A 144,179-nucleotide genomic window follows, 5' to 3' on the forward strand; every position below is an offset into this window, starting at 1 on the left:
TGATCATAGTGTATATCATCCTCCTCTCTTGATCCTTGAAAACTTCCTCCACACCAAACTCGAAACAAACTCATTAGAGGATTAGTGCATAATCAAAATTCACATATTCAGAGGTGACACAATCATTCTTTATACTTCTGGACATTTCGCAAAGTTACTGAAAGTCAATGGAATCGAAAAATCCATGTAACATAGCAAAACAGGCAATTCAAAATAAAAGGCAGAATCTGTCAAAACAGAACAGTTCGTAAAGACGAATTTTTAACAGGCACCAAACTTGCTCAGATGAGAAAACATAAAACTAATGAAAGTTGCGTACATATCTTAGGATCACTCACGTAAATTGGCATAATTTTCTGAGTTACCTACAGAGAATTTTACCCAGATTCGTGACAGCAAAGAAAACTGTTTCTGCGCAGTAATCCAAATCTAGTATCTTACTTCTATTAGAGACTTTACTTGGCACAACAATGAAATAAAACTAAGATAAGGAGAGGTTGCTACAGTAGTAAACAACTTCCAAGACTCAAATATAAAACAAAAGTACTGTAGTAAAAACATGGGTTGTCTCCCATAAGCGCTTTTCTTTAACGCCTTTCAGCTAGGCGCAGAAAGTGTATATCAAGTATTATCAAGAGATGAAGCATCAACATCATAATTTGTTCTAATAATAGAATCAAAAGGTAACTTCATTCTATTTCTAGGGAAGTGTTCCATACCTTTCTTGAGAGGAAATTGATATTTAATATTACCTTCCTTCATATCCATGATAGCACCAACAGTTCGAAGAAAAGGTCTTCCCAATATAATGGGACAAGATGCATTGCATTCAATATCCAAGACAACAAAATCAACGGGGACAAGGTTATTGTTAACGGTAATGCAAACATTATCAACTCTCCCCAAAGGTTTCTTTGTAGAGTTATCAGCAAGATTAACATCCAAATAACAATTTTTCAATGGTGGCAAGTCAAGCATATTATAAATTCTCTTCGGCATAACGGAAATACTTGCACCAAGATCACATAAAGCATTACAAACAAAGTCATTGACCTTCATCTTAATGATGGGCTCCCAACCATCCTCTACCTTCCTACTTCGCGATTTAGTTTCTCTTCTCTAGCTTTTATGAGAGCATTTGTAATATGTTTCATGAAAGCCAAATTTATAGCACTAGCATTAGGACTCTTAGCAAGTTTTTGTAAGAACTTTATAACTTCAGAGATGTGGCAATCATCAAAATCCAAACCATTATAATCTAAAGCAATGGGATCATTGTTCCCAATGTTGGAAAAAATTTCAGCAGTTTTATCACAGGCAGTTTCAGTAGTTTTAGCAGTTTCAGGCAGTTTTTCGCGCTTTGCATTAGAAGTGGAAACATTGCTAACACCAATTCTTTTACCATTATTAGTAGGAGGTGCAGCAACATGTGTAGCATTAGCATTGCTAGTGGTAGTAATAGTCCAAACTTTAGCTACATTATTCTCTTTAGCTAGTTTTTCATTTTCTTCTCTTTCCCACCTAGCATGCAGTTCAACCATTAATCTTATATTCTCATTAATTCTAACTTGGATGGCATTTGCTGTAGTAACAATTTTATTTTCATTATCCCTATTAGGCATAACTTTCAATTTCAAAAGATCAACATCAGCAGCAAGACTATCAACTTTAGAAGCAAGTATATCAATTTTCCCATGCTTTTCTTCAACAGATTTGTTAAAAGCAGTTTGTGTACTAATAAATTCTTTAAGCATGGCTTCAAGTCCAGGGGGTGTATTCCTATTATTGTTGTAAGAATTCCCATAAGAATTACCATAGCCGTTGCCATTATCATAAGGATATGGCCTATAGTTGTTACTAGAATTGTTCCGGTAAGCATTGTTGTTGAAATTATTATTTTTAATGTAGTTTACATCAACATGTTCTTCTTGAGCAACCAATGAAGCTAATGGAACATTATTAGGATCAACATTTGTCCTATCATTCACGAGCATAGACATAATAGCATCAACCTTATCACTCAAGGAAGAGGTTTCTTCGACAGAATTTACCTTCTTACCTTGTGGAGCTCTTTCCGTGTGCCATTCAGAGTAATTAATCATCATATTATCAAGAAGCTTTGTTGCTTCACCAAGAGTGATGGACATAAAGGTACCTCCAGCAGCTGAATCCAATAGGTTCTGCGAAGAAAAATTCAGTCCTGCATAAAAGGTTTGGATGATCATCCAAGTAGTCAGTCCATGGGTTGGGCAATTTTTAACCAAAGATTTCATTCTTTCCCATGCTTGTGCAACATGCTCAGTATCTAATTGTTTAAAATTCATTATGCTACTCCTCAAAGATATAATTTTAGCAGGGGGATAATATCTACCAATAAAAGCATCCTTGCATTTAGTCCATGAATCAATACTATTCTTAGGCAGAGATAGCAACCAATCTTTAGCTCTTCCTCTTAGTGAGAAAGGAAACAATTTTAATTTTATTATGTCACCATCTACATCTTTATACTTTTGCATTTCACAAAGTTCAACAAAATTATTGAGATGGGCAGCAGCATCATCAGAACTAACACCAGAAAATTGCTCTCGCATAACAAGATTCAGTAAAGCAGGTTTAATTTCAAAGAATTCCGCTGTAGTAGCGGGTGGAGCAATAGGTGTGCATAAGAAATCATTATTATTTGTGGTTGTGAAGTCACACAACTTAGTATTCTTAGCAGTATTCATTTTAGCAACAGTAAATAAAGCAAACTAGATAAAGTAAATGCAAGTAACTAATTTTTTTTTGTGTTTTTGATATAGCAAACAAGATAGTAAATAAAGTAAACTAGCAACTAATTTTTTTGTGTTTTGTTTTAGTGCAGCAAACAAAATAGTAAATAAAATAAAGCAAGACAAAAACAAAGTAAAGAGATTGGATTGTGGAGACTCCCCTTGCAGCGTGTCTTGATCTCCCCGGCAACGGCGCCAGAAATTTATTTGCTGGCGTGTAGTTGACGTGGGAGTTAGAAATCTTCTTTTCTTCAGTTCCCCGGCAACGGCGCCAGAAATTTAGCTTGATACGCGTACAGCACGCGTCCGTTGGGAACCCCAAGTGGAAGGTGTGATGCGTACAGCAGCAAGTTTCCCTCAGTAAGAAACCAAGGTTTATCAAACCAGTAGGAGCCAAGAAGCACGTTGAAGGTTGATGGCGGCGAGATGTAGTGCGGCGCAACACCAGGGATTCCGGCGCCAACGTGGAACCTGCACAACACAACCAAAGTACTTTGCCCCAACGAAACAGTGAGGTTGTCAATCTCACCGGCTTGCTGTAACAAAGGATTAGATGTATAGTGTGGATGATGATTGTTTGCAGAAAATAGTAGAACAAGTATTGCAGTAGATTGTATTCGATGTAAAAGAATGGACCGGGGTCCACAGTTCACTAGAGGTGTCTCTCCCATAAGATAAATAGCATGTTGGGTGAACAAATTACAGTTGGGCAATTGACAAATAGAGAGGGCATGACAATGCACATACATGATATGATGAGTATTGTGAGATTCAATTGGGCATTACGACAAAGTACATAGACCGCTATCCAGCATGCATCTATGCCTAAAAAGTCCACTTTCAGGTTATCATCCGAACCCCTTCCGGTATTAAGTTGCAAGCAACAGACAATTGCATTAAGTATGGTGCGTAATGTAATCAATAACTATATCCTCGGACATAGCATCAATGTTTTATCCCTAGTGGCAACAGCACATCCACAACCTTAGAACTTTCTGTCACTGTCCCAGATTTAATGGAGGCATGAACCCACTATCGAGCATAAATACTCCCTCTTGGAGTTACTAGCAAAAACTTGGCCAGAGCCTGTACTAACAACGGAGAGCATGCAAGATCATAAACAACACATAGGTAATAGATTGATAATCAACATAACATAGTATTCTCTATCCTTCGGATCCCAACAAACACAACATATAGCATTACAGATAGATGATCTTGATCATGTTAGGCAGCTCACAAGACCCGACAATGAAGCACATGAGGAGAAGACAACCATCTAGCTACTGCTATGGACCCATAGTCCAGGGGTGAACTACTCACTCATCAATCCGGAGGCGACCATGGCGGTGTAGAGTCCTCCGGGAGATGAATCCCCTCTCCGGTAGGGTGCCGGAGGCGATCTCCTGAATCCCCCGAGATGGGATTGGCGGCGGCGGCGTCTCAGTAAGGTTTTCCGTATCGTGGCTCTCGGTACTAGGGGTTTCGCGACGGAGGCTTTAAGTAGGCGGAAGGGCAACGCGGGGGGCCACACGAGGGCCCCACGCCCTAGGGCTGGGCCGCGCCGCCCTGTTGTGGCGGCGCCTCGTGGCCCCACTTCCTTTCCCCCTCGGTCTTCTGGAAGCTTCGTGCAAAAATAGGACCCTGGGCTTTGATTTCGTCCAATTCCGAGAATATTTTCTTACTAGGATTTCTGAAACCAAAAACAGCAGAAAACAGCAACTGGCTCTTCGGCATCTCGTTAATAGGTTAGTGCCGGAAAATGCATAATAATGACATATAAAGTGTATAAAACATGTGAGTATCATCATAAAAGTAGCATGGAACATAAGAAATTATAGGTACGTTTGAGACGTATCGGATCACGTGTTAAACTTTGATGTGGCGGGGAATTAATAAAACATCTGAATGAATTTTAAACTTATAAGTGCATGTACCGTCTTCTCCTCAAAACCCTCTTGTAGTGTATGCACGAAAAAACCTAACGCGATTCCCCCTCCGCCGCACATCCCCTTCTTGTCAAAGCAAACTGGACACTGCAAAAAATATGAAGAAAGATTGACGTGGCGAGCTGTGGCGGCGAGAGACGTGGCGAGATCTGGCGGCGGCTGAAGGAGGTCGTGATATGATGGCCAGTTATATCGTGCAGTAATTTTCGGTAGGTCAAGCGGAGGGCAAATGGGCGGTGCTGGGTTTTGACGTGACAACATGATCGAATGCGCAGGCCCCACTGGTCAGTTGGACTGCACGTCACAAGTCAAGACCCGCGATGTTCCAGTGGTTAACACAGAGTAATTAATGGGGATGAAATATATCCCCATCCCCCTCCCCTATCGTCTCAATATTCGCACCGCATCCTGGTTTCCCCACTTCTCATCGTCTCCGCTCCCTCAGTCTCTTCGTGTCCCGCCGCCGCGTCGCCGTGGACATGGATGAGCAGGAACTGCACTACTGGTCCAGCACGCGCCCAGTCCACATCCACGACGGCCAGGACCTGGAGGTGGTCTACACCAACGACCCCTGGGAAGAGCGCCGCGTCCTCGACATGTACACGGACTGGCTCAAGGAGGAAGAGCACAAGTTCGTGGGACTCGACTTCGAGTACACCAACCATCGAGCCGAGGATGAGAAGAAGATCGCCGTGGTTCAACTCTCTATGCGTCGACATGTGCTGGTGTTCCACTACGCAGCGTAAGTACTAATCCCCTTTTGAATCTTTTGATTGGTTTTTTTTTGTTGCCGCCGTTGTGTCTCTCTTCGACTCTCGTTAGACATTGTTCCCGAAAATCAGTACATTCCCGATCTAAATCTGCTAGACATTGTTCCCGAAAATCAGTACATTCCCGATCTAAATCTGCTAGACATTGTTCCCGATTTATTAATTTGTTTCATCTTCGTCTCCTCTGTAGGTTCTTGCATATTTGTAACTGAAATAAATGCATTGCAACGAGATTTATTTGGTTCGTAGATTGGTAGTAGTAAGTATGCTTGATCGACACCCAGTTCTGCATCTGATCTTTCCAAATATGTAGTTTATCATTGCAGGACATAGCGAAGCTACTTAGTTTACTTGATTCCTCATTTGATTGACTAGTTCATATGCTCGATCTTTGACTCCTTTTTAGTTTACTTGATTCCTTATTTCATTGACTAGTTCATATGCTCGATCTGTGACTCCTTTTTAGTTTACTTGATCCCTAATTTGTACATTACTTTGTTTACTGCAGTGCTGAATGGTGGGAATCTCCGGCTATCTGCGATTTCTTTCGAGAAGGAATTACGTTTGCGAGTGTTGACATCCGTGGTGACAAGAGAGTTCTGTGGAGGACATGGCACATGTAGATTCCTCGTGAGTACTACGTCGATCTCCAGGACGAGTACTTCAAGTACACTGGTCATGAGAGGGCTGGCATGGGTACCATGGCACAAAGACTCATTGATTCATGGTGCGGTGATATGAAGAAGAAGTTCCACCACCATCGGCACAGAATGTGGGGGGACTTCCCACTTCCAAAGATGAACATCGAGTATGCAGCCATTGATGCTTGGGTCTCCTACGAGCTCTATCGCAAGATCATGGTCGACAGAGTCCTTGATCGTAGTACAAACAACCTTCCTTGGCCCTGCTGATGGTGGAATGATCATCTCTTCTGCTGCATGACCCTCTGATCTTTTGGTTTGGTCTCCCTCCTGCGTGAGGTGCTTTTGGCTCACTGGACTCTGTCCAAATAAGCCATGTAGTCAGTTCTTATGAAATTGTAGCTGCTAGTCGCTACTTGTTTATATGTATGCATGGTCTGCAACCCAATACTGGTTTCTACTATATATAAGTAAATATTTTGCCATGATATTTCAACAATTGTCCTGTGAGGTTTCAATTTTATGTTGTGTACCTCCTAGTACTTCAAAGTGCTAGTAACCTAAATGTTGAGAGCAGGCGAGTTCTTCAAAATCAAAACATACCAGACGTAAAAATCAGCAAAAATTGTGATTCAAATTTTCTTTATGACTTTTACTCATTTTCTGAAATTTTTCATCGACAAAATCTCAAAGTGGTGAACAATAACATAAGTTTGAATTTTCCACATGAATGTCACAACATTTACTCAGTCCCACTAGTTAATGATGATTTTACATTGAATTTAGCATTTTTTATGAGTTTTACTCGTTTTCTGTCATTTTTTAATTAAAAAAACAAACACCTAAAATTGTCAGAAAAATCTGAAACTCCTCAGGCACACATACCTACCCTTCATGACCACTCACAAAAATTTGAAGCTCAATCTGAGTCTTTGAAGTGCAGCTTGCTTGAAAAAGAGCCCTTCACCGACATGATCGATGTGGGTCCACACATGGATCGACCCAACCAACATGAGGTTTCACAAGTGTTTTCAGACAAAATCTCACATGTGTGAACAATAACATGTATATGTGGGATGTGTTCTCACATATACCTCACATGCAAAAGGTTTTACAACTTCCGGGGTCGACGATTCGACCGTTATGCCGAAAATGCCCTCACTTGTGTAAATTCACATCAAACTACACCAAACCTCATGAAAAAGTTAAATTTGAATTTTCCACATGAATGTCACAACATTTACTGAGTCCCACTAGTTAATGATGATTTTACATTGAATTTAGCATTTTTATGAGTTTTACTCGTTTTCTGTCATTTTTTAATTAAAATAATAAACAAACACCTAAAATTGTCAGAAAAATCTGAAACTCCTCAGGCACACATACCTACCCTTCATGACCACTCACAAAAATTTTCAACTCAATCTGAGTCTTTGAAGTGCAGCTTGCTTGAAAAAGAGCACTTCACCGACATGATCGATGTGGGTCCACACATGGATCGACCCAACCAACATGAGGTTTCACAAGTGTTTTCAGACAAAATCTCACATGTGTGAACAATAACATGTATATGTGGGATGTTTTCTCACATATACCTCACATGCAAAAGGTTTTACAACTTCCGGGGTCGACGATTCGACTGTTATGCTGAAAATGCCCTCACTTGTGTAAATTCACATCAAACTACACCAAACCTCATGAAAAATTTAAATTTGAATTTTCCACACGAATGTCACAACATTTACTCAGTCCCACTAGTTAATGATGATTTTACATTGAATTTAACATTTTTTATGAGTTTTACTCGTTTTCTGTCATTTTTTAATTAAAAAAATAAACAAACACCTAAAATTGTCAGAAAAATCTGAAACTCCTCAGGCACACATACCTACCCTTCATGACCACTCACAAAAATTTGCAGCTCAATCTGAGTCTTTGAAGTGCAGCTTGCTTGAAAAAGAGCCCTTCACCTACATGATCGATGTGGGTCCACACATGCTTGAAAAAGAGCCCTTCACCTACGTGACGAGATTGAACCGGTGCTTGAGCCCGGTGAACATGTTGTTTTCCTTGCTCACTTTGAGCGCGGCTTCGGCCTTCCTGCTTCACCGTTTTTTCGGAAGTTCTTAGATTTCTATGAACTTCAACCTCATCACTTCCCTAGCAACGCCATTTTTTATCTTTCTTGATTTGCCACCTTCATGGAGGCTTATGTCGGCATTCATCCCCTCCGCGAGACGTTTGCCCGTTTCTTCGCTCTTCGGATCAATTCCGTTCAGGGCAAGGACATCCCTGCGCCCAAACCCCCCGTTCAATGCGGGTCTTGCATCATCGGCTCCCGTCAGGGGAGCCCCTTTTTCAAGTTTGCCAGTCTCGAGTCATGCCGGGCATGGCAAGGGACTTTCTTTTATGTGAAAAATAGCGGCGCCACGGATCTCATTGATCTGCCGCCCTTCAATCCGGCGCCACCCAGCAAAGCCAATTGGAGCTACAACCCGAAGTCTGGTCATACGGAAACCAACCGGGTGGTACGCTATATGGCGAATTTGATGAAGGAGACCGACATCTGCTCCGACGATATTATTCGCACCTTTATCTCGCGCCGGGTGCTTCCTCTCAAGCGCCGGCAGCATAAGATGAGCGAGATGTACGGCCCCGGCGATCCCACCAAGATTACCGGCCTCCCTCTCAGCAAAAGGGACGTCGTCCGCAAGGCTAAGCAGATCTGCCAGACTGCCATGCCGGATGATTGGGAATGGGGCCTTCTTCCTTTCAGTACTACTAACCCTCCGACCCAAGAAGTAAGAGACTATGCAACTCGGGTCGGTTTACCGGTAACGTTCATGCTGTTGTTAACTTTCTTTTTATTTGTTCCAGGTCAAGGACCGCTTCCCCTCTATTCACGCAGAGCGACGAGGCCCCTGCGTGAAGCGTGCCTTAGACTCTGTTGATCCGGATCCTTTTATCCGTTGCTTGGATTTGAAGATGGGCAAGACCAAAGCTTCGCGCCTCGGCCCGTCCGTGCCCAAGCCAACCGGTTCCTCGGATGACCTGACGATCCTCGAGGTAGTTTTCTTTTTTGATTTCTCATATCTTTCATTATCGCTCTTTTGTAGATGTTTTCTTACTTATCTCAATCCTGCAGGTTCACGAGCACGTGCCGCCGCTGCAAGCCGAGGCCGGCCACGAGTTCGTGGAGAAGCTTACGGCCCAAGGCCAGAAGAACAAGGCGCCGGCATCTGATGCCGGTTCCAGCGAGGCCCCTCCCTCAAAGCGCTTCCGGATGGAGCCTTTGGGGCAGAAGGAAGTAGGTATGCGGCGCTATAAGCGCAAGCAGATGCCGACCTCCTCTGGGTAAGCTCCTGTTTCCTTGCTTGTTTCTTTTTGCTAAGTTCTTTTTTCGGTTTCTTTTTTCCAACCCTTTCTTTTTTCTTTTATTCAGCCCTGCGCTCAAGCTTGGCCCAAGGCCCGAGGGCCCTGAAGGTACCGCGAGGACCTCAACTCCTCCTCCTCACTCAAGCCCGGCACCATCTGGTGCCGGCAACATCTCTGCCTCCCCTCTGGGAGGCACTCCAAGTTCGGGGCGCGCGGCCCCTACACCGCCAGAACACCGCGCGGAGGAGGACTTTGTCTCCCCTCCTGAAACCCAAGACGCAGGCGCCAGCAACATCGGCGCCGAAGAAGAAGATGCCGGGCAGGTGGAACCTCTGGTTCCTCCTGTCCCGAAAAAGAAGAAGAAGACTCCCGCGCCAGAAACTTCCGTGCCGGGAGGTTCCAAATCGGGTGAGGCGCCTAGCGCTCCCCTTTCTCCAAAAACTGCCTCAACGCCACCGCCGGAAGCTCCTCGCACTGAGGTGACCGGCGCCACTCCGACTCCGCCGCCGCCCAAGACCTCCAAGCTCGTCAAGGCCAAGGCGACGGCCTCCAACGTCCCCTCCGGCGGTCCGCAGCCCTTGGTGCTGCACGCCTCCCGCGCCGCCAGTGCCGCCAGTGAGAGGGCAACCGGCCTGCTTGGCCGGATCACTGAGTTTAAACGCCAAGGCCGAGAGCTGGGGCACCTTCTGCCCTACGCGGAGAAGTGGAACGCCGCGGACATGTCCCCGGCGACCCGCGGCATGGGCAAGAACAGGCTGCCGCTGCCTGACCCTGCTGGAGATCGATCCTCCGAAGAGCACTTCATGCGGCTGCGTCGGGCCGTTAAGGAGCTGGATAGTGCGTGGTATGATGCCACGAACAACCTGATGGTAAGTCCCACCAACTCTCTTCAACTTTTACCGGTTTCCCTGCCTCTTGATCTTTTCTATCTCTTTCTCAATTTCATGCCAGTTTTTCTCTCATTTTCACTTAATCTTATCTATCTAGCTCTTAGCACAAAATTCAACTTAGAAACGCGCAAAATCGGCATACCCAGTCCCCGAGTTTCGGGTTAAGATCTTTGGTCTTAGCGCGAAACTTATCTTGGAAGCGCGCGAAACCGGCATAGCCAGTCCCCGAGTTTCGGGTTAGGATCTTTGGTCTTAGCGCGAAACTTTAACTAATCTCTTTGTCTTGAACAGCACACAGCTGACGCCCGGAAGGTCCTCTTTGAGGAGCTTCTATGGGAGCACCGGGAGCTTGCCGAGGCGCATGACAAGTGCCAAGGTAAACTGTTTGTACCTCCGGCATCTTTCTACCGGAAAGCTTTCTTTCTCTTAACACTCATGATTTTTGTTCAACAGTCATCCCGGAAGCTTCTATTGAGGCCCTCAAGGCGCAGCTCGCCGCCGCCCAGTGTACGACTTCCTGTTTTCCGGTTGACTTGCTCCTTCTTCATTTTGCCGGTGCAACTTTTACTAACATTCTCCTTCCGTGTTCCAGAGGAAAAGGACCAGCTTACCCGGCAGCACCAGGAGGAGCTGAGCGCCCAGAGGACCAGCTACCAGGAGCTCAAGGGTCAGCTCATCCAGCTTGGTCTCGACCATGCCACGGCGCTGAAGGCTGCCGAAACCGCTGCGGCGGCCAAGCTGCATGAAGCGCTGGAGGATGCCGGCAACTCCAATGCGGTGTTGCAGGCCGAGCTGGAGGAGCTTGCCAAGGCGCGGAAAGCTGCCGAGGACAAGGCCGCACGGTTGGAGGCGGGGCAGAAGGAGTATGACCAGCTAATCATGCGAACTGATGCACATGCCTTCCGTAAGTTTTTTCCTTTTTCCTTTTTCGGTTTCTGCTTATAAGCTTGTTTCCTCCTGTTGCATCTTCTTAGCCTCTTTCTTTCTTCGTGTAGGTCTCTTCCCGGACTCCCAGGCGTTTGCCGTGAAGAAGGTTGGAGAGCATCGCGTTAGCCAGGCCCACGAGAACCTTGGTGCGCCATGGGACCCCTATGACCATCTGGTTGCGCTAAATGCGCGGGTTTCCCATATGCGCGCCATCGATCGGAATCTCTCTGACATTCCTGATGTAGCTACCCAGCTCTTCAGGACTCTCTGGCCTGGAGAAGTGGTGCCAGACACCTTCTCCCTCATCAGCGACCGCCTCAAGGGTGCCGGCAGAAGGATCCGGGAGTGGCAGTGCTCTGCCGCTCGTGCCGGAGCTGACTCCGCGCTTCGCGTTGCCTGCTCCTGGTACCCGGAGCTGGACTTGGACGCCCTCACCGGAGTGCGTGAAAACGCCGAAACCGATCTGGACCCGGTCCTCACCGCTAAGCGGCAGGATCGCGCATACCACATCGCGGAGTACGCTGACGCGCTTCTTCATCGCCGCTCCCTCAGACGTCAAGGATTATCTGAGCGAAGAGGAGGAGGATGAAGGCGAGGAGGAGGCCGGAGCCGATGACGAGCCTCTGGACGGTCCTGGCGTTGGCGATGCTCTCCCTGAGGCCCCTGCCGCCTGATTACTTGTTGTTAATTACTTGCCTGTGCGATGCTCATTGGTCTTGCTTGACTGAAAACACTTAACCGTTAAATTCTACCCCGGTATGCCGGGGTTTTATGATGTAATCTAAAACTTAGCCTTTTGGCTTTTGGTTGTGCTACAACAATTTTCGCCGATATGCTATACCGGTAAGTTATTAAGTTGTGTTTGCCTAACTTAGCATTTTGCTCGCAATTTTGCTTTTTTATCTTGCACTGTGAAGATTCCGAGATTGTTTCGGCATTCAATCCGATGCACACTTGGTTCTTTTGCTTTGGCTCTGCCTACCCTCTGGGTTTTTTGGCGTGTGAGTCACAAAGTTCTTTTGCCAAGCAAGCACTTTCTTGAACTTAGAAATAATACGAAACTTTTCACAAAAAACCGGTATAACCGGGGTTAGTTAAACTTTCCGGATTGTTTGTTCCCATCTCGTCTCTTCGTCGTTCACGTGGTTAGTTCCTACCGGTTTATCTTGCTTGCCATGAAGCCGGGTTTCGGACAGCAGCAGAGTCGAAGACTCCGGTAGGTTTAGCATGTTACTAAACCGGAAAGAAAAAATGTTTTGCAACCAACCGGTAACTGAAAAAATAAACATATTACATGCAATTTTCGGTAGAGGCAGTCCCCGAGATTCAATCGAGGGTGCCGACATCTTTTATTCATAGCATATGAGATACAAAAAGGAACTTCTTACAACACAGCCTTATGCATAGAAGGGACGCAAAAGAGCTACATTCCATGGACGCTTGGTTTCTTCTCCTGACCTGTCCGTCTTTCCTTTCTTAGCTTCCTGTGCGTCAACCAAGTAATAGGCATCATTGTGTAGAGCCTTGCTCACAATGAAAGGTCCTTCCCATGGGGGAGATAGTTTGTGCCGGCCCTCAGTGCGCTACACTAGACGCAACACCAGATCTCCTTCCCGGAATGTTCTCGGGTTAACCTTGCGGTTATGGTAGCGTCTTAGGTTTTGCTGGTAAATGGCTGTTCTTGCCAGGGCCAGCTCTCTTGCTTCTTCTAGCAAGTCCACATCATTTTCTCTTGCCTCTTTCACCTCTTCTTCGGTGTATTGTTGAACTCTTGGTGAGTCATGTATGATATCGGTTGGAATTACGGCTTCAGCCCCATAGACCATGAAAAATGGAGTGTATCCGGTAGACCGGTTTGGAGTCGTTCTTATGCTCCACAACACTGATGGTAGCTCATCGAGCCAACACCCCGGTGTCTTTTCAAGAGGTTCGATTAGCCTGGGCTTGATACCGGAAAGTACCAAGGCGTTTGTTCTCTCCACTTGGCCATTGCCTTGTGGGTGCGCGACTGAGCACAAATCCAACTGAATATTGTTATCTTCACAAAATCTTTTGAACTCACCTTGAGCAAAGTTTGTGCCATTGTCAGTAATTATGCTATGCGGGTATCCATACCGCAAGATAACATCTTTTAAGAATTTCACGGCTGTATGCCCATCACATTTTGCAATGGGCTTTACTTCTAGCCACTTGGTGAACTTATCCACCATCACTAGGATGTGGGTAAAACTGCTTCTAGCGGTTTTGAAAGGACCAACCATGTCAAGGCACCAAACAGCAAATGGCCAAGTTAGTGGTATTGTTTTTAGCCGGATCTTTGGGGTATGATTTTGCTTGGCGTACCTCTGGCACCCATTGCATTTTCGTACTAAATCCTCAGCATCCTCCAAAGCAGTGAGCCAATAGAAGCCGTGCCGGAATACTTTTGCAACCAGCGCCCTTGACGAAGCATGGTGCCCACATTCTCCTTGATGAATCTCCACAAGCATTTCTTTTCCCTCTTCCGGTTCCACACATCTTTGAAGGACACCGGTAACACTTCTCTTGTATACCTCACCATTGATGATGGTGTAAGCTTTGGACCTTCTCTGGATCCTTCTTGACTCATTTTCATCAACCGGCAAGGTTTAACCCAAGATGGTGCTTCTCGAACTAGAAACACCGGTGCGTCTACTTCCATGCTATCCACCAGCATTGCTTCTTCTGGTAGGGACATAGCAGTCCCCGAGTTTACCGGAGCAGTCCCCGGGTTAACTTCGTCAATATCCATTGGTACAACATGTGATTCCGGTGCGAAAATTGATTCCGATTCCGGGCTTGGTTTGATCGATGGTTCTCTTAGGTGCGCCAAGGCTATTCCGGGTGGGATTTCTTGCCTGGACGATCCCAGCTTGGACAAAGCATCCGCGGCTTCATTTTCTGCGCGCGGCACGTGGTGAAACTCACAGCCCTCGAAAAAGCCGGAAATCTTCTACACATGAAACCGGTATGAGGCCATGTTGGCATCTTTTGCATCCCAATCGCCGGAACACTGCTGCACCACGAGGTCTGAATCACCATAGCAAATGATCCGGTGCGCACCGATTTCTTTTGCGACTTTAAGTCCATGTATTAGGGCCTCATACTCAGCCACATTATTTGATGCTCTGAAGTGCACCTGCAAAACATACCGGAGATGATCTCCCTTAGGTGAGGTAAGTACCACACCGGCACCTAGACCTTCCTTGAGCTTGGATCCGTCAAAGTGCATCTTCCAGTATTCTATCTTTTGCTCTGGCGGTTTGTATTGCATTTCCGCCCAATCAACAAGAAAGTCAGCCAAAGCTTGCGATTTTATGGCATCTCTTCTCTCGTACTCCGGTACATACGGTGATATCTGGATTGCCCATTTTGCGATCCTGCCGCTAGCATCTTTGTTACACATGATATCGGAAATGGGAGCCTCGCTCACCACCTTCATGGGGTGTTCCTCAAAGTAGTGCTTAAGCTTTGTGGCGGCCATGAACACGCCATAAGTCATTTTTTGGAAGTGAGGGTAGTTTTGTTTCGAGAGGCAGAGCACTTCGCTCAGGTAGTATACTGGTCTTTGCACGGTTTTTCCTTCCTCTTCTCTTTCAACCACAACCACTACACTCACAACCCGGTTTGTTGCTGCTATGTACAACAACATGGGCTCCCTTTCCAAAGGTGAAGCCAATATGGGTGCAGTAGCCAGCATCTTTTTTAGCTCCTTGAACGCCGCGTCTGCCTGAGGGGTCCAGACGAACGTATCGGATTTTTTCATCAAGGCATAGAGGGGCAGAGCTTTTTCTCCCAACCTGCTAATGAACCTGCTTAGCGATGCCAAGCTTCCGGTAAACTTCTGCACATCTTTTAGATCGTGCGGTATGGTCATTCTTTCAATTGCCCGGATTTTTACCGGATTTACCTCTATTCCCCGGCTCGACACGAGGAAACCAAGCAACTTGCCGGCTGGGACACCAAAGGTGCATTTTGCCGGATTAAGTTTCATCCGGAACCTTCTTAAGTTGTCAAATGTTTGCCGGAGATCATCGATTAAGGTTTCTTTTTTCTTAGTTTTTATCACGACAACGTCGACATAGACTTGTACGTTTTTACCGATTTGATCATACAAGCATTTTTGCATACAGCGCTGGTACGTTGCACCAGCGTTGCGCAAACCGAAAGGCATTGTGACATAGCAATAAGCCCCGTGCGGGGTGATAAACGCAGTCTTTATTTGGTCCTCCTTTTTCAAGGGGATTTGGTGGAAACCGGAGTAGGCATCAAGGAAAGACAACAGTTCACATCCAGCGGTGGAATCAATCACTTGATCGATCCGGGGTAACGGGAAAGGATCTTTTGGGCAAGCCTTGTTCAGGTTGGTGTAGTCGATGCACATGCGCCATACCTTCGGAGCTTTTGCTTCGAGGTTCTCTTCTTTCTTATTTTCGACCATTACCGGATTGGCTAGCCACTCTGTGTGCAGCACTTCCACGATGAAACCGGCAACCAACAACTTTGTTACCTCCTCTCCAATGATCTTTCTTCTGTCTTCAGCGAACCGGCGCAACGGCTGCCTTACCGGCTTAGCATCTTTCCGGACGTTTAGGCAGTGCTCAGCCAGCTCCCTCGGAACACCTACCAAGTCATCAGTGGACCAGGCGAAGATATTCCGATTCTCACGGAGGAAGCTGGTGAGCGCACTTTCCTATGCCTCAGTGAGGCCGGCACCGATGCGGACGGTGCGCTCAGGGTAAGCCGGGTCCAGCACAATGTCTTTTGTTTCATTGGTTGGCTTGAATGCCGGTGTGCCCAGACTTCCACTCATTGCCGCTAAGCTCAACTGTGAAGATTGAGCCAGCGCAACCGCGGTCTGCATTCTTTTCTTTTCCTCTGCAATCACCAGCGATTCGGCCAGATTTGATCCAGCGGAAGCGGTTTCCAGTGACACTTTATAATTCCCCACCACAGTTAAGGGTCCACGAGGTGCCGGCATCTTCATCTTGAGATATGCCGTGTGAGTCGAGGCCATGAAAGCAGCCAATGCCGGTCTCCCCAGCAGTGCATGGTAAGGACTATCCAGATCCACCACCTCGAACAGAAGGTTTTCCACCCGGCAATTATCACGTCCACCGAATGAAACATCCACCCGGACTTTTCCCATGGGCGAACAAGACAACCCCGGAACGATTCCGTGGAAAGTTGTGTGCGTTGGTTGCAGCATATTTTCAGTTATTCCAAGTGTGTGCATGGTGTGCCGGTACATGATGTTTATGCTGCTCCCATTGTCTATCAGCACTTTGCTGAATTTGACTCGAGCATTTGGCCCATGCATGATTGGGTCCACAACCAGAGCGTAACCACCCGGATTAGGCATTATTTTCGGGTGATCCTTGAGCGACCAGCTTATCTCTTGATCAGACCAAAGCATGTACTTGGGAACCGCCGGCATCACCGCGTTCACTTCCATGGAACGGCGCCGCAGGCTTTGCTTGTCTGTTGGCTCAGTAACGAACACAACACAGCAAATCTCTGGGTCATAGTAAACATTCCGGCCCAAAGGTGTCGGTGGAGGTGGTTGGCCATTGGCGTCTCCCACCTGATGAACCTGTTGTGGTGGAGGCCTGTTTTGCTGAGGCTGCACCGGTATAGCATTTGGTCCGGTAAGCGGGGGTGGTGGTGGTAATTTTCCGGCATCCTTTGCTGCACCTTGGCCCATTAACCTTCTGGTCCAAGTACAATCTTTTGTCAAATGATTCGCCGGCCTTCCGGGGTTTGGTGTGTGCCACCGGCATGGCTGGTCCATTGCGGATTCCATGGTGTACCTTTCCTCATTGTTTTGCCATGGTTTCTTCTCAACCCATTGTTTCTTAGGACCCGCCCATGGCTGCGATCCGGTTTTTTGCCTTTGGCTTCCGCTGGCGCTGAAATTTTCCTGCACCGCGGCTACTTGCTGTGGACCATACCTTCGATCCGGAAACTCTTCCCTTCGTTTGTTTTGTCGGTTGTCTCGATATGGCTCTTGGCGTTGCTGTGGTTGGTTTGTTTGCTCCGGCTCAGCTTGTACTACCGGTTGCATTGGGTCTCCCAATGCGTAGCTATCTGCCACACGTATCATCTCTGCCAACGTTGCCGGCATGTTCCGTTGCAACTTTTGCCACAACGGTGAACCTCTTCTGCAGCCACTGCTGAACCAAGCTATGGCTTGTGTTTCTATCACCCCTTCACAGGAGTTCCTTGTGGTGTTCCACCGGGCCAGGTAATCCCGGTCTGTTTCATTCTGGCGCTGTATGCACAGAGCGAGCTGCTGCGGCCTATTTGGCCTCCGGTAGGTACTGCTAAAATTGCTCACAAAAGCTTCCTCAAAGTCCAACCAGCCGTTTATGCTTCCGGCTGGCAAATTGTTCAGCCAGATTCTTGTCGGTCCCACCAGGAACGATGGTATGATTCTCACGGCCCAGCGGCGATTTCCGCCTCCGGCTACCGTTCCTCCGCCACCAGCGACATAGACCGCGGTGACGTAATCTGCGAGCCAGTCTTCCGGCTTAGTGGTGGCATCGTATGTTTTTGTGTCACGCGGCAATTGGAAATTTTGAACTGGCGGTCCCTCTTTCATGATCCTTGGACCAAAACATTTTGGACCTGGAGGTCCTTCTTCCTCAATTATTTCAGACAAGTACACCCTGTCCAGACGGTGCCTCGCATCCCGTACTGGTAGGTGCCTTTCTCCCACGCGATCTCCCAACGGATTCCGGTATGCCACGGGTCTGTCAGCCGTCGAGTCACCCTCATCACAAGGTTCCGGTACCGCGGCCCTTGCCTGCCGGTACCTTGGGGGAATCTCGTCTTCCTCTTCATATGCAGCCCTTGCCGCTTGATAATTTTTCCCGGTTTCGTATTTACCGACATGATTGTTTCCAGCATAGCCCCTTTTGGCGTAGCCTCGATCTGCCCCTTGGCTTTTCCTTCCGGCATCATATTGCCCGGCTCTTTGTTTTCCGGCAAGGACCGGATCATACACAGTCATCTGCTGCGCATTCACCTCTTTTTCCCTTCTTTTATCCGGATGAGGGGACGATGCTTGTCCCTGAGACTTGCTACCGGCATTCTTTGTTGAACGTGCGGACTTCGAAGCCACAGCTTTATTCAGCTTAGCCAGCTGCTCAGCATTTTGCTGCTCGATGGTTTCAAGCAGGTCTCGGACGCGCTCTTGCTGTTTTACTAGAGCGTCCCCGGAAAGCGATTCGCACAGCTCTACCGCAGCTTTAGCAGCTCTTATAGTTTTATCCGGGCTACTGTACTTGGGCTTTTCTATGATGCTTACAGATGCAGAGGCACTTTTGCCGGCGAGAATTTCTTTGCGCAGATCCTGATCTAGATTGCGAGCCTTAAGCCGGTTTTCCGGTATCCTAGCAGCATGCGCGCTGACAGAAGCAAAGCCATGGGCAGCATTATACTCACGTAGAGTTAGGTTCAGCTCGCGCTGCGCCCGGATGATGTCCTTGCCATTCTCGAGCAGCTTCTGGCGTTGCGCCTCCAGCTCCGCTTGCGCTGCTGCCGGGTCGATGTTCTGTGCGATGGGGGTGGCGAGGACGTTCATGGCCGCTTGGAGTGGTGCCTCCGGTAGCGTTGAAGATGCTCCTGCAACGCCGGGGTCGCGCTCCAGCGGTGGCTTGGCTGCGCGGGTTGAAACCGCACGCCCAGCACCTTCTTCCACAGCTTCTTTGCCGGCGACGACCGCGCCTGCCATCATCACCTCCACGCTGCCAGGAGCACGGCCAGCATGTAGCCATCTTGGCGGATCCGGCGCCACCAGCACCGGCGAGGGGCGCTGGCGCACAGGGACGGTGCCGAAGTAGATGCGGTGGCTGCCGAACTTGAGGATGCGGCCGTTCTTGGGGAAGATGCCGCCGTTGGCGAAGCAGCCCATGTTGTCGTTGATGAAGTCCATGTCGTAGGAACGCTGCACCAGCGCGGACACCGTTCGCTGGCCCGCGGCGTCAAGGATGCCCGCCCGAATGTGAACTCCATCAAGCGCCACTTTCTGCCCCACGGTGGGCGCCAACTGTCGTCGTGGTGAACGAGCAGATGCCACGGGATGGCTTAAGTTGGGGCCGAATGGACGCTAGAGGATTCGGGGGAGGGTTTGCGACTAGATGGGATGAACCTCCGGTTGCTTCCCTCAAGAACACAGCACGAGGCAGGTAAACAAGAAGAAAGACAAAAGGAAGAACTCTGCTCTAGATCGCTAGCTTCATTGATCTCAACATGATTACAGGTTTCTGGATGGGAGGTTCCTCTTCGTATCTCCTCTATCGTAATGCAACACAACGTATCACAACATGCCCGTAAGAGGCTGTGCCCCCTCTCCTTATATAGGGGAGAGGGTGGCTTACAGTGCAAGGAACCCTAATGGCATCTTTGACTGGACAAACTACTTTACAAAGCTACTTTAATCATGGATGACGCCGGGGTCTTCTTTAATCAGGGACGCTGACGTCCTCCGGCTTCTTTCAGCGTCACCCTTCTCTTTGGTGCCAGGGCTCTGATTAAAGTCACTTTGCTTAGCTCATCCTTGTCTTCTAGCTCCAGAGGGAATCTTTGACCAGCTGTGCCGACACGCTCTCCTTCCGGTATCTTCTTTATCCGGTTCCGGTATACCCCTCTTGGGGATACCGGCTTAGCTTTACTTAGCCAAATATGCAACTTTGTCCTCCGGCTTAAATATTAAACCGGTATCTTGATGGCCCAAACCATCCGGTTTGGCATGCCTTTGGCATACCGGGGGTCATCCCCCCAACAGGATCTCCAGATCCCGCTATTGGCTATTGGTCAGAGAGAGTACTCAACCATGTCCACACAGTTCGCGAACCGTAGGGTGACACACTTAAGGTTTGATGTTGAAATGGTAGAACTTGAATATGGAATGGAGTTAGAAGTATTGTTCGAAGTCCCGGATGTGATCCCAGACATCACGAGGAGTTCCGGAATGGTCCGGAGAATAAGATTCATATATAGGAAGTCATATTCCAAGTTTGGAAATGATCCGGTGCATTTATGGAAGGTTCTAGAAGGTTCTAGAAAAGTCCGGAAGAAATCACTTTGGAAGGCGGAGTCCCGAAGGGACTCCACCAACCATGGCCGGCCAACCCTAGGGGTGGAGTCCCAGGTGGACTCCACCTAAGGTGGCCGGCCACCCCCCCCTCATGGGAAGGTGGGAATCCCACTTGGGTGGGAGTCCCACCTTGGGTAGGTTTCCCTACACATGGAAATTTTGGGTTGGGGTCTTATTCGAAGACTTGTAGTCCAACACTTGGGGGTTCCACCTATATAATGAGGAGCAAGGGGAGGGGGCCGGCCACACCAAAGCCATTGTGGCCGCACCCCATCAAGTGGCCGGCCACCTCTCCCTCTCCCAAACCCTAGCCGCCCCCCTCTCCTCCACCTCTCCCGCATAGCTTAGCGAAGCTCCGCCGGAGTTCTCCATCGCCACCGCCACCACGCCGTCATGCTGCCAGATTCAAGGAGGAGCTACTACTTCCGCTGCCCGCTGGAACGGGGAGAAGGACGTCGTCTTCATCAACACCGAACGTGTGACCGAGTACGGAGGTGCTGCCCGATTGTGGCACTGAGATCAAGATCTTCTACGCGCTTTTGCAAGCGGCAAGTGATCGTCTACCGCAGCAACAAGAGCCTCATCTTGTAGGCTTTGGAACTCTTCAAGGGTGAGACTCGATCATCCCCTCGTTGTTCCCGTCTTCTAGATTGCATCTTGGCTTGGATTGCGTTCTCGCGGTAGGAAATTTTTTGTTTTCTATGCAACGTTATCCTACAGGGCCATGGACTACATGAGTACACAAGAAGAAATGGTGGCAATAAGATGCAAATAGACTTCACTGCTGGTGTCAGGAGACCCAAGGATTATATCCAGTCAGCAAAGCTGAGCAGTGAGGTTGGTATTCACATCCGTGCCAAAATGCCGCTTGCAACACACTGGACACAGTACAAGAAAGATGAAACTCTCAGACATGTCATTCCTCATGCTATAAATACAGTAGCGGTGAGTCCTGTACAATCTTGGTTTAACCTAATTAGTATGCTACATGATCAACTATCTAAGAATCTACTGATTAATGCATCACTATTTTGCAGGGAAAGTTTACTATGGACAAAAATGATGAGGTGGCTCAAGATGTGTGCACTGATATGCTGCAAGTTAGTATTCGGCAGTTCCGATATAGGATTAAAAAGGAGTATTGGCCCAAAATAAAAAATCTCACAGTGGAGCAAGCGTATTTGAAAAAGCCAGATCATGTAGAAGAGAAAAGCTGGAAAGAACTGGTGAAGAGATGGTTTGATGAGAAGTACCAGGTACATAAACGTTATTCCTTTCAATAACAGCTACTGAATTCTTACATTTCTCCGATCTGGATAAATAAAATGCATGCACTAAACATAGGGAGTGTGTGTAAAAAATGGAAAGAACAGAGAAGCTGTGAAACAGTTCCATACCACTGGATCTCGAAGCTATGTTGCTCACTGGGAACATGTAGTAAGTGTTCTGAATTTCCCCATACAGTTCATACTTCTGTCATACACAGTGTACAATGGTATTGTGCATTCTACATTTTTTCAAGCAGAAGGCTAAGCAGCAGGAAGAAGAAACCTCTCCAATTGAATTTTTTAGAATCACACACACTAACAAGGATAACATTATGAGTGCTGAAGCAAAAAGTGCATATGTAAGAAATATTTCATATTAGCACAATATAATATATTCTAGTTTTGTATGTTTTCCATGCAATGATTGTAATCTTTATGCAGGATAAAATGGTGGCAAAAAAAGCGGCGCCACGCAATGAAGATGAACCTGATTTGACTGATTTGCAAATTGTTCAGCTAGTTCTGAGCGAGAAAAGCCCATCCACCACCTGCAACAACACATTCCTACCAAGATTGGGCGTCGCAACAAGCTCCAGGAAGTCTTCTGTCTCAGCTACACACATCCGAGAGCTACAACAAAGACTGGCAGATCAAGAGCAGAACTCCATACAGGCAGCTGAAAGGTACCACAGTGAGATGCATGCAAGACTGCAAGAACAAGATCAAAAATTTGAAGAGATCAGGAAGAAGCAGGAGGAAGAACTTGAAGCTCTGAAGAAAGCCCAAGAAGAAAAGACTCTGGCTTATGAAAAGAGGCAGAGAGAAATGGATGCCGTGCTTAATTTGCTCTTGAGGACATCCCAGCCACCATCCATGTCTGAATCCCAGGGCAACTAATCTATTGCACCACCGTCCTACAACATTATTAATCATAGGTCTTTTAATTTCTTTGTGTTCCAATTGTAATTTTTCTTATGAATCTTTCGGTCTGTGAGAGACATATATACTTCTTGTGCCACCATTTATGTATGATATTTATTATCTATTTTTTTATATTTCGCCAGTTTTTTTGTTTCCCAAATTTCGCAAATAATTCAAATGCTCTCAAATTTTGTCAAATTCAAAAGGTGACGGAAAATGTCACAACGTCACTATTAAATGAAACCACGTGGCACCAACTTCTGGTCCCACTTGTCAGAATTTGTGGGTCCCACCAGTCAGCATTATTGGGACCCATATGTCGGCAACAACCTGGTCCCACTTATTTGAATTTTGTGGACCCCACCGGTCAGAATATTGTGGGTCCAGCTTGTCATAATATTTTGTGGGTCCCACATGATAGATATCCACGTCAGCGCCGTCGGACCCATGTTGTCAGAAGCCAAATGGACCCACATGTAAGGCCACGTATGCTTTTTTTGGACCAATCAGAAACTTCCCAAGATTTAGATATTGACGAAAGTTGCAATTTTTCGTGACAAACCTGTCTGTCAACAATCAACCTTCGATGTTGACAAATTTGTAGGTCGTCACCATCAAACATTTGACGTTGACGAAAAAATGCATACCGTCACCCCCGATATTTTATGACGGAGCTTCCTTGACGAACCCCATGACGATCAAATTTCGTCACCGCGAAGTAATCCTTGACGAAAATTGGCCTTCACATGACGAAAGTGATTTGTCAAAAAAAGGTTTTTCCTTTGTAGTGAAAGCTCAAGGTTTCTCTATGAGCTTGATTGTGTTTGTAATAATTCTATTTCTAAATAATTGTTGTATTCATAATTCAATTTGAGATTCAAAGTTATTTGAAATTTATGAGTTGCATTTAAATTATGAATTCCTTTTCCATATCCATTATTGTTGATTGTTTATTTTTGAGTTATAATTCGTTATTACTTGTCAAATGAAATCAACTCCCAAATCAACAAGATACAAAAGAGATAATGTCAAAGTTCACACCTCGACTTGCCAAACCCTAATTGCAATTCGAGAAAGAACCTCGATCCCTCTTAGGTTTAGTTGCAATGAGGCGCGGAAATTTCCCCCGTTTTGCGATGAAATGGACATTCCATTTCTAAATCTACCTTTCGTTGATCCTATGTTCTGGGTTATTACACCTGAAGTCTCACGACTGCCACGTAATTATGACGCAATTGCTTCTGATTGCTTTGAGGGGGCTCCTACCGGAAAATGTTCGAGTAGCCATTGTGAAGCTATGTGCATTCCTCAATGCAATCTCTCAGAAGGTAATCAATCCAGAAGATTGATACGTCTCCGACGTATCGATAATTTCTTATGTTCCATGCCACATTATTGATGATATCTACATGTTTTATGCATACTTTATGTCATATTTATGCATTTTCCGGCACTAACCTATTAACGAGATGCCGAAGAGCGATTCTTTGTTTTGCTGTTTTAGGTTTCAGAAATCCTAGTAAGGAAATATTCTCGGAATTGGACGAAATCAATGCCCAGGGGCCTATTTTCACACGAAGCTTCCAGAAGACCGAAGGAGTCACGAAGTGGGGCCACGAGGTGGCCAAACACTAGGGCGGCGCCGCCTGGCCCTTGGCCGCGCCGGCCTGTTGTGTGGGGCCCTCGTGTGGCCCCCTGACCTGCCCTTCCGCCTACAAATAGCCTTCGTCGCGAAACCCCCAGTACCGAGAGCCACGATACGGAAAACCTTCCAGAGACGCCGCCGCCGCCAATCCCATCTCGGGGGATTCAGGAGATCGCCTCCGGCACCCTGCCGGAGAGGGGAATCATCTCCCGGAGGACTCTTCACCGCCATGGTCGCCTCCGGAGTGATGAGTGAGTAGTTCACCCCTGGACTATGGGTCCATAGCAGTAGCTAGATGGTTGTCTTCTCCTTATGTGCTTCATTGTCGGATCTTGTGAGCTGCCTAACATGATCAAGATCATCTATCTGTAATGCTATATGTTGTGTTTGTTGGGATCCGATGGATAGAGAATACTATGTTATGTTGATTATCAATCTATTACCTATGTGCTGTTTATGATCTTGCATGCTCTCCGTTATTAGTAGAGGCTCTGGCCAAGTTTTTACTCTTAACTCCAAGAGGGAGTATTTATGCTCGATAGTGGGTTCATGCCTCCATTAAATCTGGGACAGTGATAGAAAGTTCTAAGGTTGTGGATGTGCTGTTGCCACTAGGGATAAAACATTGATGCTATGTCCGAGGATGTAGTTATTGATTACATTACGCACCATACTTAATGCAATTGTCTGTTGTTTGCAACTTAATACTGGAAGGGGTTCGGATGATAACCTGAAGGTGGACTTTTTAGGCATAGATGCATGCTGGATAGCGGTCTATGTACTTTGTCGTAATGCCCAATTAAATCTCACAATACTCATCATATCATGTATGTGCATTGTCATGCCCTCTCTATTTGTCAATTGCCCAACTGTAATTTGTTCACCCAACATGCTATTTATCTTATGGGAGAGACACCTCTAGTGAACTGTGGACCCCGGTCCATTCTTTTAATCGAATACAATCTACTGCAATACTTGTTCTACTGTTTTCTGCAAACAATCATCATCCACACTATACATCTAATCCTTTGTTACAGCAAGCCGGTGAGATTGACAACCTCACTGTTTCGTTGGGGCAAAGTACTTTGGTTGTGTTGTGCAGGTTCCACGTTGGCGCCGGAATCCCTGGTGTTGCGCCGCACTACATCTCGCCGCCATCAACCTTCAACGTGCTTCTTGGCTCCTACTGGTTCGATAAACCTTGGTTTCTTACTGAGGGAAAACTTGTCGCTGTATGCGTCACACCTTCCTCTTGGGGTTCCCAACGGACGCGTGCTGTACCAACCGCGAGTAAAGGTCGAGAGGTATAAATTCGCGCGGGGAGCCTGGCGCATTTCACTTCTTCTTCCTCTCTCGAAACCGCTGACGCCCGAACTCCTCTCGCTCTCAGACGCCGACGCCGCGTCGCCTCGCCTCGCCGTCTGTCGCCGCGCCGCCTCGCCGTGCAACGTCGTCGATCGTCTCACGCCGGCCGCCTCGCCGTGCAACGTCGTTTTGATCTCGTCGCGCGCGCCGTGTCCCCAAAACGCTGAGACCGTGTCGCCGCACGCGCCGCCGCCAGTACTGGCCCGCCTCGAGGCCGGCCCCGGAGAGAGACGCGCGCGCGGGAGGCCAGCCGCCGGGCCACAGAGAGAGAGAGAGGGAGGAGAAGGAGAGAGGGCCGGCCGGATTTTTTTTTTGTGTTTTTTGTTCTTTTTAATTTTAACTACTTAATTAGTTTAACAAAAACGGCAAAATAACTTAATTAACAAAAAAATAACTTAATTAACAAAAACGGAACCGCCGGTACCCCGCGCGTATAGGGGGGCGGGGGCGGCAAGGCGCCGCCCTCCTCACCGCCCTCCGTATACGCGCGGGGCTTTTTTTGTTTATTTTGGCGAGAGAGAGAGAAACATATGCACACCGACCCCGCGCGTATACGGGGGGGAGGGGGGAGGGGGCGGCGAGGCGCCGCCCCCCTCACCGCCCTCCCTATACGCGCGGGGTTTTTTTTTGTTTTTTTTTGCGAGAGAGAGAGAGAAACATGCACACCGCCCCCGCGCGTATGCTTCGCCACCGCCGCCGCCCTTTCTCCACCGCCCCCTTTCGCCACCGCCCTTTCGCCACCACCACCTCCACCGCCCTTTCACCACCGCCACCGCCCCCTTTCGCCACCGCCACCGCCCCCTTCTTTACTTAATTAATTAGTTTTTACTACATGTTTTCAGAATTGGCATATGGCGGACGATAGAGCCGACCCGATTAGGGGAAACTATGATCCAGAAGCTGAGGAACATCTTTTCGGCATCATAAACGGTGACATTCCTTATGTGCCGGCCGAAGAAGATGAAGAAGAGGATGTCTCTTCTTATCTGAACCTTGAAGGTGAAGGTCGTCAACAAGGTGATGACGAAGGAACAGACACTGTCGATGGAGGTCAACCGTCGACAAACGACGATGGAGATATGAAAGTAGCAACCACCTCCTGCGAGGTATATATATACATTGAGCCTCTGGTGATACAAACTTACTGATTTGAATAAATATGTGTACTGACGCGACTCTCTTTCTTATTTTAGGCCTCGGCCGGATCGTCGAAAAAATCGAGTACGGCGTCAAAGCGTGGCGCAACCAAGACGATGAAACCAGGAGAAACATATAACATCGATGTTATCAGTGCAACCGGTAGGCCGCTGCAGCCCGAAAAGCATTATACAAAGTTCATCAACCAATGCAGAGTCGTTGTTAGAGACAACGTCCCGATCACCGTCTAGGAATGGAATGAGCCAAAGAAGGCACGTGTTGGTTTCAGTTTTGTCCACAAGAGAACGAAGAAGGATTGCTGGAGAAAGCTTATGGAGCATTTTGTTCTACCTCCGGAATTCAACAAATACGATGAACAGGGGAATGAGGTAGACGGGGGACGTCAGAGGAGGAGGCTAGTCAAAGAGTTCGCTCTTCAGAAGATGGGCGAAGCATTCCGGACCTACAAGAAAAATTTACGCCATGACTTTATCTCCCAGAAAAAGACTCCGGATTTCCATGGACAATATGAGAAACTGAAAAATGATTGGCCCGAATTTGTCAAGCAAAATCAATCGGATCATTTCAAGGCCATATCAGAAAAAAATAAGGAAAATGCGGCTAAGAAAGTGTACAATCATATTATGGGGCCAGGAGGATACAGCCTTTCGGGGCCTAAGTGGCAGAAGATGGAGGACGGCCTGAGGGAGCGAGGAATCCCCCTAGGTACAGAGGGATGGGACCAAAGGGCCAAAAGCTGGTGGTACGGGCATGGGAGAACGCTAGACACGGTGACAGGGGAGTGTGTTCACCGGAATAAAGCGTTTAAACCCACCCAAGCCCTTATTGATGCAATGAGGGATGCTCAAGAGGGCAACATCAACTTCAACAGAGAGAATGACGCGCTGACAAAACCCTCGGGAATCGTGAACACCCAGGACGTGTACGAGGCAAAGGCGCCATTCCGTGGTCCGTCAGGTTTTCCTAGGACGATGACCCGTACGGTTACAGAAGCCGTAAAAGAAAGACGGATCGGGATGCAGATTTTATGGGAAAGTTGGCATCGGAACTCCAAGAGGTGAAGCAAATGGTGCATGTACTAGTACAAGAAAGATCGGCAGCTGGGACGCATGAAGATCTCGGAAGCCAGCAGCGGAGAAGCAGCGTGGCTTCCACGGAACGCCTGGTGCTAATGCACCCTTGCTGGCCCCGGCTGGTGCTACCTCGGCTGGTGCTAATGCACCGACGATCGAGATTCGTGCACCGGAGCCTCACTACCCCGTGGATGATGTAAAGGAGATGAATGTCATCGTGGTGAACAGACAGATGCCATAGGATGGCTTGAGTTGGGGCTGAATGTGCGCTAGAGGATTCGGGGGAGGGTTTTGGTAAGATGGTGTGGATTTCCGGGTGAGATTCTCAAGAACAAGGCTTTGGCCAGAGGAAGAAGAAGAATGCTAAGGCTATTTCCTCCTCAGATCTTTCTATTTCTTGCTCAAACAAGGTTACAGGTTTCTGATTACAAGGTACTCACCTGTGTCCGCGCGTGTAATGGGGGTGCCCCCTCTCCTTATATAGGGGAGAGGGTGGCTTACAGGGGAAGAAACCCTAGGAAACCCTAATGGCATCTTTGACTGGACAAACTACTTTATAAAGCTTCTTTAGCTACCGGTGACGCCGGTATCTCTTTAATCAGGGATGCTGACGTCCTCCGGTACCTTTTACATCATCCTTCGCCTTTGGCGTCATGGCTTCGATTAAAGCTGAGTTGCTTCGCTCATCTTATTCCTCTAGCTCTGGAGAGCATCTTTGACCAGTCTTGCCGACGTGCTACAGTGCAACTTGTACCGGTACTCCGGTAGCTTCTTAACCTATTCCGGTATATCCCTCCTGGGATAACCCGGAACATTATCATCCGGAATGATCTTAAAACCGGTACATTGATGGCCCAAACCATCCGGTTTGGCATGCCTTTGGCATACCGGGGGTCATCCCCCCAACATTAGTCCCCGAAGCTGGTATAGTCCGGTGGATCCTATCCAACGGACCATGCCAGGTTTTCTTTTCTCAAGATACCGGTTTAATCCTTCCAGAATCCGGATCAAGCTCTTCGGCATCTTTGCCGAAATTATGTCTTTGTACCGATTTTCTCCGGTATCTTTGTCATTAAACCTCTCCTCGACGAAGTCGAGAATATTTTGGGTACTGTGCCTATCAGTGACATGCGCATTGTGCCTGGCGCGCGACAGTGTCAGGGGTCACTTCCCTTCGTCTTCCGCGCCCGCATTTATGGCGCCGCACCGGATCCGCGCCACCGTTCCGGATCCGTGTGGCCTCCCTGTGGCTTTCTGCTTTGTGCTCGTGTATCTGCGTGCCACGTGGCGGCCCACGAACCGAACCGCTGTGGCCCAGCAGTTGCCAGCCCACAACCCACTCTCCCTATTTAAGGGGGGAGCGGTTCTTTCTTTTCCTCTTCTCCGCACTCGCATCTTCTCACGCGCCCAGAGTTCTTCGCCTGTTGCGCTTCTGCCGCCGGCGTTCATCTCCAGAGCCCCTCGCTCCGACGAACTCCGCAGCAACTACAGCGAGCTCCTCCGCGTAGATACCTTCTGCAGCGCCTTCACTGTCGTTGCGTCGTGCGCTCCTCTGCAACCGCTGTTCTCCGCCGCCGTTCATCTTCACCACCTGCGGCCTCTCTGCTTCTCCGGCGAGCAACGTCCTTGATGCCCTCTGATAGCGTGTATACACACGTCCGTTGGGAACCCTAAGAGGAAGGTGTGATGCGTATAGAAGCAAGTTTTCCCTCAGTAAGAAACCAAGGTTATCGAACCAGTAGTAGCCAAGAAGCACGTTGAAGGTTGATGGCGGCGGAGTGTAGTGTGGCGCAACACCAGGGATTCCGGCGCCAGCGTGGAACCTGCACAACACAACCAAATTACTTTGCCCCAATGTAACAGTGAGGTTGTCAATCTCACTAGCTTGCTGTAACAAAGGATTAGATGTATAGTGTGGAAGATGATGTTTGCAGAAAACAGTAGAACGAGTATTGCAGTAGATTGTATTCGATGTAAAAGAATGGACCGGGGTCCACAGTTCACAGAGGTGTCTCTCCCATAAGAAATAGCATATTGGGTGAACAAATTACAGTTGGGCAATTGACAAATAAAGAGAGCATAACAATGCACATACATGTTATGATGAGTAGTGTGAGATTTAATTGGGCATTACGACAAAGTACATAGACCGCTATCCAGCATGCATCTATGCCTAAAAAGTCCACCTTCAGGTTATCATCCGAACCCCCTCCAGTATTAAGTTGCAAACAACAGACAATTGCATTAAGTATGGTGCATAATGTAATCAACAAATACATCCTTAGATATAAAATTCATGTTTTATCCCTAGTGGCAACAGCACATCCACAACCTTAGAGGTTGCTGTTACTCCCCCAGATTTAATGGAGACATGAACCCACTATCGAGCATAATTACTCCCTCTTGGAGTTACAAGCAATGACTTGGCCAGAGCCTCTACTAGCAACGGAGAGCATGCAAGATCATAAACAACACATAGATAGATTGATAATCAACATAGCATAGTATTCATTATTCATCGGATCCCAACAAACGCACATGTAGCATTACAGATAGATGATCTTGATCATGTTAGGCAGCTCCCAAGATCCAACAATGATAGCACAATGAGGAGAAGACAACCATCTAGCTACTGCTATGGACCCATAGTACAGGGGTGAACTACTCAATCATCAATCCGGAGGCGACCATGGCGGTGTAGAGTCCTCCGGGAGATGATTCCCCTCTCCGGCAGGGTGCCAGAGGCGATCTCCTGAATCCCTCGAGATTGGATTGGCGGCGGCGGCGTCTCTGAAAGGTTTTCCGTATCGTGGCTCTCGGTACTGGGGCTATTATCGACGAAGGCTTAAGTAGGCGGAAGGGTAGGTCAGGGGGCCTCACGGGGGCCCCACACCACAGGCCGGCGCGGCCAGGGCCTGGGCCGCGCCGCCCTGGTGTCTGGCCACCTCGTGGCCCCACTTCGTTTCTCCCTCGGTCTTCTGGAAGCTTCGTGGAAATATAGGACCCTGGGCGTTGATTTCGTCCAATTCCGAGAATATTTCCTTACTAGGATTTCTGAAACCAAAAACAGCAGAAAACAGCAACTGGCTCTTCGGCATCTCGTTAATAGGTTAGTGCCGGAAAATGCATAATAATGACATATAATGTGTATAAAACATGTGAGTATCATCATAAAAGTAGCATGGAACATAAGAAATTATAGATACGTTTGAGACGTATCACCCTCCGCCGCCTCAGGTTGGCCTCAGAATCTCAATCACTTCTTGTTTCTCTCGGCATTCTAGTTCTTGGGGCGCTAGAGTATTTACCTCCCTTTTTTCTTGCTTTTTCCCCCTTTCATAGATATTCACATGAGGCTAGATCTTGGGAAACTTGTTTGTGGGTAGCATCCGGAATCTTTAACAACATGTCTACCGAACTGTATCTTTCCGACTCTACCGGCAGCAGCCGCCACAATGAGGCATCCGACGGGCTCACGGCAGATCTCGCCCAAAGCGAAGCTGGTACCGGTAGCTCAGTTCCTGCTACCGGTAACCAAGGGGAAGCCGGCAGCTCCAGCCGGGGCACCGGAGTTGATCTAGACTCCTACACGCGAGGAGCCTGGATGGGCTCCGATGTGACCCAGGTGGAAATAGACTGGCTCTACCGCTCTCGGAGGATTCCGAAAGAGGTCTGGTACCGCATCCCCGGCAAGGAGCGCCAGCCTGAACCTCAGCCGGGTGAGTTTGTGGTCTTTGCCGCTCATTTTGAGCGCGGCTTAGGCCTTCCAGCGTCGGATTTCTTCCGGCGCTTTCTAGATTTCTACGAGCTTCAGCCCCACCATCTTCCGGGCAACGCTATCTTTTACCTTTCTTCCTTCACCGCCTTCATGGAGGGATACTGCGGTATCACTCCTTATGTTGATAACTTCTCTTTCTTTTTCTATCTTCGGAAGAATTCTATCCAGGATAGGAAACTTCCTAAGCCCAAACCCTTTGTCCGGTGTGGGGGTTGCATCCTATCTCCCCGCTCCGGGAGGAACTTCTATAAACTCTCCGGTCTGGACTCTGTCCGGACCTGGCAGAGGACATTTTTCTATGTCCGGAATGGCGGTCCGGAAGATTTCATCAATCTCCCGGCATATGTTCCCGGGCCGCTGATACGTCTCAAACGTATCTATAATTTCTTATGTTCCATGCTACTTTTATGATGATACTCACATGTTTTATACACACTTTATGTCATATTTATGCATTTTCCGGCACTAACCTATTGACGAGATGCCGAAGAGCCAGTTGTTGTTTTCTGCTGTTTTTGGTTTCAGAAATCCTAGTAAGGAAATATTCTCGGAATTGGACGAAATCAACGCCCAGGGGCTTATTTTTCCACGAAGCTTCCAGAAGAACGAAAGGGAAACGAAGTGGGGCGACAAGGCGGCCACACAGCAGGGCGGCGCGGCCCAGGCCCTGGCCGCGCGGCCCTAGCATGTGGGCCCCTCGTGGCGCCCCCTGACCTACCCTTCCGCCTACTTAAAGCCTTCATCGCGAATACCCCAGTACCGAGAGCCACGATACGGAAAACCTTCCAGAGACGCCGCCGCCGCCAATCCCATCTCGGGGGATTCAGGAGATCGCCTCCGGCACCCTGCCGGAGAGGGGAATCATCTCCCGGAGGACTCTTCATCGCCATGATCGCCTCCGGATTGATGTGTGAGTAGTTCACCCCTGGACTATGGGTCCATAGCAGTAGCTTGATGGTCGTCTTCTCCTCATTGTGCTATCATTGTTGGATCTTGTGAGCTGCCTAACATGATCAAGATCATCTATCTGTAATGCTACATGCTGCGTTTGTTGGGATCCGATGAATATGGAATACTATGTTATGTTGATTATCAATCTATCATCTATCTGTTGTTTATGATCTTGCATGCTCTCCGTTGCTAGTAGAGGCTCTGGCCAAGTTGATACTTGTAACTCCAAGAGGGAGTATTTATGCTCGATAGTGGGTTCATGCCTCCATTAAATGCAGGACAAGTGATGAAAGTTCTAAGGTTGTGGATGTGTTGTTGCCACTAGGGATAAAACATCAATGCTTTGTCTAAGGATATTTTTGTTGATTACATTACGCACCATAATTAATGCAATTGTCTATTGTTTGCAACTTAATACTGGAAGGGGTTCGGATGATAACCTGAAGGTGGACTTTTTAGGCATAGATGCATGCTGGATAGCGGTCTATGTACTTTGTCGTAATGCCCAATTGAATTCCACACTACTCATCATGATATGTATGTGCATTGTCATGCCCTCTCTATTTGTCAATAGCCCAACTGTAATTTGTTCACCCAACATGCTAATTATTATCGGAGAGACACCACTAGTGAACTGTGGACCCCGGTCCATTCTTTTACATCGAATACAATCTACTGCAATACTTGTTCTTACTGTTCTTTGCAAACATCATCTTCCACACTATACATCTAATCCTTTGTTACAACAAGCCGGTGAGATTGACAACCTCACTGTTAAGTTGGGGCAAAGTACTTGGATTGTGTTGTGCAGGTTCCACGTTGGCACCGGAATCCCTGGTGTTGCGCCGCACTACACTCCGCCATCAACAACCTTCAACGTGCTTCTTGGCTCCTACTGGTTCGATAAACCTTGGTTTCTTACTGAGGGAAAACTTGCTGCTGTACACATCATACCTTCTTCTTGGGGTTCCCAACGGACGAGTGCTTTACCGTCACAAGGAAGCTACTACTACCACGCTAGCAGCAGCCGCCCTCCATGAAGAACTGGCTCCACCATCCCAAGGATGACAAGGAGTCCATCCGGATCGTCGGCTTCATCGACACCAACAAGGAAGAGACCGGACTCTGCTCGGAGGATCTGGTCCGGGCTTTCCTCGCGCGCTGGGTGCTGCCCCTTCAGCGGCGTGCCCACAAGATCAGCGAAATGTCAGGACCAATGGACCCGACAAGGATCACAACCCACCGGCTGAGCCCTGCCGACTTGGTCCTTAAGGCCAAGCAGATTTGCTAAAACCCGCTGAGCCCCAACGGGAATTACGGGCTAGCCCCCTACAGCCGCCGCAACTCTCCTCCGCGGCGAGTAAGACCTTGGGTTCCTCGGGAAGCTTTTTCCGGTATAACTTCACATGTCTTGCTCTAACCTGTTGTTTTTATGTTTCAAAACTTCCGTCGGATCAGCCAGGAGCATCCGGCTTCCTACACCCCCGATCGCATCTTCCAGGACGACTGCGAAGCTGACCCTTACGTCAAGGGAGAGCAAAAGATGGGCCGCACCCACACTCCTCGCCCCGGTAACTTTTCTGGCAAGGGTTCCGGTTCGGATGATGAGGTTACTATACTTGAGGTATTTTGTTCTTTCGCTTTTCTCATCCATCATTTTTTCTGTAGATGCTCCCTCAGCCAGAGCCAACCCACAGGTCGTGGAGCACGCCACCCCGCTTCAGGCAGAGGCTGGGGAAGAGTTTCTTGAGAAGCTCACCTCCGAAGGCCGCAAGAACAAGGCGCCCACAACCGAGGCCGGTTCAAGCCATGCTCCTCCTGCCAAGCGATCCCGGAAGGAAGTTGTTGGCGGGAAAGAGGTCACCGCCAATCACTACCGGAAACTGCAGATGCCGGTTGCCTCTGGGTAAGCTTCCATTTCCTTTCCTTTTCGCTTCACGGTTCTTTTTTCCGGTTGCTTTTTCTCAACATCTTTTTTCTTTTATCTTTTTAGGCCTGCCTCAAGATTACCAAGAGCACCTCTGGCATGAGGTCGGAAAGCTCTGAGGATGCCCCCAGGGCCTCACCTCCTCCTCAACCAAGTCCGGTACCATCTGGTGCCGGCAAACCTTCTGCCTCCCCCAGGGGGGCAACACAAGTACGGGGCGCGCGGCCCCTAAACCTTCACACCACCGCGCGGAGGAGGACCTTGTCTCCCCTCCAAAGACTCAAGACACCGGCGCCAGCAACACCGACGCCGGCACCGAAGATGCCGGGAGGGCGGAACCGCAGGTTCCCCCCGTCCCAAAGAAGAAAAAGAAGATAACTTCTGCCTCCTCCCCTTCCAAGACCGTGCCGGACTCTTCCGCGCCGGCAAGCTCTGCTCCGGCCAAGGAAGCGCCTGGATCTTCTACGCCAACGAAGGCTCCAACGCCTCCACCGGCTGCTCCTACCGGCGGGCCTGCTCCTGCTCCTTCCTCCCTGGTGTTGCATACCAGCCGCGCCGCCATTGTGGCCGGAGAAACGGCTTCAGCTCAGCTGGGCCGGATCACCGAGCTCATGTGCGGAGGAGCTGAATTGGGGCATCACGCTACCAAGTGGAATCAAGAGGATCTGTCCCCCGCGACCCGCGGCCTGGGGAAGGATAAGCTGCCGGTTGCTGACCCTGCCGGCCCCCGGAGCACCGTCCAGCACTTTGGCCGGTTGCGGTGCGCTGCCAAGGAATTTGACACCGCGTGGCACGATGTAACATCCCAAAAAAATTCAAAACAAAACAAATGAATTTCACTAGTTCCAAATTTTGGAACCAACAAAAACTTTTATTAAATTAAGTTGATACATAGTGATCTTGCTTAATTCTTGTGCTATTGCCATGATTGCTTGTTATTAGTATTTGAAATAATCTTAAACCCTAAACCTCACCCTCTTTTCACCATCCTAGCTAAAATAAAATAAAAGGAAATAAAATAAGAAAAAGGCATATGTGTCTATGGCTATAATTATAAATCTTTACCCTAGACCTTTCCACTTTGTTTAGAGGTTTGGAAAACCATCATACACCTTACCTAAGGCTTATCAAACCAAATCCAAGTGGTTTCCAAAGAAAATAAAAAGAAACTAAAAATGCCATAGAGGCATATGAGAGAAAAGTGCAAATTTGTGAATTTAAGAATCTTGACCCTAATACATGTTGTGAATGGTGGGATCACTCCTATATACCATTTCAACACTCAACAACACCAATTGAGTCAAGCCAAGTCAAAGTAAAACACAAATGCAACATATGCATAGAGGCATATGTGACACATAGCCATAATACCCAATTCTTGCCCTATGACTTTAAACCTTGACCAAATGGTGTGCAACCATTTCTAAACTTCATATAACCCTAAATTGACCCTAACCCATGTCCAAGTGAAGCAAGATCAACACTTTACAAAAATAATGAAAAGTGACACATCACCTCTTATGTGTTATGGCCATTTTTGCAAATCTTTGAACAAGACCATTTGAATTGGTTTCAAGGGTCTTAAAATGTTTCTAAACCAATAGGAATCACATTAGAGTCAACCAAAGTCAATTCCAATGAAGAGAAATCACATAGTGAGAAAATCCCCAAATTTCACTCACATACACTTAGCCCAATTTGCAAATCTTCAACCAAGGCCACCATTGTTTGATCTCTTGCTTGTAGAATACTTATATATGATAAACAAACACATTTGCATCAAAGAAACAAGAATCAAATCAAGGGAAATTTCAAATTTGACATACATATGATAATGGTCATATGACCCATTTATAAGATCTTCACTACTTTACCCCCCTGCATTTGAATCTTCCTAAACTAAACTTGGTCAACTATGACCATGTCATCCAAGACCATGTCAAGGTCAACAACTTTCATGTTGACCATCCCTGCTGAAGTTGACCAGGTTGACCAGAATAAAATGGACAAGTGAGGACTTTGAAATAAAGAGAAGATGCTCCACTTTTTGAAACTTTGCAATTCTTCACCAAATTGACCACCACCACCACCATTCTCTCTCTTTAATTATATCTTTGAGCTTCACCAAAAAGAAATCCAAAATTCCATAAAAATGTTCTTGCGGCCATTGTGTCGAGCACCTTGTGTGCATATTCTGGAAATCTGGTTACATGCTATTATCCACTAGATTTTAGCCTAAACCTCTTTTAGATTGTGATGATCACACCCCTCTGCAACCCCTGCATCAATGCCATGTCCTTGCACCACCGTTTAAAGTGGAGAAAATGAGAGAAAGGTTCACACCGTGCACCATGCCGGCCACCATGCCATTCATCCTCTCCATCTCTCTCTGGCCCCTTGTACCATGTCAACTAGCTAGCCTGCTCCTCAATGAACCTGCTGATACGAGCCCTAAGCCAGGAGACACACGCTACGGTCTAGAACGCGCGCGCCCAGACAAGCCCAGGACGTGCCAGCGCACGCGGTGAGCGCGCCCAGACGACACCCTGGACGCCGCAGTACATCCACTCGCCTGCACGCCCTCGTCCTCCCCTCGCCTTGCCCTCTTGCACGCGCAATCACCATGCCTACAGCTAGCTCCTGGACATGCTCGCTAGCTCGCGCACGCCCTATCGACGCCGCCATGATCACAACCCGGCCGCCCAGTACCGTCCTCGTCGCAGAAGCGCCCGAGCAATCCCGTCGTCCCCTGGACGCTCCAGCTACGCCCAGAGCCTCGCCTAGACGTCGCCTACAAGATGCTGCCCTCGCCCCGACCTTTCGCACGCCGGAGCGGCCGCGCCATGAGCGACCCCTCTCAGCACCCGCCGGCCTCCTCACCCTTCTATAAATAGCGCTCCTCCGCCCCTTCTTCCTTCACACCATCTGCTCCCCTACCTCTCCTCGACTTCCTCCACCGCTTCTCCCCACGGATTACTCCACAGTGAGCTCCAATTTCTCGCCGGAGACCCGCAAGCCCGCCGCAGATCAATCCGTTGATCCACGCCGCCCCAAGCTCCGCCACTGTACCAGGCGCCTATTCACCCTCGCCAACGACGCCTCGCACCCCTGCCTCGACCGCCGGCGGCCCAGGACGCTCCCCGACCCCCAACCTCCGTCGCCAGCACGCCCTCCTCTCGCCGGAGAAGAAGACGAACCTCCACCGCCCGATTCAATTCTAATCCGACGGCCCTCATTCGCAGGTACCGATTCGGTAGTTAAAGGCCACTGACGGGTGGCCCCTCACATGTCAGCTGGCCCGCGGCTGTGAACCGTTACTGGGCTGGGCCAGTTTCACAGTTTTAAACCTCGCGGCCCATTTGCTTTCCCGCCTAAGCCCATTTCCCCTGTTTGAATTATTTTGTTTCAGCCATTTATCAATTCTGGTCAGTACTACAAATTCAATAGTTCAAATTCTACAAACTCAAATTTACTAAATCAAAATGTTCTAGAAAGCTTATGATTTGCTCTAACTAACCCCACTGGATTCAACCCCACATGTGGTGTAATTTTTGAATAGCAAAAATAACAAAACAGATACTTTTCAGTATTCAAATAAATATTAAAAATCAACCAATTTGAATTTTGCAGTGAATCCAATTGCAAAATTTCACTTTTAACAAACTCTAATTTATTATGTAAAAATAGGATATATGTTCTGTACATGATCATGGGCTAGAATCAAAATATTGGCTATGTAGTCAATACTAGCCCATTTAAAATATATCCAAATTTTAGAATTAAAACCAATGAGGTGTAACACCTCATTTAAATCATTCTCACAAGTGATGTGAAGTAATATCTTGACCTTTAAATGCTTAGGCTCATACTTGCTCACTTGTAGAATTTAATTCAAAATAGTATTTAAATTACACTTAGTTATTTAAATCACATGAGATGATGAATCTCATTTAAATCCCTTTTCTCAAATACTATGTGTGAAGTGTTGACCTTGGTCAACATGGGATCATCCCTGGTTATTTGAGAATATTGAATCACCTCAATAGTAGTTTTTACTAAATTAGTTACAACCATGTGTTAAATCATATGAGAGGTATTCCTCTCATTTAAATCTTGTTCTCAAGTAATTCAACATGAGGTAGTGACCATGGTCTAATAATCTCATAATGAATTATTTGGTGGCATTAAATCACTACCTTGTTAGTATTAAATTGCATGAGGTATGGAACCTCATTTAAATCATTTTCTCAAATGATAAGTATGAAGAGGTGGACTTTGGTCAACCTAGGTCATATATTATTCATAAGAGAAATTAAATCTTAAGAAGAATTCAATGAGAGGGAATTATTTCTCCAAACCAAAGAGAAACCTTAATTTAAAATTTCAATGAGAGGAAATTATTTTCCAAATGTTAAATAAAGAAACCCTAGTATAATTTGTGAATAAATGTAAGTAGTGATGCTAGATCAATGGTGTGAGCCATTAAGGCCAAATAAGACTACTTAAGTGTTGTTTGGTGATTGTATCCTCGTATTCATTTATAGACGCTAGTACCGGAGACTATCAAGAGGAGGAGGTATTCTACCAGGAGGAAGAGCCAGAAAACTTTGATCACCTCACCAATCAAGGCAAGCTAGACTAATGCAAGTTATATTGTTGCAAGCTAACACTCTTGCAAGGTTCCCTGGTGCAAAGCTCTACGAGAGCAAGGCACCATTACATTTTACCTTATGAACCTATCCCAAGTTTTTACTTTACAAGTTTTACTTAATTTTATTTATCAAAGTTACTTTTTGATTTATGATTCACTTGGTTGAATTATAGAGTAGTACAAGAGCATCACACTTAGCCTAGCAAGCTCCAAGATACTTAGTACCCCTCATAACTAGAGGCTAGTGCTCAATATTAAAAGTAACTACTCTAGTTGGGAACTTGTGAATTTTGAAAGGACTTTGAAAACCTTGGAATGATGAGTCATTCTATTGAGAGATTTTGAAGGTGAATATGACTGGTGAATGACTTGGTGAATTTTATCAAAAACACTGATGGTTGGGTTCGGATGCGATACCATTCCAATTTTACAAGTACCCCCACAATACCTGAATCTGGGTAAGGCTTAGCTGGAAACTTATGTATTTTAGTATGGGTTCCCTCTAAACAAGCGTCATAGGGGTTATGCCGAGGCTGCCTCCGTACTGGTGAAGTGATGTGAAATGACGTGAAATGAGGTGAATGTCCGGCCCAAGCCCTGTGCAGTTCCCGGGTTGACTGCGGTTTTCACCGGGAGGCCAAGCTCATGGGGAGAGGTGCCTATACTAGAGTATGTAAATGAAAGGTTAGGATTGGTAGTTCGCGTACTGCGTACGATAAATCAGGGCCAGTTACCCCTGACGAACTATTGCAATTGTTGTGGCACAAGTGTACAACCTCTGCAGAGTTAAACCTATTCGAATAGCCGCGTCCGCGGTCATGGACAGTTGGAAAGGCCATACTGTTCCGTCATCAGAACTTTTCTAAAAATATGAATGGTGACTTGTGATTTTGAATTGAAAGGTGACTTTGACTTTGAATCACAACTGAGTTGTGGGAATGACACTAATGTTCCCACTGGAGTTAGTTGAGCAAATGAAGGTTTTTGATTATTAAAGTGTTTACGAAATAAAACTGGCTTTATGCAAATGAAACTAGAACCCCCTTACTATAGTTGATAGTATTTACCTTAGTATTAGTTTGCGAGTACTTTAAAGTACTCATGGCTGTGTCCCTGGCTATTCAAATGGCCAGACTATGAAGACGAGTACCAGAACCCGGAAGAAGGACAGCAGGACGTCTACGACAACTAGGATCACTCCTGACGTCAACAGTTGCCTGTGGAATAGATGGACTACTACTCCGCTACTTTCGCTTCCGCTATGTGTTATGTAATGAATAAATAGAACTTCTACTGTTGTAATGAGAATGGATCATGTGATCCTTTATTTGTAAGACGATTATGGTATGTAATGAATGATGTGTTGTGATATCAATCTATTATGTCTCGCAAAAACAATATTCCTGGGATTGCGATGAATGGCATAATAGGCATCTGGACTTAAAAAAATCCGGGTGTTGACAAGTTGGTATCAGAGCCATTGTTGACCTTAGGAGACCCTAGTTAGAATGGACGTCTGAAAAATTTAGTTTCAAAACAAATGAAGTGACTATTTATGAAAAACTTATTCTCCCTCTTATCATTGAGATCTTTTTCAAAGTAAGAAAGTTATGCTCTATTCTTCTTATACTATTACCTAAAATTTTGACACACTTCTCTAACTTACTCCTCATAATTCTTCACAGATGGAGTACAAATGGGAGTTCTATCAGCTTGGTCACGGAGGCAACCTGATGTTCGAGAAAGACTTGAAGCAACTAGTGGACTATCTAGGACGCCCGTACCCCGAGTTCTTCGGAACACCCCTCAACAATCACTCCGGAGGACCACCTCGGTGGGACGTTTCTACTGATCTACGAAGGAAGCTTGATGCCCCGGTATGGGAAACCATATGGTTTTCTGTAACGGGAAACACTTGGAAGGAAGGACTAGTCAGAGCAATGCAAGAAGCAATTTCTCGTCTGTGTGGACAAAATGAGAACAAGATTAAGAACACTCGCTTCATCTACTACCCAAGACATGACCCCACCGGAAGACCGATGACCATGCCCCCGCACACGGAGATGAACCACTATGTAGCACACCTCGACTTCATGCTGTACAAGACCCGCAAGGAGTTGGACAACGCCCTCGCCTTTCGCCAAGCACATTACCCGTGAAGACGAAGAATCCCCCCCCCCCCTGAAGAGTAGTATCATTTAAGCACTTTCGTATGTGTGAGTTGTATCAGGATTCCCTTGTATCGTAGAGCGATGAATGGTTCTTCAAACCAACGGTGTGTTAGCTTTGTAATGTGTGATGCTTGGTATGAATGAAAAAGTGTTGTTGGTTTTTACCCCCGCAACACTACTCAAGTTTTTTTTTATATTATGAACTTTTTAAACTTAACAAAACAAACCATAGAAATTTCCCTCTTATCTTATCATCTACATCAATGTTTAGATGGCCCCACCAACCCGCAACGCCACCCAAGATGCCATGAGGCAACTGCTGCAGACGATGATGGCAGACCGAGAAGTCGAGAGAGCTGAACGCCAAGCCAACATTGCTGCACTGCAACAACTAGCTCAGAACAATCAAGGCCATGGAAACCACGATCACCCTGGATCGAAGCTGAAGAACTTTCAGCACACCAACCCTCCGGTATTCAACAAAACTGAAGAGCCCCTCGATGCTGATGACTGGCTCCAGACCATGGAGAACAACCTTGAAGTTGCGGGAGTTGAAGCCGCAGAAAAAGTACTATTTGCCACCCACTATCTGTCAGGACCTGCCAGAGCCTGGTGGACAAGTGCCCGTGCAATGAATGCGGGACAGATGATGACATGGGAAGACTTCAAGCTGAAGTTTAGCAAATACCACGTGCCCCAAGGACTGATCAAGAAAATGAGAGACGAGTTCCGTGAACTCAAGCAAGGAAAAATGTCCGTGGTGGAATACCGCGACAGGTTTCTCACTCTGTCAAGGTACGCCCCGGATGAGACCGACACCAATGAGAAGAGAAAGGAAAGATTTCTGAACGGACTACACGACGAGATGCAGACTGTGTTAGTGAACATTCCGTTCGCTGACTTAGAAGCCCTCGTGGACTCAGCCATACAGATGGAAGGAAAGCTGCATCAGGCCAATGAGAACCGCAAGCGCAGAATGATGAACCAGAATGGACCCCACCATGCCCAGAAACACCGCAACAACCACTCTGGAGGATTCACCCCAAGATACAACAAGCCCCCTGCCCAGAATTATCGCCCCAACAACCACAACAACAACGGAGGACCCCCGAAGCCCGGAGGCAACAATAACAACAACAACAACAACAACCACCACAACAACAACAACCACCCCAACAACAACAACAACAATGGAAACAACAACAACACCAATATTGCCCCAAGGACTGGAAGCAATGCTACCCCCGTAATCCCCAAAGACAAGTCCACCGTCAACTGCTACGAATGTGGAGTTGTGGGTCACTTCTCCAATGAGTGCCCCAAAAAGCTTGCCAGGATTGCCGCCAATACCGCAGCACCTGCTCAGCAACAGCGCCGCTTTGCCGGAAGAAGGAACCAGAACAACAACAACGGCCGTCTCTACCATATGACTGCCACTGAAGCTCAGGAAGCACCCCAGAACATGCCAAGTATGTCTTCTGTTAATAAAACGCTCAATCTCTCTTAGGAACCTAACTTTTCTTAAAATCTCGGGACGAGATTTGTTTAAGGGGGAAGGGTTTGTAACATCCCAAAAAAATTCAAAACAAAACAAATGAATTTCACTAGTTCCAAATTTTGGAACCAACAAAAACTTTTATTAAATTAAGTTGATACATAGTGATCTTGCTTAATTCTTGTGCTATTTCCATGATTGCTTGTTATTAGTATTTGAAATAATCTTAAACCCTAAACCTCACCCTCTTTTCACCATCCTAGCTAAAATAAAATAAAAGGAAATAAAATAAGAAAAAGGCATATGTGTCTATGGCTATAATTATAAATCTTTACCCTAGACCTTTCCACTTTGTTTAGAGGTTTGGAAAACCATCATACACCTTACCTAAGGCTTATCAAACCAAATCCAAGTGGTTTCCAAAGAAAATAAAAAGAAACTAAAAATGCCATAGAGGCATATGAGAGAAAAGTGCAAATTTGTGAATTTAAGAATCTTGACCCTAATACATGTTGTGAATGGTGGGATCACTCCTATATACCATTTCAACACTCAACAACACCAATTGAGTCAAGCCAAGTCAAAGTAAAACACAAATGCAACATATGCATAGAGGCATATGTGACACATAGCCATAATACCCAATTCTTGCCCTATGACTTTAAACCTTGACCAAATGGTGTGCAACCATTTCTAAACTTCATATAACCCTAAATTGACCCTAACCCATGTCCAAGTGAAGCAAGATCAACACTTTACAAAAATAATGAAAAGTGACACATCACCTCTTATGTGTTATGGCCATTTTTGCAAATCTTTGAACAAGACCATTTGAATTGGTTTCAAGGGTCTTAAAATGTTTCTAAACCAATAGGAATCACATTAGAGTCAACCAAAGTCAATTCCAATGAAGAGAAATCACATAGTGAGAAAATCCCCAAATTTCACTCACATACACTTAGCCCAATTTGCAAATCTTCAACCAAGGCCACCATTGTTTGATCTCTTGCTTGTAGAATACTTATATATGATAAACAAACACATTTGCATCAAAGAAACAAGAATCAAATCAAGGGAAATTTCAAATTTGACATACATATGATAATGGTCATATGACCCATTTATAAGATCTTCACTACTTTACCCCCCTGCATTTGAATCTTCCTAAACTAAACTTGGTCAACTATGACCATGTCATCCAAGACCATGTCAAGGTCAACAACTTTCATGTTGACCATCCCTGCTGAAGTTGACCAGGTTGACCAGAATAAAATGGACAAGTGAGGACTTTGAAATAAAGAGAAGATGCTCCACTTTTTGAAACTTTGCAATTCTTCACCAAATTGACCACCACCACCACCATTCTCTCTCTTTAATTATATCTTTGAGCTTCACCAAAAAGAAATCCAAAATTCCATAAAAATGTTCTTGCGGCCATTGTGTCGAGCACCTTGTGTGCATATTCTGGAAATCTGGTTACATGCTATTATCCACTAGATTTTAGCCTAAACCTCTTTTAGATTGTGATGATCACACCCCTCTGCAACCCCTGCATCAATGCCATGTCCTTGCACCACCGTTTAAAGTGGAGAAAATGAGAGAAAGGTTCACACCGTGCACCATGCCGGCCACCATGCCATTCATCCTCTCCATCTCTCTCTGGCCCCTTGTACCATGTCAACTAGCTAGCCTGCTCCTCAATGAACCTGCTGATACGAGCCCTAAGCCAGGAGACACACGCTACGGTCCAGAACGCGCGCGCCCAGACAAGCCCAGGACGTGCCAGCGCACGCGGTGAGCGCGCCCAGACGACACCCTGGACGCCGCAGTACATCCACTCGCCTGCACGCCCTCGTCCTCCCCTCGCCTTGCCCTCTTGCACGCGCAATCACCATGCCTACAGCTAGCTCCTGGACATGCTCGCTAGCTCGCGCACGCCCTATCGACGCCGCCATGATCACAACCCGGCCGCCCAGTACCGTCCTCGTCGCAGAAGCGCCCGAGCAATCCCGTCGTCCCCTGGACGCTCCAGCTACGCCCAGAGCCTCGCCTAGACGTCGCCTACAAGATGCTGCCCTCGCCCCGACCTTTCGCACGCCGGAGCGGCCGCGCCATGAGCGACCCCTCTCAGCACCCGCCGGCCTCCTCACCCTTCTATAAATAGCGCTCCTCCGCCCCTTCTTCCTTCACACCATCTGCTCCCCTACCTCTCCTCGACTTCCTCCACCGCTTCTCCCCACGGATTACTCCACAGTGAGCTCCAATTTCTCGCCGGAGACCCGCAAGCCCGCCGCAGATCAATCCGTTGATCCACGCCGCCCCAAGCTCCGCCACTGTACCAGGCGCCTATTCACCCTCGCCAACGACGCCTCGCACCCCTGCCTCGACCGCCGGCGGCCCAGGACGCTCCCCGGCCCCCAACCTCCGTCGCCAGCACGCCCTCCTCTCGCCGGAGAAGAAGACGAACCTCCACTGCCCGATTCAATTCTAATCCGACGGCCCTCATTCGCAGGTACCGATTCGGTAGTTAAAGGCCACTGACGGGTGGCCCCTCACATGTCAGCTGGCCCGCGGCTGTGAACCGTTACTGGGCTGGGCCAGTTTCACAGTTTTAAACCTTGCGGCCCATTTGCTTTCCCGCCTAAGCCCATTTCCCCTGTTTGAATTATTTTGTTTCAGCCATTTATCAATTCTGGTCAGTACTACAAATTCAATAGTTCAAATTCTACAAACTCAAATTTACTAAATCAAAATGTTCTAGAAAGCTTATGATTTGCTCTAACTAACCCCACTGGATTCAACCCCACATGTGGTGTAATTTTTGAATAGCAAAAATAACAAAACAGATACTTTTCAGTATTCAAATAAATATTAAAAATCAACCAATTTGAATTTTGCAGTGAATCCAATTGCAAAATTTCACTTTTAACAAACTCTAATTTATTATGTAAAAATAGGATATATGTTCTGTACATGATCATGGGCTAGAATCAAAATATTGGCTATGTAGTCAATACTAGCCCATTTAAAATATATCCAAATTTTAGAATTAAAACCAATGAGGTGTAACACCTCATTTAAATCATTCTCACAAGTGATGTGAAGTAATATCTTGACCTTTAAATGCTTAGGCTCATACTTGCTCACTTGTAGAATTTAATTCAAAATAGTATTTAAATTACACTTAGTTATTTAAATCACATGAGATGATGAATCTCATTTAAATCCCTTTTCTCAAATACTATGTGTGAAGTGTTGACCTTGGTCAACATGGGATCATCCCTGGTTATTTGAGAATATTGAATCACCTCAATAGTAGTTTTTACTAAATTAGTTACAACCATGTGTTAAATCATATGAGAGGTATTCCTCTCATTTAAATCTTGTTCTCAAGTAATTCAACATGAGGTAGTGACCATGGTCTAATAATCTCATAATGAATTATTTGGTGGCATTAAATCACTACCTTGTTAGTATTAAATTGCATGAGGTATGGAACCTCATTTAAATCATTTTCTCAAATGATAAGTATGAAGAGGTGGACTTTGGTCAACCTAGGTCATATATTATTCATAAGAGAAATTAAATCTTAAGAAGAATTCAATGAGAGGGAATTATTTCTCCAAACCAAAGAGAAACCTTAATTTAAAATTTCAATGAGAGGAAATTATTTTCCAAATGTTAAATAAAGAAACCCTAGTATAATTTGTGAATAAATGTAAGTAGTGATGCTAGATCAATGGTGTGAGCCATTAAGGCCAAATAAGACTACTTAAGTGTTGTTTGGTGATTGTATCCTCGTATTCATTTATAGACGCTAGTACCGGAGACTATCAAGAGGAGGAGGTATTCTACCAGGAGGAAGAGCAGAAAACTTTGATCACCTCACCAATCAAGGCAAGCTAGACTAATGCAAGTTATATTGTTGCAAGCTAACACTCTTGCAAGGTTCCCTGGTGCAAAGCTCTACGAGAGCAAGGCACCATTACATTTTACCTTATGAACCTATCCCAAGTTTTTACTTTACAAGTTTTACTTAATTTTATTTATCAAAGTTACTTTTTGATTTATGATTCACTTGGTTGAATTATAGAGTAGTACAAGAGCATCACACTTAGCCTAGCAAGCTCCAAGATACTTAGTACCCCTCATAACTAGAGGCTAGTGCTCAATATTAAAAGTAACTACTCTAGTTGGGAACTTGTGAATTTTGAAAGGACTTTGAAAACCTTGGAATGATGAGTCATTCTATTGAGAGATTTTGAAGGTGAATATGACTGGTGAATGACTTGGTGAATTTTATCAAAAACACTGATGGTTGGGTTCGGATGCGATACCATTCCAATTTTACAAGTACCCCCACAATACCTGAATCTGGGTAAGGCTTAGCTGGAAACTTATGTATTTTAGTATGGGTTCCCTCTAAACAAGCGTCATAGGGGTTATGCCGAGGCTGCCTCCGTACTGGTGAAGTGATGTGAAATGACGTGAAATGAGGTGAATGTCCGGCCCAAGCCCTGTGCAGTTCCCGGGTTGACTGCGGTTTTCACCGGGAGGCCAAGCTCATGGGGAGAGGTGCCTATACTAGAGTATGTAAATGAAAGGTTAGGATTGGTAGTTCGCATCTGCGTACGATAAATCAGGGCCGATTACCTGACGAACTATTGCAATTGTTGTGGCACAAGTGTACAACCTCTGCAGAGTTAAACCTATTCGAATAGCCGCGTCCGCGGTCATGGACAGTTGGAAAGGCCATACTGTTCCGTCATCAGAACTTTTCTAAAAATATGAATGGTGACTTGTGATTTTGAATTGAAAGGTGACTTTGACTTTGAATCACAACTGAGTTGTGGGAATGACACTAATGTTCCCACTGGAGTTAGTTGAGCAAATGAAGGTTTTTGATTATTAAAGTGTTTACGAAATAAAACTGGCTTTATGCAAATGAAACTAGAACCCCCTTACTATAGTTGATAGTATTTACCTTAGTATTAGTTTGCGAGTACTTTAAAGTACTCATGGCTGTGTCCCTGGCTATTCAAATGGCCAGACTATGAAGACGAGTACCAGAACCCGGAAGAAGGACAGCAGGACGTCTACGACAACTAGGATCACTCCTGACGTCAACAGTTGCCTGTGGAATAGATGGACTACTACTCCGCTACTTTCGCTTCCGCTATGTGTTATGTAATGAATAAATAGAACTTCTACTGTTGTAATGAGAATGGATCATGTGATCCTTTATTTGTAAGACGATTATGGTATGTAATGAATGATGTGTTGTGATATCAATCTATTATGTCTCGCAAAAACAATATTCCTGGGATTGCGATGAATGGCATAATAGGCATCTGGACTTAAAAAAATCCGGGTGTTGACACACGACGCCAACAACAACGTGGTGGTAAGTTGCACAAACTCAATATTTTTACATCCTTGCCGGTTTTTACTCTTTCCGGATTATATATCTTCCCAGTCCCCGAGTTTTGGGTTGAGAACTTAGTTCTCAGCGTGAAACTTTGTTAGAAACACAAAGAACCGGCATAGCCAGTCCCCGAGTTTTGGGTTGAGAGCGCAGCACTTAGCGTGAAACTCTGTTAGAAACAAAAAAACCGGCATAGCCAGTCCCCAAGTTTCGGGTTGAGAACGTAGTTCTCAGCGTGAAACTTTATTATAATGCCAGCATCTTCTTACCAGAATCTTTTTATCTTGAACAGAGCACGCTGGACGCCCGGAAACAGCTCTTTGAGGAGCTGCTGTGGGAGCACCGAGAGCTTTCCGAAGCGCACATCAAGTGCCAAGGTTAGTCCTTGCTCCTCCGGCTTCTTTTTACCGGTTGCTTTTCCTTTTTTAGTACCTAACTTTTTTGCACTTCAGCTCTTCCGGAAGCCACCGTCGAGGCCCTCACTTCCCAAGTTGCCGCACTCCAAGGTACCACTTGTTTTCCGGTTGGTTTGCGTCTCTTTAATCTACCAGATTCATTTTTGTTAACATTTTCCTTCTGGATTGCAGCTGAAAAGGAGCAGCTCGCCAAGGAGCACAAACAAGCTCTGGATGCTCAGAGGACTCACTCCTCCGAGCTGAAGGATAAGCTCATGGAGGCTGAACTCCGGCATTCGCGGGAGCTGCAGGAGGTCCAAGCCGCAGCGGAGGCCAAGCTGAACGAATCCCTGGAGGAGTACACGAACGCCACCGCGGTGCTGCGGGCAGAGCTGGAGGAGCAGACCAAGGCGCGGCAGACGGCAGACAACCAGCTTGTCGCCCTTGTGATAGAGCAAAAAGACTATGACCGGCTGGTTATACAAACTGACACGCTACTCCTCAGTAAGCCTTTCTTCTTTCCCTCCATTGCTTATAAGCTTATGTTTTCCGGGATTGTGTTCTTATCTTCTTTTCTTTTCCTGCAGGGCTCTTTCCGGACTCCCAGGTGCACGCCCACAAGAAGGTGGAGGAACGTAGGGCAGAGGTATCCTTTCGCAACCGGGAACTTCCCTGGGATGCATATGACCACTTGGTCGCGCTCTCCGCCCGGGTTCAGCACATGCGCGCCGTGGACCGGCACTTGGTCGACCTGCCGGATCATGCCATTCAAATCTTTAAAGTGCTGTGGCCCGGGGAAGAGGTTCCGACTAATATAACTCTCATCTCCGACCGCCTCAAGGACGCCTGCCGGAGGATCCGGGAATGGAAATGCTCAGCGGCCCGTGCCGGAGCGGATGCAGCGTTGCGCATCGCCTCCTCCTGGTACGAAGACTTGGATCTGGACGCCTTCCATAGCCTCCGCGGCAATGCGCCTACAGATACCGATCCGGTCTTAACCGCCAAGCGCCAGGACCGCGCCTACCGGATCGCGGAGTTTGCCCCCTTCCGCACCTTCATCCCCCCTCCTCCTGAAGTCAAGGATGCACTCTCTGACGATGAGGAAGACATCGAGGACGAGGAGGAAGAAGAAGCCGGAGAAGGTGACGCTCCTCCGGAAGAAGGCGCTGCTCCCCCGGAAGCTCCTGAGGCCGGTGCTCAGCCCCCTGTTGCCTGAATATCTCCCTGTTCGTGTGTTTGCTACACATGCTGCCTTAAAACAATGCTCGTTAAATTTCACCCCGGTATGCCGGGGTTCATGATGTAAGATAAAACTTAGCATTTCTTTTGCTTGTGATACAACTTTTATGCCGGTATGCTATACGGTAGCTTGTTAAATTAAGTTCATATGCTACTTTAGCACTTTGCTTATTGTCTGATTTTATCTTGCCCCGTGAAGATTCCGGAATTGTTTTGGCATTCAATCCGATGCACACTTGGTTCTTTTGCTTTGCCTCTGCCTACCTCTCTAGGTTTTTTGGCGTATGAGTTACAAATTTCTTTTGCCAAGCAAGCATTTTCTTGAACTTAGAAAGAATTCGAAATTTTTCACAAAAAACCGGTATAACCGGGGTTAGTTAAATTTTTCCGGATTGTTTGTTCCCATTCCCTCTTTTCGTGGTTCACGTGCTTAATTCCTACCGGTTTATCTTGCTTGCCACGAAGCCGGGTTTCGGACAGCAGCAGAGTCGAAGACTCCAGTAGGTTTAGCACGCTACTAAACCGGAAAGAAAAATTGTTCAGCAATCAACCGGTGAACTGAAAAAATAAACACATTACATGCAACTTCGGTATAGGCAGTCCCCGAGATTCGTTCGAGGTGCCGGCATCTTTTATTCACAGCATATAAGGTACAAAAAAGAACTCCTTACAGCACAACTTTATGCATAGAAGGGACGCAATAGAGCTATGTTCCATGGGCGCTTGGTTTCCTCTCCTGACCTTTCCGCCTTTCCTTCTTTCGATTCATGTGCATCAACCAAGTAGTAGGCATCATTGTGTAAAGCCTTGCTCATAACGAAAGGTCCTTCCCATGGGGGTGAAAGTTTGTGCGCCCCTCAGTGCGCTGCACTAGGCGTAGGACCAGGTCTCCTACCCAGAAAACTCTCGGGTTAACCTTCCGGTTATGATAGCGCCTGAGGTTCTGCTGGTATATGGCTGTTCTTGCCAAAGCCAACTCTCTTGCTTCTTCTAGCAAGTCCACATCGTTTTCTCGGGCCTCTTTTACCTCTTCTTCGGTATAGAGTTGAACCTGACAAGGGATTAATTTATCAATGCCTACGTATTGTAGACTAGGGTTTAGTTGGAAGTAGAGGGCAAGTAGATCTCGAAGGTTTCAGCCGAAAAGTACTCGACGATTATGAAAACTAGGGTTGCGTGAAACAATGAATTGATCCTTTCTTTGTCCCTCGACCCCCCCTTATATAGGAGGCGGAGCCGAGGGATTCGTAATACACAAGTTACAGAGTCCGGGAGGGTTTCCAACCCATCCCGCGAGATTACAAGTAGTATTCCTAATACAATTCTAGCTTTCCTTAATAATAACTTGGGCTTCCGAATCTCTTTATTCTTCGAGTCGTGGGCTTCTAGTAAACCCCTGGTACCATCTTCGGCAGGCCCATTGGGGATGCCTATGTCAGTAGCCCCCGAGATTTTGCTTGAATCGAAGAATCATGGAAAATCTCCAACTTTAGTTATTCAGTAACTCATGCCAAATTTATTGCATATCTTTAGACACGTAATTCTATATTGTACAGGGATAATGGTAGTTGGGGCTAGTTCATCTGACGGATCAGGTACTAGTTAACTGCTCTAGTGGCAATCCGCAAAAACCTACTTCAAGATCACGTCCCTGGACATGATCTCGGGATACTGGTGTAAACTTCGACAGGTGCCGCTTAAGGTCTTACCATTCTGTCGAGTCCCAGTCATATTTTATCAGGTACCTAACGCGTCCGTTAGGATTTTTCTTCGTATCTGTTGATACGGAAAAAAGTAGCAAACCGACGTTAGAGACGGCGCCACGCCGCTCAGAACGGATCTGGGGTCTTACCTTCGCAAAGTTTTGCGGCATTCAGAGATTTATTCGCAACTTTGGCGCTCTGATAATATATTGTCGAGTGCTTTTTCGGCTGTTGGAATAGCACATTTTATTGAGTCAACGGATGACTTATATTGTGCTCCCGATGGGAGTATGTTTCGAGTTATTTGTATAACTTGGAATATGCTCACTATATATTTGTATGATTTCATCGGGCACGCGAACAGCGTTCCCGATGGGAGTAGCCCCTGAGGCTACAGCCAAGGACTTGTGCTTGGTTGTAGGCTCAACATCTTATGCCGCTATATTGTCAACCTCTCTCGAGATTTTTATATATATCGGGTGCGCGACCAGCGCTCCCGATGGGAGTAGCCCCTGATGCTATGAACAAATGCTTGCGTTTGATCATAGGCTCTCGCCATTTCTATTTTTTCATACTGGAGCTTTTTTCTCTTTTTTTTTTAAAGTAGCCCCCGAGCATTGGGGCAAAAACTTGTATTTGACAAAATGCTCCCGAAATAATCAACAATCTTCTGATGTCGCCATTCTTATGATGCTTCATATCCGAATTTTTCTTGTTAAGGTGACATCACTGCTGACGATGGCCACGATTACTGTATCGTTAAAACGCGAGAACTACGCTCTCTCTGCATTGTGGGCCCAAATTGCTCATCAAGTTGACACGTCGTGCAAGTGGGGGACACAAGTCCTCCGCTTTTCCTGGCGCACGTACTGTAGCGCATGTGCCTTTCCTTCGTAACAAAATTACCTTGTTACCCTTTATCCACGTGTACGTCATCGGTCTCTCAATTTCTTCATCCAACGGTACGCCGATTCGCCGCACCTCTACTTAAGATCATCGTCTTCCTCCGTTCGCACTTTCGCTCGCGCCGCACCTCTGCTCTCCTCTGCAAAAATCTCCATTGCGCCCAACACCTCTTAAGCTCATCTACGCTCACACTTCGCGCTCTCGCCATTGTTGATGCCACCACGCACGCGACTCACTCGGCACAGCACTCCCGAATCCAAGATGGCTGCGGAAGATCTGGAGTGGGAGAGATCCAAAATCTCCAACCAAGACATGAACCTGATGAAGAAGCTCGGGCTCATGAAGAAGGAGGGCGCGATTCGCTTCCCCGGCGAAGAAAGTTATCCCTCGCCTCCAATCGAGTATCGGGTCAGTTTCGTTGACCATCTCATTCGCGATCTCTCCACCCCCATTCACGATTTCCTCCGCGGTCTTCTTTTTGTCTATGGGGTTTAGCTGCACCAGCTGACTCCTAACTCCATCCTCCATGTCGCAATTTTCATTACTCTTTGTGAGTGCTTCCTCGGAGTCCCTCCTAACTGGGCTCTGTGGAAGCGCATTTTCTGCCTCCGCCGTAATGGCTCCCACAACATCGCCTACAATATAGGCGGTGTTGTTATCTGCGTTCGCCCTGACGTCGAGTACTTTGACGTCAAATTCCCCGACTCCGTCCAAGGGTGGCGCAAAAGATGGCTCTATGTGCACGAAGAAAGCGCCAACTCTGTGGAGCACAACATAGCTCCTTTTGATGGAAGTGCTAAAATTCTTCGCCGCCGTTCCTGGGACGCTGAAGCTACCGAAGAAGAGAAATTGGCGACAGAGGCGCTGATGACTCGTATTCATGAGCTCCAAAACACTCGTGGAAAGGAACTGTCGGGTATCCAAATCACAACCTACTTCCTTAGGATTAGAGTGCAGCCTCTGCAGTCTCGCAAAAATCCCCTTTGGACGTATGCTGGCGAAAAAGATGCTAACAGGCTCTCCAAGGACCTTACTGTAAAGGATTTGGAGAAACTTATTCGAAGAATTTCATCGCTCAGCAAGAAGGACTCTATTCCATCTTCTTGCCGCGTGGAGCCATACAGTGCCACCAATCCTCTTCCCCGGGTATTTTCTTCGACTTGCATCTTGTCTTGCTGAATATTTTACTTTTTTTTGACTACTATCTTTTGCTAACGTCCCTGCATAACTTTCTTGTCGACATTTTCATGTTTTTTTAGAACCATCCAGTTCTAGCTTCTCTTCCTCCTCTTCCTGAGGGTGGAGAAGTCGAAGAACAAGCTGTTGTCACTGACGACAACCAGGGTACTTCTCGCCCTGAGAGTGAAGTCGCGGGTTCTCATAAATCTGCGGCTTCCTCTGAAAGAGAAGTTGAATCTGAAGCCAGCGAGTCGACTTGTTCCCTTCCTTCTGCTGTTTCTCCAAGGAACAAAAGAAAACGGGAGGAAATTATCGACTCTGGCAACTCCAAAGCCGGCGCCTCCCATGCCGAAGAAATTGTTCCTTCTGAAGGAAGGACAACTTTCAATCCTTACGAAGATGCCCTTGTTAGCTCGTAAGTTTTTCTTCCTACTCTTTGTTGTTGGCTCTCGATATTTTAGCTATGTTGCTTTTTATATTGTCGCCTTTTTCTTGTAGTGGCGATGAGGGTGAAGATCTACCTATTGACGCAACTTCTCGAACGAGTACGTCGCGTACTCTAGTTGTCTCTGAAGTTCAACCTGATGGAGATGAAACCTCGCCTCCTCAGCAATATATCGAGCATACTACTCCAGCTGCAAGCCCCCGTGCCCCTTCGCCAAAGCAGGGCTAGGGTTGAACCAACCAAGGAAACCACCCAGTTAATTGGTGGTTCCACGACTCCTTCACTGGATGATGTAAGTTTCCGTTTCATTTGTTTTCGTTTGTTCCGACATTTTTTCGAGTATCTTTTGTGACTTGCTTCTTTTTTGCTTACTGCTGTTGAACTTTCGGACACTATATTGAGTTATCTTTCTTTGCCTTTCTCTTCAGCCTTTGATGAAGGAGTTTATCCGTCTCGGTACCCAATTTGTCGGGTACCGCGATCAGGTGAACAAACTTGAAGGTACTATTTTTGCTGCTTTCTCTGGTTCAAATACTCTCCATCATATTTTTCGTCATGACATTTGCTAATGTTGATTATTTCGCCAGCCAACCTTGCGGAGGCAAACAAACGTGCTGATGCTCTTGCTCGAAAATTGGAGCAAAGCGAAAATGCCCGCAGGAAAGCTGAAGCTGACGCTGCCGCTGTCGAAGATCTTCGAAGAAGACTCCAAGACACGGAAACTTCTCTAAGCGAAAACATCGCGCAGCATTCTGCTCGTGAAGAAGACATCATCGCTCGCTTGGAGTCGCTGAGTCGACGTTTTGTTAGTAAGTACTCAACCCCCCTTTTTTTCTCGGGTCGGTACATTCTTCCTTGCCTGCTTGCTGACGAACTATATTTTTGCCTTTGTTAGGGAGAACGCAACAAGATTATGATCTCAAAAATCCTGAAGGTGATCTCCTTCTCGACGCGCTCTCCCTTCTTGAAATTCACGGAGATGAAGCACGCCAAGGCCTCACCATCGCTAGAATAGTTCTGTCTCGGCTTTTTCCTTTCTACTTCGTGAAGAAAGAAGAACCCAAGACTTTTACTGATCTCGCCAAGTGCTTCAAATCGAAAGATAATCTTGGACCCAGTCTTCGACAAGAGGGCCTGAAGATTGGTGTTGAAGGCACCATAGCTTTGGTTGCTGACAGCCAACAGAAAGTCGACTGGGTGAAAGTTGGCGATGCTAAGGAGATGGAGACGAAGAAGTGGCAGTCTTTGATTAGGGCTGCCAAACCCAACTCGAAGAAGATCCTTGCCTTCCTTGGATTCAATCCAACTCCAGCTCCCAGTTCGTCGAAGCCGGAGGTCAAGTAGACCACCCTATCTTTCTTTTGTTTTCTCTTTTCTTTTGATGCTGTCGCCAGAATATCGTTGGCGACACCTACCTCAGTAGTTCGATAGGATATCCTCCTTGTGTAATATCTTGTAAATATTTGGACAATCAATGGAAATCTATTTTGCTTGATGATTGATGTTGAAACTTTTATTTTCAGTTGATATTTGATAACTACACTTCAACTCTACATCCCTCCGACGTTTTTCCTGCTTCCTCCCACTCGAAGAAAATGCCTGTTGAACATGAATTTGGTGAAGATTCTTCGAGTAAGGGTTCAGCGCAAGATTTGGAGGAACTTTGTCAACAGCTTCAGTATATGAAGAAACAGACACTTATAATAAAGGACCAGTCTCGAAAATCATCTAAGAGGGAGAAAGTTGCACTGCAACAGGCTCAAGAGGCCATAGGTGCCAAAGAAGCCGCCGTTTCTGAAGCTGCAAAGGCTACCACCCGAGAGAATTTTATGCTCGAGTTGATGACTGAAGCAAGTTTGGATATGACAGGTATGTTTTGTAAAACTTCCTCTATTTTTTCCCTGTTTCCTCCTTTGAAATTCTTGTGCTGTCGCCAAATAGGTTTCTTTCTGGACACTGCTGCTGAGGACCAACGTGTAGACACAAGGACAAATCTTCTTGTTAATCTTGCACTTGACCATGATTCTCTGTTTTGGGCTACTCCAGAACGTACCCGAGAAATTGTCAGATTTCAGGACCGCGCTTGTCAAGTTCATGAGTTCCTTGATTTTTCTACAAGAACCTTGTCTCTAGTTTACAATACCATGTTTCCTCGGAATGAAATACCAGACACTCTTCCCGCTCTGATGGAAAAATTCCGGGATGCCCCTCGTATCCATAACTTTGTGCGAGCTCAACTGTCTGCTGGGGCAAGATTCGCCATGATTATGATACAGATCTGCTACCCGAAGTTAGATCTGACGAAGATTGTCGCCAAATGTCTGGCCAAGCAGTCAAAGCGAAAGAGGAACATCGACAAAATCAATGATATTATAACTCCTGTAGCCAAAGAAATGATGGACGAACTTCTTCGGATGGACTCGGAGTTCTTTGTAAAAGGTAGCTATGCTGAACATACGACAACTGCTGCAAGTAACAAAGGTCTATCCATAGATAATATATTAGGTATCAACTGAGTTGTACTATATTGCGGGAAGTCATATATATTTTTTGTGCCGAATTCTTCTTGATGAAGAAGTTGTCTATATTGTAAAGTATAATCTGTCTTGTAAAAGCCCCCGAGCCTTTGGCCGGAGCTCAAGCTTATTTTTTTACGTCTCGATGAATTTGCTATTTTGCGAGAGTATATATTTTTTGTTACCACGGGTTATGAGCCCCCGAGCTTTTTGTTGATCACTATCTTGTATTGATTTGCGAGGTGCTTTGCACCAAGGCAAAACTGTATTTTTGTACTTTGAAGAGCTATATTGTAATTGCTGGGCATGAGCCCCCGAGTGTGCCAAAAAAAGGATGTAAGTCATCAATATCTTTGCTATATTGCAGCACCGCGAGCCTGCCTCATTAAAAACCTTTCCAGCCCCACTCGGTGCCCTGAAAAGGAAAAGAGTGCGTCTGAAAGCTCGCGGGCGTTTCAGTACATTATATTTTTACAGAGGAGGAACTATATTTCGACTCTAGGCGTAGAACCGCCTGAGTTGCGCCACGTTCCAGGGGTTTTGCTCGGCAACCCCTGTCTTCTTGTCCTTTATCCTGTATGCTCCTCCTTCGATTACTTCTGTGACGATGTAAGGGCCAAGCCACGGCGACTCGAGTTTCTCATGACTTTTTTGCGTGAGCCGAAGAACTAGGTCGCCCACCTGAAAGGATCTTGGTCGTAAACGTCGACTGTGGTAGTTCTTCAGGTCTCGCTGGTACTTGGTGACCCGTGATAACACTTCATCTCGAGCTTCATCAAGTGCATCGACATCGTCCTCCAATGCTTTTCTTGAGGCCTCTTCGTTGTACTCTGTAACTCTTGGAGAATCATGCTCTATTTCTATTGGCAATACTGCTTCCGCTCCATGGACCAGAAAAAACGGTGTTTCCTGTGTCGCCTTATTTGGTGTTGTTCGAATACTCCCATAACACACTGGGAAACTCTTCAGGCCAAGTATGTCGAGCTTTCTCCAATGGTGCTAGCAAACGCTTCTTGATACCATTGCAGATAATGCAATTGGCTTTCTCGACTTGACCATTGGTTTGCGGGTGCGCAACTGATGCAAAGTGTATTTTGATGCCTACCTCTGCACAATATGCCTTGAATTCCTTGGATGTGAAGTTACTACCATTGTCCGTAACGATGCTATGAGGTACTCCAAACCTGAAGACGATACTTTTCACGAACTTAATGACAGACGCTCCGTCCGGCGAATTTATCGGCTTCGCTTCTATCCACTTTGTGAATTTATCGACATCGACGAGCATATACTCGTATCCTCCTGGCGAAGCTTTGTGTAGCTTTCCTACCATATCAAGGCCCCACTGAGCAAAGGGCCAAGACAACGGTATTGGCATCAGTTCTACTGCCGGAGAGTGAGGTTTTGCGGCAAATCTCTGGCACGCATCGCAAGTACGGACTATTTCTTTCGCATCCTCGATTGCTCTCAACCAATAAAATCCTGCTCTGAAAACTTTGGCTGCTATAGCTCGACTGCTTGCGTGATGACCACAGATTCCTTCGTGCACATCCTTTAAGATCATCCTTCCTTCTTCGGGTGTGACGCACCTTTGTAACACCCCCGAAATACTTCATTTGTACAGCTCCCCTTTAACCACAGTAAAGGCTTTGGATCGTCTGATAACTCGCCTTGCTTCAACTGGATCATTGGGTATTTCTTTTCTTAGGATGTATGATATGTACACCTGCATCCATGGAATTTGCACCATCATTACTAGATCCTGTTCCTCTTCTTCTTCTGGTATTTCTTTTGTTGCCCCCGAGGGTTTGTTATCTTTCTCCTTCTTCTTTGCTTTCTTCGGCTTTGTAGATCTCTCTGCTATCTCTTCCCAGAATACACCTGGTGGAATCGCGAGACACTGTGACCCGATGTTTGCGAGAACATCGGCTTCATCATTGCTTAGCCTGCTGATGTGATTTACCTCGCATCCATCAAACAACTTCTCGAGCTCATTGTACACTTCCTTGTATGCTACCATACTATCATTGACTGCATCACATTGGTTCATGACTTGCTAAGCCACCAATTGAGAGTCGCCAAATATTTTTAGTCGAGTTGTACCACAAGCCTTCCCCATCTTCATCCCATGTATGAGAGCTTCGTATTTTGCCTCATTGTTAGACGCGTTTGGAAACGTCATCCGTAAGACATACTTTAATTTGTCGCCTTCAGGTGATATTAGTATCACGCCTGCTCCAGCTCCCTCTAATCTCTTGGACCCGTCGAAGTTCATAGTCCAGGTTCTCGATAAATCTGGGGGTCCTGTATTTTGTAGCTCCATCCATTCTGCAATGAAATCTGGTAGAATTTGCGACTTTATTGCCTTTCTTTTTTCATACGTGATGTCCCGAGGGAAAAGTTCTATTCCCCAAAGGGAGACACGACCCGTAGCTTCTGGATTGTTTAGTATGTTGGATAAAGGTGCCTCATTGAGCACTATTATCGGGTGTGCCGAAAAATAGTGCCGCAATTTTCTCGCGGTTGTGAATACTCCATATGCTAGCTTCTGGTATTGCGGGTATCACTGTTTTGAAGGCGATAAAACTTCACTGATGAAGTATACCGGCCTCTGCACTCCATGGAGTTTTCCTTCCTCTTCTCTTTCGACGACAAGTGCTGTGCTGACCACCTGAGGTGTGGCTGCAATGTATAACAGGAGAGGTTCCTTCTCTTTAGGCGCCACCAAGATTGGTGGTGCCGAAATTGTGCGCTTGAGATCCTTGAAAGCTCTGCCTGCCTCTTCGTTCCACTGGAACTTCTCTCCCTGTTTGATCAAGGCGTAGAATGGTAACGCCTTTTCTCCCAGCCTGGCGACGAATCTGTTGGAGATATGCCCAAGAGACAATAATAAAAGTGGTTATTATATATCTTTATGTTTATGATGAATGTTTATATACCATGCTATAATTGTATTAACCGAAACATTGATACATGTGTGATATGTAAACAACAAAGAGTCCCTATTATGCCTCTTAACTAGCTTGTTGATTAATGGATGATTAGTTTCATAATCATGAACATTGGATGTTATTAATAACAAAGTTATATCATTATATGAATGATGTAATGGACACACCCAATTAAGCGTAGCATAAGATCACGTCATTAAGTTATTTGCTATAAGCTTTCGATACATAGTTACCTAGTCCTTATGACCATGAGATCATGTAAATCACTTATACCGGAAAGGTACTTTGATTACATCAAATGCCACTGCGTAAATGGGTGGTTATAAAGATGGGATTAAGTATCCGGAAAGTATGAGTTGAGGCATATGGATCAACAGTGGGATTTGTCCATCCCGATGATGGATAGATATACTCTGGGCCCTCTCGGTGGAATGTCGTCTAATGTCTTGCAAGCATATGAATAAGTTCATAAGAGACCACATACCACGGTACGAGTAAAGAGTACTTGTCAGGAGACGAGGTTGAACAAGGTATAGAGTGATACCGATGATCAAACCTCGGACAAGTAAAATATCGCGTGACAAAGGGAATTGGTATCGTATGTGAATGGTTCATTCGATCACTAAAGTCATCGTTGAGTATGTGGGAGCCATTATGGATCTCCAGATCCCACTATTGGCTATTGGTCAGAGAGAGTACTCAACCATGTCCACATAGTTCGCGAACCGTAGGGTGACACACTTAAGGTTTGATGTTGAAATGGTAGAACTTGAATATGGAATGGAGTTCGAAGTATTGTTCGAAGTCCCGGATGTGATCCCGGACATCACGAGGAGTTCCGGAATGGTCCGGAGAATAAGATTCATATATAGGAAGTCATATTCCAAGTTTGGAAATGATCCGGTGCATTTATGGAAGGTTCTAGAAGGTTCTAGAAAAGTCCGGAAGAAATCACTTTGGAAGGCGGAGTCCCGAAGGGACTCCAACAACCATGGCCGGCCAACCCTAGGGGTGGAGTCCCAGGTGGACTCCACCTAAGGTGGCCGGCCACCTCCCCCTCATGGGAAGGTGGGAATCCCACTTGGGTGGGAGTCCCACCTTGGGTAGGTTTCCCTACACATGGAAATTTTGGGTTGGGGTCTTATTCGAAGACTTGTAGTCCAACACTTGGGGGTTCCACCTATATAATGAGGAGCAAGGGGAGGGGGCCGAACACACAAATGCTATTGTGGCCGCACCACCTCAAGTGGCCGGCCACCTCTCCCTCTCCCAAACCCTAGCCGCCCCCCTCTCCTCCACCTCTCCCGCATAGCTTAGCGAAGCTCCGCCGGAGTTCTCCATCGCCACCGCCACCACGCCGTCGTGCTGCCGGATTCAAGGAGGAGCTACTACTTCCGCTGCCCGCTGGAACGGGGAGAAGGACGCCGTCTTCATCAACACCGAACGTGTGACCGAGTACGGAGGTGCTGCCCGATTGTGGCACTGAGATCAAGATCTTCTACGCGCTTTTGCAAGCGGCAAGTGATCGTCTACCGCAGCAACAAGAGCCTCATCTTGTAGGCTTTGGAACTCTTCAAGGGTGAGACTCGATCATCCCCTCTTTGCTCCCGTCTTCTAGATTGCATCTTGGCTTGGATTGCGTTCTCGCGGTAGGAATTTTTTTGTTTTCTATGCAACGTTATCCTACAGTGGTATCAGAGCCGTGTCTAGGCATAGATGGTTGCACGAGTAGAACACAATGGTTTGTGGGCGTTGATGCTTATGTTATCTTTAGTTTGAGTACTTTGCATCTTTGTGGCATAGTGCGATGAAGCGGCTCGGGCTAACTTTACATGATCGCGTTCATGAGATTTGCTCCACGCTCGACATGCAACTTGTATTGCATAAGTGGCTTTGCGGGTGTCTGTCTCTCCCACTATAGTGAAGATTCAATTTACTCTTCTATTGACAACACTAGTATCACCGTTGTGGTTCATGTTCGTAGGTAGATTAGATCTCTCTCGAAAACCCTAGACCACGTAAAATATGCAAACAAAATTAGAGACGTCTAACTTGTTTTTGCAGGGTTTGGTGATGTGATATGGCCATAATGTGATGATGAATATGTATGAGATGATCATTATTGTATTGTGGCAACCGGCAGGAGCCTTATGGTTGTCTTTAAATGTCATGTTGAGTAGTATTTCAAAGAAGTTGTAATAGTTGCTACATGGGAGAACAATCATGAAGACGACGCCATTGACCTTGACGCTACGCCGATGATGATGAAGATCATGCCCGATGATGATGGAGATCATGTCCGTGCTTTGGAGATGAAGATCAAAGGCGCAAAGACAAAAGGGTCATATCATATCACATATGAACTGCATGTGATGTTAATCCTTTTATGCATCTTATTTTGCTTAGATCGCGACGGTAGCATTATAAGATGATCCCTCTCACTGAAATATCAAGATAATAAAGTGTTCATCCTTAGTAGCACCGTTGCCAAGACTTGTCGTTTCGAAGCATCTCGTGATGATCGGGTGTGATAGAATCAACAAGTGCATACAACGGGTGCAAGCCAGTTTTTGCACATGCGGATACTAAGGTGGCCTTGACGAGCCTAGCATGTACAGACATGGTCTCGGAACACGTGATACCGAAAGGTAGAGCATGAATCATATGGTTGATATGATGAACACTTTGAGTGTTCGCCATTGAAATTACATCTTGTCTCGTGATGATCGGACTTAGGTGTGGTGGATTTGGTTCGTGTGATCACTAAGACAATTCGAGTGATATTGTTTTGAGTGGGAGTTCACCTAGTTTTTAATTATGTTGAATTAAAATTTGAACTCAATTTGTCATAAACTTAGTCTAAACTATTGCAAATATATGTTGTAGATATGGCGTCCCCAATCAATTTTAACCAGTTCCTAGAGAAAGAAAAGCTTAAGAGCAACGGTAGCAACTTCACCGACTGGTTCCGTCATGTGAGGATTTTCCTCGCTGGCGGAAATCTGCAATATGTGCTTGATGCACCGCTGGGTGACCCTCCTGCAGAAACTGAAACCGATGAAGTAAAGATTGTTTACGCAACTCGGAAAACTCGGTACTCTCAAGTTCAGTGTGCCATCCTATGCAGTCTGGAAGTCGATCTTCAAAAACGTTTTGAGCACCACGATCCACTTGAGTTGATAAAAGAGTTGAAGACTATTTTTGAAACTCATGCGGCCGTGGAATGCTATGAAGCATCGAAACACTTCTTCAGTTGCATGATGGAAGAAGGTAGCTCCGTTAGTGAGCACATGCTCGTTATGACCGGGCATGCGAAGAAACTCAGTGACTTGGAAATAGTTATTCCTAACAGACTGGGGATTAATCGTATCCTTCAATCACTGCCACCTAGTTACAAGAACTTTGTGATGAACTACAATATGCAGAACATGAACAAAGAGTTACCTGAACTCTTCTCCATGCTAAAAGCTGCTGAGATTGAGATTAAGAAAGAGCACCAAGTGTTGATGGTCAACAAGACCACCAGTTTCAAGAAACAGGGCAAGTCTAAAGGAAAATTCAAGAAGGGTGGTAAGAAAGCTGCCACGCCTCCTGTGAAACCTAAGACTGGCCCTAAGCCTGATGCTGAGTGCTATTACTGCAAGTAGAAGGAACACTGGAAGCGTAATTGCTCCAAGTATTTGGCGGATCTGAAGAGCGGCCTTGTCAAGAAGAAGAAAGAAGGTATATCTGATATACATGTTATAGATGTTTATCTTACTGGTTCTCGTACTAGTACCTGGTTATTTGATACTGGTTCGGTTGCTCATATTTGTAACTCGAAACAGGAACTAAATAATAAACGAAGACTACTAAAGGATGAAGTGACGATGCGCGTTGGAAATGGATCCAAAGTCGATGTGATCGTTGTCGGCACACTTCCTCTACATCTACCTTCGGGATTAGTTTTAAGCCTAAATAATTGTTATTTTGTACCCGCGTTGAGCATGAACATTATATCTGGATCTTGTTTAATGCAAGATGGTTATTCATTCAAGTCTGAGAATAATGGTTGTTCTATTTTTATGAATAATATCTTTTATGGTCGAACACCTGAAAAGAATGGCTTATTTCTGTTAGATCTCGATAGTAGTGATACACATATACATAACATTGATGCTAAGCGAATTAAAATGAATGATAATTCTACTTATATGTGGCACTGTCGTCTTGGTCATATTGGAGTGAAACGCATGAAGAAACTCCATACCGATGGATTACTTGAATCACTTAACTTTGAGTCACTTGATAGATGCGAAGCATGTCTAATGGGAAAAATGACTAAGACTCCATTCTCTGGTATTATGGAGTGAGCTACAGACTTATTGGAAATCATACATACCGATGTGTGTGGACCAATGAGTGTAGCCTCGCGCGGTGGTTATCGTTATGTTCTAACCTTCACAGATGATCTGAGTAGATATGGGTATATCTATTTCATGAAACATAAATCAGAAACTTTTGAGAAGTTTAAAGAATTTCAAAGTGAAGTAGAAAATCAACGTAACTAGAAGATTAAATTTCTACGATCTGATCGCGGAGGTGAATATCTAAGTTATGAGTTTGGCATGCATTTAAAGAAATGCGGAATACTTTCACAATTGACACCGCCGGGAACACCACAACGAAACGGTGTGTCCGAACGTCGTAATCGAACTCTCTTAGATATGGTTCGTTCTATGATGTCTCTTACTGATTTGCCGTTATCATTTTGGAGTTATGCATTAGAGACGGCCGCATTCACTTTAAATAGAGCACCATCAAAATCCGTTGAAACGACACCGTATGAATTATGGTTTAACAAGAAACCTAAGCTGTCATTCCTTAAAGTTTGGGGTTGCGAAGCCTATGTAAAGAAGTTACAACTGGACAAGCTAGAACCCAAAGCGGAGAAATGCGTCTTCATAGGATACCCTAAGGAAACTATAGGGTACACTTTCTATCACAGATCCGAAGGCAAAATCTTTGTTGCTAAGAACGGAACCTTTCTTGAGAAAGAATTTCTCACTAAAGAAGTGACTGGAAGAAAAGTAGAACTCGATGAGATTGATGAATCTTCACTAGTTGATCAGAGTAGCGCAGTACCGGAAGTTGTTCCTATGCCGCCTACACCAACAACAGAGGAAGCTAATGATAATGATCATGAAACTTCAAACGAGATAGGTACTGAACCTCGCAGATCGACAAGGGAACGTGCCACTCCTGATTGGTATGATCCTTGTCTAAATGTCATGATTATGGACAACAATGATGAGGACCCTGCGGCGTATGAAGAAGAGATTCCAACAAATGGCAAGAAGCCATGAAATCCGAAATGGGATCCATGTATGATATAAAAGTGTGGACTTTGGTAGACTTACCTGATAGCCGAAAGGCTGTCGAGAATAAATGGATCTTCAAGAGAAAAACAGATGCTGATGGTAATATTACTGTCTATAAAGCTCGACTTGTCGCAAAGGGTTTCCGACAAATTCAAGGTGTTGACTACGATGAGACATTCTCACCTGTAGCGAAGCTAAAATATGTGAGGATTTTGTTAGCAATAGCTGCATTTTTCGATTATGAGATTTGGCAGATGGATGACAAAACGGCGTTCCTTAATGGAGACATTGAGGAAGACTTGTATATGGTACAACCCAAAGGTTTTGTCGATCCTAAAAATGCTGACAAAGTATGCAAACTTCAGCGTTCAGTTTATGGACTGAAGCAAGCATCGAGAAGTTGGAACCGACGCTTTGATAAGGTGATCAAAGACTTCGGGTTTATACAGTGTCATGGAGAGGCCTGTATTTACAAGAAAGTGAGTGGGAGCTCTGTAGCATTCCTGATATTATATGTAGATGACATATTATTGATTGGGAATGATATAGAACTATTAAGCAGTGTAAAAGGTTATTTGAATAATAGTTTTTCAATGAAAGACCTTGGTGAAGCATCGTATATATTAGGCATCAAGATTTATAGAGATAGATCAAGACGCCTAATAGGGCTATCACAAAGTACATACCTGGACAAGATTCTAAAGAAGTTTAGAATGGACGAAAGTAAGAAAGGATTCTTACCTATGTTACCAGGCAAGGTCTTGAGTAAGACTCAAGGACCAGCTACGGCAGAAGAAAGAGAAAGGATGAGTCAGATCCCCTATGCTTCGGCAGTAGGCTCTATCATGTATGCCATGCTATGTACTAGACCGGATATAGCACATGCTATTAGTTTGACTAGCAGATATCAAAGTGATCCAGGAATGGAACACTAGACAGCGGTCAAGAATATCCTGAAGTACTTGAAAAGAACTAAGGATATGTTTCTTTGTTATGGAGGTGACCAAGAGCTCGTTGTAACAAGTTACACCGATGCAAGTTGGAACACTGATCCTGATGACTCTAAGTCACAGTCTGGGTACGTGTTTATATTGAATGGTGCTGCAGTAAGCTGGGCAAGCTCAAAGCAGTGCACGGTGGCGAAGTCTTCAACAGAATCGGAGTACATAGCGGCTTCAGAGGCTTCATCAGAAGCGGTATGGATGAAGAGGTTCATTGTAGAGCTCGGTGTGGTTCCTAGTGCATTGGACCCATTAGTCATCTACTGTGACAACATGGGTGCCATCGCCAATGCACAAGAACCAAGGTCACACAAGAGGTTGAAGCATATCAAGCTACGTTATCATTCAATTCGCGAGTACATCGAAGATGGAGAAGTAAATATTTGCAAAGTACACACTGATCTGAATGTAGCAGATCCGTTGACTAAAGCTCTCCCTAGGGCAAAGCATGACCAACACCAGAATGCCATGGGTGTTAGGTACCTTACAATGTAATCTAGATTATTGACTCTAGTGCAAGTGGGAGACTGTTGGAGATATGCCCAAGAGGCAATAATAAAAGTGGTTATTATATATCTTTATGTTTATGATGAATGTTTATATACCATGCTATAATTGTATTAACCGAAACATTGATACATGTGTGATATGTAAACAACAAAGAGTCCCTAGTATGCCTCTCAACTAGCTTGTTGATTAATGGATGATTAGTTTCATAATCATGAACATTGGATGTTATTAATAACAAGGTTATATCATTATATGAATGATGTAATGGACACACCCAATTAAGCGTAGCATAAGATCACGTCATTAAGTTATTTGCTATAAGCTTTCGATACATAGTTACCTAGTCCTTATGACCATGAGATCATGTAAATCACTTATACCGGAAAGGTACTTTGATTACATCAAACGCCACTGCATAAATGGGTGGTTATAAAGATGGGATTAAGTATCCGGAAAGTATGAGTTGAGGCATATGGATCAACAGTGGGATTTGTCCATCCCGACGACGGATAGATATACTCTGGGCCCTCTCGGTGGAATGTCGTCTAATGTCTTGCAAGCATATGAATAAGTTCATAAGAGACCACATACCACGGTACGAGTAAAGAGTACTTGTCAGGAGACGAGGTTGAACAAGGTATAGAGTGATACCGATGATCAAACCTCGGACAAGTAAAATATCGCGTGACAAAGGGAATTGGTATCGTATGTGAATGGTTCATTCGATCACTAAAGTCATCGTTGAATATGTGGGAGCCATTATGGATCTCCAGATCCCGCTATTGGCTATTGGTCAGAGAGAGTACTCAACCATGTCCACATAGTTCGCGAACCGTAGGGTGACACACTTAAGGTTTGATGTTGAAATGGTAGAACTTGAATATGGAATGGAGTTCGAAGTATTGTTCGAAGTCCCGGATGTGATCCCGGACATCACGAGGAGTTCCGAAATGGTCCGGAGAATAAGATTCATATATAGGAAGTCATATTCCAAGTTTGGAAATGATCCGGTGCATTTATGGAAGGTTCTAGAAGGTTCTAGAAAAGTCCGGAAGAAATCACTTTGGAAGGCGGAGTCCCGAAGGGACTCCACCAACCATGGCCGGCCAACCCTAGGGGTGGAGTCCCAGTTGGACTCCACCTAAGGTGGCCGGCCACCTCCCCCTCATGGGAAGGTGGGAATCCCACTTGGGTGGGAGTCCCACCTTGGGTAGGTTTCCCTACACATGGAAATTTTGGGTTGGGGTCTTATTCGAAGACTTGTAGTCCAACACTTGGGGGTTCCACCTATATAATGAGGAGCAAGGGGAGGGGGCTGGACACACAAAAGCTATTGTGGCCGCACCCCCTCAAGTGGCCGGCCACCTCTCCCTCTCACAAACCCTAGCCGCCCCCTCTCCTCCACCTCTCCCGCATAGCTTAGCGAAGCTCCGCCGGAGTTCTCCATCGCCACCGCCACCACGCCGTCGTGCTGCCGGATTCAAGGAGGAGCTACTACTTCCGCTGCCCGCTGTAACGGGGAGAAGGACGTCGTCTTCATCAACACCGAACGTGTGACCGAGTATGGAGGTGCTGCCCGATTGTGGCACTGAGATCAAGATCTTCTACGCGCTTTTGCAAGCGGCAAGTGATCGTCTACCGCAGCAACAAGAGCCTCATCTTGTAGGCTTTGGAACTCTTCAAGGGTGAGACTCGATCATTGCGGAGGGCTTTGCATCTTGGCTTGGATTGCGTTCTCGCGGTAGGAAAATTTTTGTTTTCTATGCAACGTTATCCTACAGAATCTGCTTAAAGCTGCGACTCGCCCAGTTAACTGATGTATTTCTTTCAACTTTGTTGGCTTCCTCATTGTTACGATAGCTTGAATTTTTTCTGGATTAGCTTCAATCCTCTTGCTGAGACTAGGAATCTGAGAATTTCTCCTACAGGGACGCCGAAAGAACACTTCGTCGGGTTCAATTTGAGGCAGAACTTGTCAAGGTTGTCGAAAGTTTCCTTGAGATCCTCGATCAAAGTTGTCCCCTTTTTTGATGTTATGACGACATCGTCAATATACACTTGTACGTTTTTCCCAATCTGTGTTGCTAAGCACTTCTGCATCATCCGCTGATATGTTGCTCCCGCGTTTTTCAAGCCAAAAGGCATTGTTCTGTAACAGAACACGCCATAAGGTGTTATGAACGCTGTTTTTACTTCATCTTCTTCTTTTAATCTGATCTGGTTATAACCAGAATATGCATCCAGGAAGGAAAGACGTTCACATCCTGCCGTGGAGTCGATGATTTGATCGATCCTTGGGAGGGGAAAGTGATCCTTTGGACAATGTTTATTGAGACACGTGAAGTCGACGCACATGCGAAGGACTTTCGTGTTTTTCTTCGGCACCAACACTGGGTTAGCTACCCACGTGGCTTCTGTATGTAGCTCTTTGATGAAACCAGCTTCTCTGAGTCGATCAATCTATGACAGCATAGCTTTGCGGTTTGGTTCCGAAAAACGCCGCAAAGGTTGTTTAATTGGTCTCGCAATTGGATCCAAGTTTAAGTGGTGCTCGGCAAGTTCCCTGGGTACTCCTGGCATGTCAGCTGGACACCATGCGAAGATTTTCCAGTGCTCACGGAGGAACTCGACGAGCGCGCTTTCCTATGCGAGGTCCATGTCTGTTGCGATGGACGTCGTTTTCTTTGGATCTGTCGGGTGAATCTGCACCTCCTTGGAATCTTTCGTAGTGTTAAAAGTTGGCTCCCTGAGAGGCCTTCCTACATCTGGCAACACATCATAATCAGTTTTGAGCCTTGACGCCATATACTCTGCCTGCATCCCGAAAGTTTCTGACAGTTGATGAAAATCCTTGTCGCACTTATCAGCTAACGCGAAACTTCCTTTGACTGTGATTGGTCCCTTAGGTCCTGGTAGCCTCCATAACAGGTACGTGTAATGTGGTACCGCCATAAACCTGGCATATGCTGGTCGTCCCAACAGGGCGTGATACTGTGACGGGAAATCCACGACTTCAAATTCCAGCCTTTCTATCCTGTAATTTTCTCGGGTCCCAAACTGAACGTCGAGATTGATTTTCCCCAACGGATAACTTGGCTTTTCTGGTGTGATACCATGAAAACGTGTATCAGTTGGTTTCAAATTTGCTAGGGATATGTTCATCTTCCTTAGTGTATCTGCGTACATAAGGTTTAGACTGCTGCCTCCATCTATGAATACTCGAGAAACGTAGAATCCTGTGATCACTGCTGGTAAGATAAGTGCTGACTGTCCTGGTCGAGGAACTTGTTGCGGGTGATCCGCTATTGTGAAGCCAATGTCCTGCCCTGACCAATTTAGGTACTCAATCGTTGGTGGAGGCATCTTCTCTGCCATAAACACTTGTCGCGAGATCACTTTCTGAGCTCTATTGGACGGCATACCCTTCTGAATCATCGAGACCGCTCCGTTGGAGTTGGGATCAACGTATGGGGGTGGTTGTGGTGCTGCCGCTATTCTGAGTTGGTGTCGATTTTCGTCCGTAATTGCGGGAGCGGGTGGTAGGTGGATCTCACTCCTAGGTCCCTGAGGATTTCGACTTGCTGCCTGAGCATTGGCTTGCCCTGCGAACCTCAACATTGCTTGAAAGTTTCGACAGTCCTTCTGTAGATGTCCTGACTGCCTCTTCCCATTATTGTCGACATAAAAATGCATCTGACATGGCCCGTTCATCATATCCTCGGGAGATACAAAAGGTCTCTGAAACCTTGGTCCGCTATTTTGCCTGTTATTTCGAGAATCATCTCTATTGTCGCCGCGCTGCTCGTTGCCTTTTTGATAGTCGTCTCTATTGCTTCCTCCACTGTTTCCTCGAAAACCAGCCGATATTTGGCCAGGAGCATCGTAACTCGAGAACTGTCGAGAAAAACGTCGTCTATTTTGAAAATTTCGACTGCGGTCTTCCTCTGGCGACCTATGTCGCTTATTGTGAACATCATCTTCTCCATCTGCCCACCTGTTTGCTATCTCCATTAACGCTGATACTGTCTTTGGGTTGGTTCTCCCCAAATCCTCGACGAAATCTCCCCGTCGAATTCCTGCCACGAATGCATCTATTGCTCTCTCGTCAGATATGTTCTCTGCCGAGTTTTTAATGATGTTCCATCTCTGGATGTACTTTCTCATTGACTCATCGTGCTTTTGTCGACAAGACCTCAGCTCCTCTAGCGATGCGGGTTTCTTGCAGGTGGACCGGAAGTTCTTGACGAATATATCCTCAAAGTCATCCCAGCTGTCTATGGAACCTGAAGGAAGCTTCTTTATCCAAGATCGTGCAGCTCCACTCAGGTGTACTTGAATGCTCTGCATAGTTGTTGCTCTGGTTCCGCCTATCAGTTTCACTGTCTTGAGATAATCGACTAGCCAATCCTCGGGATCTTGCAGGCCATCGAATTTTTTGAAATTATCGGGTAACTTAAACCCTGAAGGCACCCGAGTTTTTCGGACCCTTCTTGTAAAGAATGGTAATCCACACATATCTTCTTCGGCTATGTCTGGAGAATGCCGATGCTCCCTTCTATTTTGTCTTGCTCTGTCTACCCTTGCTTGAATTTCTGTGTCTCTTGCTCCGCTTGCTCTCTCGGGACCTAGTGCTGCTGCAGTAGGTCGTGGACTATTTTGCCTTGCCGATCCTTCGGGAGGTGAATTTACAAACGCCGCTCCCATGGCTCCTACTCCTGCCATAGCCATATTGTACAGTGCTTCTCTTGGATCTCCGGCAGGTGGTTTGGATGCGAGGATGAAGGCTTGCGTCGCCATGTACCCAGCTTCTGGCGTCTTAGGGATAATATTCCCCCTCGTGTCTATTGACATAAAGGACATGTCGAGGTTTTGGACCAGATTCTCCCTATCTGCCTCAGGTATATCTTGCAGCCGAGATCTTGCTCTATTTCGAGCTGCTCTGTGACTATCTCCCGAAGTGCCAGATTGTCGACTTAAATCCGCCCTTCGCCTGCTTGACGCAGAAGCCGCTTCCTGCCTTCTGTTTAGAGCAGCTGTCCATTTTTCCAATTCTCTTCCGACGCGAGCGAGTCTATATTGATACGCTTGCAACTCTTCCGACGTAGCAGTTGTAGTCATTGGTTATGTACCATCCATAGCTCTTGCGGCTCTATCCCACGCTTCTTGTGGAAGTTGAACCCTTAAACGCGGCGTAGACCCAACATATTTAGTGCCTAGACCGGGCCTAAGATCAGCGGGATCGACGTATGGATTTCCCAAATCGTCGAAAGCCTCTGATGTCTCCTCCTGATCACGACTTGGTTCTCCGATGGCATAGATCTGATGATATTTTGAATTTTGAACTTTGCTGGGTTTGGTGATACCATCACATAGATTGGTGAAGACCTTTCCAACAGTAGTGGATCTGTCGATGAAGTTGAAGCCGTCGATGTTGCTTGGTCATCGCTTATATCAGAGTCCGCGGATGACTCGAAGGACATGTCGCTGAAGATCTTGGCGAGTTTTTCACTTTCCCTGGTGCTGATGAAGCGTGGCGACGAAATCTCCTCGTCGCCTGACTCGATTGATGATGCTAAACTTGAAAAATCAGGATCGACCGCTGATAATCCCGACGAGGTCGGAATTTCGAGACGATACGCTCCTTCCTTCTCGACACGAAAGTGGAACCTTCCGAACGTCATCTCCATGGGCTCCTCCAGATACGTATATGCATCCAAACGGGAGGGCGGGTGAGGTACAAAATCAACTAGACCAGTTTCGATCTGTTTACCTCTATCCATCGCGTTGCTTGCAGTTGACGAAGTCGACGAACTTGAACGTGCCATCGAGATCAGATCCTTGACACCTCTAATTCCCACAAACGGTGCCAATTGACAAGGGATTAACTTATCAATGCCTACGTATTGTAGACTAGGGTTTAGTTGGAAGTAGAGGGCAAGTAGATCTCGAAGGTTTCAGCCGAAAAGTACTCGACGATTATGAAAACTAGGGTTGCGTGAAACAATGAATCGATCCTTTCTTTGTCCCTCGACTCCCCCTTATATAGGAGGCGGAGCCGAGGGATTCGTAATACACAAGTTATAGAGTCCAGGAGGGTTTCCAACCCATCCCGCGAGATTACAAGTAGTATTCCTAATACAATTCTAGCTTTCCTTAATAATAACTTGGGCTTCCGAATCTCTTTATTCTTCGAGTAGTGGGCTTCTAGTAAACCCCGGGTACCATCTTCGGTAGGCCCATTGGGGATGCCTATGTCAGAACCCTTGGTGAATCATGTATGATATCGGTTGGAATCACGGCTTCTGCCCCGTAAACCATGAAGAATGGAGTGTATCCGGTAGACCGGTTCGGAGTCGTTCTTATGCTCCACAGTACTGATGGTAGCTCATCGAGCCAACATCCTGGTGTCTTTTCAAGCGGTTCAATGAGCCTTGGTTTGATACCGGATAGCACCAAAGCATTGGTTCTCTCCACTTGGCCATTGCCTTGCGGATGTGCGACCGAGCACAAATCCAACCGGATATTGTTATCCTCACAAAATCTTTTGAACTCACCTTGAGCAAAGTTTGTGCCATTGTCAGTGATAATGCTATGCGGGTATCCATACCGCAAGATCACATCTTTTAAGAATTTCACCGCTGTGTGCCCATCACATTTGGCGATAGGTTTCACTTCAAGCCATTTGGTGAACTTATCCACCATCACTAGGATGTGGGTAAAGCTGCTCCTCGCAGTTTTGAATGGACCAACCATATCAAGGCACCAAACAGCAAACGGCCAAGTTAATGGTATAGTTTTGAGACCGGAAGCTGGGGTATGATTTTGCTTGGCGTACCGTTGGCACCCATTGCATTTTCGTACCAAATCCTCAGCGTTCTCTAGAGCCGTGGGCCAGTAGAACCCATGCCGGAACACTTTTGCCACCAGCGCCCTTGATGAAGCGTGGTGCCCACATTCTCCTTGGTGAATTTCCACCATCATTTCTTTTCCTTCTTCCGGTTCCACACACCTTTAGAGGACACCGGTAACACTTCTTTTGTATACCTCACCATTGATGATAGTGTAGGCCTTGGACTTTCTTTGGATCCTCCTTGACTCGTTTTCGTCAACCGGTAGGGTGCCGTTGATCAGGAATTCCTTAATAGGTTCAACCCAAGTTGGTGCTTCCCGGACTAGGAATACTGGTACGTCTATCTCTATGTTGTCCACCAGCTGACGAGGGATCACCTCGGCAATGCCTACGTATTGTAGACTAGGGTTTCGGGAGAGAGTGACGATGGAGATTCTGGGAGCGAGATTAGGCACACGACGTACCCAGCTTCGGGTCCCCTCGGTGGAGGATCCCTACGTGCTGCTAGCAATCTAGTATATGATCATTCTATCTTTACAGGGTGTCGCTGTAGCGGAGCTATGTTGTCTATATTCTGTCTATCTGTTGTCCTCTTTATTTCGGGTGCCCTGGCTAGCTTTATATATGCAACAAGCCTAGGGTATTACAAGAGTCCTAGTCGACTACTTCTTCGGGTTGCCTTGTTGGACCTTCTCCATATTTGGTCTTCTCCATATTGGGCCGAGCCAGGTATACTAATAATGGGTACCCGAAGGGTATGCCCATGTCAGTAGCCCCCGAGTTTATAGGGAAGTCGAAGACTTGCGTAGAAACTCCAAGCATAACCATCTCCGAAGTCGAAGAAAATACAAGGCGAGGTCCATGTCGTAGATCATGTGTAGCGTAGATGATGTCGATGATTCTTGAAATTGTTTTTCTGTCGGGTGCGCGGCAGCGCTCCCGATGGGAGTAGCCCCCGAGTCTATGGGCAAGTGCTTGCACTTGGGCATAGACTCAAGTTGTACTACTCGATGAAGAACTTGACTATACTTCTGGGCGCAGCCCCTTTTTTTATCGACTCCTGTTAGAGGACTTAATGAAATCCAACACTCCCGATGGGAGTAGGCTCCACTCGAGTCGTAAAATCGAGTTGAGTCTACAAATCTTGATTGCCGTAGTTGCTGTCGAAGTTATTTTCTATTGGGTGCGCGACCAGCGCTCCCGATGGGAGTAGCCCCCGAGGCTACAGCCAAGTGTTTGCACTTGGGTGTAGGCTCAACTTGCTTATAATCGACACCACAATTTTTCCTCTTTCTTGTATCTTATCGGGAGGGTGAACAATACTCATGATAAGAGTAGCCCCCGAGCCTATGAGCAGGTGCTTGCACCTAGACATAGGCTCAAGTTGTACTACTCGATAAACAACTTGGTGCAGCCCCTCTTTTTATCGACTCCATGCCGTTGCTGTTTTTATTTGACATCCATATCTATATTGTACAGGGATAATGGTAATTGGGGCTAGTTCATCTGACGGATCAGGTACTAGTTAACTACTCTAGTGGCAATCCGCAAAAAACCTACTTCAAGATCACGTCCCTGGACATGATCCCGGGATACTGGTGTTAACTCGACAGGTGCCGCTTAAGGTCTTACCATCTGTCGAGTCCCAGTCATGTTTTATCGGGTACCTAACGCGTCCGTTAGGATTTTTCTTCGTATCTGTTGATACGGATAAAAGTAGCAAACCAACGTCAGAGACGGTGCCACGCCGCTCAGAACGGATCTGGGGTCTTACCTTCGCAGAGTTTTGCGGCATTCAAAGATTATTCGCGACTTTTAGCGCTCTGAGAATATATTGTCGAGTGCCTTGTTCGGCTGATGCAATGACCCATTTTGCGGGTTCTTCTATATTTTTCTCGGGCGTGATGAGACAGCCGAATATATTGGGTTCTTCTATATTGTCGGCAGGCATATCACCGATACTCTTTCTCAGAACAAATGACGAGTCAATGGACCCGAAGATTTGTCTATCCTGTTCTCTTTCCTTTTTTTTGGTTCCTCCTTGATGTTAATTTCGTCGAGTTCCTCCTTCAGGAAATTTTTTCGGGTCCTCTTTGAGGACAATTCTTCGGGTCCTCCCTGAGGACAATTCTTCGGGTTCTCCTTGAAGATAATTCTTCGGGTCCTCCCCGAGGATAATTCTTCGGGACCTCCCTGAGGATAATTCTTCGGGTCCTCCTTGAGGATAATTCTTCGGGACCTCCCTGAGGATAATTCTTCGGGTCCTCCCTGAGGATTATTCTTCGGGACCTCCCTGAGGATAATTCTTCGGGTCCTCCTTGAGGATAATTCTTCGGGTCCTCCTTGAGGATAATTCTTCGGGTCCTCCTTGAGGATAATTCTTCGGGACCTCCCTGAGGATAATTCTTCGGGTCCTCCTTGAGGATAATTTCGTCGGGTTCTCCTTGAATAAAATTTCTTCGGGTGCTCTTTTGATTTCGTCGGGTTCCTCCCTGAAGAAGATTTCGTCGGGTGCTCTTTTGATTTCGTCGGGTTCTCCCCCGAAGAAGATTTCGTCGGGTGCTCTTTTGATTTCGTCGGGTTCCTCCCTGAAGAAGATTTCGGCGGGTGCGCGGTCAGCGCTCCCGATGGGAGTAGCCCCCGAGGCTATGGTCAGGTGCGCGCATCCGAACATAAGCTCAAGAACTTGTATACTTTGAAATTTTCTTTCTCCTTCGTAAATAAACAAACCTTTTCTATCTTTTCCTTGACTCTCTTTTTCGCATGTGGTGTCAGATGCTCAGATTCGATGATATGTAAAGTGAATATATGCCACGCAGCCCCCGAGTGTCGGGTGCGATGAAAGTAAACGATAATCAACTTTGTACAAAATAAAAGAACACTTAGCTTTTTGGACACGACGAAGTCGATGCATGATGAAGTCTTCGAGTGTAGATAAGAAATCTAGCCAAATTAGAAGCCACCAAATAGCAAAAGTCGATGCCGCGAAATTGTTGATGAAAAAATAGCCGAGCCCCCGAGCATTGATGGGGTGATGTCATGATTGTTGCTTAGACACGGTACCGCAGTTATAACCCAGGGCAAAGTCATTGTCGAGCCCCCGAGTGTTAGCCGTGACGCCGAAAGAAGACCATTAAGGATGAAATACTGAAGATGAATACGAGATGAAGTACTTGAGATGAATCCATATTAAAGATTACACCATCACATATGATCATATATTGAAGATGAATCCGACGATATCATACAGGATGAATCCATTGTCCCGAAGAATCCAATAATAACCATATAAGATGAATCCGCTGATATCATAAAGGATGAATCCATTGACCCGAAGAAAATTGTTCCAGTAATAACCATAGAAGATGAATCCATTGACCCAAAGAATCCAGTAATAACCAAAGAAAATGAATCCGTTGATATCATAAAGGATGAATCCATTGATCCGAAGAAAATAGTTCCAGTAATAACCATAGAAGATGAATCCATTGGCCCGGAAACGCATCGGGTAATATTGTATAAGAGTAAACCAGTAATATCCATATAGATGAATCTTATAAGATGAATCCGATGAAGAAAAATCCAATAAGCCGACGAAGATGACTCCACTGATCCGAAGAAGGTAATTTCACTAAGCCGAAAATAAATCCACGGAGCTGAAGGAGATATATCCAGAGGCGATGAAAAGAAATTCACCAAGTAATCGAGTGTATTTGTGGTAACAAAGTAATGGCAGAGCCCCCAGTGTTGAGTGTATTTGCTGTAATATTGTAATGGCACAACCCCCGAATATTCGGGTATGGGGAAAGTAAATAAATAATAGAATCTTGGAGGAAAAGGGAAACTTAGCTTTTTATCGGGTGTGGCGGAGCCGATGTGGATGCAAGTCGTGCCTCGGACGCAGTCTGTAGTTACGCGGCGCCTAGCCGAAAGTAGTAGATGTGGCCGATATAGTCGATGAAGAGGACGCAACCGATGAAACAGAGACATGCCGTATTTTAGCCGAAAGTTGTTGACCCGACGGAATGCAGTCGATGAAGTGGATCCGCGACGGATGAGTCCCCGAGTGTGGTGATTGTGCGGCGGCGAAGTAGCCAGAGCTTATTCCGATCCGCAGTTGTATTGAAGCGAAAAAATTCTGATAATTTTCTAAATCTAAAGGTATAATAGATGCCCCCAAAGGGGGATTTACAGCGATTTGAGAACATACACCGTTCGATTTTTACAGAGCCTGGCCAAAATTCTATCTCAACCGTTCTTTCCTGGATGTGGAGTGGTTGGCAGCAGACCTCGAGCGGTTTTTACCATTGGTCCCTAGTGCTAGACAAAGCCATGCAATGGCCATGATATACACGCGTCTGTGTGCGCGTGGGTCCCATGTTCGAACGGGCCCACACATCAGTGGCTGGGCTCTTCTTTGCGTTGCGCTCGCGTCACGCCGGCCGCGGAAAATATCTTCTCCGCGCCGGTAGATAGCGGGGTAGTTTTGTCCTTTCTGTCGATGGTCAGTGCGGGCGGCTCCGTGGCTCGTCCTCCCCAATCTCCTCCCGAGGGCTGCTCCTCTCCAATCGCCCCTGCCTCCTGCCCCACCTTCCCTTCCGTCGCCGCCATGAGCAGGAGCAGGAGCAGCACCTCGCGCCGTTGATGTCGCCGTCGCTGGGAGCAGCGCCTCGCGCCGTTGATGTCGTCGTTGCTGGGAGCAGCGCCGCCTCGGCGTCGCCGGCGCTGGGAGCAGCACCACCTCTCGTGAATTGGATGAAATCACGGCACGCGTAGCACGTCACCGCCGAACCAGTGTCACTATCCCCCTTGCTTTGCCAGCCATGGAAATTTTTCCACATGAGGCATACGTACAAAAAAAGGTTATGCAACGGATTAGTTCTAGCTTTAGTAAGTAATTCAATAGTAATTCAATCGATAAGCAAATGAGATACGATCCGAGAAAGAAACGTAGAGACAGAAAATAAAAAAAGAAAAGAGGATCGGTCGCACGCGTGCGTGCTAGCCTCGCGGGAGACAAAGCCTGCCATGAATTCCAATCGTAGCTTCGCTTTACTTGATTCCAATGTAGCCCCGCATACTGGCATGAATTGATCCAACTTAACTTCCCTTTATTTGATTCTTGACACCCGCACACGCGCGGATCAGCCGTGCCGTAGAAAACGTTGGTGCGGCCGCATCGATGTGAAGAAGCTGAGGAGTCGAATTAGCCGGCCAAATCCGATCGTGTTGTTCTTGATGATGATGGATCCCGCCCGGATGACAAAATCCAGTCGTCGCGATCCCTACGGTCGGCGCCAATTGACGAGGGATCACCTCGGCAATGCCTACGTATTGTAGACTAGGGTTTCGGGAGAGAGCGACGATGGAGATTCCGGGAGCGAGATTAGGCACACGACGTACCCAGCTTCGGGTCCCCTCGGTGGAGGATCCCTACGTGCTGCTAGCAATCCAGTATATGATCATTGTATCTTTACAGGGTGTCGCCGTAGCGGAGCTATGTTGTCTATATTCTGTCTATCTGTTGTCCTCTTTATTTCGGGTGCCCTGGTTAGAGTTTATATATGCAACCAGCCTAGGGTTTTACAAGAGTCCTAGTCGACTATTTCTTCGGGTTGCCTTGTTGGACCTTCTCCATATTTGGTCTTCTCCATATTGGGCCGAGCCAGGTATACTAATAATGGGTACCCGAAGGGTATGCCCATGTCACCAGCATAGCCTCTTCCGGCTTAGATCCTGCAGTCCCCGGGTTTACCGGAGCAGTCCCCGGGTTTTCTTCGTCAATGTCCATTGGCACAATGTGTGACTCCGGTACAAAGATTGATTTCGATTCCGGACTCGGTTTAATCGATGGAGTCCTTAGATGAGCCAAAGCCACTCCGGGAGGGATTTTCTGCCGGGAGGAACCCAACTTAGAGAGAGTATTCGCGGCTTCATTTTCCGCGCGCGGCACATGGTGAAACTCACACCCCTCAAAGAAACCGGAAATCTTTTGCACATGGAACCGGTATGAGGCCATGTTGGCATCTTTTGCGTCCCAATCCCCGGAACACTGCTGCACCACAAGATCTGAGTCGCCATAGCAAATGATCCGGTGCGCCCCAATTTCTTTTGCGACCTTGAGCCCATGGATCATAGCCTCATACTCAGCCACATTGTTGGATGCTCTGAAGTGCACTTGTAAAAAATACCGGAGATGATCTCCCTTGGGTGAGGTAAGCACCACACCGGCACCCAGACCTTCCTTGAGTTTGGATCCGTCAAAGTGCATCTTCCAGTATTCTATCTTGTGTTCCGGCGGTTTGTATTGCATTTCCGCCCAATCGACCAAGAAATCAGCTAAAGCTTGTGATTTTATGGCGTCTCTTCTTTCGTATACCGGTACGTATGGTCATATCTGAATTGCCCATTTAGCAATCCTGCCGCTAGCATCCTTGTTGCACATGATGTCTGAGATGGGTGCTTCACTTACTACTTTCATGGGGTGCTCCTCGAAATAGTGCTTGAGCTTTGTGGCGGCCATGAACACTCCATAGGTCATTTTCTAGAAGTGAGGGTAGTTTTGTTTTGAGAGGGAGAGCACCTCGCTCAGGTAGTATACCGGTCGCTGCACGGCTTTACCTTCCTCTTCTCTTTCAACTACAACCACAACACTCACAACCCGGTTTGTTGCTGCTATATACAACAGCATGGGCTCCCTTTCCAAAGGCGAAGCCAGTATGGGCGCGGTGGATAACATCGTTTTCAGCTCTTTGAACGCTGCGTCTGCCTGAGGGGTCCAGACGAAGGTATCGGATTTTTTCATCAAAGCATAGAGCGGCAAAGCCTTTTCTCCCAGCCTACTTATGAACCGGCTTAGCGATGCCAAGCTTCCGGTAAACTTTTGTACATCTTTGAGATCCTGCGGAATGGTCATTCTTTCAATGGCCCGGATCTTTACCGGATTGACCTCTATTCCCCGGCTTGATACGAGAAAGCCAAGCAACTTGCCGGCAGGGACACCGAATGTGCATTTTGCCGGATTGAGTTTCATCCGGAACCTTCTTAGGTTGTCAAACGTTTGTCTCAGATCATCAATTAAGGTTTCCTTGACCTTAGTTTTTATCACAACGTCGTCCACATAGACTTGCACGTTTTTTCCGATTTGATCAAACAAACACTTTTGCATACAGCGCTGGTACATTGCACCAGCGTTGCGCAAACCGAAAGGCATAGTGACATAGCAATAAGCCCCGTACGGGGTGATAAACGCAGTTTTTATTTGATCTTCCTTTTTCAGGGGAATCTGGTGGAAATCGGAATAAGCATCCAGAAATGACAACAGTTCACAACCAGCAGTGGAATCAATCACTTGATCGATCCGGGGTAAGGGGAAAGGATCTTTCGGGCAAGCTTTGTTCAGGTTGGTGTAGTCGATGCACATGCGCCATACCTTTGGAGCTTTTGCTTCAAGGTTCTCCTCTTTTTTCTTCTCAACCAGCACCGGATTTGCTACCCACTCGGTATGCAGTACTTCCACGATGAAACCGGCAACAAGTAACTTTGTCACTTCTTCTCCAATGATCTTTCTTCTGTCTTCAGCGAACCGGCGTAAGGGCTGCCTCACCGGCTTCGCATCCTTCCGGACATTTAGATAGTGCTCAGCCAGCTCCCTCGGAACACCTACCAAGTCATCAGTAGACCAGGCAAAGATATTCCGATTCTCACGGAGGAAACTGGTGAGCGCGCTTTCCTATGCCTCACCGAGTCCAGCACCGATACGAACGGTACGCTCAAGGTAAGCCGGGTCCAGCACAATGTCTTTTGTTTCGTTGGTTGGCTTGAATGCCAGTGTGCCCAGGTTGCCACTCATTGCCTCTAAGCTCAACTGTGAGGACTGAGCCAGTGCAACCGCAGTTTGCATTCTTTTCTTTTCCTCTGCGATCACCAGCGATTCAGCCAGATTTGATCCAGCGGAAGCGGTTTCCAGCGAGACCTTGTAGTTTCCCACCACCGTTAAGGGTCCACGAGGTGTCGGCATCTTCATCTTAAGATACACCGTGTGAGTTGAGGCCATGAAGGCCACCAGTGCCGGTCTTCCCAACAGTGCATGGTAAGGGCTCTCCAGGTCCACCACCTCGAACAGAAGATTCTCCACCCGACAATTGTCACGTCCTCCGAATGACACATCCACCCGGACTTTTCCCATGGGCGAACAAGACAACCCCGGAACGATTCCGTGGAAAGTTGTGTGAGTTGGTTGCAACATGTTTTCTGTTATCCCCAGCGTACGCATTGTATGCTGGTACATTATGTTTATGCTGCTCCCATTGTCTATCAGCACCTTGCTGAACTTGACTCGAGCTGTTGGCCCATGCATGATAAGGTCTACAACAAGAGCATAGCTACCCAGATTCGGCATCAACTTTGGGTGATCCCTGAATGACCAGCTGATTTCCTGATTGGACCACAACATGTACTTTGGAATTGCCGGCATCACCGCGTTTACCTCCATGGAACGGCGGTGCACACTTTGTTGGTCTGTTGGCTCAGTGACGAACACAACGCAGCACATGTCCGGATCTTGATAAATGTTCCAGCCTAAAGGTGCCGGTGGAGGTGGTTGGCCATTACCATCTCCCACCTGATGAACTTGTTGCGGTGGCCGGTTCGGCTGAGGCTGTACCGGCAGAGCATTTGCTCCGGTAAGCCGGGGTGGTGGTGGTAGTCTTCCGGCATCTTTTGTCGTACCTTTACCCATCAATCTTTTGGTCCAAGTGCAATCTTTTGTCAAATGATTTGCCGGCCTTCTGGGGTTTGGTGTGTGCCACCGGCACGGCTGATCCATAGCGGACTCCATGGTGTATCTCTCGTCATTTTGCCACGGTTTCTTTTCAACCCATTGTTTTTTAGGACCCGCCCACGGCTGCGATCCGGTTTTCTGCCTCTAGCTTCCACTAGCGCCGGAATTATCCTGCACTGCGGCTACTTGCTGCGGACCATACCTCCGATCCGGAAAATCTTCCCTTCTTTTGTTCTGCCGGTTATCCCGGTACTGTTCTTGGCGCTGCTGAGGCTGGTTTGTTTGTTCGGGCTCAGCTTGTACTGCTGGTTGCATTGGGTCTCCCAATGCGTAGCTATCTGCCACACGTATCATTTCTGCCAAAGTTGTTGGCATGTTTCTCTGTAGCTTTTGCCACAGAGGTGAACCTCTTCTGCACCCATTGCAAAACCAGGCAATGGCTTGTGCCTCGATCACTCCTTCACAAGAGTTTCTTGTGGAGTTCCACCGGGTCAGGTAATCCCGGTCTGTTTCGTTCGAACGCTGCACGCACAAGGCGGGCTGCTGCGGCCAGTTTGGCCTCCGGTAAGTACTGCTGAAGTTGCTCACAAAAGCTTCCTCAAAGTCCAGCCAGCCATTTATGCTTCCTGCTGGCAAATTGTTTAGCCAGATGCGCGTTGGTCCTACCAGGAAAGATGGTACAATTCTCACGGCCCAGTGCCAGTTTCCTCCACCAGTGACAGTTCCTCCGCCACCGGCAACGTAAACTGCGGTCACGTAATCCGCGAGCCAGTTTTCCGGCTTAGTGGTGCCATCATAAGTTTTTGTATCGCGGGGCAACGTGAAGTTGCGAACCGTTGGTTCCTCTCCCATGATGCGTGGACCAAAACACTTGGGGCCCGGAGGTCCTTCTGCTTCGACCATCTCAGATAAGTACATCCTATCCAGCCTGTGCCTCGCATCCCGGTCTGGTAGGCATCTTTCTCCTAACCGGTCTCCCAGGGGGTTCCGGTAGGCCGCAATTCTTTCAGTTCCTGAATCAGCCTCTTCGTATCTTTCCGGTACCGTGGCTCTTGCCTGCCGGTACCTTGGCGGAGGCATTTTCTCTTCCACGTACGCTGCTCTTGCAGCGCGAAAATTTTGCCCACTTTCTTCTCCGCCGGCGTAATCTTTTCCGGCATAACCGTTTCCGGCATAGCCGCCTGTTGCCCCTTGGTTTTTTCTACCGGCCTCATATCGCCCGGCTTGTTGTTTTCCGGCAAGCACCGGATCGTACACAGTCATCTGCTGTGCATTCATTTTTTCTTTTCTTTTGTCCGGATGGGGGGACGATGCCTGCCCATGGGACTTGCTTCCGGCATTCTTTGTAGAACGCACAGACTTCGATGCCGCAGCCTTGTTCACTTTTGCGAGCTGCTCAGCATTTTGCTGCTCAATCATATCAAGCAACTCTCTAACACGATCTTGCTGTTTTGCCAAAGCATCTACGGTAAGCGATTCACATAGCTCTACTGCAGCCCTAGCAGCTTTGATGGTTTTATCCGGGCTACTGTACTTAGGTTTCTCTACAATGCTCAAAGATGCAGAGGCGCTTTTTCCGGTAAGAACTTCCTTACGCAAATCCTGGTCTAGATTGCGAGCTCTAAGCCTGTTTTCCGATTGCCTAGCCGGATGAACGCTAACAGAAGAAAAGGGCCGCGTTATACTCATGTAGGGTTAGGTTCAGCTCGCACTGCGCCCGGATGATGTCCGCGCCCCCGGAGAGCAATTTCTGGCGCTGCGCCTCCAGCTCCGCCTGAGCCGCTGCCGGATCGATGTTCTGCGCGATGGGCATCGCCAGCACGCTCATGGCCGCTTGGAGAGGAGTTTCCGGTGGCACCGCAGACGCACCTGGGGCCACCTGGTCGCGCTCGGTCGGCAGTTTGGCCGTGCGCGTGGACTTCGTCTGTCCAGCGCCTTCCACCGCAGCTCCTTTGCCAGCGTCAGCCGCGCCAACCATCAGCACCTCGACGCTGCCGGCGGCGTGGCCGCTGGGAAGCGCATATCTTGGCGGGTCCGGAGCCACCAGCACCGGCGAGAGGCACTGGCGCTCGGGGACGGTGCCGTAATAGATGCGGAAGCTCCCGAACTCGACGATGTGTCTCTTCTTGGGGTACTTACCTCCATTGGCGAAGTAGCTCGTGTTGTCGTTGATGAAGTCCATGTCGAGGACGCGGTCAACGAGCGCGGTGACGACACGCTCGCCGGCGATGGTGAGGAGGCCCGCCCGAATATGTACTCCAGCAAGCGCAGCTGCTGGCCCCATGGTGGGCGCCAACTGTCGTCGTGGTGAACAGACAGATGCCATAGGATGGCTTGAGTTGGGGCCGAATGTGCGCTAGAGGATTCGGGGGAGGGTTTTGGTAAGATGGTGTGGATTTCCGGGTGAGATTCTCAAGAACAAGGCTTTGGCCAGAGGAAGAAGAAGAAGAATGCTAAGGCTATTTCCTCCTCAGATCTTTCTATTTCTTGCTCAAACAAGGTTACATGTTTCTGATTACAAGGTACTCACCTGTGTCCGCGCGTGTAATGGGGGTGCCCCCTCTCCTTATATAGGGGAGAGGGTGGCTTACAGGGGAAGAAACCCTAGGAAACCCTAATGGCATCTTTGACTGGACAAACTACTTTATAAACCTTCTTTAGCTACCGGTGACGCCGGTATCTCTTTAATCAGGGATGCTGACGTCCTCCGGTACCTTTTACGTCATCCTTCGCCTTTGGCGTCATGGCTTCGATTAAAGCTGAGTTGCTTCGCTCATCTTTGTCCTCTAGCTCTGGAGAGCATCTTTGACCAGTCTTGCCGACGTGCTACAGTGCAACTTGTACCGGTACTCCGGTAGCTTCTTAACCTGTTCCGGTATATCCCTCCTGGGATAACCCAGAACATTATCATCCGGAATGATCTTAAAACCGCTACATTGATGGCCCAAACCATCCGGTTTGGCATGCCTTTGGCATACCGGGGGTCATCCCCCCAACATCCGATTTTCGAGGAAGTGCAGATTTTATGGGAAAGTTGGCATCGGAACTCCATGAGGTGAAGCAAATGGTGCATATACTAGTACAAGAAAGATCGGCAGCTGGGACGCATGAAGATCTCGGAAGCCAGCAGCGGAGAAGCAGCGTGGCTTCCACGGAAGCCCCGCCTGGTGCTAATGCACCCTTGCTGGCCCCGGCTGGTGCTACCTCGGCTGGTGCTAATGCACCGACGATCGAGATTCGTGCACCGGAGCCTCACTACCCCGTGGATGATGTAAAGGAGATGAAAGAATGTGATCTGCATTATCCAGTGGGGGACATATGTTCCACGAAGGTAGTTACCGGCAGTGCTTTACCCTGTACACCTGGAGCACTCTACCACAACAACCCCATTGAAGATGGCTATGCTCGTGTCACGGTGGAAGAAATAGTCCAAGGGTTTGAGGACCTGGATATTGACATTGCTACACCCGAAGGGGAGAGAAGACTTGGAGATGTCAAGCGCCAGTTCATTCTATGGAAAAAGAAGTACATAGTGTTTCCAGGCGAGGCGCCAAGGCTAACAAGTCCACCCCCCTCCGGTGGTGGTGGTGGCGGTGGTGGTGGTTCACCTACACCTCCTTCATGTCAGTCGATGCCGCCCCCCAATCCACAACCTCCGGCGGGTAAGCAGCCGCCGCCCCCCAGTCCTCCTCCGGCGGGTAAGCCGCCCCCCAATCCACCTCCGGCGAAGAAGCGGAAGCAGGCGGACAGCAAGGCAACCTCCTCCTGGACTATTAACCCGGACCCTTATGTACCTAAGACCACAAAGGTACCGGAGCCATCACTGAAGCCTCTCCTCCCAAGGCCTTGGGAACTTAGTGAAGAGCAAAACAACTTGGCCGCGGCTGGTCAGTATGAGAAATGGAAGGCGGATATGAAGGCGAAAAAAGAGCCTGAGCCCAAGCCAGTATTTACTGAGAAGGAAAAGAAGGGGGCTAAGTCATTTTTGACGACACCGTCCCAAGCCGAGAAGAATATGCCTGACGACTATGGACGTGAACTTCGTAGGCAATCAGAAATATTGAAGGAGAAGAAAGCCTTGGCAAAGAAGAAGAAGAAAGCCTTGGCGGAGAAGGAGAAGAAAGCCTTGGAGGAGAAGAAAGAAGAAAGTAAAAAAGGCGGGAAACAAATTGCCCAGCTCGGGGAACAGAATAAACAATCGACCCCCCGCTCATAGTGAAGGCCGCCGGTCCGGATGCTACGACATTATCCATCAGAGCCGAAATGGATAAGGACTTTGAACTAATGGACCCCGCTATCATAGCAGTTGCGGCAGAACAGGGAATGACTGTAACGGGTGCCAAATAAAAAGCGGCCGAGTTTCGTATGACTCTTCGTGTGTTAGGCCTTGAGGATGCGCCAATGAGTGAGGTAGCATTTACATATGTGCTGAATGGGACTCTCGTCGAGCCTACGCAGGAAGAGGATCTACCAGCACAATTGTGAAATCTGCTACGTTGGTACAAGGGTTTCATAAAAAATAAGGCTGGCAAAGAATATATTTATGCGGAAGTTAGACATGAGCATCAGTTCAAACATTACTATGTAACAGTTCATATGAGTGAATTGTTCCAGCTGTTCAATCTGCGCGAGCTCGACAAATCTATCATCAGTTGCTACGTTCTGTAAGTGATTTATTTCTACCTCATCTCGTTCATTGCCTGCACTATATATATTGTTGTGTACGCTATTATGTAGAATGAAGATTGAGGAATGCCAAAAAAGGAACATCCATGATGTTGGGTTCATTGACCCACATATCGTTAATGGATATGTGTTAGAAAGACACCCCCGCGACGTGGAGCAGGACCTGTGGGAGTTTCTTACAAAGCAGCAACTCAAAAGTCAAATTCTATTTCCTTACCATTTTGGGTGAGTGTTTCTGTCTTGAGCACATTCTCTTTTGTTTACTCCATGCATGGTATGTTTAATCGATGAGTTATGCATGATTGTGCATGTATCGTGTCCGCAGGTTCCACTGGATTATGCTAATAATTGAATTTCACACCTCCAGAGTTCTCATCATGGACTCTCTGAATATGGATCCAAAGCTTTGGGTCAACATGAGAAATATGCTGCAAAAGTAATTATTTTCAATCATTTGCGCTCTATATCGATCGGCCTCTTTCGTTCATTTCCTAATATCAAGTAACTAATAACTCCCTTGTTCATTTAATTTTCTTTGCCTTGTAGGGTTTGGAGACGGTTGTCAGATGAAATGGTCGGTGAATTCCAAAAAGAGCTAGACTTTAGAAAGTTAGTTAATGTGGATATTCAGCCACCGAGGACCAATCTATGTGGATACTATGTTTGTGAGTTCATCCGGAGATGCACCTCTGAGCGGCAGCCGTCGGATGACAATGTGCGGAGGAATAACTTGCGGAAGACGCTTAGTCCAGAAGCTCGCTTCCGACCAATTCAAGAGGAACTAGTAGGATTTCTGATGAGGGAAGTCCTCCATCCTAAAGGACAACACTATTACGAGGACGAAAAACTTCTGATCCCGTAACTTGTGTATGGAAACTTGTTCGAAATTGTATATGGTCATCCGAGATTGAATATATATATATTGTATATTCCTTTTGAATTCTTCTTGTTTCTAATTTCAAACTTGTTTGAAATTTTACATTCATATGCATGTATATAGTAGCGTAGAATATGTGTATTGAAACTCCTTCAAAATTAAAATAAAACACAAAATAAAATATAAATGAAATAAAACAATACAAATTAAAAAAAACCAAATTTAGGGGGGGGGGGGGGGGGGCAAAAAACCAAAAACAACGGAGGCCTTTAGTCGCAGTTGGCCAGGCGAACCGCGACTAAAGTCCTCCGCCCCGACGGACGGCTGGCGCCCACGTGGACGGGCCTTTAGTCGCGGTTCGTAAGCAACCGCGACTAAAGGGGGGGGGCCTTTAGTCCTACCAGTGACCGGTGGAACAATCGTGGATCGGATCTAGGATATCACCTTTTACCAAAATATCCCCGAGAAAGAGCAACCGGTGTGGAGATGTTGCATGTCTCCTCCAACTCATCACAAGGGGTTAAGCTTGCAAGATCTAGATACGATGGTCCCATGAAAGAGGAAGTCGTAGCAAGAGCTGGAGGAGTGCCGCATGTCCACCGTCCATCTCCAAAGGAGTGAGTCAGGCTTTGTCGAGAACTTACGTATGAAGGCGCATTGGTTCTGCTTGACCAAGTCTCCCAACATAGACATCAGTCTTGATGCCGGTACCTTCACTGCCACCTTGGCAAAAATATGGATAAGACAGATAAATCGGTAGTCACCCAAGGATGTCGCATAGCTGCGCTTGGGCAGCAGTATGATCAAGGCCTAGTTGAGATCCCGCACATGGAGTACAACATGGCGAAGGCCATCATGAAGTCCATCTTGATCGCCCCGAACAGCTTTGGAGGCACTTCACCACCTCCCGAGCTTCTTCCTCCAAGAAGGGGGCGTCTAGGTACAGTAAGTCCTCGGCATCCATGCCTAGTAAGTCTAGGTCCAGCTTGAACTCACGGTCAGCCGCTGTGCCTAGCAAAGCTTGGAAGTGATCGTAAGTAGCTTTAGCCATGGCTGCATGGTCCACAATGCCCACGCCGTGGCCATGTAGATTATGGATCACATTCTTCTAACTCCAGTAGGAAGCATGTTGGTGGAGGAAAGCAGTGTGTTCGTGTCAACCTCCCTCAGCCAAGCCACCTTGGCCCTCTGTCGTGCCATAGTATGTTGAAGCGAGGCCATCCCCAGCATGTATGTTTCAGCCTAGCGCGGAGAGCTCGCTCATCCGAAGTGAGTGGCCTCACAGATGCCAACTCCCAAGTTAACACCATGCGCCAGTTAAAGAGCGCACAACTAAATTACAAACCCCAGGGCAGTAGACAACACATGCATCAGTATAACCTACACGCAACTGAAATTTGATATCTCTGAAAATAGTTTCTAATGCCACGAGATCAAATACAGTCTGCAATGGTCACCCTGTGCGCAGAGTCAGTTTCGAACATCACCCTGTTGCATCACATTTGACTTGCAGTATTGATGTCATGAAGCAGTGCCCAACTCTTCAGAATGTAGAGCATCAGTGCACCAGCAGCCATTACTTGTCGATGTTCATCCCTAATAACGAAACCCTTGCTAGCACGTCGGGTCTGCTTCAGTTTTCCAGCTCATTTCTTCTCCTTAAAAACAGCCATGACATGATAATCAATCGAGGAGCAAATTAGCCGCAATCTAACATGTTCCAGCAAGGTAATTGTGACCTCAGACTGTTCTACACTGGTTGACATTAAGTGCGATGGTGGCTTTACGACTTGCCTCTTCTTTCAGAATATCCTGTGATTACTTTTGAATTCAGTTTTAGGAAAGCCAACTCATTTGATTAATGACGTATGTTTGGTGATTAATAAAAAATGCCATCATTACTTTCCCTACAAATGAACTGCATCACTTACCCATATAATGGGTAGAGTTGGACAGTTAAACCATCTCCAATAATATACATTCATATCTTTATTGCCAAATATTCGACTGGGGCAATGCAACCTTAACGGGTTGGATTTGTTTAAACAGTTCTAAATTTCGCCAACCTGGTACTAAAGGGGGGGGGGGGGGGGGGGGGGTTCAACATCCTATTGTGCACAATCCTTCAAAATTTGGTTCATGATGGGAATGAAATAATACCCCTCTGTCCCTAAATACATGGCATGTAAATGTAGTAAAAAATTCAATGTTTTATTAGTTTGACCAAGTATATATACAAAAACATGGAGATTCACAATACCAAATCAATATTAAAAGATCCTCCATAAAGATATATTTTCATAATGTATTTATTCAATATTGTAGTTGTTATACCCACTTCTATATATTTGGTCAAACATAGAAAGGATTGACTTTTTGACTAAATTTATACGCCACGTATTGGAGGATGGAGGAACAGATTTGTTAATGTGCAATCACGCCCAAATGTAATTAGGCACAAGATGATATGAATTCTTGTTTCTAAGACATGTAGGATTAATACTCTTAAGTTTTTTCAGATTTCATGTGCTTATGTGCACATTAAAATAGCAATAGAATGCAGTACTAAAATATTCATAGAAAAATATTAGAAAAAATAGACAGAAAACTTCCCATTCATCAGCACATGTATGAGTGAGACAACCCTGATTTTACAACTCGCCTGTTTAGCCACAGGCCCGCATTTACAACTATGGCAAATATTGACTTGGCCAGTGACAGGGCTAGAGCCAAAGGAACAAACGTGCACTAATTTGTGAAAACACTTATAGGCATTCACAGGATAGCACATGTGCTGAGTTTTTTCTATGTTATTAATATATATAGGATTATTTAAGAATATATTTTCAGTTGCATAAGAAGCTGTTTGAAGCAAACAAAACACACATCGCGACATATGCAAGACACCAAAGTTTGGATAAAAAGCTCAAAAGTTGTGAACAGGCAATAGTTTTAGCATAGTAATAGTCTACCTCTATAAAAATCAGAAATTATTCTTCCACCGACAGTATTGTGATTGTAGCTGGGCATAGGAACAGGCCATCTGGAAGTACAGTACAAATCAGAACAGAAATGAATATGAACAAACTGAACTACAAGATAAAGAAATAAAAAGCCACCTGTAATAATTGAGCTCTTTAAATAACTGGCGAGCAATGTTTTTCTTCTCTTGCGGCCATCTCCTTATTTCCTTACAACAAGCTAGTGAAAAGTTCCAATAAACTGTTGATTAGAACATATGGCAGCAAATTCAAATTGCTAGAACAATATAGAAATACCCCCAGAGTCATCTTCCCGTTTGAAGAATGTGTCTCTATGTATTCCTTGCTTATATCCAACAACAATTCACCAAACTATTTGCAAATATTGGTTGGAAATATGAGTTTCACTTTGACATAAGGTATAAATCATTGGTATAAACGATATATAACATGGACATTTATCTGAAAGCCTAATCACCTTCGGAGTAGTTGAGATGGATTCTCCAGCACATTCGATGAGAATGCCACCAACACACAACCCAGCTACATCAGCAGGTGATCCCTCAGCCACCTAATTAGCATTTTATTTAGATCACCTTGAATACAACTAGCACACTCAACAGATTTTGAAATCGAGGTAAACATCGCAAAAAAAATACATAATCAGACATTTGTTATTTAGCACCCTGCATTCAAGAAGTGTACATTTGAACTTTCAGTAAAATTCATTCCGGATTGCTAACTCCCCGGTTAGCCGCAAACTAAGTTAAAGCCCGATCAACTCGACGACCCTTACATTTGCATCGTGATTCGTGCACATGAGAGTTACACATGAATGTGAATTCTTTTGCCTTAGTTGCACGTGAAGCTAGCACAAAGTGGTTGGGGGGAAGCACCGTCGACCGAGAATTATCCGCGTTTAAATTAATTAATTACTAGAAAGATAACTAGATTTTCTCGAAGGGTCTGAGGCCGAATATATATTAAGGTAAGAGAAGCAGGTTCAGTTACAGAGCTGTGGCAAATAGAGACAGCTGAGAGAGCAGAAAAACATAAACAACCACAAAATAAAGAGAACAACTGTTCTCAAGAAACCTCAGACTACACGGTTACACACCCGGCTGTCCTCTACGAATGAAGGTCTTCTATATAAGCTCGACCACCCTTCCCACCGTATTGAACTCCTGCTGGAATATCCGGCCATTTCGCTCCTTCCAGATCCTCCAGTGTACTAAGAGCATCTTCGGCCACGTCCCTCAAACCGTCCCCCAAAGAGATTTGAGACACGCTGGACAAAAAAACGTTTCCAGCCGCGTCCCTCAAAGCCTTTTTTTTTATCCGGCGCGGCCCGATACGGTGTCTGGCTCCACGAGCCCGTCGCCGCCCCACAGGAGACGCTCCGGGCACGCTGGACACAATGAAAAGCGAGGCGAGGCATGACGGGACCGATGCTTCAGCGGCACATTCAAGTTTGGACCTAACCGTCGCCTATCTCGCGATGGAAGTTATTCGCGCGCAGTGGCACATGACCGAAGCGCCGTAGCTTTGCCTTAATGGCGATGAATTAGCAGGCGAGACGTCTCGTCGGTGCTACGCAGCCTCCACGCGTCACCGGCGTTGGCACGGCACCGCGCGTTCCTGCGCTTTCTTCCCGCCGCTTCTGGCCTCTTCCCGCACTTTCTTCCCGACGCCGACGTCTATAAAAGCCCCCCCCCCCCCCCCCCGGCTCAATGGCAGCCACCACAGCCGTCGGCACCCCTTTCTCCGCCACAAGCACAACCCTCGTCGCTCGAACACCACTGCGCAATGATGAACCGCCCAGGCACCGACCAGTTCCCTCCACCGCCATCTCCTCCACCACCACCTCCACCACCAGATTCGCAGTTCGGCATCGACGTCGCCGCGGAGGAAGAGTCGCGGAGGCGCCAGGCGGAGCTTTGGCGTGCAGAGCGGCATCATCGGCGGGAGACAATCGAGCAGCGGGAGCGTCAGCACCGTGAGGCGGCGGCGTCAGCAGCGGGAGACCCCGCAACTGAGGAGAACGCGGCGTGGGAGGAGGCGGCGCTGGCGGACACCAATGCGGTGTTCGACGCTGCCACGACGGAAGAGGCGTGGCGGCGCCGGACGGAGGAGATGGCCGAGCGGTGGTGTGCGGAGCAGGAGGCGCAGTACCGTGAACGACGGGAGGCAATCGAGCAGCGGCAGCGGTAGGCGATGGAGCGTCAGCAGCAGCAGGCGGCGGAGGAGCGTCAATAGCGGGAGGCGGCGCTGGCGGCAACAAAGGCGGCTTGGGGGGCGCAGGCGGCTGCGTTGGCGGCGCAATTGGGGGCGCAAATGGAGGAGGAGGAGGAGGAGGGCGAGGCGGAGGAGGCGGAGCAGGAGGACGACGATGACGACGACTTCGAGTGATCCGACGACGACAGGCCGCACCAGGAGGAGACGGCGGATCAGCAACACGCGCTCGTCGAGTCCTTCGAGTCGAAGAAGAAGCTCCAGGATGACGGTCGTGCCCGCGAAGAGGTGCAGATTCTCCGCGCCGTCGAGCTCTCCCTCCAGGCGGCGCAACAGGGGAGGGCAGGCGACGCCGCGCTGCTGGAGCATCGGCGTCTGATCACCGCCCTACACATGGAGAGGCGGCGTGCGCAGCAGAAGCTGCGGCGGAGGGGGCGACGACGGGGCTGGGCCGTTGAACGCACCGTCGGGCGGTCAGTAGGCTAGGGTTTAGATGAAATCTAACCGTTTTCATTCAAACTTTGTAATATATAATCAAATTTGAATGAAAACCTTTATTTCGTGCACTAATATTTATTTGGGGTGGGCGTTTGGGGGACGTGGCTGGGGAGCGACGTCCTCCAAACGCGGCACGAACAAAACACATCCCTTAAACGCTTAATCCGGCGCCGTTTGGGGACGGTTTGAGGGACGCGACTGGAGATGCTCTAAGCCACCAGTCTTCGGTGTTCTGAAATGAATCATTAGGGATGGGGAAACTAGCCCTTATCCACTCCTTGCATTTCACCCAGACCTGGTTGGTGAAGCGGCACTGGACGAACAGATGAGATAACTAGATTTTCATACATTTGAAATATACAAATCCGAATCCACACATGGACATTTCTCCAAAACTTAAAGTGGCACCACAACAGGAAAGGTGTACTTGAATCAAAGCCATTGTCGAATTATTTTGGTGCAAATGAAAAAAGACTGTTATTCTAGTGCAATGATACTAGAAAAACAGGAGTTTTCCCATGCAAAAAAGTGCTCATCAGAATGTCAATAGAAAATGCATGTACTTATAGTTCTTCCAGTGTTTCAAGCATCTTAAAACAACGGCTGACGAAAGAAAGGGTGTGTGATTCTCTTGACACCTAGAACATGAGAGCATTTAGAGTTGTCTCCCCGACGAGGCCTCGTCAGCCATTTTTTACATCTGGATGGTGTTACTCGGCTCAGCCGCGCCCCGGGCTCCTCGTTTTCTCCCGGATTTGGCCTTTCGTCCGTCCGGAGAGCCCAGGACATCCCCGCCCCCCCCGGGGTGTGCTCGGGGACTCCGGACGAGAGAAAAGCGGGGACGGGCCCGCTCTGTCGGCGAGAGAACACACGAACCCCACTACTTTGTCGTCGCAAATTCCCCCTCCCCTCCCGTTGCTCTGTCGCTGCCGGCACCACCCCTCGCCAATCCGCCGGCCGGTTGCCTAAAACTCCGCCGTTCCTCCACCCAGCAGCCTATATTCCGCCGCCCGTCCTCCCCTCTGCATATTTTCCTCTCTCCAAAAGCTCCCTCGCGTCAAGCCTCGTCGACACGCCCGGCACGTGTTCGTCCAATTGCCTGGCCGGACATGGACTCCGACGAGGAGGAGGAGCAGATGTTCGCCGAGATTTTTGAAGAAGAAATGGCAGCCGCCGCCCAAGACGAGGAGCACATGCTGATCCTAGCTTGCCTGTCCGGCTTGTACGCCGAGTCGGCCATTGGTCGCCGTGGTGGGCCGGCACCAGGTCCCCGGAAGTGCAAGCCGATGCAGCGAATGGAGGGCTACTGCATGCTCTACGCCTACTACTTCGCCGACGATACATTGCACGGTGAGGCTGTTTTTAGGCGTCTTTTCAGGATGAGCCGGAAGCTCTTCCTGAAAATTGTGTATGCCCTTCGAGAGTACGACTCCTATTTCAGATGCAAGTTAGATTGCATCGTCATGGCAGGGTTCTCTGCCCTCCAAAAAAGCACGGTGGCTATGCGGATGCTGGCATATGGAGCTCCTGGTGATTCTACCGATGACTATCTTCGGATGGCGGAGTCCACCGCCCTTGATTGTTTCTACTGGTTCTGCAGGGCGGTGATAGCACTGTTCGGGGACATCTACTTGAGATCACCCACTGTCGAAGACACTGCTAAGATCCTCGCTGTCAATGAAGCTCGAGGATTTCCAGGGATGCTTGGAAGCATTGAACGCATGCATCGGAAATGGAAGAACTGTCCGTTTTCCTGGCAGGGAATGTACAAGGGTCGCAAAAAAGGCTGCACTGTGATACTTGAGGCAGTGGCTACCTATGATCTCTGGATTTGGCACTCCTTCTTTGGTATGCCTGGATCCAACAACGACATCAACGTCTTGCAGTGCTCGCCGATCTTCTCCAAGCTTGTTGAGGGTCATGCTCCTCTGATTAACTTTGTGATCAATGGCCGACAATACAATAAGGGATACTATCTTGCAGACGGTATCTATCCAAAGTGGGTTACATTTGTGAAGACTATCTCAAGCCCCGCCCTTCCGAAGGAGCAACAGTTTGCCAAGGAACAAGAAGGTTACTGAAAGGACGTCGAGCGTGCATTTGGTGTCCTCCAGCAGAGATTTGCTGTAGTCCGATTCTTCGCTTTGACTTGGTCCAAAGATTAGATGTGGAAGGTGATGAACTGTTGTGTGTGCTTACACAACATGATTATCGAGAATGAGCGGAAGTATCCGGTTCCTCCGAGTGAGTAAGCTGCACCATATGACAAAGAGGGTCCTCTTGACAGCCTAACCACCAGGTACCGGCATCGTGGGCTGCGTTCATCGCAATGCGCCAGGAGATTCGAGACTCCACAATGCATCAACAGCTGCAGGATGATCTGGTGGAGCACATATGGACGCTTCGAGGCAACACAAACTAGTTTCCATTTGATTTGTTTCAAAACTAGTCTTGTTTTGTTGAACTGTAACGTTTATTTGTAAAAATAAGTTAAATGTTGGTAAAACTGGTTAAATTTGTTGAACTATATTTGATTTTGGACGTTTGCAGGAACCTTTTTTTTTTCAAGACGCCGAACACCGGGTGCCTACCGGGGAGACGGCCGAAACTTCGGCGCTCCCCGGTTGGAACTTTCGTCCAACGGATAGGGTACGGTCAAGAAGGCTAGGGAAGATGATTGGAGGACCGCTTGTAAATTACAACGGTCAGAGCATCTTCATCCGTTGGCATTCCCCACGGCCCGAGATCTCTTGCCTCCTCCCATCTTTCGTTTCATGTACACATAACAATCTAATTAGCAACCTGACAGATAAACATGACGTATGAAGAACATCGCTCCCATTAACCGTGTGGACATTAGTATCATCAAAGCATCACAACACAAAATCCCTACTTCTCGATCTCCTTCACCCAATCACCCATGAATCCATGATAGGCCGGCAACACGAAGGGAAACAAAAAAACAACGCTTACCTTGCCGCGGCCGGACGGAAGGAGGTTGGGCAGCCGAGGGTGAGGGTCAGACTGAGGAGACCGGAGCCCGGAGGGCCACCGGATGGACGTACGAGATGTGCGTGGCGGCGGCGGAGGGAGCGGTCTACGTGCCAGCAGCGGTCTGGGTACTTCGGCGGCCGTCGGAGTAGAGATCCGGCGATAGGGAGCGGAGGGAAACTTGGGCACGAGCTCCGGCGCGGAACAGGCGAGTCGCGGGAGCGAGAGGGCACATATCCGCATTCGCTCTCGAGTAAACGGGTCAGCTCACCGAATGGCCCACCAGGCCTTCTCCTCTGGGCCGAGGAACGACCCTACGAGTAAACGGGCCGACTCGTTTAGAGAAGATATAAAAAATACGGGAAAATGAAAAAAAAGGACCGTGCATGTAGGCACGGAGTTTCGGGAGTTTCCGGTGGTAATTTATACTCATCGCCCATCAGCGCGCGTTAGTAGGCATCGCTCGGGGCAAAACACTTTGGGCCGCGGCCCGTTACTGTTAGAAACAACCGAGGAGGTTATACTGTTCTGGTTTTTTTCCGGTTTAATATTCTAGAAGGTTCTAGCGGGTTAATCACGGTTTCGTCTGTTCTGTTTTTCTACCGTTTTTTTAAATGTTCATTTAAAAATGTTCACATCCAAGATTTATTTAAATTTAAATTTTGTTCAGACTGAAAATTTGTTGAAATTCTAATTTGCTCAAAATCGAATTTTGCTCAGGTTCTATTTTTTTCTTCGGATTCGAATTTTTTTCAAATAAACAATTCCTCCCAGGCCACAGGGTGGCACAGCCCATCAAGCCAAAAGCCGGAACTAGAACACATGCTTTGGGCCAGCCCGCGACTGGCTATGTTGGGAGGGCTAAAGACTAGTTTATTGTGTCGGGTCACTGAGAAGTGGTGGTGTCCTATCGGTGTGTTGTGGCCGACGCTCCTAAAATGGCCTCGTCTCATAGGGAGTAACTATATTGGATCTCGTCGGGACGTGGGTTTTTTTTTATCCGGCACGTTTGAACTTTTAGGAGGAGGTGATTGGAGATGCTCTTTGAGATGTGTGTTGGCGGATTAGGCTGTTCACTTTTTAAAAAAATGGAGTGACAATAGATAGACTAGTTGAGGTGCTCCGATGATGCCCTCTTTATTTATTTGTACACAAGACGATTTCTTTAGCTATTTTCATTAATTAAGTAGAAGAAAGTTGTGAGAACCCCCTCTCAAAAAAAGTACAGTAGTGAGAAACCGGCCAAAACGGGATGGAGCCTTTTTTTACAACTTTCATCTAAAGAATATTTACAGTAGTTTTTTTCAGCGTAAGAAAATTTTGTTGACCACCGGTGCCGCGGTGCGTGGTTGCACCTATTCCTAGTTTTAGATCAACTAGGACATTTGCCCGTGCGTTGCTACGGCCTGATTTGGATTTAATATTACCCGATGTCTCGCCAATGAATGTACATGTGTCGTTATCGTCTTTGTCACACATGTCGGGTGGAATGAAACTGGTCAGTGAGAAGACGTTGCACCCATCATACCACCAAAGCATGCGTTTGTGACAAGATCGAGTTTGGAGAACAGAAATCCAAAGCGACGTCGACGTCACTGCCTCACAAACACCACCTAAACACACATGCTTGCCATAAGATTTGTTCTTCATATTTCTTGGGAATAAGAATTTTTTCGATTTTTGGCGATATTCTTGATGAAACACCGAATCCGATTTGTGATTTTTTTATCTCGCCTGTGACCCTGATTAGAGCCAGGTGTTCTCTTTACCTCGACCGATCCGATGTGCCTAAAATGCCTCCCTTCATTGTAATGATCAGTATTTAGCATATGCAACTCCTGAAGACAATACCCTTACAGTTTTAAGGATTGGGCACAGTAGAAGTTCTATTTTTCCTCAGACGAGAAAATATGTACCCTTACAGCTCGACTACATAGAGCACTTGAATACCAAGTCGCTTTGTCCACTCCACACAATGTGATGTTTGTGATACCAGCCTACTAAGATCTACTAAGATATGACTGATTTCCACTGCCCAAATTTGCGTTGTTCGAATTTCTGGTTGCAACAACTATAGCAGATCACCCTCGCAGGCCAGTAGGTTCGTTGCGGAGCGCTGCCCTCGTTTGTCCTGCAGCTACAATATACCAGTAGCTCCTCCTATCTCTTCGATCCTCCGACCGACTGATTGATCGGATCGCGCACGACCACATAAGCCCTTCCTTCTGTTGGCCAGGCACATCACCATCTTGGTATCATACATCGGCATCGGCATCGGCATCTACTTTGTCGCCACGCCGGACAACTTGGCGCCGCTCACGCCCCACCAGACGGACATGACCAGTATCGTGGAGCTCCACCTCCCGCCTACGCTGCACCTGCACACCACCAAGCGCCTGCCAGCCTGCCTCATGTTGTTCCTCAAGCGCGCTTGAGATTTCGCCCCGCCATGTTTCGGTGTACTTCTGGACGAGCCCTTGTTGTACGATCTCTGCCAGACACAAAGTTCGTCCATGACATAGAACTTGACATTATGGAAGAAGGGGCGGCGGCGGAGGTTGCCCTATGTAGGATTGTTGGCCGTAGTATCTTTAGTGGTGCGGATGACGGGATGGGTAGAGAACGGTTGCGCATGTCAAGCTTTGTCTTCATCGCCATCTCGCAGTGGATAAAGAAGACATAGCTCTCTCGCCGTCGCGATTCCGATCAGGAGCAGGCCGACGATGCCCTCGACCAGCGGCCAGATGCTCTAGCGAGCGCTCGTCAGTCTCGGGCCTAATCGCCATGGCCCATGGACGAAGAAGACCTGGCTCTCTCGCCGTGGCGATTAGGATCAGGAGTAGGCCGACGATGCCCTCCACCCGCGGCCAGATGCTCTAGCGCTTGGACCTCAATCATGAGGGTTAGGCTTGGCTCAGCTGGGTTATTTATAAATCAACCACGGCAGGCAAAATAGGTCAAACAAGAAAGAAATAGACTCTGGCGAACGGTGACCTCCTCCCATACGTGACCTCCTCCACCGCCTTCCGTAGCTCGGGCCACGAGCCGTACGTACGTGGGTCATCAGACAAGGACGGACGCTCGGACGAAGCGAAACAAACCGGTATTATGGCATGTAATGTATTATGCGATTTTGTGGGAGGGCAAAACGGTCTCAAAAAAAGCGTTGACGAAACTTTTTGGCAGAAACCTTAGCTCCTTTATTATTAGGTATAGATTGATCCGTCCCACTCTTGACAGTAACAAATCGCGGTCTTCACGTGAAGACTCGAGGCACAACAACTCATTATCCATCCGAGATCCGAGTACGGCAGCTCCAAACCCATAGGATCCCAGTCCCAACGCAGCGTCGTCGCCGACAGAACACACCAGAAGAAAATGAACCGATCGACGGCGACCCCGCGCACATCCGGCGCCTCTCGTCTCTTGGCGTGCCGGGCACCGACATTGCCGTTCGCCCCGCGCAACGTGAGGCTCGCCGTTCCTCAGCCGGCGCGTCGTACGCCCTGTCATCGTCTTCGCAGACGACGGCCCGGAAACCTTAAGCGAGACGCCAAAATGGCCGGGCGGCGGCGCTCGTCAGGTCGATTTCCATGGCCGCCGTCGCGCTCGTGCATGCGTTGCAACGACAAATCGGGGGTAACCGTGACGTATGACAAGGGGTGGCCGGCCGGCGGCGAGCGCGCAAAAGTAGCCCGCCCGGCCGGATTTTCGATTTCTCCGATAGGTGCACGGAATTGCTCCGAGGACGAGGTATCCTATATTAATGTCTTGACGGAGATGAGAAGGGAACATCTGCGCGACGGTTCTAGAACCACCATCTTTGATGATAGCTTCGAAAGCACGGTGACTCCCACGTCAGTACGGCCGTCGATCGAGCCCTCCGACGTCGATGAATCAGGTGTACATACGGAGCTTTCGTCCTGCGGCACATCAGCCGGAGAAGCCTACGCTGGCCAAATTCGCATCTGGTAATGGCGTCCGGCGGCGCAAGCTGACAACCTGGTTTCGCTGTCCATATCGTCCTTGCAGATCCCAGGCACTGTACACAGTGATTTTCCCAGGGAGGAGGGTAACCGTCGGATCGGAGAGCTGGGAATTCGGACTGAGACGTAATGAGATGCAAACTTTATTTTACAGTTGTTCCCCAAAAATGCTTGAATGTGAATTTTTGAGGCAGGCTTGTCTTGATATGTCTCGAGTTTTCTTTTCTGATCCTTACAACCGAGAGCTAGCTTGATGAGTCGTGTGAATGTGAATGTGAATGTACCTTTTTTTCTTACACAAAATTTGTAGGACAATGTATTGTATTCATGTATTGTCCAATTCAATCAAAAGCCGAGTTGATGGAGAGAGGCAGAGTTTTTTTTTTTTTGGATTTGACTAACTTCATGCTTAGTCAAGTCATACATCATTTAATTTTCATCGTGATTCGTACTTGTTATGAGTTGTAACATGATTTGCAACTGAGATTTGATGACATCATCTACTGAGCACGAAGTTAGTTCTCAAAAATAATCACTCCCTTTTTTAATACTCCCATTGTGTCTAAGCTATTTTAGTCATTAGACGTGGGTTACCGTATTGACAGGGTTATACTCACGCCCGGGCTTGGCTGTCGCTCGCAGGGATACCCGATTTTCATTCACACACCAACGTCAATTGATGGACACAAACTGGTTTCTCGTTGTGTTTTCCCGGCTGAGCTAGATGTGACTCTTTTTTTTTTGCGAAACACAATACAGGTGCAGACACTCACACATACGTACATACACTCACCCTTATGAACGCACACACGTACACCCTATCCCTATGAGCACCTTTGAGAGACTAAGCCCAAGAAGCTGATCTGATGGATCTTAAAATTGACGAAGTCACCACAAACACCTCGTTGTCGGCGGGAACGTCGCCTCCCACTGAAGAATATTCCGCCTTTTAATGAGATACCAAAGTGTCAAACCTCTGATTTAAACTCTAGTGAGATGAAGGTGCCACTACCCTCTTAACCATCAAACTATAAGTTAATTCTCCAGACGTGACTCTTTTACTTGGCCTTGAGACAGTAGGAGTAACGAGGAACAACCAACGAACGCAAATTAGCGAACATGGACATGTGGTTTCCTTTTCCTCGTCAGTCGTCCCAAACTCCCTACGCAATCCCAGCCCACCCCAAAACCTGACCATCGTCCCACCCCCCTCTAGGTTGCACCCTTGCATAAGCCAGAGGCATGGGAGTACTAACTCCAAGTATTATGCATTTAATATTTTTCATTTCTCGATACAAAATACAAACAAATGTGGAAAATAGGATGAAATACTACGTGCAATTCCATATATTGATATATACATCTGAAAAGTGAAAACCAGGTAAACCAATATGAGACAAAACAAAATGATCGCAGATCTGAACAGAAACTTATGTCAACATAGAAGGCATGTGTTTCGCATCAATAAAAGGCTATTTAAGCTGGGCCAAAAATCATGTAAATTTTCAAGACGTTAGCTACTAATGTGAAAGGGGTCACCATATGGATGGCAGTCGTGAGGAACTCGGTCTCAGTCCGGTTGGGGATGTCGAGGAAGTTGAGGTCCGACCGCGATCAGCCGATCGAACTGCCACGCGACCGCATCGTATGCGCGTGGCGAGGTAGACGGACGTGAAGGTCCCCAGCCACCACCGTGTGCCATCCACAGCTATCTCGGCCTTGTAAAGTCTGGAGGGCCACAACCGAGCACCGAGGAACCCCTACAAGCTCTTGGGGCGGCATAGTGGCATCACATTTCGGCCATCATTCGTCCCCGAATCGGCGGGGATATGGCGGACCTACATTCGGAAGAGGAGCGCGTGAGTGTGGGGGTCGCGCGTTGTGGGGACTTGTTTTGTATCACCACCCAAGTTTTGCAAGTATTGGGCACTTGGCTCAAATATACATCACTGCCCTAAATATTTTACATCACCAAAATATGATAGAGTCAGTTAAAGAAGATTTTTTATTGCTTAGGTGATTAAAAGTCTTTGTTTTACATCATCTGTTGCCTACTTACCTATCAATCCGAATTGATAGAAAGAGACGGGCAGTACACAATGCACCTGGGTTTCTTGATCCTACGAGGTTGGTCGGCTTGAAATCGGATATGAGTCTAGTCCCCATGCCTCTCCCTTAACTACATAGAGACTACATATGCATCCGACCAGAAATGCCACCCCTTCACGGCTTGACTTGGTGACAGTTCAGGCGAAGCAGCTAGCTCGGGTCGGCTCGACACGGCACACGCAACAAGACAGTAACCAAGGCCACACAGACCAATTAATCCTTCCATCACGACACGGTAGGACTATGTTGAGAGCGGCTGCACGTACGTCCCTGCCGTACCGCCTCGATCGAGCCTTGATCGTGGCCTGAAAGCTGAAACTCTGAAAGCCATTGCTTGTCCGGCATGCGGGGCCGGGCTGATTACTCGTCGTCGACGATGCCGATCGACGGAGACAGACGGGCTCCGATGGATATCCGCGCGCGCCTGCCGATTAGGAGCCACGGCGATGTCAACGCCGGAAACAGTATGCCCTCCGGAGACAGGTCTCTCCGAGTCTGTGAACAGTGGTCTCCCGTAGGTTCTGGAAAGCTCGGTCGGCAATATCGACGCGAGAGAGGTGTAACCAGAAAGAAACCCAGGTGCGCCGGTTCCCAGACCAAGTCCTGTACGACGAGGTGTTTAAAAAAAAGTCCTGTACGACGAGGTGTTCAAAAAAAAAAGTCCTGTATGACGAGGACTCTCTCCCGGGTCGCTCTCGCCCGAGCGGCTGCGGAGACCCCCAAAACCTAAACAAAAAAGCCCCCCAATCTCCTCCTCCTCCCGGCCGCTGCCGCCGCCGTCGGCGGCGGTAGCGGCCGCGCCCCGGCGGGTTCCCTGGCTCAGAGGGAGACACCACCAGGGCTGCGAGGTGGTGGCGATGAGTGGTCGGCGGCGCGGTTCTGGAGGTCGTCGCCGACGCATGGCGGAGCCCGCGGACGAGCGGCGGTCTTTGACTTGGCAGACAGCAAGGAGAGGAGAGGGAGGACGCGGCGGAGCGGCCGGGTGGCGGCGCGGCTAGATCCCATCTTGGGGATGGTGAGGCGGGAGGATGCGTGGCCAGGGCGGAGTGCCCGGGTGCATAGGCCGCTGTCCCTGTGCTGGGATCGAGCAGCGGGGCTCCCCGGTGGTTGCGGCGTGGCGCGGCGGGGCTGCCGGGAGGCGGAGGCGTAAGACCCCATCTTGGGGGTGGCGGCGGGGAGAACGCCTTGCCAGGGCGGAGTGCCCTGGTGCGTCGGTCGTCCACCCCGGTGTTGGGGACGTGCTGTTGGAGATATACCCAAGAGGCAATAATAAAGTGGTTATTATAATATATCTTTGAGTTTATGATAAATGTTTGCATACCATGCTATAATTGTATTAACCGAAACATTGATACATGTGTGTTATGCAAACAACAAGGAGTCCCTAGTAAGCCTCTTATATAACTAGCTTGTTGATTAATAGATGATTATGGTTTCGTGATCATGAACATTGGATGTTATTAATAACAAGGTCATGTCATTAGATGAATGATGTGATGGACACACCCAAATAAGCGTAGCATAAGATCACGTCATTAAGTTCAATTTGCTATAAGCTTTCGATACATAGTTAGCTATTCTTCGACCATGAGATCATGTAAATCACTTATACCGGAAGGGTACTTTGAGTACATCAAACGCCACTGCGTAAATAGGTGGTTATAAAGATGAGATTAAGTATTCGGAAAGTATGAGTTGACGCATATGGATCAAGAGTGAGATTTGTCCATCCCGATGACGGATAGATATACTCTGGGCCCTCTCGGTGGAATGTCGTCTGATTAGCTTGCAAGCATGTGACTGGTTCACAAGAGAAGATATGCCACGGTGATGACGCGTGAAACACACGTCCGTTGGGAACCCCAAGAGGAAGGTGTGATGCGTACAGCAGCAAGTTTTTCCTCAGTAAGAAACCAAGGTTATCGAACCAGTAGGAGATGAAGGCCACGTGAAGGTTGTTGGTGAAGGAGTGTAGTGCGGCGCAACACCAGGGATTCCGGCGCTAACGTGGAACCTGCACAACACAATCAAGATACTTTGGTCTAACTTAACAGTGAGGTTGTCAATCTCACCGGCTTGCTGTAAACAAAGGATTAAACCTTTGGTGTGGAGAATGATGTTTGCTTGCAAAGAACAACAGAGAACAATGATTGCAGTAGGTTGTATTTCAGATGTAAAAGAATGGACCGGGGTCCACAGTTCACTACTGGTGTCTCTCCAATAAGATAAATAACTTGTTGGGTAAACAAATTACAGTTGGGCAATTGACAAATAGAGAGGGCATAACAATGCACATACATATCATGATGACTACTATGAGATTTACTTAGGGCATTATGACAAAGAACATAGACCGCTATCCAGCATGCATCTATGCCTAAAAAGTCCACCTTCGGGTTAGCATCCGCACCCCTTCCAGTATTAAGTTGCAAACAACAGACAATTGCATTAAGTACTGTGCGTAATGTAAACAATACAAATATCCTTAGACAAAGCATTGGTGTTTTATCCCTAGTGGCAACATCACATCCACAACCTTAGAACTTTCTGTCACTGTCCCAGATTCAATGGAGACATGAACCCACTATCGAGCATAAATACTCCCACTTGGAGTTACAAGTATCAACTTGGCCAGATCCTCTACTAGCAACAGAGAGCATGCAAGATCATAAACAACACATATATGATAGATCGATAATCAACTTGACATAGTATTCCATATTCATCGGATCCCAACAAACACAACATGTAGCATTACAATAAGATGACCTTGATCATGATAGGCAGCTCACAAGATCTAAACATGATGACATAATAGGAGAAGACAACCATCTAGCTACTGCTATGGACCCATAGTCCAAGGATGAACTACTCACGCATCAGTCCGGAGGCGGGCATGGTGATGTAGAGCCCTCCGGTGATGATTCCCCTCTCCGGCAGGGTGCTGGAGGCGATCTTCAGAACCCCCGAGATGGGGTTGACGGCGGCGGCGTCTCAGTAACTTTTCTCGTATCGTGGCTCTCGGTACTAGGGTTTTCGCGACGGAAGGATTATATAGGCGATGGGGCAGAGTCGGGGGACACCCAAGGGGCCCATCCCATATGGCGGCGCGGCCAAGGGTGGGGCCGCGCCCCCCCTATGGTGTGGCTGCCTCGTGGCCCCTCTTCGTCTCCTCTTCGGTGTTCTGGAAGACTCCGTGGAAAATAAGACCGTGGGCTTTTGTTTCGTCCAATTTCGAGAATATTTCCTGTGTAGGATTTCTGAAACAAAAAACAGCAGAAAACAGGAACTGGCGCTTCGGCATCTTGTTAATAGGTTAGTGCCAGAAAATGCATAAAAATGATATAAAGTGTATATAAAACATGTGAGTATTGTCATAAAACTAGCATGAAACATAAGAAATTATAGATACGTTTGAGAAATTGTCATAAACCAGAATCAAGCATCCCCAAGCTTAGTTCCTACTCGCCCTCGAGTAGGTAAACGATAAAAAGGATAATTTCTGAAGTGACATGCTATCATCATAATCTTGATCAATACTATTGTAAAGCATATGAGATGAATGAAGTGATTCAAATCAATGGTCTATAGTTTGTTAACAAATAGAAAATGACTAAACAACTGAATCATATAGCAAATACTTTTCATGAATAGTACTTTCAAGACGAGCATCAACAAGTCTTGCATAAGAGTTAACTCATAAAGCAATAGATTCTTAATAGAAGATTTTGAAGCAACACAAAGGAAGATTTAAGTTTCAGCAGTTGCTTTCAACTTTCAACATGTATATCTCATGGATAATTGTCAACACAAAGTAATATGATGAGTGCAAATAAGCAAGTATGTAAGAATCAATGCACACAGTTGACACAAGTGTTTGCTTCTAAGATAGAAAGAAGTAGGTAAACTGACTCAACATAAAGTAAAAGAAAGACCCTTCGCAGAGGGAAGCAGGGATTACTCATGTGCTAGAGCTTTTTATTTTGAAAACATGGAAACAATTTTGTCAACGGTAGTAATAATTCATATGTGTTATGCATAAAACCTCCTATAAGTTGCAAGCCTCATGCATCGAATACTAATAGTGCCCGCTCCTTGTCCTAATTAGCTCGGATTTCCATGGATTATCATTGCATTACATATGTTTCAACCAAGTGTCACAAAGGGGTACCTCTATGACACCTGTACAAAGGTCCAAGGAGATAGATCGCATTTGATCTCTCAATTTTGATAGATCTCAACTTGAGGACATCCATATTGGGACAACATAGAAAACAGATAATGGACTCCTCTTTTATGCTTTAAGCATTCAACAACAGATAATATTCTCATAAGAGATTTGAGGATTAATGTCCAAGCTGAAACTTCCACCATGATACATGGCTTTTGTTAGTGGCCCAAAGTTCTTCTCTAACAATATGCATACTCAAACCATTTAAATCATGGCAAATCTCCCTTACTTCAGATAAGACGAACATGCATAGCAACTCACATGATGTTCAACAAAGGTGTGACAGGTTGATGGCGTCCCCAGAAACATGGTTACCGCTCAACAAGCAACTTATAAGAACTAAGATACATAAGCGACATATTCATTACTACAATAGTTTTTAGTCTACTTTCCCATGAGCTATGTGTTGGAGATATGCCCAAGAGGCAATAATAAAATGGTTATTATAATATATCTTTGAGTTTATGATAATGTTTACATACCATGCTATAATTGTATTAACCGAAACATTGATACATGTGTGTTATGTGAACAACAAGGAGTCCCTAGTAAGCCTCTTGTATAACTAGCTTGTTGATTAATAGATGATCATCGTTTCATAATCATGAACATTGGATGTTATTAATAACAAGGTTCTAGAAGAGTCTGGGAGAAATCAGCATGGAAGATGGAGTCCCAGAGGGACTCCACCCACCTTGGCCGGCCAGCCTAAGGGAGGAGGAGTCCCAAGTGGACTCCTCCCCATGGTGGCCGGCCACCCCACCAAAGGAAAGGGGGGAGTCCCACTCCCCCTAGGTTTGGTCATATGGAAGGTTTTATGTTGGGGTCTTATTCGGAGACTTTTGACCTAATCTTTGGGGTTTTCCACCTATATAAAGAGAGGAGGGGAGGGGCTGGCCGGCCACTCTTGCCACCACCTTGGCCGCACCCCTTTGATGGCCGGCGCCCAAGCCCCCTCTCCCGCATACGCTTAGGCGAAGCCCTGCCAGAGTTCTCCACCATCACCGCCACCACGCCGTCGTGCTGCCGGTATTCCAAGGAGGATCTACTACTTCCGCTGCCCGCTGGAACAGGGAGAAGGACGTCGTCATCAACACCGAACGTGTGACCGGGTACGGAGGTGCTGCCCAATTGTGGCACCGTCAAGATCTTCTACGCGCTTTTGAAAGCGGCAAGTGATCGTCTACCGCAGCAACGAGAGCCTCCTCTTGTAGGCTTTGGAAATCTTCAAGGGTTAGTCTCGTTCATCTCCTCGTTGCTCCCGTCTTCTAGATTGCATCTTGGCTTGGATTGCGTTCTCGCGGTAGGAATTTTTTTGTTTTCTATGCTACGAATCCCATCAGTGGTATCAGAGCCATGTCTATGCATAGATTGGTTGCACGAGTAGAACACAATTGTTTTGTGGGCGTTGATGCTTTGTTGTCTTTAGTTCGAGTACTTTGCATCTTTGTGGCATGGTGGGATGAAGCGGCTCGGGCTAACTTTACATGACCGCGTTCATGAGACTTGCTCCACGTTCGACATGCAACTTGTATTGCATAAGTGGCTTTGCGGGTGTCTGTCTCTCCCACCATAGTGAAGATTCAATTTACTCTTTCTATTGACAACACTAGTATCACCGTTGTGGTTCATGTTCGTAGGTAGATTGGATCTTACTCGAAAACCCTAAACCACGTAAAATATGCAAACCAATTAGAGACGTCTAACTTGTTTTTGCAGGGTTTGGTGATGTGATATGGCCATGATGTGATGATGAATATGTATGAGATGATCATTATTGTATTGTGGCAACCGGCATGAGCCTTATGGTTGTCTTTAAATTTCATGTTGAGTAGTATTTCAAAGTAGTTGTAATAGTTGCTACATGAGGTGAACAACCATGAAGACGGCGCCATGGACCTTGACACTACGCCGACGATGATGGAGATCATGCCTGTTGATGATGGAGATCATGTCCGTGCTTTGGAGATGAAGATCGAAGGCGCAAAGACTAAAGGGCCATATCATATCACATATGAATTGCATGTGATGTTAATCCTTTATGCATCTTATTTTGCTTAGAACGTGACGGTAGCATTATAAGATGATCCCTCACATTAATATCAAGATAATAAAGTGTTCTCCCCTCGTATGCACCGTTGATATAGTTCGTCGTTTCGAAGCATCTCGTGATGATCGGATGTGATAGACTCAACGTTCACATACAACGGGTGTAAGCCATGTTGCACACGCGGAATACTTGGGTTTGCTTGACGAGCCTAGCATGTACATACATGGCCTCAGGACAACGGAAACCGAAAGGTTGAACACGAGTCATATGGATGATATGATCAACATTTTGATGTTCACCATTGAAGCTACATCATCTCACGTGATGATCGGTTTTGGTGTAGTGGATTTGGATCGTGTACCACTTAACAACTATGAGGGATGTTGTATTAAGTGGGAGTTCATTAGTAATTAGATTAAAACATGAACTAATTATCATGAACATAGTCTGAGTAGTATTTTGAATTAATTTTGTAGTATTGGCATCCGTTTTCTACCATGCGCTAGTCCTTTAATTGAGATAGAAATACTGATAAGTCTGACAAGAAACTTTACGGACTGGTACCGTATTGTTAAAGAATCAAGAAATGATTAAGTCCTATTGCAAAATTTTAGTAAACCTCACATTGTTGATTCAAAGAGCTATGGTTTCAATTAGTACCTAAAGTCATCTTGTCTCCGTGAAACTTGAAGTTCAAATCTGTTTGAAAAGTAAGGAGCTGAAAATTTTGTTTTCAGAAATAAGCGAGGTATAAGATATATGTGATATCTAAGACCTTGTTGCAAGGTGATAGAATATAATTTGGTGAGACTACATAAACTCATAAGTTTTATGGGAATGTATGAAGGTTGAAGACGCCAGGCGTCCCAATCCTCCAACTATTGGGGCACTAACGATATTCGCATATCCATAAAGTGATTGTCCTTAGTATGCACCGTTGCTAAGACTCATAGTTTCGAAGCATCACGTGATGATTGAGTGTTATAGATTCTACGTGTGCATACAATGGGTACAAGCCAGATTTGCACATGCGAATACTGAGATTAAACTTTACGAGCCTAGCATGTACAGACATGGTCTCGAAAAGTCGTCATGATATGATGGATAAAATTATGAGTGAAATTGTTCATCATATTAAAAGGTTACTAATAGTGAAATCCGGAACACTTGTCATATGATGATCAACTTCAAAGTAAGAACCTCAAGGTTATTGGTATTTGACCAACAAACCTAGAAGTTATTGATGTTGAAGTGTTTTTCTGAATAATGAGGAAAGCTAAAAGAGAAACTACAAAAGATTATTGGCAGGAAGAAAGAAAAGACTAGAAAGTCTAGCTCAGGTGTATATAAATGATATACATGTTATGGATGTATTCCTTGTTTGGTCACATAATGAAATTCTTGGGTATTTGTACCAGGTTGGTTGGTATGAGATGTCATACAATACAACACAATACTAGAATACGATGGCCTAAGTGACTAATAAGGAATATGGTAAATAATGCACGTCTGGAACATAATAAAGTGTTATCATGTTTGTCGTTGACATTCTACCTAGCCCTTAGAATTTATAATAAAGAACTTAATAATTGTTATTTTGCTCTGATCAAATGAAAACAATGAGTTATTCAAATTATGACATTACTCCATGTACGATGGATAAGTTATTATAAATCTTAATGGTGAAACACACACACATAATACTGACGCTAAAATGCCATAAGGCAAATGATTTGAATTCCACTTATTTGTGGAACCGCCATTTAGGTCATGTTAGAAAGGAACGCATGAAGGAACTCCATGCAAATGGATTTTTGGAGTCATTTGATTTTTGAATCGTTTGGCACTTGCAAATCTTTTCTAAAGAGAATGACTAAAATACCGTTCATAGGCCAAGAGTTGAACGGGCAACTAACTTAGTGAAAACATACATGATGATATATGTGGTTCACTGGGCATAGTTGTGTGCGGGAGATTCTTCTACTTCATGAAAACTTCCAACAATGAATTGAGTATATATATGTGGATATATTCGATAAGGAAGAAGTTTGAAACATTTGAATGGATTCAAATAAATTTCAGCATGAAGTGGAAATCATAGAAAAGTCAAATATCTATGATTGGATCATAGTGGAAATATTTGAATTACTAGTTTTAGCGAACATCTAAGAGAGTTATGAAATTGTTCTACAACTCACATTTCTTGGAGTATCATAGTGATGATGGAGTATCCGAGAGATGTATCCAAACCTTGTTGGGTCAATGATGAGATAAAATATTGATGCCATTATATTTTTGTGGATTATGCTTTAGAGACTACCGCTTTTACACTAAATAGAGCATCATCATGATCCGCTGAAATGACACCATACAAGTTATGGCATGGGTATAAACCCTAATAGTCCTTTCTTTAAATTTTGGTCTAAGAGTTTACAACCAAAATCGGATGATTGTCTTTGTTGGTTATCCCAAAGAATTGATAGGGAATTCTTTCCACTATGAAGTAAAAGACAAAAGTGTTTGTTAATGTTACTTGCTTATTTCCAAGAAATTATTTTCTAGCGAAGTATTTGAGTGGGAGGACAATAGAACTTGATAAGGTTTATGAACCTGAGCATAATGATCAGAGTAGCGCAGCATCGGAAATTGGTTCCGGAAGCGGCCACGACGATCATGGCTCCCATGACTACAAAGTGTTTTAGCCATGGAGATCGAAGTACATATTGAACCTTGTAGGTATGGTTTACTTTGTGATCAAATAAATGATTTGTGGACAAAGGATTGATTTTGAACAATGATAAACCAACTACAAACAAAGAAGTTATGATGGGCCCTGACTCCGTTAAAATGGCTATACGCCATGAAATCCAAGATAGATGAATACTTTTTGAAAGTAAATGGATCTATAAAATTGACGGACTTGGATGTAATATCCTTGAAAAAGTTCGACTTGTCGAAAAGCTGTTTACGACAAAGTTCAAAGAGTTGACTGCGATAAGATTAGATCTTCCATAGCAATGCTTATAGTCTATGTGGATTATTCTAGTAATCGCTACATATTTCTTTTATGAGATATGCTAGTAGGATAGCAAAATACATTACTAAACAGAAGTGTGTATTAAAGATGTATACAAGATACAACCAAGAGTTTTGCTGGTCCGTGGAATACTAGATATGTATACAAACTTCAATTGGATGGAGTGAGTATCGCGGAGTTGGAATCTTCACCGGATGAAATAGTCAAAAAGTTTTTGATTTCATCAGAGACGATGAAGAGGATTGCTTTTGTAAGAAATTAAGTGGGAGCACTGAGACATATTTATAATACTTTATGTAGATGACATATAGTTGGTTATAAATGATGTAATTATATACTTGATTAAAAGGTTTCATTGAGAATTAACTTCAATGAAAAGATATGGACTGAAACATATTTAGTGTCAAGATCTATAAAGATAGATTGAAACACAAAATAAGTTTAAGTCAAAGTACATAGAATGGATATTGAAGTAGTTCAATATAGAAATACTAAGAAAATGTTCTTGTCATGTGAAGGTTTAACAAGACTTGAGTGTATCTGACACTCAATGAGTAAAAACACATGAGTGATTATAGATCACAAATAATATGTACAAAATCAGATGTCCTATGCTCTAAAAAGTTAGGAGCATATACCAGAATGATTCATGTGATGATCATTGGACAAACAGTAAGAATATCCCTGTGTGCTTTAGAAGAACCAAGGATACATATATATTTTTATATGGGGTAATGACAAAACAAATCGCTGTAAGATGTTGCACCGATATTTGTTTGATCACATATAAAAATGAAATTCAAAATCTCAATTAGGCTAAGTGTTGTTTAAAAGGTAGCACAATGCTAGATTTAGAAGAGTTCTAAATATTGTAACGGATTCTACAAACGAAGGCATAGTATGTCATTGTTTTGACAATGACTGAGGATGTTTAAGTCGAAGAGTTCTTGGAGAACTTGGTGTAGTTCCAATAGTGTCAGAACTTTGAAGCTATATTGTATATGACAATATTAGTGACATATTTCAGACCGCTGAACATATAAGAATAATGCCGACTCATTTGGAAAATGAAGTGATGCGTTGAGACGCAAATGAATTGAAAAATACATACGTTTCTGAGCGTGTCAGATCCGTTGACTAAAACCTCTCCCGTGAGCAATACATGATAAAGCACCGGAAGGCCAATTTGTTATATCTTTACAAATGTAAACTAGATTATTGACTCTAGTGCAAGTGGGAGACTGTTGGAGATATGCCCAAGAGGCAATAATAAAATGGTTATTATAATATATCTTTGAGTTTATGATAATGTTTACATACCATGCTATAATTGTATTAACCGAAACATTGATACATGTGTGTTATGTGAACAACAAGGAGTCCCTAGTAAGCCTCTTGTATAACTAGCTTGTTGATTAATAGATGATCATCGTTTCATGATCATGAACATTGGATGTTATTAATAACAAGGTTATGTCATTATGTGAATGATATAATGGACACACCCAATTAAGCGTAGCATAAGATCACGTCATTAAGTTATTTGCTATAAGCTTTCGATACATAGTTACCTAGTCCTTTCGACCATGAGATCATGTAAATCACTTATACCGGAAGGGTACTTTGATTACATCAAACGCCACTGCGTAAATGGGTGGTTATAAAGATGGGATTAAGTATCCGGAAAGTATGAGTTGAGGCATATGGATCAACAGTGGGATTTGTCCATCCCGATGACGGATAGATATACTCTGGGCCCTCTCGGTGGAATGTCGTCTAATTAGCTTGCAAGCATATGAATGGTTCATAAGAGATGACATATTACGATACGAGTAAAGAGTACTTGTCAGGAGACGAGGTTGAACGAGGTATAGAGATACCAATGATCAAACCTCGGACAAGTAAAATATCGCGTGACAAAGGGAATCGGTATCATATGTGAATGGTTCAGTCGATCACTAAAGTCATCGTTGAATATGTGGGAGCCATTATGGATCTCCAGATCCCTCTATTGGTTATTGGTCGGAGAGAAGTCTCAACCATGTCTACATAGTTCGCGAACCGTAGGGTGACACACTTAAGGTTTGATGTCGTTTAAGTAGATATGGAAATATGGAATGGAGTTCAAAGTTTTGTTCCGACTCTCGGATGGGATCCAGGACATCACGAGGAGGTCCGGAATGGTCCGGAGAATAAGATTCATATATAGGAAGTCATTTTCTAGGTTTGAAAATGATCCGGTATTTTTTCTGGAAGGTTCTAGAAGAGTACGGAAGAAATCAGCATGGAAGGTGGAGTCCCAGAGGGACTCCACCCACCTTGGCCGGCCAGCCTAAGGGAGGAGGAGTCCCAAGTGGACTCCTCCCCATGGTGGCCGGCCACCCCACCAAAGGAAAGGGGGGAGTCCCACTCCCCCTAGGTTTGGTCATATGGAAGGTTTTATGTTGGGGTCTTATTCGGAGACTTTTGACCTAATCTTTGGGGTTTTCCACCTATATAAAGAGAGGAGGGGAGGGGCTGGCCGGCCACTCTTGCCATCACCTTGGCCGCACCCCTTTGAGGGCCGGCGCCCAAGCCCCCTCTCCCAAACCCTAGCTACCTCTCCTCCACATACAACTCCCGCATACGCTTAGGCGAAGCCCTGCCGGAGTTCTCCACCATCACCGCCACCATGCCGTCGTGCTGCCGGGATTCCAAGGAGGATCTACTACTTCCGCTGCCCGCTGGAACGGGGAGAAGGGCATCGTCATCAACACCGAACGTGTGACCGAGTACGGAGGTGCTGCCCGATTGTGGCACCGTCAAGATCTTCTACGCGCTTTTGAAAGCGGCAAGTGATCGTCTACCGCAGCAACGAGAGCCTCCTCTTGTAGGCTTTGGAAATCTTCAAGGGTTAGTCTCGTTTATCTCCTCGTTGCTCCCGTCTTCTAGATTGCATCTTGGCTTGGATTGCGTTCTTGCGGTAGGAAATTTTTTGTTTTCTATGCTACGAATCCCATCACTATGTATTGCAAAGACAAGGAATGAATTTTTTTAAAGGTAGCACGCAAGCAATTTACTTTGGAATGGCAGAAAAATACCACATAGTAGGTAGTTATGGTGGACACAAATGGCATAGGTTTTGGCTCAAGGTTTTGGATGCACGAGAAGCATTCCCTTTCAGTACAAGGCTTTGGCTAGCAAGGTTGTTTGAAGCAAACACAAGTATGAACCGGTACAACAAATCTTACATAAGAACATATTGCAAGCATTATAAGACTCTACACTGTCTTCCTTGTTGCTCAAACACTTTTACCAGAAAATATCTAGACTTTAGAGAGACCAATCATGCAAATCAAATTTCAAAAAATCTACGGTAGTTCTCCACTAATAGGTTTAAACCACATGATGCAAGAGCTTAAACATGATCTACTTGAGAGCTCAAAACAATTGCCAAGTATCAAATTATTCAAGACAATATACCAATAACCACATGAAGCATTTTCTGTTTCCAACCAAATAACAATAAGTGAAGCGGCTTTCAACTTTCGCCATGAACATTAAAAGTAAAACTAAGAACACCAGTGTTCAATATGAAAAAGCGGAGCGTGTCTCTCTCCCACACAAGGAATGCTAGGATCCGAATTTATTCAAACACAAACAAAAATAAAAGCACACAGACGCTCCAAGTAAAGCACATAAGATGTGATGGAACAAAAATATTGTTTCACTAGAGGTGACCTGATAAGTGGTTGATGAAGAAGGGGATGCCTTGGGCATCCCCAAGCTTAGATGCTTGAGTCTTCTTGAAATATGCAGGGATGAACCACGGGGGCATCCCCAAGCTTAGACTTTTCACTCTGCTTGATCATATTATATCATCATCCTCTCTTGATCCTTGAAAACTTCCTTCACACCAAACTCAAAACAATCTCATTAGAGGGTTAGAGCATAATCAAAAATTCACATGTTCAGCGAGGACACAATCATTCCCAACACTTATGGACATTACCCAAGGCTACTGAAATTTAATGGAGCAAAGAAATCCACTCAAACACAGTAAAGGAGGCAATGTGAAATAAAAGGCAGAATCTGTCAAAACAGAACAGTCCGTAAAGACGAATTTTTTCGAGGCACTTAACATGCTCAGATGAAGAAGCTCAAATTGAATGAAAGTTGCGTACATATCTGAGGATTACTCATGAATTGTTACAGAAGTTTTAGATTCTCCTACAGAGAGAACAGCTCAAATTCGTGACAGCTAAAAATCCGTTTCTGTGCAGAAATCCAAATCAAGTATCAACTTTCTATCAAAGACTTTACTTGGCACAACAATGCAATAAAGTAAAGATACAAAGGTACTTCTACAGTAGTAACAAGCACCTTGACTCAAATATAAAACAAAAATTGCAGAAAATAAAATAATGGGTTGTCTCCCATAAGCGCTTTTCTTTAACGCCTTTCAGCTAGGCGCAGAAAGTGTAAATCAAGTAACATTAAGAGAAGAATCATCAACATCATAATTTGTTCTAATAATAGAATCAAAAGGCAACTTCATTCTCTTTCTAGGGAAGTGTTTCATACCTTTCTTAAGAGGGAATTTATATTTAATATTTCCTTCTTTCATATCAATAATAGCACCAACAGTTCGAAGAAAGGATCTTCCCAAAATAATAGGACAAGATGCATTGCATTCAATATCCAAAACAACAAAATCAACGGGGACAAGGTTATTGTTAACCGTAATGTGAACATTGTCAATCCTCCCCAAAGGTTTCTTTATAGAATTATCAGCAAGATTAACATCCAAATAACAATATTTTAAAGGTGGCAAGTCAAGCATATCATAGAGTTTCTTAGGCATAACAGAAATACTTGCACCAAGATCACATAAAGCATTACAATCAAAATCATTGACCTTCATTTTAATGATGGGCTCCCAACCATCTTCTAACTTCCTAGGAATAGAAGCTTCAAGTTTTAATTCCTCTTCTCTAGCTTTAATGAGAGCATTTGTAATATGTTTTGTAAAGGCCAAGTTTATAGCACTAGCATTAGGACTTCTAGCAAGTTTTTGCAAGAACTTAATAACTTCAGAGATATGACAATTATCAAAATAAAAACCATTATGATCTAAAGCAATGGGATCATTGTCCCCAATACTCTGAAAAATTTCAGCACTTTTATCACAAACAGTTTCAGCAGTTTCAGGCAATTTTGCATGCTTTGTATTAGAAGTAGAAACATTGCCAACACCAATTATTTTACCATTGATAGTAGGAGGTTTAGCAATATGTGAAGCATCAACATTACTTGTGGTAGTAATAGTCCAAACTTTAGCTACATTATTCTCTTTAGCAAGTTTTTCTTCTCTTTCCCACCTAGCATGCAATTCAGCCATCATTCTAATATTGTCATTAATTCGAACTTGGATAGAGTTTGCTGTAAGAAATGACTTAATATCTTTAGTTCAATTAGGCATAACTTTCAGTTTTAAAAGATCAACATCAGCAGCAAGACTATCAACCTTAGAAGCAAGAACATCAATTTTACCATGCTTTTCCTCAACAGATTTGTTGAAAGCAATTTGTGTACTAATAAATTCTTTAAGCATGACTTCAAGAACAGAGGGTACACTCCTACTATTGTTGTAAGAATTACCATAACCATTACCATTATTAGAAGGATATGGCCTATAGTTGTTGTTACCAAAATTATTCCTATAAGCATTGTTGTTGAAATTACTATTTTTAATGAAGTTCACATCAACATGCTCTTCTTGAGCAACCAATGAAGCTAAAGGAACATTATTAGTATCAACATGAGATCTACCATTAACAAGCATAGACATAATAACATCAATCTTATCACTCAAGGAGGAGGTTTCTTCAACAGAATTTACCTTCTTACCTTGAGGAGTCCTTTCAGTGTGCCATTCAGAGTAGTTGATCATCATATCATCAAGAAGCTTTGTTGCATCACCCAAAGTGATGGACATAAAAGTACCTCCAGCAGCTGAATCCAATAGGTTCCTTGAAGAAAAATTGAATCCTGCATAAAAGGTTTGGATGATCATCCAAGTAGTTAGTCCATGGGTAGGGCAATTCTTTACCAAAGATTTCATTCTTTCCCATGCTTGAGCAACATGTTCATTATCCAATTGCTTAAAATTCATAATGCTACTTCTCAAAGATATAATTTTAGCAGGAGGATAATATCTTCCAATGAAAGCATCTTTACATTTAGTCCATGAATCAATACTATTCTTAGGCAAAGATAGCAACCAATCTTTAGCTCTTCCTTTTAAGGAGAAAGGAAACAATTTCAGTTTTATAATGTCCCCATCTACATCCTTATACTTTTGCATTTCACAAAGTTCAACAAAATTATTAAGATGGGCAGCAACATCATCAGTATTAACACCAGAAAATTGCTCTCTCATAACAAGATTTAGTAAAGCAGGTTAAATTTCATAAAATTCTGCTGTAGCAGCAGGTGGAGCAATAGGTGTGCATATGAAATCATCATTATTGGTGCTAGTGAAGTCACACAACTTAGTGTTCTCAGGAGTATTCATTTTAACAATAATAAAAATAAGTAAAGCAAACCGAATTAAATAAAGTAAAACAAGTAACTAGTTTTTTGTGTTTTTAATATAAAGAAAGAAAACAAGACAGAAAATAAAATAAAGCAAGACAATAAACAAAGTAAAGAGATTGGGTGTGAGAGACTCCCCTTGCAGCGTGTCTTGATATCCCCGGCAACGGCGCTAGAAAAATAGCTGTTGTCGTGGGAGTTGGAAATCTCTGGGGTGTAACTTTTCTTCATATCCCCGGCAACGGCGCCAGAAAAATAGCTTGATGACGCGTGAAGCACACGTCCGTTGGGAACCCCAAGAGGAAGGTGTGATGCGTACAACAGCAAGTTTTCCCTCAGTAAGAAACCAAGGTTATCGAACCAGTAGGAGATGAAGGCCACGTGAAGGTTGTTGGTGAAGGAGTGTAGTGCGGTGCAACACCAGGGATTCCGGTGCCAACGTGGAACCTGCACAACACAATCAAGATACTTTGCCCCAACTTAACAGTGAGGTTGTCAATCTCACCAGCTAGCTGTAAACAAAGGATTAAACGTATGGTGTGGAGAATGATGTTTGCTTGCAAAGAACAACAGAGAACAATGATTGCAGTAGGTTGTATTTCAGATGTAAAAGAATGGACCGGGGTCCACAGTTCACTAGTGGTGTCTCTCCAATAAGATAAATAACATGTTGGGTGAACAAATTACAGTTGGGCAATTGACAAATAGAGAGGGCATAACAATGCACATACATATCATGATGACTACTATGAGATTTACTTAGGGCATTACGACAAAGAACATACACCGCTATCCAGCATGCATCTATGCCTAAAAAGTCCACCTTCGGGTTAGCATCCGCACCCCTTCCAGTATTAAGTTGCAAACAACAGAAAATTGCATTAAGTACTGTGCGTAATGTAAACAATACAAATATCCTTAGACAAAGCATTGATGTTTTATCCCTAGTGGCAACATCACATCCACAACCTTAGAACTTTCTGTCACTGTCCCAGATTCAATGGAGACATGAACCCACTATCGAGCATAAATACTCCCTCTTGGAGTTACAATATCAACTTGGCCAGAGCCTCTACTAGCAACGGAGAGCATGCAAGATCATAAACAACACATATATGATAGATCGATAATCAACTTGACATAGTATTCCATATTCATCAGATCCCAACAAACACAACATGTAGCATTACAATAAGATGACCTTGATCATGATAGGCAGCTCACAAGATGTAAACATGATGGCATAATAGGAGAAGATAAACATCTAGCTACTTCTATGGACCCATAGTCCAAGGATGAACTACTCACGCATCAGTCCGGAGGCGGGCATGGTGATGTAGAGCCCTCCGGTGATGATTCCCCTCTCCGGCAGGGTGCCGGAGGCGATCTTCAGAACCCCCGAGATGGGGTTGACGGCGGCGGTGGCTCAGTAACTTTTCTCGTATCGTGGCTCTCGGTACTAGGGTTTTCGCGACGGAAGGATTATATAGGCGAAGGGGCAGAGTCAGGGGACGCCCGAGGGGCCCACCCCATATGGCGGCGCGGCCAGGAGTGGGGCCGCGCCCCCCTATGGTGTGGCTGCCTCGTGGCCCCTCTTCATCTCCTCTTCGGTGTTCTGGAAGACTCCGTGGAAAATAAGACTGTGGGCTTTTGTTTCGTCCAATTCCGAGAATATTTCCTGTGTAGGATTTCTGAAACCAAAAACAGCAGAAAACAAGAACTGGCGCTTCAGCATCTTGTTAATAGGTTATTGCCGGAAAATGCATAAAAATGATATAAAGTGTATATAAAACATGTGAGTATTGTCATAAAACTAGCATGGAACATAAGAAATTATAGATACGTTTGAGACGTATCACACGGTACGAGTAAAGAGTACTTGTCGGAGATGAGGCTGAACAAGGTATGGAGATACCGATGATCAAACCTCGGACAAGTAAAATATCGCGTGACAAAGGGAATCGGTATCGTAAGTAAATGGTTCAATCGATCACTAAGTTATCGTTGAATATGTGGGAGCCATTATTGATCTCCAGATCCCGCTATTGGTTATTGGTCGGAGAGGAGTCTCGACCATGTCTACATAGTTCACGAACCGTAGGGTTACACACTTAAGGTTTGATGTCGTTTTAAGTAGATATGGAATATGGAATGGAGTTCGAATATTTGTTCGGAGTCTCGGATGGGATCCAGGACATCACGAGGAGGTCCGAAATGGTCCGGAGAATAAGATTCATATATAGGAAGTCACTTTCCAAGTTTGGAAATGATCCGGTGCATTTATGGAAAGCGCTAGAATGTTCTAGAACTTTCTGGAAGAAATCACCATGGAAGGTGGAGCCTCGACCTCCTTGTCCGGCCATTAAAGGGGGAAAGGGAGAATTCCTTGTCCCGCTAGGTTTCGTCCATATGGCAGTTTTTGAATTGGGGTCTTATTCAGATCTTTGGACAAACCCTTGGGTGTTCCACCTATATAAAGAGGAGGAGAGGAGGGCTGGCCGGCCACATCAAGGCTGCCCTTGGCTGCACCCCTCCCTCTCTCCCAAACCCTAGCACCACTCCCTTCTCCACCTCTCTCCCGTAGCGCTTAGGCGAAGCCCTGCCGGAGATCTCCACCACCATCGACACCACGCCGTTGTGCTGTCGGGATTCCGAGGACGATCTACTACATCCGCTGCCCGCTGGAACGGGGAGAAGGACGTCGTCATCAACACCGAACGTGTGACCGAGTACGGAGGTGCTGCCCGACTGTGGCACCGTCAAGATCTTCTATGCGCTTTTGAAAGCGGCAAGTGATCGACTACAGCAACAACAAGATCTAATCTCGTAGGCTTTGGAAATCTTCGAGGGTTAGTCTCATGATATTCTCGTTGCTACCATCTTCTAGATTGGATCTTGGCTTGTTATTCGTTCTTGCGGTAGGAAATTTTTTGTTTTCTATGCTACGAATCCCATCACGTGCTGCGATGCCTCTCGGTGGCGCTGACGTGGGAGCTGGTGGTTGGAGCGGGCTCGATCTGCGTGTTCTCGGGCCAGATATGAGTTTTTTTGGCCTAGTCATCTGCTGGTTGTGCCTGGAGCGGGTGTACCGGAGACGGCATGGCCTTCGCCGGAGGTGGTGGGGAGTTGCTGCGCTGTTTTCATCAAGGCTGAAGCTGGTGGCTTGGGCCGTCGTGCTGGAGACCACGTGCGACCATGATGTTGAGGAGCTGCGGTGGCGGCGGTGTGTCTCTCCATGGACAGGGTTGCTTGATACGTACAAAACGTATCTACTTTCCCGAACACTTTTGCTATTGTTTTGCCTCTAATTTGTGTATTTTGGATACAACTAACACGGACTAACGCTGTTTTCAGCAGAATTGCCCTGGTGTCTCGTTTTTGTGCACAAACTCAACTTTCAGGAAAATCCCCGGGATTAATTCCAATGGGCCTATTTTCATAGAAGAGGGACGGAGCCAGAAGACCAGACGGAGGGGGGCCACGAGGCGCCAACCCCATAAGGCGGCGCGGTGGGCCCCTAGGCCGTGCCGTCCTATGGTAGCGACGCCTGGGGCAGCCCCAGGTGCCCCCTCTGGACTACTTAAGGGTTTCGACCTAAAAACGCACGGGGGTTAGACGAAATTGCCAGAAGCCATCCAGAACACCGCCGCCATCGCGAAACTCCGTCTCGGGACCAGAAACTCTGTTCTGGCACCCCGCCGGGACGGGGAATTGGAGGAGATCATCGCCATCATCACCACCGACGCCTCTCCATCGACCAGCCATGTTTCCCCCATCCATGTGTGAGTAATTCCCCCGCTGTAGGCTGAAGGGGATGGTAGGGATTGGATGAGATTGGTCATGTAATAGCATAAGATTGTTAGGGCATAGTGCCTAGTGTCCGTAATTGGTACTTTGATGATATTGTTGCAACTTGTTATGCTTAATGCTTGTCACTAGGGCCCGAGTGCCATGATCTCAGATCTGAACATGTTATTGTTTCATGATGATATTCATTGTTTTATGATCTTGCCTGCAAGTTGTATACACATATTGCTGTCTGGAACCCGAGGCCCCAAAGTGACAGAAATTGGGACAACCGGAGGGGAAGGCGGTGATGTGAGGATCACATGTGTTCACGGAGTGTTAATTCTTTACTCCGGTGCTCTATTAAAAGGAGTACCTTAATTTCCAGTAGATTCCCTAGAGGCCCGGCTACCACCGGCTGGTAGGACAAAAGATGTTGTGCAAGTTTCTCATTGCGAGCACGTACGACTAAATATGGAACACATGCCTATGGATTGTTTAGTACTTGGATACTGTTTTATTACTATCTGCAAATGCACTACTTTGATTGTTACATGAGTTTCTCTCATCCATGCAACGCCCGTTCATCCATCCCTGTGCCTACAGTATTTTAATCCTGCTGTTTACTAGAATCACTACTGCTGTCTTTGTTACACTGCTGCTGATATTTCACTACTGCTACTGCTATAAAACTGTTACTACTGATAAACTCTTGCGAGCAAGTCTGTTTCCAGGTGCAGCTAAATTGACAACTCCGCTGTTAAGGCTTACAAATATTCTTTAGCTCCCCTTGTGTCGAATCAATAAATTGGGTTTTACTTCCCGCGAAGACTGTTGCGATCCCCTATACTTGTGGGTCATCAAGACTATTTTCTGGCGCCGTTGCTGGGGAGCATAGCTTTATTTGCAAGTTCACTTGGATTGATATTGTTTGCTGCAAATTCTCCATCATGGGTAAACCTCACGATCCTAAAGTCCATTACCATCCACTACAAGAAAAGGTACAACTCTGAGTACCTCTGCTGCTCTTGATTCACCATCTGTGATAAGTCAACTTTTTTCACCACCACAAGCTTCACATGCTGGTACTTCTGCTGAATCTGAAAATTCTTATAATTTTGATGATGCTTCTGCTGTGCTTGATGATAGTGGTTCGTTAGGATCTTTTCTAGATGCTACAATTGTTAGGTCTAGACAAATTGAAAATACTGAAACTCCTAATGAAAATACTGCTACACCTGTTAATTCACCTGAGTCTGTTGAATACTCTAGTGATGATCCTGATGAAGATTATGTGGAACTTGATGATGATTTTATTGTTAAATGCAATGCTGCTACTGATGCAAGTAAAATTAAAAAGCTTCTTACACAACATACTGTTAGATATAAGCTGTCTCCTGATCCTAAATTTGCCACATCTCCTATAAACATTAAGGATAAGGATTATGATTTTTCTCTTGATTTATCTCATATATCTATTGTTGAGAAAACACCCTTTTGTGGTACTAAAAAAGAAAGTGTTGTAGAACACATGAATGAGCTTTCAACTTTGAGTAGCTTGTTTTCTGATGGTATCAAGAAGCGTACTTATTTTGTTGCTAAAATTTTTCTTTTCTCATTAAAGGATTATGCTAAAACTTGGTATAATAGTTTGCCTCCTGATTCTATTGATAGTCCAAGTGGTTTGCTTGATGTTTTCTTTCGGAAATACTTTCCTGCTAGTGCTCAACATATTGCTTTACAGAAAATTTATAGTTTTGACCAGGAAGATGGAGAGAAATTGCCTGAAGCTTGGGCAAGATTTTGTTCTCTTATCAGAGCTCGACCTGGACATGATTTAGAAAAGCATGATTTACTTGATATATTTTATAGTGGACTAACCATTGAGTCTAGGGCATATTTGGATAGTTGTGTTGGTTGTGTTTTCAGGAAAAGAACTCCAGACGAAGCTAAAGAATTATTGGCTAAAATAGGCCGGAATCATGATTATTGGACTACACCTGAACCAGCCCCGACGCCGATATTGAAGAAGAGGGGTTTGATTAAATTAATTGATGAAGATATGAGGGAAGCCAAGAAATCTCTTAAGGAGAAAGGTATTAAATCTGAAGATGTGAAGAATTTACCTCCCATAGAAGATTTATGCAAGATAATTCCCCTTCATCCATGATTGAGGTAAATTCTCTTCAACGCTTTACTAGGGAAGATATTCCGTATTCAAAACCTCCTGCTCAATGCTTAGATGAGTTTGATAATTATATTGTTAAGCAAGATAATTTTAATATGAGAGTAGAGAATCATTTAATGGAAAATTCTCAAGCTATTAGTAATTTGCATGATATTGTGGAGAGAACCTCCAATGATGTTAAGATGCTTGTTAAACATTTTCATATGATTCAAACTCAAATTGATCAACTCACTAAAGTGCAAAATGACTTGTTAAAAAATAGTTCTAAAGAAAAACATGCTTATGAAGTAACAACTAGAGGCGGTGTTTCTACTCAGGATCCTCTATATCCTGAGGGGCATCCCAAAAGAGTTGAACAAGATTCTCAACGAACTGAAACTAGTGCTCCTTCTAAGAAAAAGAAAAAGAAACATAAAAATGTTGTAGAATCCTCTGAGCCTGTTAATGATCCTAATAGTATTTCTATTTCTGATGCTGAAACTGAAAGTGGTAATGAACATGATAAAGATAATGATAAGAATGATGCTTCTGATAAAGAAGAGGTTGAAGATGAACCTGAAAAGCATGCTAAAAATAAAAAGTATACTAAAGAAGATTTTATTGCTAAGAAACATGGTAATGAAAGAGAACCTTGGGTTCAAAAGAAAATGCCTTTTCCTGCTAAGAAATTAAAATCAAAGGAAGAAGAACACTATAATAAATTTTGTGATTGGATGAAACCTTTATTCCTGCAAATCCCTTTGACTGATGCTATTAAATTGCCTCCTTATTCAAAGTATATGAAAGATACTGTCTCTAACAAAAGGAAAATTCCTAATGAGGAGATTTCCACTATGCTTACTAATTACTCTTTCAATGGCAAAGTTCCAAAGAAGCTGGGCGATCCAGGTATAGCGACTATTCCTTGTTCTATTAAGAATAATTATGTTAGAACTGCTCTATGTGATTTGGGAGAAGGTGTTAGTGTTATGCCTTTTTCTCTTTACAAGAGACTTTATTTAGATAAGTTGATACCAACTGATATATCTTTGCAAATGGCTGATAAATCTACTTCTATTCCTGTTGGTATATGTGAGGATGTTCCTGTTCAAGTTACTAATAACATCTTGATATTAACTGATTTTGTTGTGTTGGAAATGCCTGAAGATGATAATATGTCTATTATTCTTGGGAGACCTTTTCTTAACACCGCAGGGGCTGTTATTGATTGCAATAAAGGAAAAGTTACTTTCAATGTTGATGACAAGGAGCATACTGTTTATTTTCCCAAGAGGATTGATAAAGTATGTTGAGTTAATACAATTTCTAATGTGAGAACTATCAAAGTGGGAGTTATTGATTGCCCTATATATGAGCCTAAACAAGGATATCAAAATATTATGATTGGATCCATATCAATACAATACAAGGTAACATGATTGATTTGAGGTTTATTTCATCTTATGCCATGTAAAATTTATTTGGTGGCAAGACTTGATCAACCTTGTTAACAAATACATTTTATATGCATAGAGGAACTAAACAACATTTCTTTCTTCCCCCACTTGTTTTACTTGCTGTAGCACAATTTGTTTTGCAAAGTTCTTTAGTTATTTAGAGGTTTGAAAATCTTTTTCTGCCCTGTAATAATAATTTTAACACCCAGAAATGTGCATTTTTCAAATTTTTCAAAAATTCAAAAAAATTATACCGTTGGTCTTATTTTTCGAAGAGCCATCTGGGAGCACCTGGGGCTGACCAGTGGGGCACCCCAGGGCTGCCCCCATGTGCCGACGCGGCCAAGGAGGGGGGCGCGCCACCCTGTGGTGTGGGCCCCTCCTTGCCCCACTAACTCATCTCTTCCTCCCATTCCACTCTCTCTCCCAAAAAAACTCGTACCAGCTTTCTCTCACTCGCGTTTTTGCTCAAGAGCTCAGGATTTCTCGATCTCTTTGCTCAGCCAAGATTTCTGTCTGAAATTTGGCACATTTGCTCTCCGGTATGTGACTCCTTCGATTATCCAATTAGAATTTTGTTTGGTTGAGTATATCTTGAATATTTTGCTGCTGTAGGTAACATGTTAAGTGAGCTTGCATGCTTGTTCTAAGTTGTAAAAAATTAGTTTTGATGCATGTTTAGTACTTTACCAAGTTCCTATAGTAGTTTCCCTCAATTATATGTCTCCAAATCAAATTTTATAATGTTTGTTGAAAAATTTCAGAAAAGGAAGATGGATAACTATAACTTTGGAGAAGTGTTCGAAAGAGAGACGACAAGCACGGGGAGGCCCTCAAGGGCATCCACCCGAATTAGACGATCCTATAATGAGGATATCAACGCACCGAGCTTCGAAGTCGAAGACGATAATGGAGTCCCTAATGCTTCATCTTTTCCATGTTATAACTTTTTGCGTGATGCAGGGTTGCTTGATGATTTCTTGGTCCTCGTCAATAATGTGGGCTTATCCACCTATATGGAGGATGAGAGGGATCAATACTACATGCTAACGAAAATCTTTGTTGAAAGCTTTCAGTTCAACAACACACACTACCAACCATCAGTTACATTCAGGATTTATGATAGTCCTATTACTATGAAGTTGAAGGATTTCTGTACTGCCTTGAATATTGCCCCTGTAGGTACATCGAAGAAGATTGAGAAGAGTCCCAAGGCTTTGACGGAGCTCTATCGAGAAGTCACCAATGATGATAGCCGCACCATTCAGCGCGGCAAGATAAGAAACATTCAACTCCCTGCCATTAGATATTTCGCTTACTATCTTGCTACTAGCATTCTTGGTAGGGAGAACACTAGCAATATTTCTAGTTATCATCTTGCTTTCCTAGTTGCTGCACTTACTGGAAAGACACCTTATCATCTTGGTGCTCTTGTTGCTCGTCGTTTGTCCAATAAGGGGCCTATTTTTGGAGGAATTGTTGCCTCACGTATTTTGGCATATCTAGATCTTCCTCTTGACCCTACTGATGTGAAATTAACTCCTATAAGGCTTGATATTGCTGCTATGAAGAGTCACCAATTTGTTACAACTGACTCTACTTTAGATAATATTGTCTATAAAATGTTGTTTATTGATGGGGATGAGAGGGAAATCCCTTTGCCGCAAACAGTTTTGTTCGATATTCACAGGAGACCGTGGTCGCGCTCTAAGGAGGAGGTGGATGAGCAGCTGAGGATACATGGCTTCCACCAGCAGCATGACTCCGAGGACGCCGAGCCCTCCTACGGTACACGGTCACGTATCCTGGTGACAAGGGATTAACTTGTCAATGCCTACGGGTCGTAGACTAGGGTTTTAGTCGGAAGTAGAGGGCAAGTAGATCTCGAAGGTTTCAACCGAAAAGTGCTCGACGATATGAAAACTAGGGTTTGTGAGGCAATGAATCGATGCTTTCTTTGTCCCTCGACTCCCCCTTATATAGGAGGCGGAGCCGAGGGATTCGTGATACACAAGTTACAGAATCCGGGAGGGTTTCCAACTCATCCCGCAAGATTACAAATATCCTAATACAACTCTAGCTTTCCTTAATAGTAAACTGGGCTTCCGATTCTTCTTATCCTTTGGGTCATGGGCCTTCAGTAAACCCCGGGTACCACCTTCGGCAGGCCCATTGGGGATGCCTATGTCAGTAGCCCCCAAGATTTTGCTTGAATCGCAGAGTCAGGGAAAATCTCCAACTTTATATTCGTTCAATAGTTCTGAACTTTACCACATATCTTTGGATACGAATTTATATATTGTACAGGGATAATGGTAGTTGGGGCTAGTTCATCTGACGGATCAGGTACTAGTTAACTGCTCTAGTGGCAATCCGCAAAAACCTACTTCAAGATCACGTCCCTGGACATGATCTCGGGATACTGGTGTAAACTTTGACAGGTGCCGCTTAAGGTCTTACCATTCTGTCGAGTCCCAGTCATATTTTATCGGGTACCTAACGCGCCCGTTAGGATTTTTCTTCGTATATGTTGATACGGAAAAAAGTAGCAAACCGACGTCAGAGACGGCGCCACGCCACACAGAACGGATCTGGGGTCTTACCTTCGCAAAGTTTTGCGGCATTCAGAGATTGTTCGCAACTTTGGCGCTCTGAGAATATATTGTCGAGTGCTTTTTCGGCTGTTGGAATAGCACATTTTATTGAGTCAACGGATGACTTATATTGCTCTCCCGATGGGAGTATATGTAGAGTTATTTATATAACTCGAAATATGCTCACTTTTTCTTTTTTTTCTCTCTTTTTTATAATTTCATCGGGCACGCGGACAGCGTTCCCGATGGGAGTAGCCCCCGAGGCTACAGCCAAGGACTTGTGTTTGGGTGTAGGCTCAACGCCTGACGAGGGAACACCTTGGTAATGCCTACGTATTGTAGACTTGGGTTTCGGGAGAGAGCGACGATGGAGATTCCGGGAGCGAGATTAGGCACACGACGTACCCAGCTTTGGGTCCCCTCGGTGGAGGATCCCTACGTGCTGCTAGCAATCCAGTATATGATCATATGTATGTTTACAGGGTGCCACCATAGGCGGAGCTATGTTGTCTATCTATTGTCTATCTGTTGACCTCTCTATTTCGGGTGCCCTGGCTAGCTTTATATATGCAACCAGCCTAGGGTTTTACAAGAGTCCTAGTCGACTACTTCTTCGGGTTGCCTTGTTGGGCCTTCTCCATATTGGGTCTTCTCCATATTGCCTTACGTTGCTATATTTTCCTTCCTTCTCGTAGTTTTCATATCTGTCGGGTGCGCGAACAGCGCTCCCGATGGGAGTAGCCCCCGAGGCTATGAACAAATGCTTGTATTTGATCATAGGCTCTCGCCATTTCTATTTTGTCATTCTCGAGTTTTTCATTGTTCCAAAGTAGCCCCCGAGCATTTGATCAAAAACTTGTATTTGACCAAAGGCTCCCGAAATAATCAATCAATCTTCTGCTGTCGCTATTCTTATGAAGCTGCTTTAGCCGAATTTTTCTCTTGCCAAGGTGACATCATTGCTGACGATAGCCACGACCGCTGTATCGGGAAAACGCGAGAACTGCTCTCTCTGCCATGCGGGCCCAGACTACCCATCAAGTTGACACGTCGTGCAAGTGGGGGACACACGGCCTCCACTTTTCCTGGCGCACACACTGTAGCTCTTGTCCTTTCCCGTCTGTATGAAATTACTTTTTACCCCTTGTCCACGTGTACACCATCTATCCCGCAATCTCTTCATCCAACGGTGCGTCGATTCACCGCACCTCTATTTAAGGTCATCGTCTTCCTCCGTCAATACTTTCGCTCGCACCACACCTCTGCTTCTCCTCTGCAAAATCCTCCACTGCTCCCATTGCTTCAAGCGCTCAACCACGGTCGCATCTTTCTCCTCCACGCTCATTGATGCCACCTCGCGCGCGTCTAACCAGGCACAGCACTCCAGAATCCAAGATGGCCGCCGAAGATCTGGAGTGGGAGAGATCCAAGATCGCCAACCAGGATATGAACCTGCTGAAGAAGCTGGGGTTCACCGAGAAGGAGAACGCGCTCCACTTCCCCAAGGAGGAGAGCTATCCCTCGCCTCCAATCGAGTACCGGGTCAGTTTCGTTGACCACCTCATCCGCGGTCTTTCTCCCCCTATCCACGAGTTTCTTCGAGGTCTTCTTTTTGTCTATGGGCTTCAGCTGCATCAGCTGACACCCAATTCCATCCTCCACGTGTCGATTTTTATCACACTGTGTGAGTGCTTCCTCGGAGTCCAACCTAATTGGGCTCTGTGGAAGCGTATCTTCTGCCTCCACCGCAATGGCTCTCACAATGTCTCCTACAACATCGGCGGCATTGTCATTTGCGTGCGTTCTGATGTCGAGTATTTTGACGTCAAATTTCCCGACTCCGTCCAAGGGTGGCGCGAGAGATGGCTCTATGTGCACGAAGAAAGCTCCGACTCGGTGGAGCACAATATTGCCCCTTTCGATGGAGGAGCCAAGATTCTTCGCCGCCATTCCTGGGACGCTGAAGCTACCGAAGAAGAGAAGTTGGCGACGGAGGCGCTGATGACTCGCATCCATGAGCTTCAGAACACCCGTGGCAAGGAGCTATCGAGTATCCAAATTACGGCTTACTTCCTTAGGATTAGAGTGCAGCCTCTCCAGGCTCGCAAAAATCCCCTTTGGATGTATGCTGGTGAAGAAGACGTCGAGAGGCTCTCCAAAGACCTTCCTTTGAAGGATTTGGAGAAGCTTATCCGAAGAATCTCGTCGCTCAGCAAGAATGATACTATTCCATCCTCTTGCCGCATTACGCCATATAGTGGCGCCAATCCCCTTCCCGAGGTAATTTTTCCTCTTGTCTACTATATTGTCTTCTCGATTTTTTAGTATTTTGTCGACTACTATCTTGCTAGCGTCTTTTGCATAACTTTTTGTCGACATTCTTTATTTTTCGCAGAACCATCCTGTTCTAGCTTCTCTTCCTCCTCTTCCTGAAGGTGGAGAAGTTGAAGAACGTACCGTTGTCGATGATGACAACCAGGGCACTTCTCGTCCTGAGAGTGAAGTTGCGGGTTCTCAAAAATCCGCGGCTTCCTCTGAAAAAGAAGCCGAGTCTGAGGCCACTGCCTCGACACGCTCCCTTCCTTCCGCTGTTTCTCCAAGGAACAAGAGGAAAAGGGATGAAGTCATCGACTCCGGCGCCTCCAAAGCCAAAGAAGCTGGTCCTTCCGAAAGGAAAGCAGCTTTCAACCCTTACGAGGATGCTCTTGTCAGCTCGTAAGTTCTCTATTGCTCTTTATTGTTTTGCTCTCGATGTTTTTGTCTATCTTGATTCTTATATTGTCGCCATTTTTATTGCAGTGGTGACGAGGAAGAAGAGCAACCTATTGACGCGACTGCTCGAACGAGTACGTCGCGTACTTTAGTTGTGTCTGAAGCTCAGCCTGATGGAGATGAAACTTCGCCTCCTCAGCAAAACATTGAGCATCCAACTCCACCTGCAAGCCCCCGTGCCCCTTTGATACGCGTACATCACGCGTCCGTTGGGAACCCCAAGAGGAAGGTGTGATGCGTACAGCGGCAAGTTTTCCCTCAGTAAGAAACCAAGGTTTATCGAACCAGTAGGAGCCAAGAAGCGCGTTGAGGGTTGATGGCGGCGAGATGTAGTGCGGCGCAACACCAGGGATTCCGACGCCAACGTGGAACCTGCACAACACAACCAAAGTACTTCGCCCCAATGAAACAGTGAGGTTGTCAATCTCACCGGCTTGCTGTAACAAAGGATTATATGTATAGTGTGGATGATGATTGTTTGCAGAGAACAGTAGAACAAGTATTGCAGTAGATTGTATTCGATGTTAAAGAATAGGACCGGGGTCCACAGTTCACTAGAGGTGTCTCTCCCATAAGATAAATAGCATGTTGGGTGAACAAATTACAGTTGGGCAATTGACAAATAGAGAGGGCATGACAATGCACATACATGATATGATGAGTATAGTGAGATTTAATTGGGCATTACGACAAAGTACATAGACCGCTATCCAGCATGCATCTATGCCTAAAAAGTCCACCTTCAGGTTATCATCCGAACCCCTTCCAGTATTAAGTTGCAAACAACAGACAATTGCATTAAGTATGGTGCGTAATGTAATCAATAACTACATCCTCGGACATAGCATCAATGTTTTATCCCTAGTGGCAACAGCACATCCACAACCTTAGGGGTTTCTGTCACTCCCCCAGATTCAATAGAGGCATGAACCCACTATCGAGCATAAATACTCCCTCTTGGAGTTACAAGCATCAACTTGGCCAAAGCATCTACTAGTAACGGAGAGCATGCAAGATCATAAACAACACATAGATAATAGATTGATAATCAACATAACATAGTAAATAAAGCAAACTAGATAAAGTAAATGCAAGTAACTATTTTTTTTTGTGTTTTTAATATTGAGAACGCAAACAAGATAGTAAATAAAGTAAATGCAAGTAACTAATTTTTTTGTATTTTGATATAATGAGCAAACAGAGCAGTAAATAAAATAAAGTAAAGCAAGACAATAACAAAGTAAAGAGATTGGAAGTGGGAGACTCCCCTTGCAGCGTGTCTTGATCTCCCCGGCAATGGCGCCAGAAAACGTGCTGCTGGCGTGAAGTTAACGTGGGAGTTAGAGATCTCTATAGTGTAACTTTTCTTCAGGTCCCCGGCAACGGCGCCAGAAAACGTTGCTTTATACGTGTAAAGCACACGTCCGTTGGGAACCCCAAGAGGAAGGTGTGATGCGTGCAGCGGCAAGTTTTCCCTCAGTAAGAAACCAAGGTTATCGAACCAGTAGGAGTCAAGAAGCACGTGAAGGTTGTTGGTGGTGGAGTGTAGTGCGGCGCAACACCAGGGATTCCGGCGCCAACGTGGAACCTGCACAACACAATCAAAGTACTTTGCCCCAACGTGACAGTGAGGTTGTCAATCTCACCAGCTTGCTGTAACAACGGATTAGATGTATAGTGTGGAAGATGATGTTTGCAAAAAACAATAAGAACAATGATTGCAGTAGATTGTATTTGATGTAAAAGAATGGACCGGGGTCCACAGTTCACTAGCGGTGTCTCTCCAATAAGATAAATAGCATGTTGGGTGAACAAATTACAGTTGGGCAATTGACAAATAAGGAGGGCATAACAATGCACATACATATTATGATGAGTAGTGTGAAATTCAATTGGGCATTACGACAAAGTACATAGACCGCTATCCAGCATGCATCTATGCCTAAAAAGTCCACCTTCAGGTTAGCGTCCACACCCCTTCCAGTATTAAGTTGCAAACAACAGACAATTGCATTAAGTATGGTGCGTAATGTAATCAACACAAATATCCTTAGACAAAGCATTGATGTTTTATCCCTAGTGGCAACAGCATATCCACAACATTAGAACTTTCTGTCACTGTCCCAGATTTAATGGAGGCATGAACCCACTATCGAGCATAAATACTCCTTCTTAGAGTTACAAGTATCAACTTGGCCAGAGCCTCTACTAGCAACAGAGAGCATGCAAGATCATAAACAACACATAAATGATAGATTGATAATCAACATAACATAGTATTCCATATTCATCGGATCCCAACAAACGCAACATGTAGCATTACAAATAGATGATCTTGATCATGATAGGCAGCTCACAAGATCGAACAATGATAGCACAATGAGGAGAAGACAACCCTCTAGCTACTGCTATGGTGTCGGGGGGAAGACCCCGGGTAGGGCAATGGACGCGAGGCAGCCGGCTGGCCACTGGCCGGCTCGCGGCAAAGGCCGGCTGAGGAGCAGCCGGCTGGCGCCGTGGCCGGCTGGTCCGGAAGCCGGCTGGCTCTAGGTCCTAGTCGGCCTGGCTACGGCCGCCAATGCTGTAGCTGGGCCGGCTTCTACAAGCCATATCCGACTGGGGGTTTGTACCTCAGACCGACTCGAGGCTGGCGAGTCTTGCACTGGAAGGAACCGGGTTGGTGATCCGGGTTCCCAAAGTCCACGCTGACTTCACCCTCCGTAAAGCGCGGGGCACTGTGGAGCAATAGTGCCATGCGCCGGACAGGCCATCATGGTCTACGTCGAACCGTACTGGCTGCAGTGGCTGATGGCGACAGGGACACCTCCTCACCATGCCGCTGACCCTGGCAGCCGGATGGGACAGGCCATGAGGCCTCAACGGCTCCTGACGTCACTGCCTCGGGAAGGAGCGGAAGCCGGAGCCGGCCAAGCCGGGCCGTAGACTATAGGGTATTATATGTAAAGTGCCGGTGCCTATATAAGCCGCACTACCCCCTCTCGTGCAGGGGATCGATCATTCTCGCTTCATTCCACCCCTAGCGCTGCCCTGTGAGAGAGACTCTAGTCTTCCCTAGCCTCCCAGGAGCAGCCGGACACAGCTCAAGGAGCAACCTTGTATTGTGTGATCATCATATACACTCATAGCAGGAGTAGAGGTTTTACCTCCATCGGAGGGCCTCGAACCTGGGTACGTCGCCGTGTCGCTCGTCCCCATACCCGCATCCGGATACCGCCGTGAGATCTCTCAGGAACCACCTTCGATTAGCCACCCTATGGCATATGCCGTGACGATACCACGACATTTGGCGCCCACCGTGGGGCCTTCAGCGTCCTCGGCCGGTGTCTTCATCCGGACGGGCCTCACCATCACCACCGGCGAGCGAGTCGCTTCAGGCTTGATCTGGAGATTCGGCTCCCTCGACTGCGTCAACGACAACGCTGGCTGCTTCGCCGACCGGCCCTTCCCAGCCGGCGGCAGCGTCATCTCCTTCGGCGGCCACGACGTCTACGTCGCCACCGTCGCACCGCCGCGCTACCCGCGGCAGGTGCTGCGCTGCGCAAGCCCTCCTCCGCGAGCCGGCGGCAGCGCTCCCGCCAGCCCCGCCGTCGTGCAAGTCATGATGGCTGGCGAGGAGCTCCCCATCAAGAACCCGCGCACCCGCGGCCCCAACCTGGAGCGCAATGCCGACCCCAACGCCTCCGGCTCGGGCCCAAAGGCGCCACCACCACCGTCCCGGCTGGACGAAGTCCGGGCAAAACTGAGCACCCCGCTCACGCCTGGCGCCGACCCCACCACCATCGAGGCAGATTTGGAGGCGCACCGTCAGCTCCTCCTCAAGCAAACAGAAGAACTGGCTGCTGCTAAGCGCCAGATGGAGATCACCCAGCGCGAGTACAACCGCGCCCACGGCCTCACTCCAGGCGGCGACGGTCCCAGACGAGCCGGCCAGATCCGCCGTAGGGGCCGCGACCTTGGCGCCGAGATCGCCCGCGACGGTGCTCCTTCGCCGACTCTGTCCGCGGAGCAACCCGTCTACAACACCCCCGACAAGAACATGCGCGCGGCACAAGCCGCCGCAGAAGAGCTGAACCGCCTTGAAGGCGAAGAGTTACGCCGCCAGACCAAGCGGGTGACTGAGCTGCTCAACGCAGCCACCAGGAAGGCAGCCGACCCCAGGTATGTCAATGCCCCCAGAGCTTCCCATGCTCGTGGCGCTGCAGGCAATGACAGGGAAGGCGCCAGGGACACGGCCGAGTCCGCCTCCCCAGCACCAAGCCGGCACCGTGACTCCCGGGCCACGCATGCAAGCTCGAGCCGGCCGAGCCACCAGCCGAGCGGCAGCAGCCGCAGCCGGCCTCCTCCAAGCCGGAACCAGGAGCAAGACTCCGAGCCCCGCCGCCAGCACCGGCCGGCTCCGGAAGCAACCGGCACCCGCCAGCCGGCACGTTCCCGGCTGGGCCCCGCATCGAGCCCGTCGACGCCAGAGACCGCCTCGATCGGCTGGTCGAATCCCGCATCGCGGAAGAGGAGGCGCCGGCTTGCCCCAAGTGCTTCGGCCCCCGCATCGCCAACGAGCCCGTGCTCGACGGTTTCCAGCTCCCGCGCGACACGCCCAAGAACGACGGCACCGCCAAGCCGGAGGACTGGCTGCAGGACTACTCCACCGCAGTCGGCATCTCTTGAGGCAACAAGCTTTGGGCGGTACGCTACTCCCCCCTGATGCTGGTCGGCTCCGCCCGCACCTGGCTCAACAACCTGCCAGCCGGCAGCATCAACGGCTGGCTGGATTTCGAAGAAGCCTTCGTCGGCAACTTCACCGGCACCTATCGCCGGCCGGGTCGCCCTCAGCAGCTTGAGATGTGCAAGCAGGGCCCGGACGAGACGGACCGCGCGTACCTGACGCGCTGGTGCGAGATGCGCAACTCCTGCGAGGGTGTGCACGAGATCCAAGCCATCAGCTTCTTCATGGGAGGCTGCCGGCCCAACACCATGCTGTGGCACAAGCTGCGCCGCAGTGACCCCAAGTCGATGGCCGCCTTGATGGCCATCGCGGACAAGTACGCGCTGGCAGAGGAAGCCGGCAAGGCGCCGGCTGATATCTCACCGGCCCCAGCAAGAAGGGACAACAACAAGTCGGCTGAGCACAAGCCGGCAGACGGCGCCTCTCATGGCAGCCGGCGGGACAACTACCGCGGCAAGCGTCACAGCGACCAGCCGGACCGCCGGTACGGCTCCGCCCACGTAGCCGCCGTGGCAGACAACGCGGCAGGCGGCAGCCGCCGCCAGAAGCAAGACCGGCAGTGGAAGCCGAAGTACACCTTCGAGCAGATGCTCGATTCGCCGTGCAAGTACCACAGCGGCAAGAACCCCTCCAACCACACCACCCGCGACTGCCACTTCATGAAGCGGCTGACAAGCGGTGAACCTCTTCCGCCTCCACCCCCGCCTCCACCAGCCGGCGGGCCGGGTGGCCAAGCCGGCGCAGAGAACGCCAACCTCGAGCACCACGAGGCTAACCAAGTGCACCATGGCGGCCGATACCTGGCCGAAGATGCTACCTACATCATCTTCACTTTCGAGCCCGAGGACAAGACGAGCCAGCAGAGCCGTTCCCTCGAGGTCAATGCGGTCATACCGCCGGTCCCCCAGTACCTAAACTGGTCAGAGCAGGCCATCACCTTTGATCGCCGCGACACACCGGCTGTCCTGCCGAAGCCGGGCAGCTACGCCATGGTCCTCGACCCCACCATCGGCACAACCCAGCGCAGCGTGCGTTTTTCGCGCGTCCTCATCGACGGCGGCAGAAGCATCAACATCCTCTATCGCGACACCGCCCGCAAGCTAGGCATCCAGGAAGCCGAGCTGCGTCCCACCCCCACCGTCTTCCATGGCATCGTGCCGGGCCACTGCTGCCAGCCGATTGGCCGGATCACGCTGGAGGTGATGTTCGGGAAGCTGGATCACTTCCGCACCGAGAAGATCGAGTTCGAGGTGGTGGACCTCGTGAGTCCCTACCACGCGCTCCTGGGCAGGCCGGCCCTGACCAAGTTCATGGCGGTGCCCCACTATGGGTACCTGAAGATGAAGCTACCTGGCCCCAAGGGGGTCATCACCATAGCCGGCGACTATCGCCGCTCCATGGACTACGCCACGCAGAGCTCCAAGATGGCCCAGACGCTGGTCATCGCCACCGAGAAGCAGCTCATCCACGACGCCGTCGCCCTCGCCAAAGCCGCGCAGACAGACATGCCGGCTGCAGGCAACCCGGCTGGGACGACTCACTTCCAGCCGGCCGACAACACCAAGAAGATCCTGCTGGACCCGGCGCAGCCGGACAAGTACGTCACCATCGGTGCCGGCTTGAACAAGAAATAGGAAAGCGAGCTCACCAGCTTCCTCCGTGAGAATCGGGACATCTTCGCATGGACTCCAAGAGACATGCCGGGTGTGCCGAGGGAGTTGGCTGAGCACCACCTCCACGTCCGGCCTGAAGCCAAGCCGGTGAAGCAGCCTCTCAGGCGCTTCGCCGAAGAAAGAAGGAAGGCCATCGGTGAAGAAATCGCCCGGCTGCTGGCAGCCGGCTTCATCATGGAAGTGCTGCACCCGGACTGGTTGGCGAACCCGGTCCTGGTTTTGAAGAAGAACGGCTCCTGGCGCATGTGTATCGACTACACCAGCCTGAACAAGGCGTGCCCGAAGGATCCCTTCCCCCTGCCGCGCATAGATCAAGTCATAGACTCGACTGCCGGCTGTGAACTGTTGTCTTTCCTAGATGCCTATTCAGGCTACCACCAGATTCCTTTGAATCCGGATGATCAAATAAAGACTTCGTTCATTACCCCGTATGGGGCTTATTGCTACACGACTATGCCGTTCGGCTTGAAAAATGCAGGCGCCACCTACCAAAGGTGCATGCAAAAATGCTTGCAGGATCAAATCGGCAGAAACGTTCACGCATATGTGGATGATGTCGTTGTAAAGACCAAGGAGACGACTACCCTCCTTGATGACATGAGAGAAACCTTCACCAATCTGAGAAGATTTCGGATGAAGCTCAACTCGGCCAAGTGCACATTCGGCATGCCGTCTGGCCAGCTCCTTGGCTACCTCGTCTCTCAGCGAGGGATCGAAGCCAACCCGGAGAAGATCAGTGCCCTGGAGAAGATGGAACTGCCGCAGTGCCTCAAGGACGTCCAGAAGTTCGCTGGCTGCCTGGCTTCCTTGAGCCGCTTCGTCAGCCGGCTGGGGGAGAAGGCACTGCCCCTGTATCAATTGATGAAGAAGGCGGACAAGTTCGTCTGGTCACCGCAGGCGGATGAAGCCTTCCGTGACCTGAAGCGCGTGCTCTCAACCGCGCCAATCCTTGCAACGCCGGCTTCAATGGAGCCGATGCTGTTGTACATCGCAGCCACCAACCGAGTGGTTAGCGTTGTCCTGGTGGTGGAGCGCAAAGAAGCCGGCAGGGAGCAGCTGGTTCAGCGCCCAGTCTACTACCTTAGCGAAGTGCTCTCTCAGTCGAAGCAGAACTACCCCCACTGCCAGAAGGTCACCTACGGCGTCTACACGGCGGCCAAGAAGCTCAAGCACTACTTCCAAGAGCACCCCATCAAGGTGGTTGCCACAGCACCCTTGGCGGAAATCATCGGCAGCAAAGACGCCAACGGCCGGGTTGCCAAGTGGGCCCTGGAGCTAGCCGCCCACACCATCCTCTACGAGCCACGCACAGCCATCAAGTCGCAGATCCTCGCGGACTTCTTCGTCGACTGGGCTGAGATGCAGTATCTGCCGCCTGTGCCGGATTCCACACATTGGAAGATGCACTTTGACGGCTCGAAGATGCGCAACGGCTTGGGAGCCGGCATCGTCCTCACCTCTCCCAAGGGAGACCGGCTGGACTACGTCCTACAGATCCACTTCGCCGCATCAAACAATGTGGCGGAGTACGAGGCGCTCATTCATGGGCTGAAGCTGGCCAAGGAGATTGGCGTACGTCGCATACTCTGCTTCGGCGACTCCGACTTGGTCATACAACAAGCATCTGGCGACTGGGACGCAAAGGACGCCAACATGGCCTCATACCGCTTCCATGTCCAGCAGCTGTCCGGCTTCTTCGACGGCTGCGAATTCCACCATGTGCCACGAGCAAACAACGAGGCGGCTGATGCCTTGTCCAAGATCGGCTCAACCCGGCAAGCCATTCCGCCGGGCATCGCCTTGGCGGTTCTCAAGAAGCCGTCCATCATACCGTCACCGGACTCGGATTCAATATTCGTGCCGGCTGACCCGGGGGCTGCTCAGCCGAACCCGGGGGCTTCATCGCCCAAGTCGGGGGCTTCAAAGCCAAACCCGCCGGCTACCATGCCGAACCCGGAGACTTCTCAGTCCAACCCGGGGGCTTCATCGCCAAACTCGGGGGCTAGCAAGCCGAACCCGCCGGCTAGCAAGCCGAACCCGGCGACCATGCAGTCGAATCCAGAAGCTCCCACGCAGGAGGCCCTGTTGGTCAGCGTATTCGAGATAAGATGCGTACCTTCATGGGCACAAGAATTCCTCTCCTACCTCACCGACGGTGTGCTGCCTGATGATAGAGTCCAGGCCAGGCAGATTGAGAGAAGGGCCAAGGCCTATACAATCATCAACCACCAGCTGTACAAACGCAGCGTAAGTGGGGTGTTCCAGCGGTGCGTCGAGCCGGCTGAAGGGATTGAACTCCTACGGGAAATCCACCAAGGAGAGTGCGGACATCACGCCTCATCCAGAGCCATAGTGGCCAAAGCTTTCCGGCACGGTTTTTACTGGCCGACTGCGCTCAGAGACGCAGAAGAGTTGGTGAAGAAGTGCAACGACTGTCAGCGCTTCGCAAAGAAGAGACACCAGTCGGCTTCCGCCTTGAAAACCATCCCCATCACATGGCCGTTTGCCGTATGGGGCTTGGATATGGTGGGTCCGTTCAAAACAGCGCGAGGCGGCATGACACATCTCTTGGTGATGATTGACAAATTCACCAAGTGGATCGAAGCCAAGCCAATCAAGAAGCTGGACGGCTCCACAGCCGTCACATTCCTCAAGGAAATCATCGTGAGGTTCGGCTACCCCCACAGCATCATCACCGACAACGGCAGCAACTTCTCCCAAGGCATCTTCTCTCGCTATTGCGGGGAAATGGGGATCCGGATGGCCCTAGCCTCTGTGGCGCACCCAGAGTCCAACGGGCAAGTGGAGAAGGCTAACGGCTTGGTCCTAGCCGGCATCCGGCCCCGGCTGGTGGAGCCACTCGAGCGAGCAGCCGGCTGCTGGATTGAAGAGCTGCCCAATGTGCTGTGGAGCCTGCGCACAACGACAAACCGCTCAGTCGGCTTCACGCCATTTTTCCTCGTATACGGGGCCGAAGCCGTCTTGCCGACTGATATCGAGCACGACGCGCCAAGGATCAAGCTGTACACTGAAGCCGAAGCCAAAGAAGCTCGCGAAGATGGAGTCGACCTGGTCGAAGAGGCCCGGCTGCTGGCTGCGTCCAGATCTACCATCTACCAGCAAAGCCTCCGACGCTATCACAGCCGGAAGGTCCAGCCCTTAGCATTTCGAGAAGGAGACCTAGTGCTCCGGCTGATCCAGCGGACAGCCGGACAGCATAAACTATCATCCCCATGGGAGGGTCCCTTCATCGTGAGCAAGGCAGTAGGCAATGATTCCTACTATCTCATAGATGCCCAAGAGGCTAAGAAAAACAAGCCGGACAAGGCTGATGAGGAGACTAAACGTCCCTGGAATGTCAACTTACTCCGCCCATTTTACACATGAGAGCAGGAATGTATGTATCCCTTGTATCCCTTTTGTAAGCTACGAAAAAGCACGTGCCAAGAGCGCCGTTTCCGACAAGTTTTTCGCGTACTCTACCTTGTTTCGCCAATTGGCTTGAACCCTCTCACGTGGTCGGCTCAGTAACGTGATCCGGTTTCCGACAGCCGGCTTCCGATCCAGCTACAGACCGCAACCCGGCTGTCCGGCTGGCGGGAGTAAGGCCTAGGGAGCCGGCACGCGAAAAACGACTAAGGGAAAGAGTAAAAGCGAGTTGACCTGCAACTTTTCATATAAGTGCCGGGTTGCCGAATTCAGCTCGTTCGACTGAAATACTGTCGGCCTCACCCAGCGGCCCGCTCTTGATCCGGCGACGGATCGCAAGTCGGATGTACGACCGGCAAGAGCACAGCCAAAGAGTGGGGCGGATGGGAAAAAGCGAACAATTCGAAAGAAAGCAACTCGGCACACAAATGATTAACAAACACATTAAAATGTGACATAATAAAAGGACGATAATATTCGTACATATGCACCCGGCATCCCGGGGATTTAATAAGTTGTCTTGGCAAAAGCAACAACAGAAACAGGTAAACTAAGCAGCGGCTGGAGAAGGACCAGCCGGAGGAGCGTCAGCGGATCCGGCTGCCGGGTCGTCTTCGGGCGCGTCTTCCGCCTCCTCATCTTCCATCTCGTAATCCTCATCAGATTGAGGGTTCGGGTCCGCGACGAAGAGGCCCTTGTCGACGAAGTCGGCGATGGCGCTGGCTCGGGCAAGCCAGGCGGTCTTGTGTTCGGCCGGGAGCTTGTCCTCCACGCCGGCTCGCCGATACTCGAGCTGCCCCAGGTCCACCTCGTTGTACCAGGAGAGGACAAAGGACAAAGCCATGTCGGCACCAGCGCGCGTGGCAGACTCCTTCCAGTCGAGGAAGCGATCCGGCGCCCGCTCCATCAAGGAGGTGAGGTTGGAGATATCTTGTGGCACCGCCTCCGCGGGCCACAGCATCGGGACCAGCTCCTCAGCCGCCTTCCGGAGCTCCCAGCCAAGCTTGGTGATGGGCTCGACGCGGGCAGCCATGGACGCCATATAGTCCTCCATGGTGAAGTACTCCGAGCTGCCCTCGCCAGTCGCCCGCCTCCTGGACTCGCGCGCAACGCCAACGGCTGCTAACGCCGCGTCCTGCGTTTCCGGGAAGGCCGCTGCAAGAAGAAGCAAGTCAGAAACCATCGAAGCCGAAATAAGCTGAAAAATGCAAATTTTCGAAGTCCTAAGACAAAAGGAAAAGCCTGGCGGCAGCCGGCAAGAACCGACTGCCCCAGTCCAAAGATGGAGATAGCGAAGAATCAGAGTTTCGGCCGCCGGCTGCCAACAAAAGCCGGCAGCCGACCGCCGAAAGCCGGCAAAGGGAAAGGAATAGAAAAATGCACTCACCCGACAGGCCGCGGTCGAGCGCGCCAATCTCGTCGACCCAGCGCTTGGCAGTGGCCGACAGCTCCGTGGACTTGGCGGTGACCTCCTCCTGAAGCGCAAGCCGCTGCTTCTCCACTTCGGTCAACCGCCGGCTCAGATCCTCCACCTTCTCCTTCTCGGTCGTCTTGAGGAGGTCAAGCTCCTTGAGGTGGTTCTCCTCAAGCCGGCGCAGCCGCGTTAACTCCAGCTCAGCCACCTTGAGCTTGGCGGCTGCAGATCGGCCCGCCTCCTCGCTCTCGGCGCACTGGGCGCGAGCAGCCCGGAGATCCGCCTCCAGCCTCGGAACCTTGGCGGCTTCAACTGCAAGACAGCCAGAAAGAAACGTCAGCCAACCAAGACTAAAAAGAAAGAAGACATCGAGTCGGAAGAAGCAAGATCTTACCCTTGACGGCCTCCAGCTCGCGAGCCAAGTCGGCCCGGTCCAGCTTGGCCTTGTGGTAGTGGGTCACGGCGCGGTTGTACAGATTGGTGCGCCGATCCGCCACAGCCTAAGGAAAAAAGGAAATCAGTCAACTAGGCAAAACCCGGACCGGCTCCGGGAAGCCGGCCCATGCCTCGGAGGGCTACCAGGATGATAACCAAATCGAAAACAGATGAAGCTTACCTTGCTGGCTTCCTCCACCTTGGCGACGTTGGCCGCGGCCTCGGCAGCCCTGGCCTTGAGGTTGGCCTGCAGGCTGGAGAAGAACATCTCCACCGATGCCTGGCTAGGGTTCCCCTCCCGGCTGGTCACCTCGTAGGAGTCGGCGCGGAGCCATGCCTGCTCCATAGTGCCAGCCGAGCCAAGGCTGGAGTCGGAGGCGGATGGCACATGCAGAAGCAGAGCGCCCTTGGCCACGTGCAGGCCCTGCTGCGGCGCCGATGGGGCTCCCGTCCTCACCAGCGCGCGTGAGTCGGCGCCCTCCGTGCGCGCCGGCTCATCCCTTGCCGGCTCCCGCCTGGCCGGCTCCTCCGTCGTCGGCTCCGGCGATGGCGGCGCTCCGGCGAAGCAGATGGCCCAGCCGGCGCAGCCGTCTCCGGCGCTCGAGGTGTCCCCTCCGGGCTCTCATCCAGCACCACCACGCTTGGCCCGGCTCCAGCTCCGCCGCGGGCGGTGCAGCCCTGCCAGCTCCGGCTCGGTCGAAGGCGGCATGCCCCGGCCGGCCCCAGCGGCTGGGTCCAAGACGAGTCCGGCACGGGAACATGTCGTCCAGCGTCGGGCCGGCGCGTCGGCTCGGCCCGCGTGCCGCGATCAGGCGCCGAGGCCAGCGGCACGGCGAAGGAAGGCGCCCCTGTGGGAGGCGGAGTACCCGCAGGCGGCGGCGGCGTAGGTGCGCGCGATGGAGGCTGCGGCGTCGGCTCCCTCCTTTGGCGCGGAGGCGGCGACACGACGCGCGGAGTCTGCCGGGAGCCGCCGCCCTGGGAAAACTTGATGGGGGCCCTAGCCGGACAAACAAGGAGAAGATAAGCATAGAGAGTAAGGAAAGAAAATGAATCAAACAGAAGAAAAAGAGAGCTCACCCGGCCTGCTCCGGAACCTTTTTCGGCAGCTGCCGGCGGAGCTTCTTCGCCTTCGCCTCCAAGGCGGCAGTGGAGCGGGGGTCGCCAACCCGTTTCTTCCCTTTGGGCACCGAAGTCGCCGTGGTGCTTGGCGGCCTCGCGCGCAGGGGCACGGCCGGGATCGGCCCCGTGGCAGACGTCGCCGGCTCCTCGTCCTCCTGCTGCTCCGGTGAAGGGAGCGGATTGTGCTCCCCCTGGCCGCCTAGGTCAGGCGCCTGCAGCAGGTCGTCGT

This window comes from Lolium perenne, chromosome 7 (assembly GCF_019359855.2).
Source record: "Lolium perenne isolate Kyuss_39 chromosome 7, Kyuss_2.0, whole genome shotgun sequence".
Classification (NCBI taxonomy): Eukaryota; Viridiplantae; Streptophyta; class Magnoliopsida; order Poales; family Poaceae; genus Lolium; species Lolium perenne.